The sequence below is a fragment of the Periplaneta americana genome, chromosome 17 (assembly GCF_040183065.1).
Source record: "Periplaneta americana isolate PAMFEO1 chromosome 17, P.americana_PAMFEO1_priV1, whole genome shotgun sequence".
Classification (NCBI taxonomy): domain Eukaryota; kingdom Metazoa; phylum Arthropoda; class Insecta; order Blattodea; family Blattidae; genus Periplaneta; species Periplaneta americana.
In genome coordinates this window covers 134,931,565-135,075,743 of record NC_091133.1, presented here as the reverse complement: position 1 = coordinate 135,075,743, position 144,179 = coordinate 134,931,565, and positions in this window count along the sequence as shown.

Here is a 144,179-nt window from a genome sequence, read left to right as displayed (position 1 = left end):
CATTCAAAATACTTTATTTAAAAGGGGGGTTATAAGGGGGCCTGAATTAAATAAATCGAAATATCTCGCTTATTATTGATTTTTGTGAAATATGTTACATAACAAAAGTTTCTTTAAAAATGATTTCTGATAAGTTTTACACTTTGAAACATTATGATAGAAATGATATTTAATGAGATAAACGAGTTTTAAAATTAAAATAACTGCCATCTAAGGCGGTGTATTGAAATAAAAAACAAATGACTTCGTCTATAAGGGGCCTTGGACACGACAATCGAAAGCTATGAAACATAGCCTACAGACAATGTTTCTGTGTTTGTATGGTAATATCGGAAGCAAAATTAAACGATTTGTATAATTAATTATTATTTCATCATTGGAAAGTGTAGTTTCTCTGGATGGACATAATGCTATAATGTTATTACAGTAACTTGTGAGTGAATTGAGGACAGGTAAGATTAAAATAGCTTCTTATGCACAGAAAACTTGATAGGTTATTCTGTATATTCATTTCCTGTATTTCTGAAAATAATGTTTATGAACATATTCCTTTTTATCTCAGAGAATTAACGAACAACGAGAGATTTAGTATGCAGTAATGGTACGTTAGCTTAGCAATCCATTATTTTATAATTCAAATTTTAACTAAGCTCAATTGAATCGTGTTAAAATACATATGCAATAAATGCAATGCAAAAAATTGGGTAATGAGCCAAGCAGATTATGTTGCGCTGTTGTAAAAGTTGTTCCTCCTGAGATTCAAGAGCTCCCACAACAGATTAAAAACTTTTCTAATTCGAGTACATCCGTTATCAACACACTTTTTACATAATATAATATAATATAATATAATATAATATAATATAATATAATATAATATAATATAATATAATATAATATAATATAATATAATATAATATAATATAATATAATATAATATAATGTAATAAATATAATATAATCTATATATATAATTTGAACTGGTAATGGAAATTACGGAAAAACGACTGAACTGATTTTAATAAATGGCCCCTCATTTTGAAGCTTGGAACCCAACGTTTTTCGGAAAAGTAGTAGTTTTCAGTGAAATCCAACGTTTTTCGGAAAAGTAGTAGTTTTCAGTGAAATGTCAATTTTCCTACATAATTTTCCTATTTTCCAAAGTCCATCTGTTGTCAGTTTTGAGAACTAATTTTATCGAATCACGGCCGACTTGATTGAATTTCAGAACAAAACACACACTACAATAAACAATAGGCTATTACACGAAGGCCATGACCTGCAGGATTGCCGACATATTTAGAGCTCAATTCAATTTGTTATTAAAAACTGATTCTGCAATATATAATAATTTTCTGAGTACAGCTGTGTATTGGATATTCAAATCTACGAAACTTGAGGTGGTTTGATGACATTATTATCATTAGAAATTAAATATTATTATAGTTAATATCATGATGCATCTATTTTTCATTAATTGTACATAATATTGATGCTATATTGATGACATGAAAGTGAAACGTTTTGAGGTTATGTAAGTAAATGTAGAGAATATCTTAATTTAGATCTTCATTTCTATAATTTACTGAGTGGCTGCTATACATAACTACAAAACTTAAGTAAGATAATAATATTGTTATTAAAAATCAAATATTTTTATACTTTTAGCCCAGTGGGGTTGAGTCTTTTTCATATAATTAATGGCGGTGTAGTGTAGATATTGATATGTGTCATTGTCTTCAGTATTGGCTCGACAGAGCGCAAAAATTACAGTTCCTAAGGAAAGATCAAAAAGTATTACTTACTGATAAAAAAAGAAGCCTAGAAAATTTTGTAGTCTCCAGATCATTTCAGCAAGATCTCTTAGTAGGATAAAATGATTTTACGCTCTACATTTCAAGTTCTACATGCAGCAACTATACGAAAATGCTATTGTTCGAAAGCTTAGCAAACCTGACTTTTTTTTAACTTTCGCCTACAATCCACAATGACCTGAAATAGCTACTGCTATCGTCCTGACATTGATACTTGCGTTTTCGCGTTGAAACTAAAAAACTGAAGTTGGATAGGTTCAAGAAAAAGTATTTGGCCTAAAAAATCCATTCAGAGGGAGTATGTTTCATTATTATGGAAGCAAATAACTATCAAAAAGACAAGTATTCTTCATTGAAAATAAATCTGAAAAATGTTTATTTGAACGTTTAACGAACTTAGTTTGCAGCAGCATTTGCTGCACAAGCCACTAGTATAATATAATATAATACAATATAATATAATATAAACATAATAATAAATCTGTAGCCAAAATGTTTCTGTTAATTTTCGCTTTTCCAAAAACAATTGGTAATAACAATTAAGAAACATGTTAAAGGAATTGTCATTGCACCAAATGAGTGTCTCTGGATGAAAATGATCGCGTTTTAATATTTTAAATACAATTTAAATTAAGTAACATATTAAACGATTTATCCTTCTATCAAACACGAATGTTCCCTGGATCAAATGTCTTATTTTAATTATGTAATTACTTTATATTTATTTCTAACGGATGCAGCGGAGCGCACGGGTACGGCTAGTCATTAATAAATAGACAAGAGCTTTCCAGATTCAAATCTTGGTTGAATATATTATATGCCGTTTTTATGTTGTAGTTTTACGGATTTAAAATATATTGCTAAATAGCTATAACAACGGATGACAGAAATCACCTACCAAAATTCACTGATCACTAAAATTCGGATGTTTATAGCAAATTTGGTTGGAAGCACAGCATTGTGCTGACAACACGCCAAAAATTCCCCATCCTGTACAGTTCTAGTAAAATATCGTACGATATTCTGTGCGGCACAAAAAACCAGAACAGATCGGCCAGTTAAAACGTAATCGTATTCCACGACCTTCAAAGTGTCAGGCTAATAAGCTTCCAAATTATTACCTGGAATTAATAGGGATAAAAACAATCTCCCATGGAACTCATGCGTATCTAAAGTTCTTCCGAAATTCAACGGCAAAAAGTGAGAATTATAAAACATTTATCTCAAGACAAATTGTGATGCAGGTCTACATATTCCAGTAGTTTCTTGTTATCCCGCTTTGTGTCGCTTCCGAACTCATTGATAATTCGTCAACAAGTTTTTCGAAGGCAACTGCAATTTGTTGCGCGTAACCAGTTTTTCTTCTCTGAGCAGAATTCTGATCAGCGCGTGTGCAGGTGTGCTGGAGTGTGCGCGACGTACGACCGGCAAAAAAACGGCGGCCTGCCACAAAGGGAGCGCCACAGAGTGCAAGAGTCCGACTACCTACGGAACAAGACACGACAAACGAGACTCAAAATATATTCTATTTTCTTCGTGAACCCATCTTATTACATTCTCAAAACGAATACAATGAGACACTTTGAACTCCTGGAAACTGTCCTAACTGTAACATGTGATGCTAGAATAGGTCATGATGGAAATACGCGGTACCGGTACCCATTACCGAAGTAGTAGTTCCAGCGATCGAACATGGACACTGCGTATCGTGAGAATTCTTGACCCACGGTCATGGCAACGTGGCACAACAAAATAAAATCGTAATTTCCCGTCTTTTAGGGTTTATCGAGGAAATATGAACTACAAGATGGACATTCTGCCCGAAAAATATGGTAACAGAACACACACAACATTATATTTATTTGAAAGAAACTACAACCATTCTGGTTTTATTTCTACTTTATTTAACCATAATGTGTCCAGAATAATACATGTGTTAGTAGTAGAAATGTTTCTTTATTTAAATACAATCATACAGGACCGATTGTATAAACCATTTAATCTTAGATCAGAGGTTAAAATGATCCTCCTTCTAGCTGAACTTGGAATTTTGTGTTGTATAAAGTCTAATCTGAGATTAATTTGTCTTAAACTAAAGTCAACTTTGACTGAAGAAATTTCTCCGATTAAGTTATATGATCCAAGTTCAGTTATTACTTTTCTGTTTAGATATATGTACATATATCTATTTTTTTTTTTCCAATTTCTTGCCTTAATACACAAACATTCTTATATTTTATAAGGCTTCATCGTGTTCAGCAGAACCTATAATTATATTATGTTTATAACAACCATGAATTATTAATGGATATGATAGGTACATTAATTTTCATTGAACTGTATTACTAAACGAAAATTGTCGCTTTATAAAGCTTCATTATGTTTAGCAGTATCAAACACCATAACATAACAATTTGGAGAACGGTCAACCTTCTTCTTATTGTCCGCCATTATTTACAATGCACAAAACAAACCAGTGTCTCCAACAGAGTGCACGGAAAGTCGCCAAAAATAATTGGAAAGTCGCTAGATTTCTCATTATCAACAAGAAAAGATTAAATTTTGTCACTATGGGGTGCTAGAAAGGTCGCTAAATCCCTATTTAAGCCATATAAAAGTTAAAAGAAATTTTCGTTGAAAGAGAGTTAAAGTCGCTCAATTGGCAACACTGAACAAATCTGTACAACATGGTCCGTGCATCACATACTTCACCTGTTTATGCGATGTTGCCAAATCCTTTTCACGTGAACTTAGATTGAATTTGAACCAAGGTAATTTGATCGCAGAAAAGTTTTACACAATAGAAGAAGTGTCTGAACTCGGTTCACTTTCCGATCTTCGATCAAAGTTGATCTTTATTCAGGGAGTTTTATACAATTGGGCCTAAGAAGTACAACAGATTAACTACCTCGGAAACAGATTTTCTCATAATATCGCACTTTCCGTTCGTTTCTATTAATTGGTAAGATAAATACATTTTAATGATATGTGAAGAATTTTTGGTACGATTGCTGTAAGGACCGGAGAAATGCGCTTCAGTACAGTCTTTCTTTAATCAGATTAAACATTGAATATGAAGTATGCTTGGAGTAAACACAAATGTTTATGGCATAGCAAAAGCATCATCAGAACGAAAGAAGTGCTTCTATTCGTGCTGGCATTATTATTGCTTTCTTACTGGTTGTCTTGTTTTCTATGTTAACATATCTAATGTTATGGAGGAGGCTGATAAAGCAACTACAGTTGCTCCTCCCCTTTTCATCAGGTAAATCTGGAGAAAACATACAAAAATTCTATTTTCGCCTTCTCACTCATACACTACTGAATTAATATCGCAAAGAATGATGGGAAATGTCTAAAAATATTCATCCAACACAGGCAGTGTAATACAGTGTTCATTTCACGACATAACAATTCGATAATTTAATGTGTTCTAAAACATAATAATAAAATTTCCATTTTCAATAATATAAAGTTCAAGTAGGATTGAATAAAAAATTTCTGGTCGCTCATTTTTAAGGGCTTAGCAGTTACGAATTCAGAAGTCCCATGTAAACCTCTCGCAGCATATAATTTTACAAGTTCTCTTTTTTATTTTATTGGGTTATTTTACGACGCTGTATCAACATCTAGGTTATTTAGCGTCTGAATGAAATGAAGGTGATAATGCCGATGAAATGAGTCCGGGGTCCAACACCGAAAGTTACCCAGCATTTGCTCGTAGTGGGTTGAGGGAAAACCCCGGAAAAAACCTCAACCAGGTAACTTGCCCTGATCGGGATTCGAACCCGGGCCACTTGGTTTCGCGGCCAGACCCGCTGACCGTTATTCCATAGATGTGGACAGTTCTCTTTCAAGTGTCTGATTTCACAATAACGTTAGCTATTAGACTCGAAAGTAAAATGCGTAGTATTTTATGAAAACCTTTCCTTACGTATATGACATTTTCCGTAAAAGATAAAAAAGGTATATTAGGGATTATTACAGTGTGCGAATAGTTGAACTCTACAATTTACAAATTAAGTACTACCTCGTATGTTTGGGACAACACAAATGAAATACAAGCTCAGTCCTGATAGGAAGAGAGCTTGAACGGAAATTTGAATGCGAATATTATCCCCATCTTGGTGAAGAAACTGGATTGTCGTGGAACTTGTAGAATGTATAATGAGGATACGTGTCGTTACTTTTATCCCATTACCTGTGCTTCTCACAGTTATATGCTAGACAGACACGTGATAAAGTTGGCGTCAGCAGTGTGAAGAGTTCCACAGACGCAACTAAGTAATGAGGAAAGTCAGAATATTGCAACATTTGGATTGGATAAGAATTTAATCCAAAGACAAAATTAAATATAACAGCAAAACCATCGTCATTTATTTGCAATTTGTAATTAATTTATTTGGCTCAAATTTAATGTCAATGCAAACATTTTAGGCATAACATTGCACAAAAATATTTATATTACAGGACACGGAAACATAAATTCATTAAAAACGGATATAACCAACGAAAAATCTCGACACTATTTCTCACTTTTACTTTTTCTTTCCTTTTTTTTTTAATTTTTGTTTGTATTCTTCATTATTATTATTTAGCAATAAAGTACGCCTTTATTCAAGAAACTTTTTTTTATTTTTCCACTCTAAGATATTAATTACCATATAAAGAAACATGAATTATGAATTAATTTTCGCTACACATTGCTTAAAATGTCGAGTGAGTTGAATTACAAAACATATCATTATTTCTGTCATTATTATTCTTAACATTTTCCAATATTTAAGTGAAAAAACTTGCATGTGGCTATAAATAACAGAAAAATTTCAGCAACCAAACTCTGTACAAGTAGAAATGTTTATTCACACACGCCTCTTGTATAGAGAAATGTATTTCCCGAACTGGATATAGCAATTGGAAAAGAACGAGATTTATCCCGATCCAAACAATGAATTTTGAATTCAGAAAGAACTTTGGGTACCATTCAATGTTCTACAAAACGAGGTACAAGAAACTAAAATAAAATTAAAATTTATGTAAAGAAACGAAGAATAATTAAAATGAGTTATTACAAAAACGTTACTTACTTACTTGCCTTTAAGGAACCCGGAGGTCCATTATTGCCCTCACATAAGCCCGCCATTGGTCCCTATCCTGAGCAAGATTAATCCAGTCTCTACCATCACTTTCCACTTCTCTCAAATCTCTTTTAATATTATCCTCCCATCTACGCCTTGGCCTCCCCAAAGGTCTTTTCCCCTCAGATCTTCCAACTAACACTTTTTATGCATTTTTAGATTCGCCCATACGTGCTACATGCCCTGTCCATCTCAAACGTCTGGATTTAATATTCCTCATTATGTTAGGTGAAGAATAGAATGCGTGCAGTTCTGTGTTGTGTAACTTTCTCCATTCTTCTGTAACTTAATCTCTCTTAGCCCCACTATTTTCCTAAGCACCTTATTCTCGAACAGCCTTAACCTCTGTTCCTCTCTCAAATCGAGAGTCCAAGTTTCACAACCATACAGAACAACCGGTTCATTTATTATTATTATTATTATTATTATTATTATTATTATTATTATTATTATTATTATTATTATTATTATTATTACACAAGGTAGTACGTGCGCTAATCTCTTCATTGTAATGATGATGATGGTGATGATGACGATGACGATAAGGCAACAGGAAAAAGCATGTAAGAGTCGTGGCCTATTTCAATTAACATTTTGAAGAAAAGGCAACACGATCGTCAATAAGGGGATTAACATGGTGAGCCGTGTTGCCGGTCATGTCCCTGACAAGTGAGCACCATGTCATGCAGGTGATTAATTAGCTCTGGCGGTCAATTCCAGGATCGAACCGCTGCATTGGCATGTGCCTCTCTTGCACTCAGTACTGTGATTGATGATTCTCTAAAACGCTCCGGAAACTGCGGTTAACATAAAAATTCCGCGTTTTTGTCTCATTTCTGACTCTGACCCCGTAACACACGCTGACCAGAGTACAGCAACGCGTCTGTAGCCAATTAGAGAATATTAAGTTTCGGAGTGAATATTTTTAATAACGGAACACGATCATGGCTTTTAGACGAGATCTCATCTGATAAAAAACAATTTAGAAAATTAAATCTTAGAACAGATACTACACTTTAAATATCTGAGATGTGACGTAACATAGCTCAATGACATAGAGATTACAAACTTCTTCTTCTTCTTCTTCTTCTACTTCTTCTTCTTCTTTCCCTTAGTTTAACCTCTCCCTTTTTAGGTGCATTTACACGACCCACGCCACCCGGGCCTTACAGGGCCGCGACCTGTCGGGAGAGGAATTATTGTAGGGATCACGTACATACTTTTTTGACCACACAAGGACATGGAGGGCCTCCCCGGATGAGGGATCAGCTCTATGCCAGGGCCACCTGCGATACAACACAAACATTTAAGACATTACACAGCATTCACTCACACATATGAAAGGATTAAGGGAAGGATCGCCGTCCATGGCCGGACTTTCAAAAGGTACAATCCTGGCATTTGCCTGGAAATAACTGAAAAACCTCAGTTAGGATTGCCGGCCACTGGGATCAAACCCCGGACCTCCCGAATGCGAGGCCAGCCCTCTACTACTCTACAAACAAAATTCATAAATTTTAAGCTATATGTGGCACTACAAACAGGACCTTGCATAAGAAAACTCGGTTCTGAAAGACAATAATAATTGTATCTTATATTATAGTGGTGATTTTTATTAGGCATTGGAATATATTATAAATGTATGACAGTTAAAATTTTTTCTTGAATAAATAGTGGTCGATAGTGAGAGTCTGTTAAAATGCGTATAGTTTTTTTTTTTTTGTAGTATGAGAATCTTGGATATGCTACTGCTATTTATCCAAATATAAATATTATACGATAACATAATTGAAAAAGGCGCAATAAGAACTTATGAGATATAATTTTGGTATTAAGGTTTTAAATGTCTTAATAAATAAATTACTCTTGACAGCCTAATACTTAACAAATTAATATGTTCATCCCATGCTAGTTTAGAATCCAATATAAGTCCTAACAATTTCACCTGCAACAATTTCGACGTTCGATGTATTTTTCAATGAAATATTATATTTTGAGCTTTATTTAAATTTAGACTGAAACTATTCACCCGAACTAATTTACTGCAGTATTATAATTGAATATCACAATTATGAAAAATGTAGCACATACAATTAAGTGGAATTCTCGAGTTATTTATAGACTAGCTTCAGCGGCGCATTAAATTAATATAATTATGAATTTTATCAAAGTTAGATCATTATGTCGCTGAGAAGCTACTCACTCAACTTTTCTCAGGGCGGCTATAGGAGCAAAGTTCTAAGATTTTTAAAGCTTCGAGTTGAGATATGCTTCTTTCACATTTAAATGAAAGTAATGCGATTTCTAAATTAACAAGGAATTCTTTCAATGCAATCTCATCTATGTTTCAGGCCAAAAACTTTTCAAACGCACCTGGTACGTATCACAATCGGTTTGTAGAAGCTTTCAGAGCGACCTGTAAAACAAAAGCTTGGAACAACTTCTAGAATATCTACACACCAAGTCTACTTTGATGCTCTTATTCCCCCTAGAAGAGGCTAAGAGGCAAAAATTTAGAAATTAATTATTGCTTTGACAGGTTTAATCCGATTGCTTTATTTTGCGTACTCTATTTCTACTTTGTGTGATGTTATTTACATAACAGAACATTTTCCAGTACTATTTATTTTTCCGCATGTTCCAAGACAACTTACTACTGAAAGTCAACATATAATGTAAAATGTCATCTTTCGAACTACATGAAGATACAATTAATAAACATTCAGTTGAATTATTCTGTTGTCGATATACAGCTGTTACATAAATACGAGGCGAATCCAGAAAGTAAGTTTCCCTATTTTTTTTTAAAGAACACACACTTTCAGGAATGTTTCAGCTATTTTTCAACATAGCCACCGTCAGAATTGAGACACTTGTATCGTAGGATCAACTTTTGTATCCCTCTGTCGTAGAAATCTGCCGCCTGTGAATGGAACCAGCGTGTGACAGACATTTCCAGCTCTTCGTCGTTGCCAAAACGCTCACCGGAGGACAGGAATTTCTTGAGGTGCAAGAAAACGTGAAAATCGCTGGGAGCAAGATCAGGACTGTAGGGTGGTTGATCAAACAACTCCCAGCCAAATTCCGTCAAAACAGCTGCTATGCGCCGAGCCGTATGTGGACGAGCATTGTCATGGAGGAGCACAACACCTGCAGTAAGCATTCCACGCCTCTTGTTTTGAATGGCATGTCGCAATTTTCGCAGTGTTTCACAGTAACGGTCAGTGTTCACTGTTTCACCTCTTGGAAGGAAGTCAATGAGCAGAATGCCCTTCCTGTCCCAGAACACCGTGCCGACAGCGTCTGTTTGAATTTCGTCCTGATCGGAGATCCACTATGCCGCCAATGCATTGACTGCTGCTTGGTTTCCGGGGTGAAGTGCGAAATCCAAGTCTCATCGCCCGTGACGAGCCTGTCGAGGAACTCGTCGCCGTCATCGTGATACCGTTGCAGAAATGTCAGTGCTGCTCTTAAACGTTGCATTTTGTGTTCGGGTGTCAGGTTTTTCGGCACCCACCTGACACACACTTTTTTTAACAGCAGGTGCTTAGTGACAATCTCATGCAACAAGGATCGCGATATCTGCGGAAAATGGCTGCTCAGCTCCGTAATCGTGAAGCGACGGTTCTCCATGATGCACTGCCGCACCAGCTCAACACGATCATCATTGATGAGGGACGGTCGCCCACTGCGCTCTTCATCATGGACACTTTGACGACCTTCGGAAAACTGCCTACACCAGCGACGCACCATCTGCTTACTCATGATGTTCGGCCCATAGACCTGACAGAGCTGCCGATGGATTTCAATTGGCGCAATACTTTGTGCATTAAAGAACTTTATCACCGACCGAACCTCGCAGGCGGCGGGAGAAGGAATAAGAGCTTCCATTTCGGACCATTGCTGCCACGCTACTGGCACCAGGAGGGACCTGTCCGGCTGGCATATGATTGATACGTCATAGATCTGTTACGCATGCGCAATTGACACGGCTAATTACGTTTACTTTCAAGGGGAAAAAATCGAGAACCTTACTTTCCGGATGCGCCTCGTATGTTATCGAAAAGAATCATTGGTACGAATTGAACGCAAAAGTGGTCAGATTAATTATATTGTAAGAAATATTTATTAAATTTAATTTATATTTTTCGACATAAAACAATTAATATTCTTCGAAAAAAATTCTAGTTTTCGAATAAAATATTTGTGAAAAGAAAACAAGTACAGTAGAACCTCTATTATCCGTCGTAATGAAGGGGTTGAGCTGAGCGGTTAATCGAAAAATCGGATGATCCGTACTATAAAAGATTGTTGTAAATTTAGTGAATAACGCTTATACTTCAGTCATTTTCTCTATGATCTCGTATTGAACACGCTAGTTTATGGATCACGAGTTCGCTGATTTAGGTCTGTTATTAACAACGGTTTTATTTTTTACGGGAAAGGAAATTCCTTGTAATGGCTGTCTGTGGAAAGATAGGAGTAGTGCTAGGTCTCGTGTTGAGATTTACATACTTTCTACATTTTATCTTTGATTTCTATTAAATTGAACACGGTTGTGACTCCAATCTCATGTTCTGAGATGAGCCACAGTTTATCTTCCACAAACCACTCAGTTATTTGCACTTTTTTATACTTAGCAAGACAGAAAAAAAGAAAGAGTGAAGAAAGCTGAATTTGCAGTGAAAGAACTGCCCTTCGGTAGAACACTCTGAATGATTTCCTTTGATAGCCGTGGAAGACATCTATATATATATATATATATATATATATATATATATATATATATATATATATATATATATATATATATATATAATTTGAACTGGTAATGGAAATTACGGGAAAACGGCTGAACGGATTTTGATAACTGGCCCCTCATTTTGAAGCTTGGAACCCAAAGTTTTTCGGAAAAGTAGTAGTTTTCAGTGAAATGCCAATTTTCCTACATAATTTTCCTATTTTCCAAAATCCATCTGTCGTCAGTTTTGAGAATTAGCTAATAGCATTCACGGCCGACTTGATATTCCTTCGCTTTTTTGTAAAGGAGGAGCGAAGCGAGCATCAAGTCGGCCGTGTTGCATTTCAGAATAAAACAAAACACACACTACAGTAAACAATATTACACGAAGGCCATGATCTGCAAGAATGCTCACATATTTAGAGCTCAAACTAAATTGGTTATTAAAAACTTAACTTACTAAAAATAATTTACAGGTTCGATTCTGTGGTGTGTAATTTTCTGGGTACAGCTGTGTATTGGATATTAAAAACTACAAAACTTGAGTGGTTTGATGACATTATTACCATTAGAAATGAAATATTATTGTAGTTAATGCCATGATGTGACTATTTTTCATTAATTATACATATTGATGATATAAAAGTGAAACATTTTGTGGTTATATAAGTAAACGTAGAGAATAACTTAAATTAGATTTTGATTTCTATATTTTACTAAGTGGCGGCTATATAGTATTCATAGTATATGTTACTGAAAGCTATAAAACTTACGTAAGATAATATTATTAAAAATCAAATATTTTTATAATTATTAATCAAGAGAGGTTGGGTCTTTTTCATATATTTAATGGCGGTGTGGTGTAGATATTTATATGCGTTATTCTCTTCAGTATTGGCTCGAGAGAGAGTATCTTTCATTGTTATGGAAGCAAATAACTTTCCGAATGTCTGATATTCTTCATTGAAAATAAACCTGAAAAATGTTTATTTGAATATCTAATGAACTTAGTTTGCAGCATTTGCTGCACAAGCCACTAGTTTTATAGAACTCTACCAGTTAACCATAATGTGTAAGGCTAAGGTCTTGTAGTAACTCTCTCTAGAAAAGAAAACGCGCTAATATAATATATACGTATTTCATATATTTCTGTAGCAAAAAAAAAAAAGCGAGAAAAAAAAAGTCGGATAATCCGCCAATCGGTTAACAGGATGACGGATGATGGGGGTTCTACTGTATACCAATAAGATCTGGAAAACTGGTCGGTAGAAATTTTACAACAGAATATTTAATTTCTTTCAAAGCTGTGATTGCCAGCATCCAAAGTGTAGTCTTCGGCCTCACCCACTGCTTCTTACACAATGACTGCTAATGGGCGCACACGTGAGGAATATCTATTATTACTCATCCATGAGAAGACGATGAAGTGCAATAGCTTCGGACTTCTTTCTGTAAAGGTCAAGATTGATGGGTTATGGAGATAAAAGTGGAGTTACGGCAGGGAAAATTCATATGATGAAAGAGTAATGGAACGGAGAAAAACTCTCTCCGGCGCCGGGATTTGAACCGGGTTTTCAGCTCTACGTGCTGATGCTTTATCCACTAAGCCACATCGGATACCCACCCCGGCGTCGGACAGAATCGTCTCAGATTAAGTTCCCACTCTTGGATTCCCTCTAGTGGCCGCCCTCTGCACTACGTCATAGATGTCTATGAACGTAGGACTGAAGTCCACACATGTGCTGAGGTGCACTCGTTATGAGTGACTAGTTGGCCGGGATCCGACGGAATATGCGCCGTCTTAAATCACGAAGTGATTTACGCATATCATATATATTATTTTAATGTACCGAAGTACATATGATATTTCCATGCAGATATTCTGCGTCATCGTATGATGAAAGAGTAATGGAACGGAGAAAAATTCTCTCCGGCGCCGGGATTTGAACCCGGGTTTTCAGCTCTACGTATTGATGCTTTATCCACTAAGCCACACCGGATACCCACCCCGGCATCGGACAGAATCGTCTCAGATTAAGTTCCAACTCTTAGGTTCCCTCCAGTGGCCGCCCTCTGCACTACGTCATAGATGTCTATGAACGTAGGACTGAAGTCCACACATGTTCTCCGTTCCATTACTCTTTCATCGTATGATGACGCAGAATATCTGCATGGAAATATCATATGTGCTTCGGTACATTAAAATAATATATAGGGAAAATTCGCTCAAATATCTTCTTTTTTCCACTACAGATTCGCCTGCATTTGAACCTAGATCCTCCGGCTAACGGTATGCCTATTAATAAAGCACAAAGCTCAAAAAACAAAGGCGGTTCATAAACTGTGTCCAATTTGACTGAAAGTTGGAGCCTGTGAATCGATACAGAGTAATGAATTGAGAAATGCGGAATTGAATTGGACGCGTGCGCTGCTCCGTATCCTACACGGCTCCAATTTAAAACTAATTACAACTCAACAGTAGAATGTGTACATTGACCATGACTGATTCAGTAACATTGTTTTCCCTTTAGCAGTTCACTCCGACTAAACAAATCTAACAAGGAATGCCTGCATTTGCCCTCTATGGCGTATGAGAGCACTCTGATTATTTGAAACGTGAAAACTTTCGCAACAATGCCATCGTGTAAAACGTTTTCGGCATTGAATGACTTAAAAACAAGCATTTTATTAATTAACAGGTTGTAGCGAAATTCTGTAGAGTTATCAACATTGGTTATGTCTCGGTATCAACTGCATAGTTATTTAGCGTCGATGAAATTCTTCAGCAAAATGAGTCCGATGATTCGACGTAAACGACATTTCATACAAGTTGAGAGGATGCGAAGGCATTTCTTTCCCCTTCTACTCGCCCTGAGTCCGTCAGTGACAGACCGGTAGCTGTTACCTCTTATACCTGCACCCCCCAAGCTGTACACACAAGAAAATAAAATATTAAATAAAGTACATAAGTGGATATAAAATACAGTGACACAGATGTTTGACAATTACATGTTTCAGTATATTTTAGTGTCGTTTTTATTTTAGTAGTTATTTTACGACGCTTTATCAACATCTTAGGTTATTTTGCGTCTGAATGAGATGAAGGTGATAATGCCGGTGAAATGAGTCCGCGGTCCAACACCGAAAGTTACCCAGCATTTGCTCATATTGGGTTGAGGGAAAACCCCGGAAAAAACCTCAACCAGGTTACTTGCCCCGACCGGGAATCGAACCCGGGCCACCTGGTTTCGCGGCTAGACGCGCTAACCGTTACTCTACAGGTGTGGACCTTTAGTGTCGTTCTTACAATATTTTCGACTGATAATTAATTAAATTAAGGGATGTTAGTTTGTATTATGAAGTCAGGGGGGAGCGACACAGTGCAGATTGTCCCGTTGTATATGCTTAGAGTAGCAACTAGCGGTGAAGAAAACATTTATCTTCTGCTCTCAATAGCTTTTTAATGTGCCAGTTGATATGAACAACAATAAAATGAAATACAAACGCTTAATATAGATTTTCGAAATATAGATTACCCGTAAACATTTTCAATAATAAGCATTTTCACTATGTTCAAAGTCAATTAGTCGAACGTTAGTAAGATAGACAGTAGCATCTCCCCCTTCACGGATGGTAAAGAGTGTGAGTAGAGGGGAAGGCCAATCAACCAAACTGAAATGGGGATTAGAAGTACAGGTTATCAGCGTAAATGGGATTCGAACCCGAGCGTAACATCACACCATGTTTTCCGCTCGCTAATATGATTTATCCATGACAAATCACCGACTCTTTGTAAAGGAATGTTCACCGACATCGTGATAATATTTTTCCTGGACAATGGATAGGTAGTGGTGGGCCTTTTATGTGGCCTCCTAGTTCACCGGACCTCAGTCTTTTAGAATTCTTCTTGTGAGGACATTTGATGTTTTTAAATTACGGCACAAGAGTTGATTTACAAACTTTGCAACAGCGTATTTTTTACCATGTGCAACCATTCGCCGAACGTCTGATATGTTGGTTCCTGCCCAGACTTGTATTCAGGTGGAAGGATCGCGTTTCGAATATCTACTCTGAGAGATTCTACATGAGGGACGGCTGTAGCTCTGAAATATTTCGGTAACTGAAATTTTCTCATATTTTATGGGAAATATAAATTAATACTTCAAAATTTTATAAAGCTTTCCTGAATATGTTCACACATTTTTTACACGAACCTTTTAAAAATATACCGGGTGTCTCCAAAGTGCTCCAACAAACTTTCGAAGGTGGTTCTACAAATAAAATGAATGAAAAATTTCTTCACACACATGTATCCAGTAATAGTATTTCATGCCTTCAACCACGTTCGGCATCGGTTAATGATTGTTTCTCATTCTGCAATTTGGTTAGCGATTGTACGCCGCAATGATACTTCTCACAGATCTTCAGAAATGTTCTTTCACTTAATTGTGATGTAGGTTGCCGTTATATTGTTTGCATACATCTGAAGTCTGATCAGTGTAATATGTAACTAATCAGAGATGTATGGAACGGAGGAGAAAGGAACTGGTCGCTCTAACCTATTATCTTCTGGCTTAGTTGCCTCACGAGTGATGCCTTATTGATGTCACTTATGAGGTTCAAATCTGTCTTCGGACAGTTGACTAAACTACTTCCGTTGTATCTACCTAGTTAACTTGATGTTTTCTGTCACAAACAAGTATATTCAATACTATTTATGTTTCTTATGTTACATGCTATGAACTCTGCCACTTTTACTGCACACAACTTACAAAAGAGTTCCAATGTCCTGAATGGGAAACATATTTTGTCCACATTGGCCAACATATTTTCTTAGAGTTTTTTTTTTATTAATTTTGGTGGCGGCATTCTTAATATACTCGTATATACAGTATATTAGGTTCGTTCCAACAAGCGGTTCATGGATCAGTTCATGTACGGTTCCTGTACCATCTTATGCGCATGCGCTAGTTGAGCATCTGCTATGGGATTCAAACTGGACTGGACGCTGTTGGAACGCTTTGGCGGATCGTTATGTACTAAATCCAGAGATGCTATAACTGTTTGATCATCTTTGCTCGGGATGCTTATTATTATCGTTTCGCAGCTAATTCTAATTGCAGAAAATAGAATTTCGATCATTTTCTATTAAAAGATGACAAAAACTATGGAAGGCAAGAATTCTGCTAATTCAATGTCGTGTACTGGGGGACTCTCATCTAAAAATAGTTCTTTTTTTATTAATGTATGTACGTTATTTATTATACTTTTAATCAAAGCTGCATGTTGAAATTGTAATTAACTATTTCAATACCCAAATAATTTCCATTCCCTTTCTTTTTGGCGAAAATTTAAATTAAATCTCTAGTTTTATTATTCGTCTGCACTGTCACTTTTCATCTTAACCTCACTGATGTGAACAGTCGACCATGTCTTTCTTCAGTATCCAGGAGACGTTGGTGAGCTTATGCGCATGCGCGTCTCGCGTACTCTTCCGTACATGCTTCAATCCGCGGACTACTTCTGACCTTTCCGAACCCGTGTCAAAAACTTGTTGGAACGCCCGACTGCAGTACATGTTTCCGGTTCAGGACTGGTTCGGATTGTGTTGGAACGCTTTTTCTGTACTGCGCATGCTCACGATGGTTACGGACGGTTCCTGACTGTTGTTGGAACGAATCTATTCTGTTATGTTGCTTTTGACTGATCTGTATTACTCTGTACTCTGGCATTTCTGTGGCCTGCTGAGTGACGCGTTCGCAGGTACTCTGCTTGTAGATATTAGCTATAGTACATCGCAAGACTAATATTATAATAACAATAACAACGACAACGACAATAACAATAATAATAGCAATAACAACGACAAAAACAATAACAATAATAATGATAATAATGACAATAATAATAACAATAACAATGCTTTATTAGGAATCAATGTTATACATATATCCAGTTCTTGTAGATATAGCCTAATATTTGCACTTCCCATGAAACCTGGACCCGTCGGATGTATAGCTAGTTCCCAAGCCCAGCAAAGGGGAATAGTAATGCATAGCTCGCATTCTATGAATGTGTTAAAGAACCGGCATTTAAAATATTAAAGGAAGATTTACTGAAATGTTCGTTGTGTGTGGTGCTTGAAGGTTAACTTAAGACAACACAATGGCGAGATTTACATATCCGAATCCGCTGTGTATATTTGGTTTAATTTATTTCTACTAACGTTCTACTTCAAATCCTTCTGAATATTTTATCAAGAAATGCGGGATCGATAAATTACTCAGTCAGTAATCAGTCGCCTGAATGCGTCTAGAATTGTGAGATGATTTCTATTCTCAAAATGTAGACAAAAATATGTTTACTGTGAAGTCTGTCCTATTCACAGCGTAGACATGTCTTGTGATATCACCGTCTTTAACAAGCACTGGACCATATTAAAACGTTGACGTCATCTTTATAGCATCCGAATTTCTTTTCGCCTGGCATGAAGTTTAGAAAGTTGCGCGGTACAGGTGTCCTTTCATCTGGCATTCGAACCACTTTTCCATGTATCGATAATTGTGTATTTAGGCAAAATACTCTGGAGTGTGTTTTGTTTTCTCATTTGGGAGGCGATCGAATCCTGTTATTCCCAAGATAAACCTTAGAAATAACATTTCAGAAGTTTTTCCTTCCCAGTCAACGTTCAGTTCTCGTACCAATGACAATATTGTCATTGGTTTGCAGGATTTATTGTGATATTTGTTTACTTTTTGAGTTTTTTATTTGTATCCCCGATTTTATTATTAATTTCTGTTTCAGAAACAAGTGAAAAAAAGACACCCCGAAAAATTCAAACTTGTTACTTGTTCCATTGCCTCGTTTTACACAAAGCGTCACTCTCGCTGTTATTTTGTGAAACTCTAATCACAGTATTTACTCTATTACTGACTCATAGAAAGTTTTTGGCCATTACTTTCAGAGTTTAAGATAACCACCTAGTCAACTAAAGACGGTCGGAGCGTGGTGCAGGCCACAACACCTCATTCTAGTGCCGAGGTCAAAAAAGCATGGGGCTCTACCTCCATGCCCTACTAAGTGCCTTCATGGCATGTGAAGGGGCTACCTTTACCTTTTACCTTCACCTGGCCATATCTGCGAACGTTAAAGTTATGCAAATTGTCTGAATATAAAATTTCTGCTATAGGCCTATTTAGCCCGTCTTGTCATCGTCAGTACATAAATTAGAGAGAAAAAATTGGTGTCTTGGCGAACTGTCAGGTTGATTGTGATTGTGGAGCGCTTGTTTTCCTCCGTATTCAGGCTGATTCTAGTTCCGTTGTATACAGGTGAAACCGTAAGTAATGTAATTAATTTCAGGGGGTTATTCCTTGAGATACTTCAAACATAAGAGTTTAATACAATGTTACTCGTTTTTACCTTCTTTTTCGAGAAAAATATTATTCCTAGGGTATTTTGAGAAAAAAATTAATTAATTTCCAATATGCTCAGTTCAGTTTAAGAGAGCAGTGTATTACGATGAAAAATGATTGACATGATTTTAGTTTTGTCTTTTAAATGTGCAGAAATTTGATCCGAACAAATGTAACTTTTCGTTCTGCAATGAAATTTTAAAACTTGATGCTATCTGACAACCCTGTAAAGGTTATTGCCTACTGGAGAGATGCAGCTCGCATAATGCGAGAGATGGGTGAGACAACGAGGAATGTAAACATAACACACACAATTGCTTTTAAGGAAAATTTGATTTCTTATATATAAGTTGAGCGGTTACTACTTTATAAATCAAAGTGGGAGGGAACTATTTCGAATTATATATATTATTTTATTTTATTTTATATATATTATTTTAATGTACCGAAGTGCATATGATATTTCCATGCAGATATTCTGCGTCATCATATGATGAAAGAGTAATGGAACGGAGAAAAATTCTCTCCGGCGCCGGGATTTGAATCCGGGTTTTCAGCTCTACGTGCTGATGCTTTATCCATTAAGCCACACCGGATACCCACCCCGGCGTCGGACAGAATCGTCTCAGTTTAAGTTCCAACTCTTGAATTTCCCTCTAGTGGCCGCCCTCTGCACTACGTCATAGATGTCTATGAACGTAGGACTGAAGTCCACACATGTGCTGAGGTGCACTCGTGATGAGTGACTAGTTGGCCGGGATCTGACGGAACAAGCGCCGTCTTAAATCACGATGATTTACGCTTATCATATATATATATATATATATATATATATATATATATATATATATATATGTGTGTGTGTGTGTGTGTGTGTATATATATATTATTTTAATGTACCGAAGTACATATGATATTTCCATGCAGATATTCTGCGTCATCATACGATGAAAGAGTAATGGAACGGCGCCGGGATTTGAACTCGGGTTTTCAGCTCTACGTGCTGATGCTTTATCCACTAAGCCATACCGGATACCCACCCCGGCGTCGGACACAATCGTTTCAGTTTTCTCCGTTCCATTACTCTTTCATCGTATTTCTAATTAGCTGAAGAAAATGCTTCTAGATTGATAAACGGAGATTTTTTAATATTAATTAGATTTCTATAACATAAAATAAGCTTTTCTTATTGTCTGTGTTTACTGAATGTTTAATTAAAATTAAGTCGAAGAGTTTAAAGATAACATTTTTAATTTAGTTCGTTTAATGTAAAATAAGAATATCGAATTTTTCTTTTTTCTTTTGGACTTACAAATGCTTTAAAATGTTGTTTCTATAACGTGATATACACATCATTACTGTTTACGTTCTCTAGACTTACTTACTTACTTACTTACTTACCTACTTACTTACTTACTTACTGGCTTTTAAGGAACCCGGAGGTTCATTGCCGCCCTCACATAAGCCCGTCATTGGCCCCTATCCTGAGCAAGATTAATCCAGTCTCTATCATCATATCTCACCTCCCTCAAATCCATTTTAATATTATCTTCCCATCTACGTCTCGGCCTCCCTAAAGGTCTTTTTCCCTCCGGTCTCCCAACTAACACTCTATATGCATTTCTGGATTCGCCCATGCGTCCTACATGCCCTGCCCATCTCAAACGTCTGGATTTAATGTTCCTAATTATGTCAGGTGAAGAATACAATGCTTGCAGTTCTGTGCTGTGTAACTTTCTCCATTGTACTGTAACTTCATCCCTCTTAGCCCCAAATATTATCCTAAGCACCTTATTCTCAAACACCCTTAATCTATGTTCCTCTCTCAAAGTGAGAGTCCAAGTTTCACAACCATAAAGAACAACCGGTAATATAACTGTTTTATAAATTCTAACTTTCAGATTTTTGACAGCAGACTGGATGATAAAAGTTTCTCAACCGAATAATAACAGGCATTTCCCATATTTATTCTGTGTTTAATTTCTTCCCCAGTATCATTTATATTTGTTACTGTTGCTCCCAGATATTTGAATTTCTCCACTTCTTCACAAGATAAATTTCCAATTTTTATATTTCCATTTCGTACAATATTCTCGTCACGAGACATAATCATATACTTTGTCTTTTCGGGATTTACTTCCAAACCTATCGTTTTACTTGCTTCAAGTAAAACGAAATGGAAGAGTATAAATATGTCTCAATCTTTTAAATTCAGTTTGAAATAAACGTATGTTATTGTCTTTGTTCTATGAACATTTAATTAAATTATGTTGTAGAGTTTATTTTAAATTTTCCAAGATTTTATTTAACGTGAAATGAGCAGTGTTCATTCTCCGCTCTCTGAAACAGATTAAACACAAATTAAACGGTATATCCTTAGTATTGTGACAGCGACGTGAGAATCGAACTCACGACCAGCGTCCCGCATGAAAGCAGATCGCACAGGCTCCACGGAACATTGAGTGACGTCGCGCGGTGGAGAGAAGAGAGAGGGTGTATTACGTCACGCGACGAGTTTGCGCGCGCATCTGGTGCTGGTAGAGAGGAGAGGGCCCTGGATTTCTCTGGAATGCCATCTCTAGAGACGGGTCGAACTTTCGAGGCTACGTCGCTGTAGTTATAAATTACGGTCGCGAAGGAACGACAGCAGTTTCAGTTTCAGTTTCAGAGTTTTCAGTTATTCAGTCAGTGAGTAAGCCAGAGCAAGCAAGCCAGCCGGAGTTCGACTCGAGTGTGCGTCCGCATCTGCGTCAGCATCCGAAGGCCTGAGTTCGAGTGCAGTGGACCGCAGTTGGAGGGACCTGAGTTCGAGTGCAGTGGCCGCAGTTGGAGGGACCCGAGTTCGAGTACAGTGAACTGTCTCTGGAGGTCTGTGGTTCGAGATACTGTAAACTCGAGTGACTGAGATAGAAGAACTGTGAACTGAGAACTGGTAGTTCTGATTTGTAAATAGTACTGTGTAAATATTAGTTAAGATTAACAGTTCATTGTTGTGCGTAATAGTCCAAGTAAATTGTCATTGTCGTCGGTGGAGTGCTATAACGAATACTGTGTTGAGTGAAGATCCAATTGTTGACGAGAGCGTTTAAGGCGAATTGTAGAAAGGAATTATTGTTGTGGCGAATAAATTACATTGTTGTTACTAATAAAATTTACAGTATATTTTCTTAGAGTTTAAAAACAATGTACATGGCAATGACCTTCAACTTCCCTGTTCATAACAAGCCAGGTGACGGGGTTGTTCAAACAATACAGCCTTATGTGCACACCCTGCTGATTACACAGCGTTGCACGATCTCGTAATTAATGTATTTTGAAATCCACATTTTTCTGGAAAACTATTCAAAATACAGCAAAATGTATTAGACTTCTTTGTTACTCTTTACTAAAAGAATCATCCACCAGAATTAATGACATCACTTACGGTTCATTTTGTAGGCTATATTCTTTATTATCATTACTAAGTGTTTAGGAATTTCTCTTGTATGTAAAATTCTCTAGAGCAGTTCCGTAGTCCAGATAGAAAACCTTCACATTGTTATGAATAGATTATGAACTTCCCTACTACACTCTTTCAATTTCTTTATATTATTTATATTATTGTCCCGCGCCGTGGCGTCGTGGTCTAAGGCATCCCGCCTAGCACTCGCGTTACGGAATGCGCGCTAGTTCGAGTCCTCATGAGGGAAGAAATTTTCTCATGAAATTTCGGCCTGTGTATGGGATCGGTGCTCACCCAGCATCGTGATGCACTTGGGGAGCTACGATAGGTAGCGAAATCCGGTTGCGAATACCAGCTATAACGGCTGGGGGGATACCTCCATTCTGGTTGGATGATCGTCTACCTCTGCTTCGGCATGTGGGCGTGAGATCAGCAGCCGGCTGGTCGGTCTAGGCCCTTCAAGGGCTGTAGCGTCACGGATTATTATTATTATCATTATTATTATTATTATTATTATTATTATTATTATTATTATTATCATCATTAAGTTATTATTATTATTATTGTTATTATTATTATTATTATTATTATTATTATTATTATTATTATTATTATTATTATTATTATTATTTATAGTATGAATACTTAAACGCTGCAAGATGCCATCTCTGATGTTTACGATGTTATTTTCTCTGTGTTTTTTAATTTCTTTCACATAATTTTTGCGTACCTGTCATCAATTCAGCGAATGCACAGTGAACCTTCAGGCTGCGTTGTGTTCTGAACAGGGAGCAAAAATTATTTAATTAAGAACGAATCTCATTATTATATGCAAATGGACATAAAAACTAATGCGACATTTGGTTGTATGTTTTTCAAAACATTTCATCAACAAGCGTCATGACTGAGTCCATATTCAGTAGAAGCTGACATCATAGCACTCCAACTATCATTCGTTTCTCAGAAATCGAGAAAAAATTTCAGATTTATATTTTGCTGAACGCTCCTCAGGGCTGTATTTAGTAATTTTTAATCCATCATCATCATCATCATCATCATCATCATCATCATCATCACCAGAAACAGCAGCAGCACCAATGCCAGCAGCACCCATAATGGTACAGTTAATGTTTTTTATCGTGAAATCTGTTCCATTTTCTTAGTAAATATTAAATAACAAGATACAACTTTAATTAAAACTTCTCGTCTTGTAGTAGCAATTTTCAAAGTGTTATATTTAAAATTAATGAGAACCTTACCTGTGTTTAATTTTCCCGTCCTTTAATTTAAGATGCTCCATGTTAATATTATTATTATTATTATTATTATTATTATTATTATTATTATTATTATTATTATTATTTTATTAATTGTATATATTATTAATTGTGTTTATTATTGACATTATTCAGTGTAATTAGTTACAATTGCCACGGGTATTTACCCATTTGCAGTGTGACTGAATACATAGGCCTACATTTTTTTTTTTTGGATACCCCAAGCCCTTTGAAATCATTCTTCTTCTACTGTGCCTAATGATCAACAAATTAGTGATGCGTGATGGATGGCAGAACTGCACGCATTTTATTCTTCATCTGACATAATTAGAAATATTAAATCCAGACGTTTGAGATGGGCAGGGCATATAGCACGTATGGGCGAATCCAGATATGCATATAGAGTGTTAGTTGAGAGGCCGGAAGGAAAAACACCTTTGGTGAGGCCGAGACGTAGATAGGAGGATAATATTAAAATTGATTTCAGGGAGGTGGGATATGATGATAGAGATTGGATTAATCTTGCACAGATAGGGACCGATGGCGGGCTTATGTGAGGGCGGCAATGAACCTCCGGGTTCCCTAAAAGCCATTTGTAAGCAAGTTGTAACCATGGTCACTAATTAAAGGAACGTCAGATTACTTATTAAGGGTTGCATGTTACAGAGTTTTCTTATTCTCTGTAGTGAACTGCAGTCGTTCATCATCATCATCATCATCATCATCCTTCACGAATTAGGCCTCTGTAGACCTGTTTCGGCCCCATCTAGCAGTCTTCTAAAAGGTCTTCCTGGTCGACGATGTCCTCTAGGTTTATACTGCATCATAATTTTTGGGATTCTTGAATTTTCCATTCTTCTTACATGATCTAGCCAATTGAATTTGTATCTGCTGATTTTTTCTTCTACTGACTCTACTTCTAATTGTTCTAAAATTTCTTCATTCCTTTTTCGGTCTAAAAGAGTATATCCTGCTGTCCTCCTCAAAAATTTCATTTCCGTTGCTTTGATTCTGTTCACGTCTTTTTTCTTTAATGACCAAATCTCGCTTCCGTATAAAAGGGTGGGTAATGCTAGTGTATTATATATTTTTATTCTTGTAGATTTTTGTACTAATCTAGCTTTTAATGCATTGTTTATTATTCCTAGAATTTGTGTAAATTTGGTAATTTTCTTGTTCACATCTTTTTCATTTTGATAAGATATTTCACAATCCAGATAATTGAAATTTTGCACTTGTTCGAGGCATTGGTTATTGTGTATTATCTTACTTCTGACTGGGTCTTGTCCTAAAAATGCCATTACTTTTGATTTTTGTGCTGAAATTTCCATCCCAAAATCTTTTAATATTTTATTTAATGTATACAATCCTCTTTGTAAATTATCCTCTGAATTGGAAATTATGACTTGATCATCGGCATAGAGTAAGGTATTTAATGTTAGAGCACTGGTTATTTTGCAGTCGCTCATAAAAACCAAAAAATGGAGATTCCAGATCTGAAAGATTTCAATGTTAATCTCCAAGGAAAACGGGACTTCATTGTAAAATTAATTTGAGGAAATTCACAGAAAAATTAAGATTTTCGTAACACCAAATTTCAATGAAACATTATAGCACTTTCCACAACTGAAATCGTTTTGAAGTAGGATCAAGTTGCGACAAATAGAAAGAAAGGTGTTACAGGATTTCATAATATAGGCCTATCTGTAGACCTGATATTAATGGATAAACAATGGAACTCCTCAACGATCCATTTAGTTTCCAATCCTCAGAAGTTTCTTATTCTTTTCAATTATAATTGATAAATTTTCACAAATATGCGTCACTTTGAGCTGCTGGAAATGTAGGATTATAAATTAAGCCTCTTTGTCTATCAGGAATATCCTAATTTGTTAAGTTCGCCTATCATTTAACAGCTTTGATCGAATCAACAAGCATTTGTGAACAGCGACTAACGATTATAAAGCTGTTTCACTTTCCAATATCAGTAAAAAACCTTACTTTGCTAAAGTATTGCAATATTCCTTTTTTGCCTTTAGAGTTATATTATCCCTTTCTGAACCACGTGCTTAAGATAAATGTTGTTTGATAGGGGTATCAAAGCAAATTCCTAGAACAGTCAAGCTTTTCTTGTGTTTATCATGTTTAAAAATTTATTTCACAATTTATTCTTTTTAGAAAGTATTACATAATAAATACGCGGTATCATTTGCTACTATATTTCTTAACTATGATGAAATTTGCGTCACAACTCTGAAAACAAAGCTCGCTTCCATCACAGTCGCAAGTTTGCATTTGTCCATAGCCAGGTCCTCTGCTGCGGCTGAGTATCAAACCTCCAGCCTGTCACGCAGGCGGTCCAGGATCGAGTCATAGTGAGGCCTGGGATTTTAATTGAAAATCCTTAGTGATATTTGTGGCGGACAAGGTCACAATCGGGATGTAATGTCGCAGACATCTGTATCATTCCGTCAACATCTCTCCATTCCATAGCATTCCCCGAACTCCGGCTGGTGACGCACGCAGGGGGCTGGCCTAGGGACGAGTGGGGTTGCCTGCTTGAAACCTGGATACGTAACGAAACTTTGTGAAGTCAGCTGGTTTAGGTTGGGAATACGACTAACGTGTGGGTAACGCTTTAGATCTTGAAAGTTCGTAGTGTTCCTCTCCAGAAATTCCATTCCATTTCCCTAATCAGCAACAAGAGCCTGAAGCACGACTAGATATAATGATTGCCGACTAAAACGGAGACAAGAAATAACAAGGAGAAGAAGAAGACAAAGAGAAAAACAAAAAAAAAACTCTTATGTATACAATTCTAACTGTATCAAGTCCTTTCACAATCTCGTTACTTTAGTTGAAATACACTTTAACCTTTGTAGCTATGAATACGAATCTCCAATCTTACGTAAGCTGTGAAATTGCCCTTCTAGTTAAAATTAAACACAAAACAGTTTATACTGTAACAACAAGATTCTGGAAAATGGGTTCAAACCGCGGCCAGTCACTCGGCTTTTCACATTATTGTAATTTTCCATCACCAATTTATCAATGCCCGTCGAAAGTTCCCGACACTAAAATATTGTGACAGCGACGTGAGATTCGAACTCACTACCAGCGTCCCGCAAGAGAGCAGATCGCGCGGGCTCCACGAAGCACTGATGGACGGCGCGCGGCGGAGAGAAGAGAGGGGAAAGGGCCTACGCGCGAGGGGAGGCTGCGCGCGCAGCTGCTACTTACGGAGTGAAGGGGGAACGGACCTTCCCGACTCTTCCAGAAGCCCGTCGAAGTGGAAAAATCGCGAATTCGAAGTTTCTCGGTTACGTTGCTGTGGTTATAAATTACGGACGCGAAGGAGTGTGTGTGTCATTCATGATTAGTTCAGTCAGTAAGCCAGTGAACAGAGCAAGCCAGTCTTGTGTACCGGAGTTCGACTCGAGTGTGCGTCCGCAACTGTGTCAGCATCCGAAGGCCTGAGTTCGAGTGCAGTGGACCGCAGTTGGAGGGACCTGAGTTCGAGTGCAGTGGACCGCAGTTGGAGGGACCTGAGTTCGAGTACAGTGGACTCTCTCTGAAGATCTGTGGTTCGAGATACTGTGAACTCGAGTGACTGAGCTAGAAGAACTGTGAACTGAGAACTGACAGTTCTGATTTGTAAATAGTGCTTTGTAAATATTAGTTAAGATTAACAGTTCATTGTTGTTCGTAATAGTCCAAGTAAATTGTCATTGCCGTCAGTGGAGTGCTATACCGAATACTGTGTTGAGTGAAAATCCTATTGTTGACGAGAGCGTTTAAGGTGAATTGTAGAAAGGAATTATTGTTGGAAGAATAAAAATCCTATTGTTGAGTTGAAATAAATTTACAATATCTATCGGTATAAGCAGAAGTCATTTCGTATAATCCTTTGAATGTTGTAAGCATTTAAGTGAGAAATGCAATTTTCTTCATCCTGTGCGGTTCCTTTAGAGGCCTCCACCTAAGGCGGAAATTCCAAACCATAAAATGAACGTCTTATGATGACTATAGCTGCCTTCCCGACGTTGTTCTTTACACACGCTACAGGCTCGAGCTTTGTCCGTTTCCATACCATACATATATAAACAAGACAATAATTTATGTAATTTTTCGTAAGGTAAAACCCTTCCCATGTCGCAAAGGTCTGTTCAGAGTGTATAGCTCTGTTTTACGTCCAAGTTTAATCCTAATAGTTTGCTTTATGAAAATGACTGAAAATACGCCTATGAACAAAGATAAACTAATGACACTTATACATTGCGAGAGGAAAAGTTTGTTATTGTATGATAAATGAGAGAACCAAAACTGTTAATAACTAATTGATGAACTAGTGGACTTACTCTTGTTAAATATGAAATATTTGTCAGGCTTACAGCTGTTTCAGTGCTTCACGCACCATCATCAGAGCCTACTAGATCGCGGCGTCATCTCGGACTTCTCTGCCTGTTAGGAGGGTGTGTTTTATTGTTGGAAGGTGTTGAAGTGTGGAGTCGAATAGTGTGTGTGTACTGAAATTGATCTGTGTGTTGAGGATTTGATCGGGGTGTGTTTTAGTGTGTCTGTATATTTCGTATTGTTCTAGTGTGTTGAGTTTTTGGTTCTTGGGTTGTGTGTGTAGGATTTCCATGTCCGTATTTATGTTATTGTATGTATGGTTAGTATTGGTTATGTGATCGGCGTATGTAGATGTATTGTATCCTCTGGTTATAGCTTTAATGTGTTCTTTGTAGCGTGTTTGGAATGATCTGCCTGTCTGTCCTATGTAGAAATTGTCGCAACTATTACATTTGAGTTTGTATACACCTGTGTGGTCGTATTTATTTGTTTGTGTTTTTTGTGTGTTGAGATGTCTTTGTAGTGTGTTTTCTGTTCTGTATGTTATGTTGTATTTCCGTTTTCTGAATGAAGATGCGATCTGATGAGTGCTTTTGTTTTCATATGTTAGTGTGATGTATTTCTTGTGTTCTTGTGTTTGTGTTGTGTTTTCTGTATTTTTGTGTTTGTTAAGTTTTTGTTTTGTCTTCCTTATGAGATTGTCTATTATATTTGGATTGTATCCGTTTTCTTGTGCTATGTATTTGATTGTGTTCACTTCTTCATTGTAGTGTTGTTGGTTCATGGGTATGTTCAGTAATCTGTGTACCATTGTCCTGAATGCAGCGTGTTTGTGTTGTATGGGGTGGTTAGATGTGTTGTATATGTGTGTGGTGGTGGTGGTTGGTTTTCTGTATATTTTGAAGGTGTGTTTGTTGTCGATTTTTGTTATGTTGATGTCTAGGAAATTTATGGAATTGTTGTTTTCAAGTTCTAGTATGTATTGAAGTTTTGGGTGTAATTTGTTTATGTATTGGTGTAGTTTGTGTATTTGTCTTTTGTTTCCTTTGTATAGTATGAGTATATCGTCTACATATCTGTGCCAGTATATTATGTTGTCTGCATACTTGTTGTGTTCATTGTTGAGTATGTATGTTTGTTCTATGTTGTGTAAAATATCTCTGCTAGTATGCTGGATATGGGTGATCCCATTGGCAATCCTTCTGTTTGGGTGTAGTATTTTTTGTTGTTGTGTGTGAAATAGTTTTGCTTTGTTATGATGTCTGTGATTTCGATGATTTCTTCGATGTATTCTTGTGGTGTGTTGTTATCTGTGAGCATTTGTTTTAGTATCTGTAATGTGTCTTGTATTGGTATACTAGTGTATAAGTTGGTGATATTGAATGATGCTAGTGTTGCACTGTGTGGTATGTGTTGTTGTTTTGTTTTGTTGACGAGGTCTATAGTGTTCTTTATTGTTGTCTGTTCTCTGAATTTTATGTTGTTTCTGATGATTTTGTTCATGTGTGTGGCTAGTGTGTGTGCTGGTGCCCGTCTGTAGTTGATTAGGGTTAATAACTGTTTGGTTAACATGGATGTAGAAGAGAGAGTACAGTAGATGATAAAGAAACTACGACGGCCAATATTATAAGAATGGGAAACTAAAAGAAAATAAAAAGGACAGAATATGAAGTTAAAACTTCACAGAGGCATCGGAAAACAATATCTTCAATTCAAAATAGAAGAGGTTTCGTTCTTTACGGTTTTGTGGCTGGATAAGTAAATATCCGAGTTCATGAAAGAAAAGACGATGTTGGCAGGCTTTTCTTCAATATTTAGTTTTTCTTGTCATAATTGCACTATTTTCCGTTATTAGTCGCTCCCATCACGGTTCACAGGAGTGGAGAACTACTTCAACGCACAACTGTAACTTCCCCACACAGACTTTTCATGACAAGCAGCATGATTACAAGAAGTGAACAGTGGCGTAGCGTCAATGTAAGCTAAAAAGCTCAGCTTTCCCAGTTAATAATAATTTCATGATAAACCTGCAGTTTAAGGACAAAATTATTTATTAATTTTAATAGAATTCATATTTACGCGTTAAATATTGTGATGCGGCAGCTCAGGATGATTTATGATGCAGCAGTAAACAAGAAGCCTGCACACACCAGCTTCCAAGCAGACTGGTTTCTTACACTCATTCTTCTGTGCAACCCACCCCGCAGTTTTTCCATCCCTTTCTAACTAAACTACCCTAGTCGCAAGGCTCGCAAGAAGCTAGCTTTGACATTGAAAATAAGTAGTTTCCGAGTTATCCCTTTTCGTCAGTTGTGTTCAGTTGATGTGTTAGTGTGCATTGTGGCTGATATAATAAATAATGAATGAAATAACAGTTCCTGACACTAATTTACTTGAATTTTTTAGGACAATTCTATTATCAAGACTGACTTACTAACAAAAGTGTGATCTAAAAAACAAATGACCGACTCCCTTGCTGTCAATGAAGAACACACTCAAAATACAGACGCATACTTACGTAATGATACTAATACTGTATCTATTGACCGTTAATATTGTGATTTATCTAAGTATGACAGGGAGTGAGCGAATGGTGTACGTATACGTGTCTATTTGTTAGAGATATGTGTAAACCATGAAATCATAATTTACTATGTACTATTTGAGGTCGTGCATTATTGGTGTTACGAGGTTCCAACCAATCTTTGACTGCTGACTTGACATTGACTACTATTTATTTTAAGGGTATATGTACGTGAACGACCACAAATATTATCAGAAAATGCAAGCTCTAAATTTCTAAAATTTTATAAGAAAATGAACTCACAATTGGACAAAAATTACAAGGTACTATAACAAGATTTATCAGAACTTAAATATCTGATAAAAATATAAAACAGGTTACTAATAATATTTTTCAAACCAGTTTGATCAAAGTATGAAAAAAAAAAATCTGCAGTTACATCACTCGGTAACCATAACATTGTTATGGTCTATCTGACATCTTTGATATTTTTCCTGCATCTAATAAACACTTATTTCTGAAAAGTAGACTACTCTCATACATGTAGAGTTGTTTATTTTAATGCAATTAATTTTTTATTTGTCCTAAATAAAATATATTAAAATTTACATAATGTTTTGTGACCTAATTTTTCTTTTTTCAAAGAAATGGGCATTATTGTACTCTACCTTTTGCATGAATGCATGTTAAATAAGAGTACAAAATTTCAGAATTCTATCTCTAATGGTTGTGGAGTTATGAAATAATATGTGTAAAATGTTCAAATTTTGGAAAATTTCATTTAAAGAAAAAAGTGAATTTTAATAGTACATTATGCAACGAGCCTTTAATGAAGGTAATTAAGAAGTGAGTATGGATATTTATGAAACGAACGCAAGCGAGTTTCATAATTTTCATACGAGCTTCTTAATTACCATTATAGGCGAGTTTCATACGACTTTTTATGCTCAACCATATTTCTAACTTGATATTATTAATTTTATTGTATCTGACCTGGAGCAATGTCCCGCATGTTGTGAGATGTGCGCAGACGCGAAAGTATTGATTTTTTCCGAGGAACAGATGTCCACATTGACCTTGCTAGGCCATAAGAACCTACAGAGATAACATTGAAATTAAATTAGACATTGAAAAACGAGATGACAAATTGAATTTATTTGAATATTATTTACAATTAACGCTAATTATTATAGTAACAGAACATAACCTTCTGTGACAGTATTGGATTTCCAGCGTCCGTGACTTTTCGCTAATTCTATTTCGATTGCATATCCGAGAATAATCGATACTTGCGGTTTTATAACGGTAGAAAGCTGACCTGTCATTGGCTGAACAGTTGTAACCTGAGTCGTCATTGGCTGAAAGACCTGACCTTTAATGAGTAGGTGTACTTTAATGACATGCATTAAAGGTCTGCTACCAGTTGTATAATTACTACATTTCGGCATGGTCGAGCATAAAAAATATTATTAGTAACCTTTTTTATACTTTTATCAGATATTTAAGTTCTAATAAGTCTTGTTGTGGCACCCTGTAATTTTTGTCCAATTTGTGAGCTCATTTCCTTATAAAAGTTTAGAAATTTAGAGCCTGCATTTTCTGATAATATGTGTGGTCGTTCACGTACATATACCCTTAAGACTATATTTTTGTAATACGTTTTCTCATATTGCATGAAAGACAATTTGAATTAGCTTCCCCTGCTCAAAATTTCATGCTACGCCACTGGCAGTGAATCAGTCTTACATCGAATAACCCTAGAACTGTTCGTCTTCATTTCGTTGTCGTAATTTCATTAATTTTATGTTTCTAGTATTTTCTCGATATTGCAGAATTTATGCTCCCTTATTTGAGCACGCAACATTTAAACTACTCAGTTAATGAGCAGTTAATGGGATGTGGGGCGAACTAAATGATAATGATAATGATAACACATCTCAATGTGAGACTGGAGATAGGAGTACTCGCTCGCTAGCTTCCTATCCGTGCAGCAGAGTTTCTGCAAGATCAAGAGGGAGAAACTTAAATCTGTGTAAAAGCTGCATTTGTAACATTTTAAACAGTCCTGGAGAACTACAGTACCTGCAGGTCTGCGAACGTGTTCCTCGTCTTGTTTACAACTTGTGCTCGTATATAATCCACACCGTGGCCCTTTAAACCAGACTCCGCCACATCTAGCGGTGCGTATATTCGTTCCTTATTTAACGTATACATTTCTGCTGCTTCTTTTATTTTACGGTCACGAATAACACCGGTTGCACCGTCTCTGAGTTGATTGGGCAGTTTCTTTCTTTCTTCCTTCCTTCCTTCTGAGTTGGTGTAACAGTTCTGACTGCCGGCGCGGAGTCTCGAAAGCTTCCGCTTTTATAATGTACTTTATTTAATGTCAACATATTCTGATTAACGCTGTTCGTCATCGTACTTTGTAATAGAATTCGCCTATTCTAAGCATGTCATTTCTTAATCGTTAAACAAGTAAGAGAGAGACAGAGACTTCAAGAAAAATAAATCGTCCGGCCTTATTATTTAGGTTGACCACGAGGATCCGGAAATTAATAGCAAATATCATGAATTAAAGATGAATATTGTTGTAAACTTAAATTGTAATAATTAAGCACTGTTAATATCAATTATTACTTTTTAACTTCGCTCTAGAATATGCCATTAGGAAAGTTCAGGATAACACAGAGGGTTTGGAATTGAACGGGTTACATCAGCTGCTTGTCTATGCGGATGACGTGAATATGTTAGGAGAAAATCCACAAACGATTAGGGAAAACGCGGGAATTCTACTTGAAGCAAGTAAAGAGATAGGGTTGGAAGTAAATTCCGAAAAGACTAAGTATATGATTATGTCCCATGACCAGAATATTGTACGAAATGGAACTATAAAAGTTGGAGATTTATCCTTCGAAGAGGTGGAAAAATTCAAATATCTTGGAGCAACAGTAACAAATATAAATGACACTCGGGAGGAAATTAAACGCAGAATAAATATGGGAAATGCTTGTTATTATTCGGTTGAGAAGCTTTTGTCATCTAGTCTGCTGTCTAAAAATCTGAAAGTTAGAATTATTTACAAAACAGTTATATTACCGGTTGCTCTGTATGGTTGTGAAACTTGGACTCTCACTTTGAGAGAGGAACAGAGATTGAGGGTTTTTGAGAATAAGGTTCTTAGGAAAATATTTGGGGCTAAGAGAGATGAAGTTACAGGAGAATGGAGAAAGTTACACAACGCAGAGCTGCACGCATTGCATCCTTCACCTGACATAATTAGGAACTTTAAATCCAGACGTTTCAGATGGGCAGGGCATGTATCACGTATGGGCGAATCCAGAAATCCATATAGAGTGTTAGTTGGAAGGCCAGAGGGGAAAAGACCTTTGGGGAAGCCGAGACGTAGATGGGAAGATAATATTAAAATGTATTTAATGGAGGTGGAATATGATGGTTGAGACTGGATTAATCTTGCTCAGGATAGGGACCAATGGCGGGCTTATGTGAGGGCGTCAATGAACCACCGGGTTCCTTAAAAGCCAGTAAGTAAGTAAGTAAGTAAGTAAGTAAGTAAGTAAGTAAGTAAGTAAGTAAGTAAGTAAGTAAGTAAGTAAGTAACATCAATTACAAAATAAAAACTAAAAGATATTCTTAAAATTAAATTTATAAATAAAAGATTTTAGTTAAAAATTAGCACATGGTATATCCTTAATTTTAAGACCTTCTTATTGGTATAAATGAAATTGTATTCTCTGAATATATATATATATATATACAGTATATATATACTGTATATAAATTATAGACATCAGCTCAAAGAATTTGAGTTACCACAAGGGTCCTGAATACAATAAATATGTGCAGTATAATGTGATGTGATTCATGAAGGAAAAAAAGAAAGTTAATTGTTGAAGGCAAATATAAGTGGATTAATTGAAATAGAGATGATGATGTAATATTTGAAGATAATCCTTGACAATACATTATGCAACGACCCTATAATGAAGGTAATTAAGAAGTGAGTATGGATATTTATGAAACGAGCGCAAGCGAGTTTCATAATTTTCATACGAGCTTCTTAATTACCATTATAGGCGAGTTTCATACGACTTTTTATGCTCAACCATATTTCTAACTTGATATTATTAATTTTATTGTATCTGACCTGGAGCAATGTCCCGTATGTTGTGAGATGTGCGCAGACGCGAAAGTATTAATTTTTTTCCGAGGAACAGATGTCCACTTTGACCTTGCTAGGCCATAAGAACCTACAGAGATAACATTAAAATTAAATTAGACATTGAAAAACGAGATGACAAATTGAATTTATTTGAATATTATTTACAATTAACGCTAATTATTATTGTAACAGAACATAACCTTCTGCGACAGTATTGGATTTCCAGCCTCTGTGACTTTTCGCTAATTCTCTTTCGATTGCATATCCGAGAATAATCGATACTTGCGGTTTTATAACGGTAGAAAGCTGACCTGTCATTGGCTGAACAGTTGTAACCTGAGTCGTCATTGGCTGAAAGACCTGACCTTTAATGAGTGGGTGTACTTTAATGACATGCATTAAAGGTCTGCTACCAGTTGTATAATTACTACATTTCGGCATGTTCGAGCATAAAATATTTATAAGAATAGACACTAAGTGACATAATCAAACTTTAAAAGGTGATGATTTTTTTAACTCTGTCTCACACTCGTATTTCTGAAAGCGCGACGGACTGCCATGAAAACAACTAACGCAATGATGTATTTATTTGTTTTATTATTTTTCTGCCGCTGAAGATTGCCTTTTAGACAAGAATACAAAAAGTATGTGTATATATATATATATATATATATATATATATATATATATATATATAAAGAAAATAATAAAGAAAACAATAACATAATGATAACTGAGAACAATTATGGTAAAAGAGAAAAACTGAAAAAATAATGAAGTAAATATTCAGGCACAGGCATTACTCTGATGCTCTTGAACAGTATCTATATTCCATAAAAACTGATTCTCAAGATATGAATTGAACCCTTTAGGGCAAGAAGGGCCACTTCTTTGCAGAGCCGTTTATCGATTGAAAATCATGTACAACATTTTAAAAACTACTTTGTAATAATGCCACATCATTAATGGCGGATATGTATTCGAGGCAATTCTTATTAAATATTCTATTTTGTTTATAAAGATCTTTTTGCCACAGTCGAGCTCATGAGGTTGCTGAGCATTGACTTCGAATCTCAGTGGCGTCGGATCGATCATGAAGGCCAGGTTTTTATTCCTATCAACAGTAATGATGTCAAGTTCCTAATACTTTTGTTAAAATTTATACTTTCCTACAAATTTATTTTCTGCTATTCTAGTAAACTTACAACATAAATTAAAATGTTGTCCTATCTTATACTATGCTTCATCAAATTTCAATATTAACGGCACTGCCCAGTTCAAACATACAAATCCATCAACTGCCATTATACAGGGACATCATTTTATTTTTACTTCAATTTTTATTGTACCTGAGTTTTTGAATGTTCTTCACTCTCATCCCTTCTACTAATGAAGCTCAACCGTCCTCCACACAGATCCAAGACCGCATATACAGTCATAGTAGCCTTACGGTCATAGTAAACAGTACGTTCCAAAAATATGTTCGCGTTTTCTAGTGACGAAAGAGCTTTCAATAATGCATCATTTTCCATTTGCCTACGTCGCATCCCGGTTTTCCCACCTGCTTCTATTCGCCTCTCTTTAAATATTAGCGGCTGGGCTGTCTTAGCTCTTTTCTAACAACATTAATTTCTGTTGAGAATTAGACGTCTACGTAATATTATACCCATACAATTGTTTAAAATAACTTAAATAAAAGGGCCTCGTTAAGTAATTAACTGTCACGTGATTTCCTCCCTTTATACGACGCTGCGACGTAACCACTTGGACGGACAGTAGATAGCATGTCTGAGTAATTTTATCTTTTCGGATCGGGCAGAAGTGAAGATTGAATTTACAGTACGTAAGGTCTCTTTTATGGAGTAAGTACAGAATTATTTCAACATGAGTTACTGATACGAAGTACGAACCTGGTGATTGGAATTAAGTGCAATAGTCTATAGTGCGATAATATGCACATTAGAACTGAAGCCTGTATCGAAATGAACGGCCACCATTTTCAAAAATGTGTTTAAATATTAATATTATGATTATTTTTCAATTTAACTTCATTCTCTATATTGCACGCTAATGTGCTGTAGACAGTATAATATACACTGCATAATGAATACGTCCGCATGGAAAGCTCAGTTCGTGAGTAAAAACACTCATTATTAATACTGTACTCTATTTTGATTAAACAAAAACATAATGAAAATTATCAAATTCAAAATCGCGATATTTTCTAGTTTACGTAAATGGATGGACTACTTTTCTTCCCTCCTTTACCTAGTAAAGTGATTTGTTTGTATATTACGCCAGTATCATCGAACTCCAGTCGTGGAAGGGGGTAGCAAACGGTGTTTCCGGTTCTTAATCGTTGATCCAAAGATATAGCCAGATTAATATTAGAAATGTTAGTAATAATAAAATGATGTCCCTGTACAAGGAGAGCACTCAATTGAGTGACTTGGTGGCCGGGATTCCACAGTAATAGGCCTATGCACTGTTGGGTGAAGAATCTACGTAAAGTTAAATTTTTTAGTCCTACAGAATATATCTCTTATGGTAACAATTGTTATTATTGTTGTATAGTGGAAGTTGACTTAATATAGCCTATGTCAACATATACAGTATGTCGAACTTGGAGTCAGGCCACAAAGGGAAAAACACTAGAGGGGAGGGATTCGATCCAGTGCTGTGGATTGAACTTCGGCGTAGCTCAGTATTAAAGTGCTTGGTACGAAGAATCAAGGATCCGGGTTCGATCCCCGACGCCGGAGCGAGTTTTTCTCCTCTAATAACAATCGTTACAAGTTCTGGTAAGGTAATAGTATGTAAACAGATGAATAGCGGCATAGCAGTAGAATAGTGCTTACGAACTGCACTACACGTGGTGCGACGTCAGTCCTTCACAATACGCCCCAGAGGCGAGCGCACCTCAACCCATGATCGTAGTCTTCAAGCAGCAGGGCAGTTGCCGGGACATAACGACGGGGCAGGTCATCAATGAAGGATTTCAAAGTTAATAAAGTATCGCAACTCGAAGATAAGCGATTAACTTTCTTTTCGTTTCGACGAGCACCTTCATAAATAAAGCAATATTTTATCGCCTTCAAATCCACAATATGCAAAGTAACTTTTAAAAAGTGAAATCCAATTATTTCGAAACGGTGAGCTCAGACCTTCCTTATAGGAATTATCTTGTGCGAACAGCAACTTTATAGCGGAAGAATGACAAAGTTTTTCACCTTCAGCTTCGTGGAAAACGCACACATCCCAATAACTGCACGTGAAGAAAAAGTTGGAGCGTTTATTTAATTGACTAAGTTATATGATGTTGCTTGTCAAACAAACGGTAAGAAGGAATCAATACTCGAGCTAAAGAAGGAAATGGAATGCCAGAAAGTTCTACAAAATGTATATATAGACAGGAGGGAGCGAAGTAGAGGAAAAAATAATTCCTGGAAGATGTTTATAGTTGAGTCCAAGTGAGTGGAGATACTCCCCGTCAGTGTATGTATACAATGCGGAGAAGACTTAAGCCAGAGAGTTGGGGAGGGCCTCTGTTTGGTGTTGTATATTTTTCTTACGTCTGTCTGTACGGTGCAATTCCAGACTAGATGTCGGCTGACGTATCAACTGCACACCGCCCCGGCGGCAACCAAAGCGACTGAGTGTCTTGCGGGTTGTGAGGAAAGGTTGACCGAAATCCTTCGGAGGATTCACAAGGAGTGGGCTGCCAAATCGCACTTACGTCAGCTCTCTCTTGAACTATAAATAATAGCAGTAAGCGCCACAGCCGAGTGCTAATGTAATTTGTATGACACGCCCCATATAGCCACATCCCACATGAGGACGCCGAATTTTCGTACAAAATTGTCCCAACCGCCTGGAACCGCCATTCCTTCATTCATTCATTCGTTCGTTCGTTCGTTCGTTCGTTCGTTCGTTCATTCAAGTAAGACAAATTTATTATAAGTTATTGTATTAATAAAATTCATACATAAAAATCGAAATATTTTGAATTCTATTTTCATAGTTAGGATACAAAAGGTATGAATTCTTTAAGATTGTTGGAACCAAAATGCAACACTGTTACAGTATTTAATCATAGTAGTAATTTAGGCCCATTATAAAACAGTTATATTACCGGTTGTTCTGTATGGTTGTGAAACTTGGACTCTTACTCTGAGAGAGGAACATAGGTTAAGGGTGTTTGAGAATAAGGTGCTTAGGAAAATATTTGGGGCTAAGCGGGATGAAGTTACAGGAGAATGGAGAAAGTTACACAACACAGAACTGCACGCATTGTATTCTTCACCTGACATAATTAGGAACATTAAATCCAGACGTTTGAGATGGGCAGGGCAAGTAGCACGTATGGGCGAATCCAGAAATACATATAGAGTGTTAGTTGGGAGACCGGAGGGAAAAAGACCTTTAGGGAGGCCGAGACGTAGATGGGAGGATAATATTAAAATGGATTTGAGGGAGGTGGGGTATGATGATAGAGACTGGATTAATCTTGCACAGGATAGGGACCGTTGGCGGGCTTATGTGAGGGCGGCAATGAACCTTCGGGTTCCTTAAAAGCCAGTAAGTAAGTAAGTAATTTAGGCCCAAGAATATATAACAAATTTATATTTAAATATCTTAATCTTGTCAATTCTAATAGTTATAGTATTAAATTTAAAAAGTTATGTATGGATTTTATAAAAATTGAAAAATTGTAAATTTAAATTTATATACTATAATTGCATGGTAGACATAAGACAAATTGTATTGTATAATAATTAATTTCAATTCAGGAATTCGCCCCTGAGCACGAGTTCTACTCTTTCAGGGACGAGCTATAGTTTTTCTGTATATATTATATTTTATGTTACAATTATTAGCAAAATAATAAATAAATAAATAAATAAATAAATAAATAAATAAATAAATTCATTCAGGTATTGCATTAAGTATCGTCAGAAGCAACAAATCATGAACCTACAATCATTAGAGCTTGAGAGTGTTTTAATTTTTGTTAATAACTTTTATCTCCTTAAAATGATTTATTAATGAAGTAATAATACATCCACTTAGAATAATTAAAATACATAGGCTATATTAACAACTACTCTTTCAGAGGTAGCCTATGTATTTTGAGTTTAAAATATGATAGTTACAATAGTAAGTGTGTAGGCCTACTTATTTGCTCTTCTATTTTCTAAATAATTGTAATTCATTTTATTCTTGCATTTGTTTACATGTCAGATTTCATCTATGCACTACGCTTATTTCCTTTGTTGTTATCGGTGTCCACTAGTTGATTTATATATTAGTTATGAAGATAAATGTACCAAAGTGTTCGATTTATTATAGGCCTATTCCAAGCTAACACTTTTTTATTAGGAAAATCAAATTACCTTCAATTGTTACTTCCTTTGTGTCGTCAGAAACTGTCATCAGAGTTCTTGTATGATGAAGTGCGCCTGGTGTTCTGTCGAGGCTGCAAAGCAATAGGAGCAATCGCTTGAAAATCGGATATTTGGTCGGATGTTCAACCTCGCCGGTTGTTCTCCGACCGGTCGAATATACACCGGTTCTAAGCGCAGGTCTCTAGTAGGAATCCGACTTCGGCTGATTATCTAATGGGGCAATTTCCAAGGTTTACTCTGTGAAACGAATGTCTGGCAACCCTTTGGCGTGTCCTTGGATTTATATCTTTAATTATCATAAAGTTTATCGACGCTAAATAAAAATGGAGTTGACACAGCTTCATTAAATATGACAGACTGTAAAAAAAATATCTCAATATTGTATTAGCATTAAAAATGGCATTTTTTGTGAGTTAACCAGAGGTATGAATAATTCATTCATGTAGAAAAATACTTATAATTGATGGAAATAAAGCTGCTCTGTCGATGAGTGATGTGATCGCATCTAGAAGGTGAATTCCTTTGAGTTCTGCTGTCGCTAAGCAAAAGTAGTAATCTTCTTTTTTAAACAAAATTGCTTTATTTTTTATAGATATATCGCTTAAACTAAGTGCGAACAAAATCCATCTAATAGAATAAAAGACTACGCAAGACTACATCACATTTCATTACTCCTCAGACATGCACGGTTGCTAGGCACCGCTATCCGCATTTGATATGATAATAACAGCAGCAAAATATTGACGCGAATTCCATACTTAAAACATTATAATGTGGAACACGGTGTAATCCGCTACCCAATGCAACGCATACAATGTGAATTATGTAACACGATACACCAATTGTAATTAATGTGCGATTTCGTGGAAATTTCATACATATCTGAATGCAATCGACCTGGCTATGCTATAAACATTACATTTCAAATTAGTGCTGACAATGGCAATATTCATTAAAAATGATAGAAAGAGCATCGCTGACCTCTTCAAGCCATGAAGATGAGTGTTACGTATTTAATTTGAATAACAGTATGCAAATGCTCGATTACTTATACAACATCCTACCTGAATACAAATCATAGTCCTAGGTTCGAATGCGCATGAAACGTGTCCGTCGTCAAGCTGTTGGCATGTGCTGAGACATGCCGACCTCAATCTCGTGGAGGCCTACCATGTGCTTGGCAATTATGAAGTCTATAAAGAAACTCGCAACTCCTCAGGGTGTGAAGTCCTGTGAGGTGCTGTTGGTGACACTGGAAATTGTAGTTATGATGAGGATAGTAGTTTTGTGGGTGGTGGCAGTTGCAGTGCAAACCGGAGCTCATAAATAAAATTAAAATATTCATATTTTAACCGAAAATTCTCCAAGGTATTTGAAATAATTTTCATTTTTTAAACTTTACTATTGATTTACGGCAAATAGATGCAACTGATTTAGAATCTTTATATATATAGATTTTTAATAAATAAATACTAGGTTAATAAGTTCATTATAATTAACTGTAAATACATTTTTTTCCACCAGAAGGTAGGTTTTTTTTAGTAGGTTATTTACGACACTTTATCAACAGCTCAGGTTATTTAGCGTCTGAATGAAATGAAGGTAATAGTGTCAGTGAAATGAGTCCGGGGTCCAGCACCGAAAGTTACCCAGCATTTGCTCATATTGGGTTGAGGGAAAACTCCGGAAAAACCTCAACCAGGTAACTTGCCCCAACCGGGAATCGAAACCGGTTCACCTGGTTTCGCGGGCAGACGCGCTAGCCGTCCAGCAGAAGGTTTTGACATGAAAATATAACTGATTAAAACAAAAATTATGGTATTTCAAGACAGGTTACCAATCGGAAGTAAAATCTGCATTAACAATACCATAATTGAGCCTGTCAATTTATTCAAATATTTTGGCTAAACAATATCTATAGGCAATCTACAAAAGAAAAACATGTCACTGAAGATGTCAAAATTTATTAATATGCTTAGTGTAATAAATCGAATATCAAACCATTACAACTTTAACGACATACCAGACTTAAAATCTACAAACTTTTAGCTTATGCAGTCTTATTTAATGGTAGTAATGCGTGAACATTTAGAAAAAAAAAAGTTGTGTTATTTCTTTCCATAGATTTCAAATTTTTACTCAAATTTCCGTGATATAGGCCTAACTACCAAATTATAAATTGTTCTTTTTTAACTTTGTTACTTAATGACGCTGTATCAACTACTCAATGGGATTTGTGATAGCGAGATGATATTTAACGAGATGAGGCCAAGGATTCGCCATAGATTATGAAATGCCTTACAGTTGGGGAAAACCTCGGAAAAACCCAACCAGATAACCAGCTCAAGGGGACTCGAACCCGTGCTCAAGTGCAACCTCCGATCAACAGACATGCGCCTTAGCCGACTAGCTATGCCGGTGACCAATTTTTACTTTATGAATAAGTATACAGTTTTGTAAATAAATAAATGAATAAAAATTCAATTTTGTGGACATCTGCCAAAGAAAAACTTAACTGTATGTATGTAAGTATGTATGTATGTATGTATGTATGTATGTATGTATGTATGTATGTATGTATGTATGTATGTATGTATGTATGTATGTATGTATGTATGTATGTATGTATGTACGTATGTATGTATGTATGTATGTGAGTATATACAGGGTGTTTCCGGGCTGGTGTTACAAACTTTCAGGGATGATGGGGAAGGGCATATGTATCAATTTGAGATAAGGAACCATCGTCCGGAAACGACTGAGTCGAAAGTTATTTAAGCAAAAATATTTGTGTGGAACGTGCCCTCCTTCCCTTAACCTTTTGAACAATCGTGGAAAGATGGTATGGGCCGCATGTCTCCTACGTGGGTACTTGCCCCGATACAATCTGTGAGCTTGTCTACTGTTCCCATTGGCTCATCCGTATTCGAAAATCAGGTCTGCAATTCTGCTCTCATGTACTCTTCCGTTTCACTAGGACTCATCGACTGGACACTGCAACTTGTACACATACACTACTGTCTACAGACGTGCATATCAGGACCGATCATGTCCGTTACACAGTACGCTATCTGCATTGCTTTAGTGTAGTTTCCTGTCCCCACCCCTCAGACAGCGCACTGAATGGAATACTGTAAGTAGACAACGTAAACAACGTCAGATGAATACAGTATGTACAGATAAATACACATAAATAAGGTGTACAGAGGAATAAAATTATTTAATTTCCACACAACTATTTTTGCTTGTAACTTTCGACTCTGTCATTTCCGGACCAGGGTTCCTTACCTCAAATTGATACATGTGCCCTTCCCCATCATCCCTGAAAGTTTGTAACACCACCTCGGAAACAGCCTGTATACATACATCGAATATTTATACAGTATATTGGTTCGTGAAAGTTAAAAGAGTATTATACTATTCATCTTATAGGTTTATTCTTCAGTTGTCTCTTAAATTTCCGTGCAAAGGGCGCACAACGGTCCAAATTAACAAATACAATAGCTTCGGTCCATTTTAGAGGAGAGAGGCTATTTAGAGGTTGTGGGATATGATAATGATGTTGATGTTAGTGATGTTGATAATCATAATGATGATGATAAGGAAGTCACAGTGAAATCAGGATGGTAAGGAAAACCGAGGCAGTCCCTTCCTGTACAAAACTCACAGAATCGTCCGGAATCGTTACCAGTTTCCTTTGGTGGAAGCCGCTGCAGCGGTTGGGCGCTCCTATTTAGTAAACATAAAACAGAGTTTACGGCCTGATTTCTTAGCAACGGGCAAAGTGAACATAAAAGGGACTTTTTGGGGGGAGGGGAAACAAGGAAAGCAAAAAGTATTTAATTTAAAGAAAGGAAAACATATTTGATGAAGGAGTAGATGCAATAATGAAAAGCAAACTGATTGAGGTAACCAATGAAGGGAAGAAAAACAGGATTGGAAAGGCAATAAAAACAAACCTTTGTGAATTTGTGACGTAGAAGCGCAGTCCTATCCAGCCTAAGAAGAAAAACCTCTCGTATAAAGAATCTTAATAAATTGGATGAAATGACGAATATTAAAAGATTCTAGAATATGAGAACACAAACTGCAGCTCGTCTGAGAACAGAATGCTGTTCATTTCACTTCACAGTACACCGCCTATTGAGTTGCAAGTTTCAGAATCCTTTTTGTACTCTTGAACACAATATATATTATAATATTTTATTTTGAAACTTTAAAAATAGCTTGAACTGTATAAAGGAGTTAATATTATACGAACCATAGTCATTTAACATTACTGAAAACAAGATATAGAACAATGGCTTTTGAGTCAAAGCACCAGAACGTAAATTTACTATAAATAATTTACGCAAAGAAAAATTATTTCCTCTAAGTACATAGTACACTGGAACTTGGTAAAACAGGCACTATTTGGGATTAATTATCATCAGCCGATAGGTAATACTTAGTAAGCATTTTGTAAACATTATTGTTATTAGTGAATATTAAGTTTTAAGTTGTTATTTATTGTAATAAATTTATATATGTAATTTCATTATGTATTGAATCCTCCCCTGAGCACGAGATAACTTATATATTTTCTTATATATTTCTCTAGCAATAATAAAACATTTTCAGAGATATAAAAAAAAAACGAAATCCGTCCAGTGAATCGCTACACACAACAGCCGGCTGCCTAAAATCAATTTTTCGCTATATGGAATTCGTAAAAGTATAAAAATCGATGTCTTGTAACAACGCATTCATTTCACACGTTGTGTAATGAGAAATAAAAAGAAAATAATAAGAACTTACAATCCTCAAAAACAAGGCACATATACTGGGTGTGAACGATATAAACTGACAGAAAATACTGGTGGTAAAGCATAAATAAGTGAAAAAAATTCAAATGCTGTTTTTTGTAACTCTCATGGTCTTTTTTTTTTCTAAAAAAAGTGTTTTATGAGTCTAACATTTTTGGAAAAGAGAATAGATAGTCATTATTTAGGCTACTTTGTCCGGTATGTACGCTGAAGCAGTCGTTTGTTTCTTTGTCGTGCATTGGTATGTGTTGGTTATAAAATCATTGGCAATAACATTTACTTACTTACTTACTTACTTACTTAGTTACTTACTTACTTCCTGGCTTTTAAGGAACCCGGAGGTTCATTGCCGCCCTCACATAAACCCGCCATTGGTTCCTATCCTGTGCAAGATTAATCCAGTCTCTACCATCATATCCCACCTCCCTCAAGTCCATTTTAATATTATCTTCCCACCTACGTCTCGGTCTCCCCAAAGGTCTTTTTCCCTCCGGCCTCCCAACTAACACTCTATATGCATTTCTGGAATCTACGTGCTACATGTCCTGCCCATCTCAAACGTCTGGATTTAATGTTCCTAATTATGTCAGGTGAAGAATACAATGCTTGCAATTCTGCGTTGTGTAACTTTCTCCATTCTCCTGTAACTTCATCCCTCTTAGCCCCAAATATTTTCCTAAGAACCTTATTCTCAAAGACCTTAATCTCTGTTCCTCTCTCAAAGTGAGAGTCCAAGTTTCACAACCAATAACATTTACATACAGTCGAAATTTAAACAAATTATTACTATCATTATTAAAAACATGGTATTTTACAAATTAAAAATGAAATTATAATAAATAAATAAATTCCACTATATATTTTGTTTAGTAGACTGATATGTGCACTCTATATAATTTTGGCAGTTCATATTGTTTACACCCTGTATATTGCATTAGCTACTAGTTTGTTGCGATCATTGTCTTGCATGTATGAGCCACGAATGTTATCATAAGTAGTAACACGAATTAGCTTCAGTTTGTAGATTTCAGGGAAGCACGAGGAAAATTATCCGAAAACATGAATCAACGAGTGATATTTAGTTACTTTACAACCAAAACACACTGTTGTTGTTGTTGATGATGTTGTTTAGTTGGTTTGAACCCCAGAAGTGACACCAATAAGGCATCACTCACAAAACACATTAAGTAAAAATATTACTTCTGAGAAAAAAGCGAATATAATGCAAGTAATGCATGTGTATGAAGTTCGAAATTAGAAATTGAAATACACATAAAGAGAAACTACTTATTAAAAAGAACATTTTCAGAATTCGGTTTCATTTGTAACTCTAACGACCTTTTCTCAGAAGTAATATTTTTCACTTAATGTGTTTTGCTTGTAAACCGACGATTCGCTGAGACTATTTCCTGAATAAAATATTCAATAAACAGCACTAATAAAATAAAAAAATGACATTTTTATCATATTTAATTTACTTCCATATCGAACTTCGTACGTTGGAGCGGCCTTCTATTTCCTTTGGTACTACTAGCCATCTACTGTTAAGAATCTCAACTACAGGTGAATAAATGAACAGCGGAATGATGTGAAATATTGAATAACATTTTATTGAATCGAATGTTACCTAAAAACTATTAAAGTTGTCATTTAATCTATGTTAATTCTAAATAAAAGTTTGAAACTTTATACAGGCTGTTTCCGAGGTGGTGTTACAAACTTTCAGGGATGATGACGAAAGGCACATGTATCAATTTGAGATAAGGAACCCTAGTCCGGAAATGACCGAGTCGAAAGTTACAAGCAAAAATAGTTGTGTGGGAATTAAATAATTTTATTCCTCTGTACACCTTATTTGTGTGTATTTATCTGTACATCTTACACATACTGTATTCATCTGACGTTGTTTACGTTGTCTACTTACAGTATTCCATTCAGTGCGCTGTCTGAGACATGGGGACAGGAAACTACACTAAAGCAATGCAGATAGCGTAATGTGTAACGGACATGGTTGGTCCTGATATGCACGTCTGTAGACAGCAGTGTATGTGTACAAGTTGCAGTGTCCAGTCGATCAGTCCTAGTGAAATGGAGGAGTACACGAGAGCGGAATAAGCAGACCTGATTTTCGAATACGGATGAGCCAATGGAAAGAGTAGACAAGCTAACAGAATATATCGTACAAGTACCCATGTAGGAGACATCCGGCCCATATCATTTTTCCACGACTGTTCCAAAGGCTAAGGGAAGAAGGGCACGTGGTGCCAAATTACAATTCCATTTCCACACAACTATTTTTGCTTATAACTTTCGACTCGGTCATTTCCGGACCAGGGTTCCTTATCTCAAATTGATACATGTGCCCTTCGCCGTCATCCCTGAAAGTTTGTAACACCACCTCGGAAACACTCTGTATAATACACACTTATGTCTTCTAATTGAAAGTAAAATTATGGAATTGGCATCCTTTAAAGTAAAAATATTTGATCATGAGGATGATGATTGGTTGTTTCGTAGTTTGTTTATATTGAGGTTATGTTGTTTAAAGTTAATAAATTGTATAATCGCCAAATTTCGATCTACTACTTATTTGCGTCAAAGCTTAAGTATTGCTATTCAACGCGGAAATGCAATGAGCGTTTTAGGTACTCCTCCCGAATCCAACCCTTTGGACGAACACTTTCTCCTGTAAAATTTATTATTCTGTGTGTAAATATTTGTTTAGTTTTATATTAGGGGAGAGTCGGGTAGTATCGGACAGTGCGTTTCTTTCATCTACCACCATATGGTAGTACCTGAATGACATGGTTACGTTTCTCTATGCGACATCACAGAAACGTAACCATGTCAATCAGGTACTATCATCGTGTGGTAGATGAAAGAAACTCACTGTCCGATATTACCCGATGTCCGATACTACCCGACTCTCCCCTATATGTAATACAATGTATATTAGTTTATATAACTCCATCATATATATATATGTATATATATATATATATATATATATATATATATATAATTTGAACTGGTGATAGAAATTACGGGAAAACGACTGAACGGATTTACATAAATGACCCGTCATTTTGAAGTTTGGAACCCAAAGTTATCAGAAAAATAGTAGTTTCCAGTGAAATGTCAATTTTCCTATATCATATTCCTATTTTCCAAAATCCATCTGTCGTCAGTTTTGAGAACTAATGGCTTTTGAGAATAAAACAAAACACACACTACAGTAAACAATATTACACGAAGGCCATGATCTGCAGGATTACTGACATATTAATTAGAGCTCAAATTCAATTGGTTATTAAAAACTTAAAGACTTACTAAAAATAATTTACAGGTCTGATTCTGTGGTGTGTAATTTTCTGGGTACAGCTGTGTATTGGATTTAAAAACTACAAAACTTGAGGTGGTTTGATGACATTATTACCATTAGAAATGAAATATTATTATAGTTAATGCCATGATGAGACTATTTTTAATTAATTGTACATATTAATGCTATATTGATGATATGAAAGTGAAACGTTTTGGGGTTATATAAGTAGATATAGAAAATATATCAAATTAGAGCTTCATGTCTATAATTTACTGAATGGTGGCTATATAATATATATGTTACTGAAAACCACAAAACTTTTGTTATTAAAATTCAAATATTTTTATAGTTATTAATCAAGTGGGTTTGGATTTTTCATATATTTAATGGCTGTGTGGTGTAGATATTTATATGCTTGATTCTCTTCAGTACTGGCTGGAAAGAGCGCAAAAATTACAGACCTAAGGAAAGACCAAACGGTAGTACTAACTGATAAAATAAGAGGCCTACAAGATTTTATAGTCTCCAATCATTTCAGCAAGATCTCTTATTCACGAAACATGCAGCAGCTATACCAAAATGCTATGTCTATTGTTCGAAAGCATAGCAAACCTGATAATTTCTTATATTTCTCCTACAATCCACAATGACCTGAAATAGCTACTGCTCTGCTTCCATATGAAAAACCCACTGATCGTCCTTTGTTACTTGCGTTTTCGCGTTGAAACTCAAAAACTGAAGATGGATAGGTTCAAGAAAAAGTATTTGAAAAAAACATTCGGAGGGAGTAGGGGACAGTCGGGTAGTATCGGACATCGGGTAGTATCGGACATCGGGTAGTATCGGACAGTGCGTTTCTTTCATCTACCACCATATGGTAGTACCTGAATGACATGGTTACGTTTCTCTATGCGACATCACAGAAACGTAACCATGTCAATAAGGTACTATCATCGTGTGGTACATGAAAGAAACTCACTGTCCAATATTACCCGATGTCCGATACTACCCGACTCTCCCCTATATTTCATTATGGAAGCAAATAACTTCCAAAATTTCTGATATTCTTCATTGAAAATAAATCTGAAAAATTTTTATTTGAACGTCTAATGAACTTAGTTTGCAGCATATGCTGCACAAGCCACTATTATACTTATAATTGTACATTAGGGTTTCAGTGAGGATGAGATGTCACTGCCTTCTAAATATTTCCCGTAGTGACCAGAAACAATTGCGAATCAAGGTCGACAATATGCAGATAATTGCGAATCAGATTATTTAGACAATATTACAGTGGTGGATTGCGTGAATGGTCGAAGCTGGACGAATTCTTATGCAGAGACTGGTCACTTATAGCATAAGCGTAACACATCAATAAACCTAAGAAACCTGAAACGGATTTACGTAAATAAGGGCAACAATAAAAAAAAGAAATTTTATTGGAAATAGTTTGACTGTAAATTCTACAAATGAAATAGGACGAATACAGAAAAACTGCAAAGATCACGTGCAAAGATTACAAGAGACAAAAACTTGTAACTTGATGCTTCAGTATAAAGGAAGACAGATATAGTACAAACCCTAGTAATGCCGCACTTCGATTATTGTGACGTTTTGTTAAGTGACCTAAGGTCGGAACTGTCAGTCAAGTTACAGCGAGTTCAGAATATGTGCGTCAGATACGTGTGCAACATCCGACGATATGATCACATATCACCGTCCTTCGCAAGTCCTTCGTGGCTCCGACTTAAAGAACGTAGAACTTTACACTCTTTGTCTTTACTCTTTCGAATTCTGCACACGTCAACACCAAATTACCTTTCATCTCGTTTCTTTTATCTATACTCTAACCACGACGTAAATACCAGATCACTTATCTGTGGCGCGTTAAGTATACCTCTTCATAGAACATCTCGTTATTCATCAACTTTTACAGTATCCACCTCGCAACAATGGAATTCCCTGTCACAAAGTATTAGGGGCTGCAAGACAATAAACACTTTTAAAAACAGCTTAAAAGATAACCTTCTTAACATTTCACACCAATCATACTGACTTAAACTATCGCTGTCTACATTGTTACTCCTTCCTTTAGACATGCATCCTGATAGTGCTGTATTTTCAAAATTGTCTCATAATAATCTCTTTCTATTATCTAACATTATTTGAAATATATTAACATTCTATGTATTTTAGCTTAATTCTGCTACATAGTTCATAGTATTTCAGTGTTTAATTAATAGTTCATAGTATTTTGTCGTTTAATTCGTAAATAACTCTTGTATACATGTAACTCTCATCTAAATCAAATTGTTGAATTCTTTGTAAGTTCATACATTTGTATGTATACTTTTTGCTGGTTGAGTGGAAGAGAAGGCCTTACGGCCTTAACTCTGCCAGCTAAAATAAATTATTATTATTATTATTATTATTATTATTATTATTATTATTATTATTATTATTATTATTATTATTATTATTATTATTATTATTCTGGTTGGCAAGTTGGTATAGCGCTGGCCTTCTATGCCCAAGGTTGTGGGTTCGATCCCGGGCCAGGTCGATGGCATTTAAGTGTGCTTAAATGCGACAGGCTCATGTCAGTAGATTTACTGGCATGTAAAAGAACTCCTGCGGGACAAAATTCCGGCACATCCGGCGACGCTGATATAACCTCTGCAGTTGCGAGCGTCGTTAAATGAAACATAACATTTTATTATTATTATTATTATTATTATTATTATTATTATTATTATTATTATTATTATTATTATTATCATTCCATAGAAGGAGCCGAAACAAGAGAGAGACTCCAGTGAAGAAAGAGAGATGGAAGAAGAGCTCTTGAAGCGAGAGAATATTAAATGATCTGTAATCATGATCATTATTTGATTTCTAACATATCGAATGTGTAGTGATGCGTTTTTGTGAACTGTAGTAATACAACTCATTCGTTCATTTCATACAGTTACAAGAAGTAACAATAATATATTGGAAAGCATTAAAGTTTGTAACATATTGTGACAGCGACGTGAGATTCGAACTCACGACCAGCGTCCCGCAAGAGAGAAGATCGCGCGGAGCACTTTGTGATGGCGCGCGGCTGAGAGGGGAAAGGGCCAACGTAGCGAGAGAGTGGAGATAGTTTGCGCGCGCATCTTCTGCTTGCCTAGAGAGGCCGAGAAATCTGTCGAAATGGAAGACTCGCGAATTCGAACTTTCGAGGCTACGTCGCTGTAGTTATAAATTACGGTCGCGAAGGAACGACAGCAGTTTCAGAGTTTTCAGTTGATTAGTCAGCCAGTCAGTGAGTAAGCCAGAGCAAGGAAGCCAGTCTTGTGTACCGGAGTTCGACTCGAGTGTGCGTCCGCAACTGCGTCAGCAGCCGAAGGCCTGAGTTCGAGTGCAGTGGACCGCAGTTGGAGGGACCTGAGTTCGAGTGCAGTGGACCGCAGTTGGAGGGACCCGAGTTCGAGTACAGTGAACTGTCTCTGAAGGTCTGTGGTTCGAGATACTGTGAACTCGAGTGACTGAGATAGAAGAACTGTGAACTGAGAACTGGTAGTTCTGATTTGTAAATAGTACTTTGTAAATATTAGTTAAGATTAACAGTTCATTGTTGTGCGTAATAGTCCAAGTAAATTGTCATTGTCGTCGGTGGAGTGCTATAACGAATACTGTGTTGAGTGAAGATCCAATTGTTGACGAGAGCGTTTAAGGTGAATTGTAGAAAGGAATTATTGTTGTGACGAATAAATTACATTGTTGTAACTAATAAAATTCACAATATTTTAATTACCGTAAAACTAATTACAAACCTTCAATTTATGTTTTTTCAAAGCATTAAAAACATTGATGCAGAGCCAACGGAAATATTCAGATTATGATTTATTTCCCATCCATAAAATTTAATTAGATGATTAGTGAAAAGAAAGCGTGCAAAAGTATTAATCTATGTTTATTAAAAATGAACACTGCGCAGCAACTTGTGATGGAGCCCCCGGCACGCCACTCCGCATCCTCCGCGGGTCGTAACGAGGGACACGACCACGTCGTTAGCAAGCCGCTGCCTCGCGGGCTTCAAGCAGACTCTTCTGCTGCACCCGAAGCCAACTTTTATTTTATACATTATTGCAAGCAAAAGAAACAAGCGAAAAACAAAACTTGGAAGACGGAAAAGAAAAGGTGGCCTCCAAGAAGTAGGCATATATTATCATTCTGGGGGAAATTACTTCAAATATGCGAAACTAACACTAATTCAAATCTATACCGAATGCGCTTAGCAGAGAAGATGGCTTCTGTTTATGCAACTTAATACAAGTTACTGACGATTTCAAAATAAGAAGAGCAAAACAGAGCAGATGAGAAGACAGGAAGAAGAAGAAAGAATTTTACCCGTAGAAATGCAATTTCAATAAACTAATGTTAGATGAGTTTGCACGAGACGGTGGAGAGGCAAGATGAGTTTGGACTACAGGAGAGAAAAAACTAGAGTGCAAACCTGACTACACTACATACTTACTTACTTACTTACTGGCTTTTAAGGAACCCGGAGGTTCATTGCCGCCCTCACATAAGCCCACCATTGGTCCCTATCCTGAGCAAGATTAATCCATACTCTATCATCATATCCCACCTCCCTCAAATCCAATTCAATATTATCTTCGCATCTACGTCTCGGCCTCCCTAAAGGTCTTTTTCCCTCCGGTCTCCCAACTAACACTCTATATGCATTTCTGGATTCGTCCATACGTACTACATATCCTGCCCATCTCAAACGTCTGGATTTAATGTTCCTAATTATGTCAGGTGAAGAATAGAATGCGTGCAGTTCTGTGTTGTGTAACTTTCTCCATTCTCCTGTAACTTCATCCCTCTTAGCCCCAAATATTTTCCTAAGAACCTTATTCTCAAACACCCTTAACCTATGTTCCTCTCTCAAAGTGAGAGTCCAAGTTTCACAACCATAAAGAACAACCGGTAATATAACTGTTTTATAAATTCTGACTTTCATATTTTTCGACAGCAGACTGGATGATAAGAGCTTCTCAACCGAATAATAACAGGCATTTCCCATATTTATTCTGCGTTTAATTTCCTTTGGAGTGCCATTTCTATTGATTACTGTTGCACCAAGATACTTTATAAGTATGAAAATGATGTAGAAACACTAGCGTACTTCATACTACTAGGTGAAATATGTTATCTCTTTTTCTTGCGACGCGAACTGAGGAAGGGGTAATAGTATTCACCCAACTGTATACTTTTATATCTTTTAGGTTAGGATATATTATATAATGTGTTTTATTGTGTCAGTTACATTTTTAATATGTGTGTTCTTTTAGAGAGTGGTCGGATGTAATTATAGGTGGGGGAAGGACCTACAAAAGAGGACTTGTTTCGGGTACAAAGCACGAACGTTCAGAAGACCCGTGCATTGGATTAGACAAAACTATGATAATATAAAATTTGTATGTATAATATTAGTCAATAAATCCATCTATCTATCTACTTACACCAAAATACAATTCAAAATATTAGAGAATTGAGTATTCTTATTATGATCCAAAATTTTATAGTAATTATTTTATTTGAAAAAATCTAAAATTAATTAACATTAATCATATTACCGGTAAGGGAATTAAATATTATATTCCTTTAAATTGAAATTGTCCGTTATTTCACTTTTTCGTAGTTGTTTTTTAATTATGTTTTGTTTAATTTTCACTCAAAATTTTAATTGCATTACTTATCGTCTAGTATTTATTTATGTAAATGGAAGTGCCTTAAACACAAGCATTTGCTCTTTTCTGTGCAAATTGTGTATTTTAAATATGTGTATGTAATTTATAACTTCAACCAAATCAAATTAAAATTTAAAATAAAATCACTGAATTCCGTTCGAAACACAATTATCAAGACTTTGATCTTCCTGTCCCGAGTTCGAACCAATTTTATATCAACACTTATTCTGATTCTTTGGTCATCCAGAAGTTTATATCTTAATTCTTCCTCTATCATTATTATCAGGAATCTAAAGGACCGTAACAATTGCATGTAGCGCACATTTCTAAAAGGTCAGCCCAAATCGGAGCGGAATCTCCATCCGGCCAGACACGATAGCATTCAGCTGTAGCAGCGACTGTCAAGTAATTAGGACTATAGAATTCTGCCCGCCAGTAAAATATTATGTTATCCATTTTTCTGGTGTGCACAGACCTATAAAACTAAAGCTTGCATGTTAATTTTTTAAGCATGCAACAGTTTTTCAATCATAAAATTTGAATCATATTCATGGAACAAAAACGGACGTTGTTTCTATAATGTATTATTTATGAAAGAGTTCCGACATAATTTAGCTTCGGGGTAAACAGAACTTGGCTGGCCTCTGTACAATGACGCGCAGAGATCGATAATTGAAGTACATTATTCTGTTTGAGGCGGACATCAGAGAGCAGGAGCTGTGCTGCAGGTATTCTATGTTATTACATTTAACGTAGACGAATCCACACAGTACCGCCCGTCATTATCGACAAAGGCTTTCCAAGTGGCTTAACTCCCAGCTCTATGATTTAAAATATTAGTTTTTGTACCACACTTCCTCTATGACTGTTTTCATATGGAAAGCTCGCAGTACCAATCTAACTAGACTACCAACTTCCCTCCAGTTACTTTCATGGGTGCGTCTGAAGGAACGAAGAACAATACATTCACTGTCTCTTCTGTTTAGAATCATACACACTTCTACTCCGAATTATCTGTTACCGCGCTTTCAATTTCTTACAACTCTTCGAAACCGACATCAAGCAATTCTTTCTATCCCTCATCATAGAACGTCTTTATACTCATCTTCCTATACTGTAGAAATACCTCGCCTCTGGAATTCGTTACCTAATGACGTCAGAGACTGCCGGACTTTATCACAATTCAAAATTAAATTGGAAAATTTTGTCTTAGATAATGTTTTTAGGTATTGCTAGAAGTATTGATGTCTTTTTTTTTCTTCTTTTTTAATCTAGATTAAAATTCCAAGTTTCTTGTTTATGTTAGTTAATTAGTTAGGATACAATTAATTATGATACTTAATCACTCATTTAAAGTTTGTGTGACTGCAACCTGTGTATATTTTTGTGTGACTTTACTTTGTTTATAGTGTTTTTTCTCTCTCTCTCTCTCTCTTTATTTCTTGTGTAGCTTTATTTTGTATATAGTGTATTTTTTCTGTTTATTTCTATTATTGTATTTGTATTCCTGGTGTTGTGGAAGAAAAGGCCTGATGGCCTTAACTACACCAGAATAAATAAATAAATAAATAAATAAATAAATAAATAAATAAATAAATAAATAAATTAACTTACAGTCCGCAAGGAAATCTATGTCATATTGGTTTCCAATTTATTGAATACTGTTGCAACTAAGAGGTAGGTCATTGCCAACGAGAAATTAGAATCCAATGATTAATGACAACCTTACGTTATTAATAGTTATCATATTGTGTGAACAATATTTTATTTGGAACATGTCACCTGAAACTTCTCCAAGTTGCACTACAATGAAATGCAGTTCGAGTGTGATTAGCTTCATGATAATGATCGCTGCCATACGCTGAGTCCTCTTCGGAAGACGTCGGTTGGTTCCGTGAGAGCTGAGGTTCACACGTGAACGAATTTCTTATGCATGACTCCGCTCTGTTTTTTATTTGTTGTGTTTGTTTGTTGTTGTTTTTTCTGTCTATTTATAGATCAAGTGTTATAACCAGAGTGCTGCATTGGAGTTAAATCGTTCGCTTGATCTCGGTCGAGTGTCGCACCCTCGAGTGAGATGTGATCGGTCGTGATACGCTCGTAATAAATAGAAGCACAGTACAAGGCCATCTCACCGACATGTCTTATCTTGTATGGAAGACGACAGATAAGATACACATAGGCTATGTTTTGCTCACACGGTAAAAATAAGGCTTTATTTTCTGCGTCTATGACAAACGTCTAATGGAACGTACCAAAACAGGAACATGAAGTTATAAATGAAATAGTATGAAAAACTTCGATATACAGTTATTATTGCTAATTAATAATTATTCAATATTTGATTTACTACATATATAATATGATAGGTCCATACATAGGATTCCGCCTATATACTGCGACAATGTAGAAACGTTTTACATAATATTATTGATATAGCAGTAGATTAATAGCAATATTAGTACAGAGATAACGTCACAGAAAATATAATAAAACAAATAATCATGCTGCACAACTGTTACAGACGCAAAGATTGATACACTAATTATGAGAGATTATTATTATTATTATTATTATTATTATCATTATTATTATTATTATTATTATTATTATTATTATTATTATTATTACTAGAAAACTTGATACAGTTCTTGCATTATCGTGATTGTGTTCTCCATTTATAATAATTACATTTACATCCAATAACATCTACCAGATGTGGCAAAAACAAAATCTCTCCTGTGTGGAAAAAAAAAATATCTGCAACATTTATATTACATTTTAAAGCAAGTTTTTTAGTTGTACTATGGAGAGGTTAGTTAAACACTGCAAAGTTTTGAAATGATAAACATCTATGATGTTACCACACAGTTCATCACTGTAACAAGAACGAATGTCTAACGCTCGGCTTATACCGTTCGAGGATTTATCGCTCGTGACAATTTTACCCATCATGCATGTGCGCTACCTATCGGATTATGCTATGAACTAATTGGTGCTCGAGCGAAAACGTCCGATGCAAACCTCTGGTTATAACTAATTCATTACGAAGACACATTTAAGGACTAAATTAGATACAAAATAGAAATTCTATCTCTAGTCGTGTGAATCAGGAAGTGGACAGACGAATTCACGCTACATGAGAGCGGTCAACTTTTGTGTCTGAAATTATAGATATAAAACTAGTGCAATGTCATTTCAAACATTTGGTTATCCGTCATTTCTTCTGCACATAATCAGAGAAACAATATACTGTATTTAAAAAAATTACAAAGTCCGACACAATAATCTGGGCCAGGGATGGGCACTCGTATTGTAAACAGAGCAGTTAGTATGTACAACAGCAACTGTAGCGGGAGAAGCTAAGCTCTCTGAGAAAGGAAGTTCCACATCCTGATCTCAGTCACGAAACGATAGTGAATTGCTGATTTTTAGTTCCACCTAACAAACTAATGACTGTGATTAACCACACGATATGAAATTCCAGTCTTTTATAGTCATAGAAATAGGGATGTATCCAGTGGCGGCCGGTGATCATGTTGCAGCGTTGCACAACGACCAAGTTTTTCCCGCACATTAAAGTTTTGTTTATATTAAATAACTAAACAGATTTTAAGTTTCCTTCTCGTCGAATTGAAATATATACTTTTTTTATTTATATATCATTCAAGAATTCGAGTATAAAATAATCAGCGTTTATAAAATTCATCAAATTGTGAATACTTCAGAAGTGGTCGTTGCGCGGCTCCAGCAGCAGCCAGGTTCGTGTAGCGGCTGGTATTGAAGGTAGGCTCGGTCCAGAGTTCCCTATCCCAGCAGTTAACACAGCTGGTCGCGGCAAAGCTCTTGCAACGACGGGAAGCAAATAGTTCTTGTATTTGCCCGTAGATTGCAGAAGTGACCATTCCGAATGGACACATTCGCTGGATGAATAGTGACTTGAGACGAAATTTTCAGATTTTTTTTTTTTCGAGTCTTCGTTTGTCACGTGGTTTCTCACTTATTGACTTCCTGTCTCCTGACCAACGTGTAGCCAGGTGAGCACGTGGTCCAGTCGTTTTATAATCGTGTGAAATCCATTTAATCCTGTCTTAAATATTTAGTTTTTGTTGGAATTTAAGTAGTTTTATGTGAATTGTGCTGCATAATACTTCCTTCTTACTTACAAATGGTTCTTAAGGAACCCGAAGGTTCATTGCCTCCCTCACATAAGCCCGCCATCGGTCCCTATCCTGTGCAAGATTAATCCAATCTCTATCATCATATCCCACCTCCCTCAAATCCATTTTAATATTATCCTCCCATCTACGTCTCGGCCTCCCTAAAGGTCTTTTTCCCTCCGGTCTCCCAACTAACACTCTATATGCATTTCTGGATTCGCCCATACGTGCTACATGCCCTGCCCATCTCAAACGTCTGGATTTAATGTTCCTAATTATGTCAGGTGAAGAATACAATGCGTGCAGTTCTGCGTTGTGTAACTTTCTCCATTCTCCTGTAACTTCATCCCGCTTAGCCCCAAATATTTTCCTAAGCACCTTATTCTCAAACACCCTTAACCTATGTTCCTCTCTCAGAGTGAGAGTCTAAGTTTCACAACCATACAGAAGAACCGGTAATATAACTGTTTTATAAATTCTAACTTTCAGATTTTTGGACAGCAGACTGGATGATAAGAGCTTCTCAACCGAATAATAACACGCATTTCCCATATTTATTCTGCGTTGAATTTCTTCCCGAGTGTCATATTTGTTACTGTTGCTCCAAGATATTTGAATTTTTCCACCTCTTCGAAGGATAAATCTCCAATTTTTATATTTCCATTTCGTACAATATTCTGGTCACGAGACATAATCATATACTTTGTCTTTTCGGGATTTACATCCAAACCGATCGCTTTACTTCCTTCAAGTAAAGTTTCCGTGTTTTCCCTAATCGTTTGTGGATTTTCTCCTAACATATTCACGTCATCCGCATAGACAAGAAGCTGATGTAACCCGTTCAATTCCAAACCCTGCCTGTTATTCCGAACTTTCCTAATGGCATATTCTAAAGCGAAGTTAAAAAGTAAAGGTGATAGTGCATCTCCCAGCTTTAGACCGCAGTGAATTGGAAAAGCATCAGATAGAAACTGACCTATACGGACTCTGCTGTATGTTTCACTGAGACACATTTTAATTAATCGAACTAGTTTCTTGGGAATACCAAATTCACTAAGAATATCATATAATACTTCCCTCTTAACCGAGTCATATGCCTTTTTGAAATCTATGAATAACTGATGTACTGTACCCTTATACTCCCATTTTTTCTCCATTATCTGTCGAATACAAAAAATCTGATCAATAGTCGATCAATTACGCCGAAAACCGCACTGATGATCCCCGATAATTTCATCTACGTACGGAGTTAATCTTCTCAAAAGAATTTTGGACAAAATTTTGTACGACGTCAACAGAAGTGCTGCATAATACAATTTTTTTTATTGCATGTGATATTTTCGTCAAGTTTGTGACATAGGTACGTAGGCATATGACGTTATGAATTTTGTAAGTTGTTTAAAAAACAGGAACTTTTCTGGAGTTTAATGAGTTTTATGTGAAATGTGGTAGTTATCACAATTTTTATAGTGCATTGTGAAGTGATGTTTTCTTCAAGTTTGTAATATACATGCGTTTACCATTACGAATTCTGTAAATAGTTTACAAAACAAGAACGTCTCTGTACTTTCTGACGAAGAAAAATTAAAAATTAAAGAACTTGGTAGACCATTGCCTGATCTAAATATTGTCCACACAGTTACTACGGGGAAAAGACAGTTCGAGGGAATTTTTGGAAATGAAATTTACAATAATCATGACTGGCTTTGTGGTTGTGAAGTGAAAAACGCACTGTTTTGTTTTCCGTGTATTTTGTTAGATAGGGAACAGTCGTGGACAAGAACGGGCATTACTGATATTAATCATTTAAGTACCAGCATTGGATTAAAATGTTCATGACCATGTATTGATAAAGGTAACTAATTCTACCCCACTCATCACAGAAAGTCCAACACCTAGACCCAAACTTCACTGGCCGCCACTGGATATAGGCTATCTGTGTCACTTATCTGGCTGCATGTTACAAAGCATAATACGCTATTTGTCATGAATTTTATATTTTTAAATTATAAACTTCCTATTAGGCCTACATGACGGAAAGAAGAAGAAATATTGCAACATTATGTGCATTATTCCATTGACTCGCAATGCTAAATACAGAGACATCATTTTATTTTTACTTCAATTTTTATTTTACCTGAGTTTTTGAATATACTTCACTTCCACCCCTTCTACTAATGAAGTTCAACCGTCTTCCACACAGATCCAACTCATAGTAGCCTTACCGTCACAGTACGTTCCAAAAATATGTTCGCGTTTTCCAATGACGAAAGAGCTTTCAATATTGCATAATTTTCGCAAAGGTACTGTCGTCCATTTGCCTACGTCACATTCCGGTTTCCCCCACCAGCTTCTAGTCGGCTCTCGGTAAAGGCTAGTGGCTGGGCTGTCTTAGTTCTTTTCTGAGAACATTAATTTCTGTTAGGAATTGGACATATACGTAATATTATACCCATACAACTGCTTAAAATAACTTAAATAAAAGGGCCTCGTTAAGTAATTAACTGTCACGTGATTTCCCTCCTTTCTACCATCCTGCAACATAATCACTTGGACGGACAGTAGATAGAATGTCTGAGTAATTTTATTTTTTCGGATCGAGCAGAATTGAAGATTGAATTTACAGTACGTAAGGTACTCTTTTACAGAGTAGGTACAGAATTATTTCAACATGAGTTAGGCCTACTAGTACGAAGGACGAAACTGGTAATTGGAATTACATACATTAATGGAAATGAACCGCCACCATTTTGAAAAATGTGTTTAAATATCCATATTATGATTATTTTTCAATTTAACTTCAATCTCTATATTGTACGCTAATGTGCTGTACACAGTATAATATACACTGCATAATGAATACGTCCACATGGACAGCTCAGTTCGTGAGTAAAAACACTCATTGTTAATACTGTACTGTATTCTGATTAAACAAAAACCTAATGAAAATTATCAAACTCAAAAGCGTGATATTTCCTAGTTTACGTAAATGGATGAATTACTTTTCTTCCCTCCTATACCTAGTAAAGTGATTTGTTTGTATATTACGCCATCGAACTCCAGTCATGGAAGGGGTTAGCAACCGTTGATTCAAAGGTATAGGCAGATTAATATCAGAAATGTTAGTAAAAATAAAATGATGTCCCTGTATAAATAAAATTTCCAATACTATCGGAAAATCGCTGTACACGGAAGGGCAAACAGAAAGACAGTATGCCCAGATATATTTCTACGGCATCAGAGATGCTGAACAAGTCAATTCATATGAGAGAGGGAGAGACAGAGTTCTCTAGTCCTCTGCCAGTAACTGAACAAAAGTCCGCCAGATTTCCAGCCGAAAACATCAACGCAAGAAGGAGCATAATAGATACAAAGAAACTGCTGCGTACACCAGAGTTCTTGCAGGTAGGCCTATATACAAGGCGTACAGGACGAGTTGTCTTTGGTACGAGAAAACAATAGGAGTGCCGCAAGTGGAAAACATTGCGGAGCATGCATATTCGAGTTTGGGATTGTGTCTATTTAGACATCAGAATGCAGATTTTGCAACAGTGTAGCTATTAACAAAATTAAACTGATTTCAATTCCATTGAGTGAATGTTTTGACGAACAGAGGAGCAATTCCGTGAAAGGCTGCACGCGCCGATTTCATTTCCATTCCAGTTCACGTAGAGTCGAATGCAGTGAATGCAAACAGATACATTCCGACGACCTTGTGCCAAACCACATCAAACGGGTGCTATGTTTTTATAAAGTACTGTACAGTGATCTTTGTTCCTGCTTTTACAAAAAAAACCTGCAATTTCTTTAGTACAGTTAGTACAGTATAAATCATTTATCCTTAAAATTATCATATAGGCTATATTTCATCTTTATTGCTCAATATTCACTCTTATTTTATGATCTTAACAAAACTTGTACGTACTTAGAAAAAAAATCATTTTATGAAAACATGTTAAATATTAAAATAATAATAATAATAATAATAATAATAATAATAATAATAATAATAATAATAATAATAATAATAATAATAATAATAATAATAATTTTCTATAAATGCACGTTACGAGAGAAATTTTAAGAGTTTTGCAATTGTTTTCCAATTGTTCTTGTACAGGGACATCGTTTTATTTTTACTTCAATTTTTATTGTACCTGAGATTTTGAATGTACTTCACACCCCACCCCTTCTACTAATGAAGTTCAACCGTCCTCCACACAGATCCAAGACCGCATACACAGTATAGTAGCCTTACGGTCATAGTAAACAGTACGTTCCAAAAATATGTTCGCATTTTCGAGTGACGAAAGAGCTTTCAATATTGCATCATTTTCCATTTGCCTACGTCGCATCCCGGTTTCCCCCACTTGCTTCTATTCGCCTCTCTGTAAATTCTAGTGGCTCGGCTGTCTTAGCTCTTTTCTGGGAACATTAATTTCTGTTAGGAATTGGACGTCTACGTAATATTACACTCATACAATTGTTTAAAATAACTTAAATGAAAGGGCCTCGTTAAGTAATTAACTGTTACGTGATTTCCTTCCTTTCTACGACGCTGCGACGTAACCACTTGGACGGACAGTAGATAGCATGTCTGAGTAATTTTATCTTTTCGGATCGGGCAGAAGTGAAGATTGAATTTACAGTACGTAAGGTCCCTTTTATACAGTAGGTAAAGAATTATTTCAACATGTGTTACTGATATGAAGTACGAACCTGGTAATTCTAATTACGTACAATATGCACATTAGAACTGAAGCCTGTATCGAAATGAACGGCCACCATTTTCAAAAATGTGTTTAAATATCCATATTATGATTATTTTTCAATTTAAGTTCATTCTCTATATCGTACGCTAATGTGCTGTAGACAGTATAATATATACTGCATAATGAATACGTCCACATGGACAGCTCAGTTCGTGAGTAAAAACACTCATTGTTAATACTGTACTGTATTTTGATTAAAAAAAAACCTAATGAAAATTATCAAATTCAAAATCGCGATATTTCCTAGTTTACGTAAATGGATGAACTACTTTTCTTCCCTCCTATACCTAGTAAAGTGATTTGTTTGTATATTACGCCAGTATCATCGAACTTCAGTCGTGGAAGGGGGTAGCAAACGGTGTTTCCGGTTCTTAATCGTTGACCCAAAGGTATAGCCAGGTTAATATTATAAATGTTAGTAAAGATAAAATGATGTCCCTGTACAATGTAACAAGCATCAAACGGCTGATCAGAGGGCATATTGATCGTGTCCACATATACATCCAAATGACTTCTCGAATGAGAAACATATTAATGTAAGATTACGTTATGGACCTGAATTCGAAACTCATTGAATATGGGGAGTGTATTTTTATTATTTGTCTGCATTTTACTACAAAACTGTAGCTTGCCATCGTACCATCGAACACAGCTCTGTTGATTGCGCTACTTCGTCGAACTGGTGGCAGGCCTGCCGCAGAGAGATCATAGGATGGTAGATGACAAGTGATGACGAATGGATAATGAGGATTGAGAAGGAGTCGGACCGTAGGTCTTCAAATAGGTTTTATCTCAGCATTCTTGAGGAAGAACTTAGTAATAATAAATAATAAATGAGACTTGTAAATATCTAGTAAAATAAAAATTTAATCTTTGAAAGTAATAGCAAATGTATTTGTTCATAGACTCGAAGATTTGTAATTCCAAATGTTTTGTTGGTTTTTCAGTAGTGAAGTAAAATAACTAACAATAATTATATATTTCATTAATAATACTATTGTGCAAAAATCTGAAAGTTAGAATTTATAAAACAGTTATATTACCGGTTGTTCTGTATGGTTGTGAAACTTGGACTCTCACTTTGAGAGAGGAACAGAGATTAAGGTTCTTAGCAAATATTTGGGGCTAAGAGGGATGAAGTTACAGGAGAATGGAGAAAGTTACACAACGCAGAGCTGCACGCATTGTATACTTCTCCTGACATAATTAGGAACATAAAATCCAGACGTTTGAGATGGGTAGGGCATGTAACACGTATGGGCGAATCCAGAAATGCATATAGAGTGTTAGTTGGGAGGCCGGAGGGAAAAAGACCTTTGGAGAGGCCGAGACGTAGAATGGAAGATAATATTAAAAAGGGTTTGAGAGGTGGAATATGATGGTAGAGACTGGATTAATCTTGCTCAGGATAGGGACCAATAGCGGGCTTATGTGAGGACGGCAATGAACCTCCGGATTCCTTAAAAGCCAGTAAGTAAGTAAGTAATTAATACTAATGCGCTCACAAACAGCGATTCCCCAATAATAATAATCACGAAAAACATAACTCAGGATAGCAGATGCCTGTAATCGAACCCGGGATCTTCCAAATGGAAGGTGAAAATGTTAACCATACAATACTGTGCTCGGTAGTGTTTGATTAATCATTTGAAGTATAACTGCTCGGTAATGTTTGATTAAAGACACCGGCGTGGCTCAGTCGGTTAAGGCGCTTGCCTGCCGGTCTGAAGTTGCGATTCGTGCACGGGTTCAACCCCTGGTTGGGCTGATTACCCGGTTGAGTTTTTTCCGAGGTTTTCCCAACCGTAATGTGAATGCAATCTATGGCGAATCCTCGGCCTCATCTCGCCAAATATCATCTCGCTATTACCAATCTCATCGACACTAAATAACCTAGTAGTTGATTTTTTATTTATTTTATTGGGTTATTTTACGACGCTGTATCAACATCTAGGTTATTTAGCGTCTGAATGGAATGAAGGTGATAATGCCGGTGACATGAGTCCGGGTGCCAGCACCGAAAGTTACCCAGCATTTGCTCGTACTGGGTTGAGGGAAAACCCTGGAAAAAAAACCTCAACCATGTAACTTGCCCCGACCGGGATTCGAACCCGGACCACCTGGTTTCGCAGCCAGACGCGCTGATCGTTACTCCACAGGTTTGGACCCTAGTAGTTGAGCCAGCGTCGTTAAATAACCAACTAAAATAAAAAAAATTGTTTGATTGATTAACCATTTGAAGTATAACTGATAAAATATGATTAATTCACAATTTCTTTAAGCTGGCGCCTAAAATAATTTATCAAGACCAAAAAAAAAGCGATTTTCAAATTGTACTACTTAAATGAATGTCCTAGGAATTTTCACTAATAAAACAAAAAGAAAGAAAATTTAGTATCGGAACAGCAATAATATTATAAATGAAGAAAATGTAGCAAGTTTCGTATTTAATTGTCTGGCGGTGCTTTACGCTATCGAATTATTGTAATTATGATGAACAAAATTACCGGGACCGGGCTTCAAACAACTTACGATAACGTAATTAAAACAATAAAGGGAAAAAGCAAAAATATATCGGTAAAGCCTAATTGGAATGTAAACGCTCTCACACGGCTTAGTCTGTCCACGTTAAAGAAGCATGGCTGTCTGCACGCAAACCCGGATGAAATTAACTTTAAGCGTCAGTCGGGTGCAGATTAACAGATTTTTAAAAGAAAAACAATTAGACAGGGATTAAGAAACTTCAATTCAGTGGAAAAATAAAAGAATGGGGATAAAATGTACAAAGCGTTTAAACTGAAGCTAACACAGCGGAACAAATGTTAAATTAGAAACCACAAGAAAACGCAACCTAGGGAGGAACAGGTAAAGACGGGCGGAACAAAACTTGTGGTTATGGTACAGGCAGTAAAGCACAACTTTACTGATAATTATTATACTTACTTACTTACTGGCTTTTAAGGAACCCGGAGGTTCATTGCCGCCCTCACATAAGCCCGCCATTGGTTCCTATCCTGAGCAAGATTAATCCATTCTCTATCATCATACCCCACCTCCCTCAAATCCATTTTAATATTATCTTCCCACCTACGTCTCGGCCTCCCCAAAGGTCTTTTTCCCTCCGGTCTCCCGACTAACACTCTATATGCATTTCTGAATTCGCCCATACGTCCTACATGCCCTGCCCATCTCAAACGTCTGGATTTAATGTTCCTAATTATATCAGGTGAAGAATACAATGCGTGCAGTTCTGTGTTGTGTAACTTTCTCCATTCTCCTGTAACTTCATCCCTCTTAGCCCCAAATATTTTCCTAAACACCTTATTCTCAAACACCCTTAATCTCTGTTCCTCTCTCAAAGTGAGAGTGGAAGTTTCACAACCATAAAGAACAACCGGTAATATAACTGTTTTATAAATTCGAACTTTCAGATTTTTCGACAGTAGACTGGATGATGAAAGCTTCTGAACCGAATAATAACAGGCATTTCCCATATTTATTCTGTGTTTAAATATTATTATTATTATTATTATTATTATTATTATTATTATTATTATTATTATTATTATCATCATCATCATCATCATAGTCATCATCGGTTTAATGCATGTACTAAAGCAAAGGATGTCAACACTTGTCTGCATATTAGAATCCTGCTCTGTATGAACGAACATTTCATAATTTTGGCCAGTAGACTGGATCACATAAGATCAGACATTCTCAGCTTCTAACTAGAAATAGAGCGATGGGTGTTTATGGTGTTTAAGAAGGACATCATCATCAGCCTGGTTTCCGTCAGAAGGACAGCAAAACGGAGAATTCTGTTAAGGGGAGAGGACGGTACTTTTTTTAACTTTTTTCCTATTTAGTGTAAATTATTAATTTTTTGTATGTAGACGCTCATTGCTGTCGCAACTCAACCAAATAAAAATATTTTGAAAAAAAAAAAACTATTTGGGGGCCCAAATTTGAGAAAAATGTACCCAATGCAGGATTCTACTAAAAGCGATATATCTAAACCGTTTTTAAAGATAGATTCAAACAGTTTTTTGCAATATATTTGCAAAAGTATGTTCTACAAACTGTCTGTAACAGAATTGTGGTATTAGTCCCTACATTTGTAAAATAAACAATTAAAATTTAATAACAATTTTCTGATTTCCTTTCTTGCAAACTAACGGACGTATTTTCTAAATGAAATCAATTAAAAAAAAGAATGTGTGTTCTAAATTTTTCTAAATGAAATCAATTAAAAAAAAGAATGTGTGTTCTAAATTTCATGCATGTATCTTTAATAGTTCAGAAATTATATTCATTTTTGTCTGGCAATGTAGCAAAAAAAATGAAGTTACTGGAAACCAATAAAAGCGGGCGTGTGATTTAAAAATCCATAGCGCAAGAAGTTTAAAAATGACGTCTCAACATCCGATAAGGGCACAAATACTCACAAAATGTTATGCAATGCATTCCACACATGTCAAAGGGTATTTTAAAGAAAAAAATTGTTTTGAAAATTTAATTTACCGGAAACAACAATAAAAGTGGGAGAGTGATTTAAAAATCCATAACGCAGGAAGTTTAAAAATAGCGACTCAACATCCGATAAGGGCACAAATACTCACAAAATGTTATGCAATGCATTCCATACATATCAAAGAGTATTTTAAAGAAAAAAATTTGTTTGAAAATTTAATTTACCGGAAACAACAATTAAAGTGGGCGAGTGATTTAAAAATCCATAACGCAGGAAGTTTAAAAATAGCGACTCAACATCCGATAAGGGCACAAATACTCACAAAATGTTATGCAATGCATTCCACACATATCAAAGGGTATTTTAAAGAAAAAAACATTTTTGAAAATTTAATTTACCGGAAACAACAATAAAAGTGGGCGAGTGATTTAAAAATCCATAACGCAGGAAGTTTAAAAATGGCGATTCAACATCAGATAAGGGCACAAATACCCACAAAATGTTATGCTATGCATTCCACACATATCACAGGGTATTTTAAAGATTTTTGTTTTGAAAATTTACTCATTTTTCACCAAAAAATACCATCCTCTCCCCTTAATGCAAAGGATGTCAACACTTGTCTGCGTATTAGAATCCTGCCCTGTATGAACGAACATTTCATAATGTTGGCCAGTAGATTGGATCACATAAGATCAGATATTCTCAGCTTCTAATTAGAAACAGAGCGGTGAGTGTTTATGGTGTTTAAAAAGGACACCATCGTCAGCCTGGTTTAGTCAGAAGAACAGTAGAACGGAGAGTTCTGTTCACTTGAAAGCATCCTATTCCTGAGACGAAAGTGTTTATCAGTACATGAATTAATCCAGTTCCTAAGTGGAGAGAGTTTTTTAACTGGTTGGGTTTTTACCGAGGTTTTCCCCAACCATAAGGCAAATGCCGGGTAATCTTTTGGTGAATCCTCGGACCTCACATCATCTCATTACATCTCGCCAAAATATTGTAAAAAAATTGTAGAAATTGTAGAAAATTACAAAATTGTAAAACTGTAAAAATTGTAAAATATTATAAAAATTGTAAAAATTTGTAAAAATTGTAGTTGTAATATCGTAAAATTTTGACTTGTTCCACATCTTAAAGCTTCATTGCTCATGTAAGATCTATGGAATATAATAAATGAAATGAAATGAAAATATCGTCAGCCATTTCTCACTCAGATTTCCTGCTGACTTGTAGGCTATCGCGATTTCCGAAGAGTATTGTAAGTTTCCCTAATTCAAAAGGGCTTAAAATTCCGTCAATATGAATTCCCTAAAGACTGAGCAGATGAAATGTTAGCCATATGTAAATTCCCCTATATCCAGAAGCATTTACATATCCTTACCGAGAGGAGACATTGCGTATATTATTTCTCTTTAGGTATTTCAGGTCTATAACTACGGTACCATTTTAGAAGTCGACTCACCTTGAAGGCTTTCGCGTAGAATCGTGGTTGGCTACTCTTGAGGATTGTCATTTAATTAACTTACTTGTTTTTTATTATACATATAGCTCAACTTATGAATGATCGTTTGCGTTTGTGAATTTAATAATCTGATTGGCTATGTATTGTATATTTTTAGTAGAGCCATCGATGTAGCTCAGTCGGCAGACTCGCTGGGCTGCTGATCCGGAGCTGCGTTCGGGCTTGGGTTGGATCCCCCTTTGGTCTTTGGTTTCTTCCGAGGTTTTCCACAGCCGTGGGACTGAAGCCGGATGGTCTATGGCGAGTCCTTGGCATCAACTCCTTTGATTTGATTACCACCCCTTTGATTTGATTACCTGGTTGGGTTTTTCCGAGGTTATCCCCAACTAAAAGGCAAATGCCGGGTAATATTTTGGCGAATCCTCGGACCTCACCTCATCTCACTACATCTCGCCAAAATATTGTAAAAAATTGCACAAAATTGTAAAAATTGTAGAAAATTATTAAATTGTGAAATTATACAAATTTGTAAAAATTGTAATTGTAATATTGTAAAATATTTGACTTGTTCCACATCTTAAAGCTTCATTGCTCATGTAAGATCTATGGAATAAAATGAATGAATGAGTGAGTGAGTGAGTGAGTGAGTGAGTGAGTGAGTGAGTGAGTGAGTGAGTGAGTGAGTGAGTGAGTGAGTGAGTGAGTGAGTGAGTGAGTGAGTGAGTGAGTGAGTGAATGTATGAATGTTTTTCATTTTCCCTCTCCTGTTATTCATTGATGCTGCGAGACTCCATCACTGTATCGTTTATGATTATGATCCTCATACATGGAATCAAATTATTTCCATGACCTAAAACTTTAAAAAGTGCAAAACCTTTTTTCTCGGTGCATCGCCAATTTTCTTCACCACTCATCAGAGACCGTTCGAAGTAAAACTTGGAATTTCAGAAAAATGTTCTCTTCTTAGCATTTCATTTCTTTCTCAGTATCGAGGCATCTGAATCGATTAGTGGCGTTCCTAACATTATTACAGTCTTTTTTACCGTTTCACTTTTTATGTAGAAATATTCCCGGTGCTGTTATCGCTGTTGAGCAAAAGATCCTGACATGTTGCTGCTGTTGAACTGTATGTCTTCGATAAACTTCATGTGATGCCCTTACTCCTATCAGGGGAGCGCTTGAAATAATTATAGGGAAATTTATTTCTTTTTATGACTATTTCGTTTATATGACGTCATTCCATTTTCGACCAATGAAATGTAATGAAATGTTGAATTCCAACCAATCACAGTCACACTTTGCGATAATTTTTGCAGCTAGATTTATCCATATCAATTTATCGCATTGTCGTTCTTTTGTTTAGTCGTTGTCGCCAACTATTTTCCCGTAAATTGATGATCATGAATACTGTGACAGCTGCAACGAGGTTCGAACACGCGTCCGACGAAACGCTGGTACGGTGAGCATCTGCTTGCTGAAGGGCAGAGGGGGTGTATTACGTCAACACGGCGAGGGGAGATTGCGCGCGCATCTGCCTCCTGGGGCATGGCTACGCGCGGTAAAGGAGGGGAACAGCAGCGTGCGAGATGATTCGAGAATGGAGACACGCGTCGAAATATCGCGAACTATCCAGAACTCGTACATTCTCGCAACGATAATTTAGCTATGAAAGAAGACACGCGAGCGAACTTGAGCAGTTCCAGTTTATTCAGCCATTCAGTGAGTAAGCCAGTGAACAGAGCAAGCAAGCCAGTCTTGTGTACCGGAGTTCGACTCGAGTGTGCGTCCGCAACTGTGTCAGCATCCGAAGGCCTGAGTTCGAGTGCAGTGGACCGCAGTTGGAGGGACCTGATTTTGAGTGCAGTGGACCGCAGTTGGAGCCGGCCCGGATGGCTCAAGCGGTAGGGGCACGGCATGTCCCTATCGCTTGGTCCGAAGGGTTGTGGGTTCGAGTCCCGCCTCGGGCATGGGTGTTGTGATTGTAGTAGTATAAGTAAAACAAAGGAAACAAAAACAAAGGTAAACAAATAGAAAACAAGAATAGATAACTTTAAAAAAAAGTTGGAGGGACCTGAGTTCGAGTACAGTGGACTGTCTCTGAAGGTCTGTGGTTCGAGATACTGTGAACTCGAGTGACTGAGCTAGAAGAACTGTGAACTGAGAACTAACAGTTCTGATTTGTAAATAGTGCTTTGTAAATATTAGTTAAGATTAACAGTTCATTGTTGTTCGTATTAGTCCAAGTAAATTGTCATTGTCGTTGTGGAGTGCAATAACGAACGCTGTGTTGCTGTGCGGAGAGCAAATCCCATTGTTGACGGGAGTGAAGTTAAATTGTAGAGAGTGAATAGTTATTGTTATGACAATAAATTACATTGTTGTATGTATGTATGTATGTATGTATGTATGTATGTATGTATGTATTTACACTGCAAGTGGGCAAGCACCCGGTGGCAGTGGTATATACAATATTAACAATACACAGTTAAAATGATAAGCAATACACAATAAAATTTACAATACATAATAAAATTTACAACACATATACAATTTTATACACAATACAATAAGAATACACAATACAATTTAACACAATAATAATAAAACATAAAATAAAACACCTAATTTTACAACACAACCTACATGATTATGTATAGGTCCTACATAATTTTCAATAGTCTTTCACTTTACTCTCATCTCATTCCCTGTAGTGGCACTATGACGCATTTCACTGACACTTTAGCACACATTTCACTGACACTCTGTAACACATTTCACTGACACTATAGAACACATTTCATTGACGCTATAAATTATCACTGATCGGAACTGTTCACTGCACTGTAAAACCATAACTTCACTGACTCACCTCGCTTCACTGATACAACAGTTCAAATAAGTCAAATAATTGCATTCTTATGCATACTGTACTTATAAACAGAACTACATTTAAACTAAACATTTCTAGTCTAAGGCCCTCTTACACGCTATTTTTAAATAATTTACAATTCAAACCAAGGAAGTAAACTCGTCAGGCTAGATAAATACATGCCACCTTAAAAAAATTAAATGTTGAATGTCACCTTAATTTTAATTTTCACTTTATACACAACTCTTTAAATTATTCTTGAATCTCCTTAAGGAAGGACAGCCCTCAAAGACCGCTGCAGGTAGGTCATTCCAATCATTTATAGTTCTATTTAAAAATGAGAATTTACCTACATCCGTTTTCTGTTTCCTACATTTGATTTTAAAATCATGATCGTTCCTACCATAGTACGTTGGCTTTTCTAACCGAGCCGTTATGTCTACCCATGCTTTCTGACCTAGATGTGCTCTATACAATGATGTTATTCTAGTTTTCCTACGTCTGTTTTCCAAAGTTTCCCATTTAAGTTCTTTTATCGTATCGTTCCCATCTTCTCTTTTACCTTTAACAAATTTAGCTGCCCTATACTGGATTCTTTCTAAGGAATTTATCTGATATATTCTATAGGGATCCCAACATGTAGTTCCGTATTCCATTAACGGTCGCACTAATGTTAGATATGCTATTTCCCTCGATTTGGGGCTAGCCTTTCTCAAGATTCTCATAATAAAGTGAAGTGCCCTCCATGCTTTGCCTGTAACATTATCAACATGCTCTCCCCAAGAAAGTTTGGAGTTTAAATACACTCCTAGGTATTTACAACATTGTTCTTGCGGAATTACAACACCACTGAATTCGTAATTAAGAGTAGTTTCCTCTCGGGTTTTACAAAATGTTATAGATTTACTTTTAGAACCATTTATTTTCATCCTATGCTTTAACGCCCAGTTGTAAATTTTATTCAAGTCTGTTTGAATAGCATCTACATCTGAATTATTTCTAATCTTTCTATAGATAATGCAGTCGTCTGCAAATAGCCTCACATTTGATGTAATATCCTGGCATAGGTCATTTACGTATATTATAAAGAGTAATGGACCCAGAACGCTGCCCTGTGGCACCCCTGAACTTATATTTCCAATTTCCGATATTTCATGACCTACTCTAACTCTCTGGGTTCTACCTTTTAAGAATTCTTGGATCCATAGCACCACTCTTTTATCTATTCCTAGCCTACTTAACTTATCTATTAATATGTCATGTGGCACCAAATCAAATGCTTTCGAAAAGTCAATCACAACTGCATCGATTCTTCCGCCTCTATCTACCTCTTCAGCTAGATCCTGAACCAGCGACGTAATTTGACTATCACATGAGAAGCCTTCCCTAAAACCATGCTGGCGGTTGTAAAACCAGTCTTTCGCATTTAGAACATGACGAATATAATCCGATATCAAATGCTCCATGACTTTACATACGACAGATGTAAGGCTAATCGGTCTGTAGTTTCCGACATCTAATTTATTTCCACCTTTATGTATGGGTACCACTATAGCTGATTTCCAGTCACATGGAATAGCTGCATTGTTTATGGAAACATGAAATATACGCATTAAGTATGGAATTATGGCCTCGGAACCTAATTTAAGAATCTCTGTAGCAATACTATCTGGTCCTCGAGACTTCCGATTTTTTAATTTCGTTATTCTCTCTCTAACCCCTTTGGAAGTTATTTTGAAAGTCGAATTTGGTTCACATTCACGGTCTGTGACACAACCACTCCTATCAGCGGGATTATTATTATTATTATTATTATTATTATTATTATTATTATTATTATTATTATTATTATTATTATTATTATTGAAAACCGAAATGAAATAGGAATTTAATAAGTCGGCCTTTTCTTTGTCATCAGTTATACTTTCTCCGTTCTGATTTCGTAAAAGCACTACTCCTTCATTTTTCCCTTTTCTCCTGCGTACATAATTATAAAACTGTCTCCAATTGTTACTTTCATCTTCTTTTAAAATAGTTTTTAGAAAATTTTCCTGAGCTAACCTTTTTTCACACTCGAGTTTCTTAATTAATTCAACATATTTTTCCCAATGCTCATGGCTCCGTTTACGTTTGCTAAATGCGCGCCTTGTCTTTTTCTTTAAGTAGCGAATATAATTAGTGTAATATTCTGGGTCCGGATTTTTCTTAATTATTTTAGAAGGTACACATTTTACTAATGCCTCGAAAATTATACACTTAAATTTATGCCATACATTTTCCATATTTCCTTCAGTCCTTAGAAAGTCATCATGCTTTTGTCGTAGAAACGTTTGTAATTCATGGACATCGGTTTTGTTAAAATTCCAGACAGACACTGGACTTGACCTCGGATTTACTGTGTTTTCCCATAAGATTTCTAATAAGACGCTATTGTGATCACTTATTTTATGAAGACTTTCAGAGTTGACAAAGAGAGAGACAGGTCTTAGTAGGTAAACATCTAAGAGGGCATTGTCACGCGTCGGACCATTTACTACCTGCGTGTTGTTTAGTTTAAAAACGTTACAATATATTAAGATGCAACTACAGGTTAAACTTTTCTTTCAACTTTAAAGCAATGAATGCAAGATTGATATTTAATATTAATTAATATATTTACGCAGTGAAGACGACGTTCAAAACGGCGCAATCTTCATGCATCTTAATTGAACGTACCTTTTAAACTTGATTCTTTCAATATTCTTCCCAGATTGCACGCATACGCGATTGGAATATTGAATTGTGTAGATCACTGCCTGCGGTGTAGATGCAGCTTTAGTTCCATTACACACTACAGCGAGAATGCGTTTGTCGAGCTATAAAAAATGCTTTCGTGTAGCACTGATTGTAACGGTCGAAACAAGGCACAGCTGACATTGGTCCTGCTGCCACAGGTAACATAACCTATATGTAGCCTATAAAATTGTATCTTGTGAATGAAATGAAACATTTAATAGAAAGTCAGATGTTCAAATTTATGTAACATCATCGCATATCAAACCCAAAGACCTTGCATAGTAATAATAAGGCCTTTTCATCAAACTGCCTTCCGTATGGCGTAATAAAATTCGTGTTTTAATTAGGCCTATCTATACAGAGATGGCTTCACTGTGTAGCAACATGTCTCGCTGTGAATACATAAGCATTGGTATATAGCTGTCCCCACTGTTACTGTTAAATTAAATTATGATTTCAGCAGATAATGAAAATGTATTTATGTTATAATAATAAGAGAAAAGTGCAGTACATGTAATTAACATTGTTAAACCTGTATTTCGCTTTTCGCAATTGGCATTACTGAATAATAACGTCGAATTTCTTTATTGCAGTAATCGATATTCATCTACGAGTATTTCAACTTCACAATGTCTGAATAGGTTAAGCATTCGTTAATATACAATTATTAACATTTTGTGATCGAATTTTAGGGATATATTATTTACATTTTTATTTTATTCACGAAATAGTCCCAATAAATGACACTCGAGGTCTAAGATTTCCCAGACTATTACACTCTTACTACGTCATACTACTTTTGACCAATAAAACGGTACGAAAGGACGTATTTCAACCAATCATGGCTGCTTATCGCACAATTTTATCGCGTCCCTAGCATTTGTTTAATTTTATCGCGTCCCTAGCATTTGTTTAATTTTATCGCGTCCCTAGCATTTGTTTCTTTGTTTGCCAACATTTGAAACTGCGCTGGTCTGGACGTCAAAAATATATATAAAATTACAAACCACTCTAGTGGATGCACAGCAGTTTCAAATATGACTCTTATTGGCATTCAAGAACAAGAATTAATAAAAATCACTGATCATACCTATGCATCTTCTGAAATCCGATTTACAAATAAATGAAGGACACCATTCGGAAATCCTGAATAAGTTGAATACACCATGTAGGCCTAAATCAACGAGTTCCACTTCTATTATGCACACGTCCAATATAACATCAATTGAACCACCAACCACTTTCAAATTTGAAAATTGTACATTCAATAATTATTCCTTTAAAAATTATTCATTCGGAAATTCGGAATAAGTTGAATACACCATGTAGGCCTAAATCAACGAGTTCCACTTGTATTACGCACACGTCCAATTTAACATCAACTGAACCACCAACCACATTCAAATTTGAAAATTGTACATTCAATAATTATTCCTTTTAAAATTATTCATGTTTATTTTTTATGTCATCGTCGTTAATTAAAACTTTTCTAACACTTGTGTATATTAGTTAGGTTATGTTATAGCTTCTGCTCTGAGAGGATAAAAAGAACTTCTGCTATATGATATTATGGATAGTCACGTATCAGAGATTGTTTAATATTAAGATTTATTGAATAGTAATCATTACAGTGTCTGTATAAAGACACTACTGCCATCTAGCATGCATCTAGCGTAATATTTGTAATGTTGAGATGGTACAATAATACATTTGAAGACAGTTGTACTTTCGTAAGTCAATTAATATTTTATTGTATTGGAGTACTTCGTTACTTCTAATCTTTATATAATTTCTTCTAATCGTGTAATAATCAATTAAATCCCACTCGAGTTTTGATTTTCTCTAGGTAAATCTGCTCGTGTTCCACTCGCAGATTTATCGATAAAATCAAAACGTCTAGTGAGATTACTGTTGATAAATCCACTCGCTTCGCTCGTGGATTTATCGGCAGATCTCAGACCTCTCGTGACATTACTACAGACAATTTAGGAGAATTCACGCTTATCCATTTCTGGTACTAGAATCAGGATCCTAAAATTGTTGCGAAAGTTCTGAAGAAACTCACAAATTTTCGGAAGGTGCAGAACCGGTTTGACAGTGTTAAGCACTTAGCATACATGTCGCCCTATGGTTGTACAAGCAAAATTCTAGAGAACACGGCTGGCCTTGTGCTACACCAATCACCGCTATGAGCACTCCGGGCCGCAATTGTGGTGAGCGAATTGTGTCCCGCGCGGAGTATCCTGCCAACCGCTTGCAATAATTAGCTAATGAGTTAATTAAATACATATCAATAAATTCGGATAAAGAGATTATTACATGCGAAATCGGAGACAGTAAACAATGCTACAGGAAATGTAGGCCAAGGTGATATTGTAAATTTTATCGACTGAACAATGGCTCTCGAAACTCGAAGTATTGCAACACTGGAAGGGAGACTTTTGTGTACCGTATTTTAAGGTTCACATTCATAATCTTATTAGGGTATGAATAATTATTCTTAAACCAAAGGTCCCGGGTTCGATACCCGGCTCCGGAACAATTTTTCCCTCGAAATTATTCAAATCAACTTTACAGGGAGTTATACCTGAAATCTTGATTTGCATAATACACGTCACTGTTCGTTAACAGAAAGCCACAATTTAAGTCACACGGAGTTAGTATGCACTCGAAGTTGGTTGCTTAACGGTTGTCAGCCCACTTTGAGGTCTGTGGATATAGAGGGAAAAATTGGATCGATGTCGGTTAGAGTTCCCGAGTAGCTCAGTGGTAGAGCGTTGGTACGTTAAACCAAAGGTCCCGGGTTCGATACCCGGCTCCGGAACAATTTTTCCCTCGAAATTATTCAAATCAACTTTACAGGGAGTTATAACTGAAATCTTGATTTGCTTATTAGGGTATGTTCATAATACTAAAAATCATCGTATGCGAAAAAAAAAATTGCATACAACATTGAGTTTTGCTTTACGAAAGTGATAATGTCGCGTATTTACATATTTTCCCTCTCTAAGTAATGATAGTGTTCCTAGGAGGAAGGTTTTTTTTTTTTTTTTTTTTTTTTTTTTTTTTTTTTTTTTTTTTTTTTGTCAAATTCTTAGCACCACTATTTATAAATGATGTCTACGGCCCTGTGGTCTGAGTTTCCGAGTTTCATGTTAGTGCTTTAATGAAAATGTTATTTTTGTAAAGCCGAAAGTGTATTTGTGATAGTTGCTTTAAAATATGAGGTGCCTAGAAGCAAAGTCAGCAATCTCCACTTTTTTTAGAAACTTATATTATGGCAGCATTGGATTCTCCTTGGTGTTTTCTAGCAATCTCCAGAGGTTATGTGAAGCAAAAGCAGCTGTAAATGGTTTAATTTTTATGTTGAAAACCGGGGTTAGAAGCTAAGGCAGCAATCTCCATGCTCAAATTTGACAATTTGAGAAGCAAAGCCAGCAATATCCACATTGGCCAATCAGAGAATCCCTTTTGGCCATGTGACCGTCAGCTGTCTTCTTTCCTTTTTCTCAATGTTATTATGGTTATTACAGTGTAAGTTCTATTTATCTGAGGTAAAAGTAAACTAAATTACTTTGTCTTAATGAAGACAGCTATCATAAAATTTCCAGTAAAATGAATAGTATAGAGAAACATTCTCAAGAGACCAACCAACAATTACCGCAATATCCTGGTGAGAGGTGAAAACTTTTACATGCATGACACAGGCTGCTTTAAATACATAACAAAAAAAGAAACTCATGTCACTCAAATGGTTCCAAAACGCACTCCACCTCTACAACCAAATCTTGTGCATCGTAAGAAAATTTCTGATGTCAAACGACTGCTTCAAATCCACTCCAGTGAGAACTGGCGTCGGGACGCAAAATTGAACTTTTACAAGCCACTAATTGACAATGTTGATGCATTGGACTTATCTAATGAGGTAGACACTAATGACTGTGCGTGAACTCATGGAAGAATCTCCAGGATTGCGTGTGTAGGAAGATGAACAGTAAGACTTTTCAAATGTTGAATATTGTGAAAAAAAAATTGTATGCTTTGTTATCCCTGAAATAATGTTTATAATTCAGAATTAAATTTGATAATTACACATGACTTCTGAAATCTGCAATAAAACCTGGTAATCTTCCTCATCTTACATGCAAACACTGTAATATCCACATCTGGGAAGCAAAAACAGCAATCTCCATATGAAAAGCTTTAATATATTGTTCCACAGTTACTTTGAAGTAAAGATACTATGTAAAATTGCTTTTCCGATGTCTACCAACATATGAAAATAGTTTTTGATGGAATTGTCGTTCAGTGAACACCTCAAAACGTTTTTTGCTTCTACTGTAAAATTTTCCAAAGTGGAGATTGCTGACTTTGCTTCTAGGCACCTCATATGTAGGTGGCATTAATAATAATAATAATAATAATAATAATAATAATAATAATAATAATAATAATAATAATAATAATAATAATAATAAAATTTATGCATCGATACTAAAATCTCGTTTTAATGTAATAAAGGAAAATATTATCCTAGAACCCCAAAATGGATTTAGGAAAGGCAGATCCTGTTCTGATTGTATTTTTACTATTAACCAGATATTTGAGAAACATAGAGAACATAATATACCAACTTTTATACTGTTTGTAGACTTTGAAAAGGCCTTTGATAAAGTTAATGGAAATAAATTATGGAATATCATGAAACAGAAAGGAGTACCTCAACAGTCAATAACTGTAATAAAAAGTTTGTATGTAGAAAACAAGATATTGGTTGAAACTGGAACGAGACATAAAAATGATATAACGGCAACCATAAATAGAGGTGTAAGACAGGGATGTCCACTTTCGCCTTCTCTCTTTAATGTTTATATTGACGATGCCATATTCCATTGGCAGACAAATTTAGATTCACATTTTAAAATACAAGAACAAATATTAGATACGCTACTTTTTCTGACGACCAGGTTCTCATTTCTAGCTCAGAAAATGATTTACAGAATGCCACATTTCAACTAAGTAATATTCTTAAAAATTATAATCTTAATATATCAACAAAGAAAACTAAAGTTTTAGCTTTTAAAGGGCCAGATACCTTACGAGCAAAAATTATTTTGGATGGGAAACCTATTGAGCAAGTAAATAATTTTAACTATCTAGGCTGTAATAGCTCCTATTTTAAGAAGGAAGATCTTTTTAATAAACTTAGCAAATTTAATTTTATATATGGCACAATAAAGAGATCCCTGAAATACACTAGAAGAGAAACCAAACTAAAATTCTATAAGGTTATGGCTGTGCGTATATTGCTGTATGGTAGTGAATTTTGGACTTTAACCAAGAAAGAAGAAAAAACTATAGAAGCAGCTGAAATGAGATTTCTACGTAGTATAGCCGGTTGCACACTTTTGGATGAAAAACAAAGTGAAGATATCAGGAATGAATTAAATATTTTTAAACTGATGGGTAAAATAGAGCAATATAGGAACAATTGGAAGGAGCATGTTCAGAGTATGAAACCAGGCCGAATACCAAAAATTATTTTAGATTATAATCCAGAGGGTAGAAGAAGTGTTGGTAGGCCAAAGAAGAGATGGATACAACTTTTTAATTGAAATCTATGAGACCGGAACGAGCCTAAATGGCTTAAGCAGTGAAATGTTGATGATGATGATGATGATGATGATGATGATGATGATGATGATGATGATGATGATGATGATAATTGAGATTTAAAAGAGTAAAGGAAATTAAAATTAACAACAGCATTTATAAATGATAAATTTATTTTTAATTAGTTTAACAGCTACTCCTCCCTTCTCTCTCTCAAAATACCTCGACAAGTGCTAGCGGCTGCGCAATGCTTGCCAGTTGCTCGATGATTCATCTGTTCTGAAATCCACAAAATTTAGACTCCATTTCAATTTGTTTTGAAATCAGGAACATGAAAACAGGCTTCTCTCATAACGTTTCTTGCAATACGTTTAACACGGCCAGAATTTGATGAAATATCTTTATATTGAACTAAACCCAATAATGCTGTCGAAGAGGAAAAAGCAGTATTGGCTGCTTCAAAACAATTATTGTTACTGAAGCGTAATATCCAAATTTCGAACTACCTTCTTCTATATGTGAGAACAGAAAGGTTTGTTACTTATAATCAATAGTCATTATAAATCGCTGCTCAATTAACTGTTATTAAAATTATTTTAGCCATGCGTAGGTTACCGTTTGATTCTCATCCTTTTGCCTGAAGAAGTAGATTAATTTTATAAACTCGCCAGCAATAGAAAAAGTCCAGTCTAAACTTCTCTTGAATTTGATTTGTTTATGAGATTCTGAATTACTGCACGATCCTCAAACGGTTTTAGTTACTAGGTTCACAAATATCGTGGCACACTAACACGCAGTTATGGGAACTCGGATGGGTAACGCGTGATTAAGGGGGTGGGCACAGCTTAACATCTTGTAAAGAAGTTAAAAAATATGGACTGCTATTGAAGTTTATTTTAGTGAAACAACTATTCAAATATCTGTATTAGTTTTAAAGTTAGGCTTCTGAACTTCAATGGAAGACGCTACCACATTACATCTTTTACGCTCTTTTCCCAATAACTATATTCTGGAAAGCCACACCAATAATGACTCTGAGATTAGCTACTTAACAGAAATTCATTACAATTTTGTGCATGTTTATATACTACTGTGTGACACAAGTCATTTGACAAATGGGAAACATTGCTAATTGTAAAACTGAAATAATTATTGTACAAAGTAACTTAATGACCTGTTTCCTCCAAGGTGTCCGTAATCTCAGTGACCTTTTTATTTATGGCGTTATGTTGGCAGTACATATTCCCCTTTTGTACCGTTAGAATTCTGCACCTTCGTCCAAAATCTGCTACTGACAGACAGCATTCAATAGACGTGGTTGCGAAGATGACAGCCAGCTCTAAAAGGTCAGTGCGCTATGTGGCTCAGGAAGTGTAGGCCTATCAGTAGAGAACCTGTTCGCAGAATATTGAAATCTAAACGTTTTCATCCCTACAATTACAGCATTTTCACACAATGCAAGAAGAGGATCCATTCAAGAGGCGAACATATTGCAACTGGATCACACAGCGTTTGTATACTGATCGACCCTTCCTTCAGCATTTCTGTTCAGTAACGAATGCTTATTCTTTCTGGATGGGCACGCTCACATACAAAATGCACGATACTGGTCCAAAGAAAAGATGGATGCGTGAAGATAACAATCCTGGTGCTCCAAAAGTTATGGTGTGGTGTGGAATACTAGGTGATATGGTTCTGGGACTATATTTTTTTATGGAAATATAAATCAACACACATATGGGGAATTGCTGGAGAGCGCTGTAATGGAGTTCCTGTATGATTTTACACTGAACAAACGGATAAGTCAGCGCTTCTGGCCGCGAAACCAGGTAACCCGGGTTCGATTCCCGGTCGGGGCAAGTTACCTGGTTGAGGTTTTTTTCCGGGGTTTTCCCTTATCCCAATACGAGCAAATGCTGGGTTACTTTCTGTGCTGGACCCCGGACTCATTTCACCGGCATTATCACCTTCATTTCATTCAGAAGCTAAATAACCTAGATGTTGATACAACGTCGTAAAATAACCCAATAGAAAGGATAAGAATGTGATTTTAACAAGATGGTGATACGACACATTATGCTCTAACAGTTGGCCAGAAATTAAATGAGATGTTCGCTGACCACTGGATTGGACGAAGTGTACCTCAGCCATGGCCTTCACGGTCACCAGATCTAACATTCTTTGATTTCTTTCTATAGAAATTTGTGAAACAGCACTTTTTCAGACAAAGCCTATGACTTGAAAATCACCCATGTTATCCAGCACATTCCACCTGCAACACTTTTAAGCGTGACAGAAGAATGTCAGGATCGAGTGAGGCACTGTCTTCAGGTAAATTGAGCCCATTTTGAACATTTGTAGTAGTGAACATACTGTATACAATTGAATTTCCAATAAGAGTAATGTTTCGCATTTTTCAACCCAATTCCGTGTCACATGGTATATCTACAACAATTATGAGAGTCAAGATCTTCTGTTAAACATTTTGCCTACCATAAAAATAAATTTTAACTAAAATACCTTGCAAATTTGATAGGTAAATAAACTTGAGCACACATTTAAAATATTACTTATACCTATTTATCTAAAACTCTGATTCGGATTGGTCTTGTAGAGGTATATCTTATCTTTAAAATAAAAGTAACACAACATGGAAGTGTTGAAAATTGGTTAACAACAAAAATCTTGATTCTGAAATCGTGCTGACCACACAATAACTTCCTACTGGTTGAATGACCATTTACCTCTGCTGACACATGAGCTGTCCCGCAACCGGGAGTCTTGGAGTAGTGTCTTTGAACTAATTTCACAATTAGTATGAAGTCAAAATTATATCTGATCTTTAAGGAGTAGATACAGCTTTGCTTCTGATGATATGAAGTTGTTAGCAGAAGAGGAGATGATAATAAGGGATATGCTACTGCAGCTAAATGACAGCTGTAAGCAGTATGGAATGAAGATAAATAACGCAAACAAGACAAAGACAGGCGGACAGGGTGTACTGTAAGCACTGAAAAAAGAACTAAGGAAGAGATTAGTGAAGTGCTTTGTGTGGAGCGTGGCATTGTATGGAGCAGAAACATAGACATTACGACGAAGTGGAGAGAAGAGACTAAAAGCATTCGAAACGTGGATATGGAGAAGAATGGACAGACAGAATAAGAAATGAAACTGAGTTGGAAAGAGTGGGTGAAGAAAGAATGATGCTGAAACTGATCAGGAAGAGGAAAAGAAATTAGCTGAGAAGAAACTGCCTACTGACGGCTGCACTGGAAGGAATGGTGAACGGGAGGAAAGTTCGGGGCAGAAGAAGATATCAGCTGATAGACGATATTGATCACGTGCGGAGATTAAGAGGGAGGCAGATAAAAGGAAAGACTGGATTTGCAGTGAAGGGCCTGTTCTTGGGCAACAAACTACGAATGAATACAGCTTTGAACACTGAAAAATTGAACAAATGAAATCAATTTTTTCTCAGTGTCTGTAGCTGATACATCGTTACAGATTAAGGCACTGAAAACCATACATTTCTCAGTATATTAATATTTTCAAATCTTCTAACGATTTTAAATACATATTTTAATTATTCAAAATGGCAGCTACTCGCATGGAGTAGGGTGCACTAAGGGCCAGTTGAAAGAGGAGCAAGTAACGCATTGTACATATATTCACACACAGCCTTCTGAATTGTGAAAATTATGATCTGGGTAAGAGCATGTAATCAAATTCGTAACCCCGTAGCGTATAATGCAATCTTCCCAAATAAAAGCTACGCATTCAATTCATTGAATATTTACACAGTGTAATCGATGGATTTCTGGTGATTACACCAGTTGTCCAATTAAACGTTTCGACTCGGTGATCATTCGTACTAACTAGTCAATTTTGTACAGTTCTCTTAATAAAATTATCTGATTGGTAAATAAGCACATTACGAAAGAATGTTCCTTTAATATTATAATTCATTTAATTATTTTATCATATCGAAATGGAATGCACGTCAAAGATAAGAAGCGATGTCACAAAATTTCTATATCGATGTACTTATTTATTTATTTATTTAATAATCTATTTATTTATTTACCTATTTATTTATTTATTTATTTAATAATCTATTTATTTATTTACCTATTTATTTATTTATTTATTTATTTACTGCACTTACTATATATTTATTTACTTATGTATTTATTGATTTACTTATTACGTAATTAATTATTTATTTATCCACTTATATATTTGGTATCACTTGTGAGGTTCAGAGCTGTCTTAAGACAGTTGAACAACGTATTTATTTACTCATTCATTTCTTCATTCATTCATTCATTCATTCATTCAAATCGTTTGTTTGTTTATTTATTTATTTATTTGTTTGTTTATTTTTAGTTCATTTATTTGGTTGCAGTGCTTTTTAACGCTGAATGACGGCAGTGACCTCAGGTCATTTAGCTGTCATTCACTTACCAACATACAATTTTGTACATACAGGATGTTTACCGAAAATTTCAAATAGAAATTAGTCACTTTTTAGTTACCATAATTTAATAATTACTTATTAGCACGATGAAAAACTCTAATCACATTTCAGTCATTTACGATCTGTCATCAGACTTCTTTCGTAAGTTCTCTGATCTTCATGTCAATGGACTTCAACTCCTCAGCTTTTTCTTGCAACAAAATTGTTTTTGCAACTGCAGTTGTTTCAGCTTCACCTTACCCAACATCAAATAAGTGGAGCAGAACAACATGCGTGATTTCGTTACCCACGATCATTCGAGTCTCTTAAATTCGTTACTTTCGTTATCAATTGCTTAAATTAGTAAATTTTTAGTTTCTTTCGTTACCGGTAGACACCTTTACTCGTATCTTCCAAAAAAATACTATTCCTAAGAATTGTATTGTCTGCTGATTTGTAATTCTTGATATTTTGGCTAATACATTTTCATTATCGACTTGTTGCTGAGTAACTATAATGGGTTAGAGCCTTCCGAGATTATCAAAGTCTCGAGGTTTATATGGGTCTCGTACTATTCTACAGCCACATAATTCTCACCGTTGCGTCCTCTATTTCCCAGACAATAACAAATCCCGAACTAAAAGCTTCCTGATGTAGTTGTCTGCTATCCGGAACGATTTATTCAACAGACCAAATACACATCGCAGGGCCTAGGCGCCCGCCGTATGTGAACTTTTAAAAACAATCAATGTACAGTTTCAGAATTTCTATATGAATTCTTCCCATGATAACTTGAAAGAACCTGAGAGCAGACGTACCACGTTTCTGCATAACGATTAAAATTAATTTTTATTGGACTCTTAACGCCCCCGCGTTTTTCTTTGCTAGTACTATTTGAGACGTACAAGAAACTAGCGCACAGGAAGTTCTGGTGATTTTGCAGGTAACAATCGTGAAATTTGTAAGGAAATTTTTTGTGGAGATGGAGTTGAATATTTAAAGATTTTCATAGCTATATTTTTTAAAAACAGAATTTTCAGAAAATTTAATAAAACACGTTTTCAATGAGAGGTACGTCACAGTGGACTTGAATAGGAACGTAGGGATATAAAACACACGAGAACATGAAATATGGAATTATAATGATGCAGGAAGGAAAAACAAGGGCGCAGTTCTCACAATGTGACTGCTTGTATTAATCGCCATTACTCTTGCTTCTCACAGAGCGGTACTGACAAATTCACGCACAAAAAATTACGTCTTAGTCCAGTGCTTAGTGTGTTCCATTGTAGCGTAGAACCAGAGTGAAAATCGTCGATTTTTTTCCTTTAAATTAGGTCGGTTTATTTAACAACGGTCCTAATTGCAGAGTTATATCAGCTTCGCCGGTGTGCCGGAATTTTGTCCCGCAGGAGTTCTTTTTCATGTCAGTAAACCTACTGACATGAACCTATCGCATCGACCTGGGCCGGGATCGAACCCGCAGCCTCGAGCACAGAAGGCCGGCGCTATACAGACTACGCTACCCAGGCCGACTCGTCGATTTTATAAGCGATTGTTTAATGGATATTCGTTTTAAGAAATCCGTTTGTATCTTATTTAATTTTCCCCCATTTTCCCAACCCCAAATTTCCGCCCCATACAACAAATATGATCTTACTAGAGCTACGTATACTAGTTCCAGTGTTGCTACAGGAATATCTGGCACATTTGTGATCAATTTCAATACTTCCACGCTCTTTACCCCGCACTTGCGTTTCGTTATGTCAATATGCTAATTTCATCTCCCATTTATTGATAAAGTAACCCCTAAATATATGAAATGTTTCACATTTTCCAATATGTGCCCATCGTAAGTCCATGCCTCGTCCCTACTATATACAGATCCGTTCTTAAAAGTAATTGTCTTGGTCTTGTCTGTGTTAACAGTCATGCCCCATTGACTACAATAATTCTCCAAGCAGTGAAGTTCCTGTTGCAGTCCATTTATTGATCGAGATATCAAAATCAGATTTTCTGCATATAAGAGTGCAGGTATGGAGATCCCGTCTAAATTTGGAGCTTCAGATTCGACCATCTCTGGTATGTTATCTACAAATATATTAAAAAGAAGGGGTGAGAGTATGCACCCTTGTCTAACCCCTGTTAGTATGACTGAGGAAAGAGCTGGAAAACAGTTTAAGATGTATAAGCGGAATACGAAGGGAACTTCCTATGTCCCCGGTTAGCCGAGACGTATTTCTGTGCGTAGTATTCTTCTGATTGGGGAGACATAAATTCTCATCATCTCATTTTTTAGTAATGAAGAAGAAAATCGTTTGAAAATCATTTTAAAAAGTCATTGTTTGATGTTATTTTATTAAATAGTTCACTTCTTCATTCCTGATCTCCCAATGGAGCTAGGGCCACCGTCTTCTGTTTCGAGCTATTTGCCTATTTCGTTCCATGATGTTCGTCCGCTGCCTTTCACCCGTTTCCATTTATTATTCCTCCAACACTCTCCATCTCCCCCTCATTTCATCTGTTACCTACAATAGTAAAAATAGGCTGGGGTAGTACGGCCTTTCGATGCTGATATAGGCAGAGCTTGGGGCTCCGTGCTCTGAGTTCGGAATTTTGGGTTTAAGCCTCATTGCCCAATTTTGACTTGCACCGCTTCTGTTCCGAACGGCTCATATGCATTATCAATTTCTGTATATCACAACTGATTGAATTGTTTATGCCTTAAATTTAATTAATTTGTTTTTTATTATACATATAGCTCAATTGATGAATGATCGTTTGCGTTTGTAAATTTAATAATCTGATTGGCTATGTATTGTATACTTTTAGTAGAGCCATCGATGTAGCTCAGTCGGCAGACTCGCTGGGCTGCTGATCCGGAGCTATGTTCGGGCTTGGGTTTGATCCCCCTTTGGTCTCAATGAAAGGTTACTTCTGAGGTTTTCCCCAGCCGTGGGACTGAAGCCGGATGGTCTATGGCGAGTCCTCGGCATCAACCCCTTTGATTTGATTACCTGGTTGGGTTTTTCCGAGCTTTTCCCCAACCAAAAGGCAAATGCCGGGTAATCTTTTGGCGAATCCTCGGACCTCACCTCATCTCATCATTGTAGAAAATTACTAAATTGTAAAAATTGTAAAATATTGTAAAAATTTGTAAAAATTGTAATTGTAATATTGTAAAATGTTGACTTGTTCCACATCTTAAAGCTTCATTGCTCATGTAAGATCTATGGAAGATAATAAATGAATAAATGAATGAATGAATGAATGAATAAATGAATGAATGAATGAATGAATGGATGGATGAATGAATGAATGAATCAGTACTCGATGGGACCTTATATTGAGGGCTCTATGAAGGATGGTCCGCCTGTCAGCGTCGGATTCACGAGTGCCGCGCCATTCGTCGTACTTAAGACAATGATCATATATAGGGCGTACAATGAGTCTAAACAGCCTAACTGCAAGGTTCCATTCCGGATGCAGCCTTCGTGAAATCAATCAATCATCCTTGGCGTTCCTACCCTCCTTGTTTCGTCCTCCACGCTTCTTCTCCAGGTGGTTTTTGGTCTTGCTCTCCTCCTGTTACCTTGGGAGTTCCATTTTAGAGCTTCTTTCTCAGTAGAGTTTTCCCTGTAAAGAGTGTGACCATTTTTCATCCAATTTGCATTTCTATTTGTTCTCCTTTTGCTCTTTCTCACAGCTCTCTATTTTTAATAGGGACGGCACGTTTGTAAACGGTCAACTGATCCTGCTGATTAAGTCGTAGTACGTTTGCGAAAGAAGTACAGGACACGTCTGTGAAACTGAAAATTACCTCGAGGATTAATAAACCTTCAAGAGTGTTCAAACATGCAGTCATATTTTCTTGTAAGATAAATTCTACGTTTGGTGAATGTATGCATATGCCTTTAAAAATCCTAGCTACATTCATATGTGGGTGCATGAGTTTCAGTTGTTGTTTTTAATGTTAATTCATATTTTCGCCGAAAGAGGACTGAACCGGTGCACAGTTAACTTGAATTCAAAAACAGTTTAATCGAAAAAACGAATTGTTTGTGTAATTATTGAGAACTACAAAAAATCAGAAAACGCCTAATTTAGAAAACTGTGTCGCACCCGTACATTTTATTGTACCACTAAGTGTTGCCAAACTTTCGGAATTATAAGTTATTCGTGAGTAGAGTGATGCTAAATAACTTAGTAGTTGATATAGGGTCGTTAAATATCAGACTAAAGAATAAATGATTGTGGAAATTGTGTAAGAATGAAGAGCCGATATTCTACATTCCGACCTTTGACTTATAAGAAAGTGACGTAGGAACCATTCCGTGCACACCCCTGAACACTCCATAATTGAGAAATAAAATCCTGTTATGGCGTTCGCAAACGGTTTCACAGAATCAAATGAGTCTTGTATTTTTTCTTACTATGTCTGTAGCACAATTTTGATAGTTGCTTTCAATATGTTAAGGTAAACAATTACATTTTTCAGTATAAATTTTAGAGGTATGTTGTAGAAATATGAAGGAATACTTTTCAAATATAAAAAAAAAATTAAATCCAGAAAAAAGTTTTCTAACGGGCTAAAGAATATGTATACCAAAGTAGTATTAATATAATAGCTCCAAAGATACATAATTTTTTGTAAAGAATAAACCAAGAAAAGTTACGGAAAATTTCAGTCGCAGTTTAATGTCATTTAAAACCCTCTGCACCAGAGCTTTGAAAATGGAGTCATAGCAGTAACAAGGCCATAAATTTGCACTCAATTTTATACTCACATATCAAAGAGTATTTTAGACGGAAACAACTTTTTGAAAAAAATAAATAATAATAAAGTTGCTGGTGCAAACTCCAGTGTCCTTTAAAAACCTTACGCACCAAAGTTTTAACAATGACGTCTTATCATCTAGCAAAGACACAAATATGCATTAAAATTTATCTAATGTATTTTTCACATATCAAAGACTACTTCAAAGGGAAAAAATTAAAGGGAAAAAAGTTACAGGAAATTGCATTCAAAGTCTAGTGTCGTTTACAATCCCTGTACATCTGAGATTTAAAAATGACGTTACAGTAGCCAACAAGGCCATAAATGCGCATTATATGTCGTGTAATGTAGGCCATAGGTCCTATTTTTCGCTCATCAAAAGTATTAATAATTTATTTAATCTGACAGGATTAAGGCCATAAGGCCTTCTCTTCCATCCTACTAGATAGCACATATAAATACAAAAAAGAAATACAAACACTGATGAAAATGATACAAATTAAGTTAAACCCCTATAGAGGGTCAACAGAGTCAAAAGAACGCTATAGACCTCTAATCGAGCTAATACAATAAAAAGAAAGAAAACAGAGATAGCAATGATGTTATTGATAACTGACAATAATAATAATAATAATAATAATAATAATAATAATAATAATAATAATAATAATAATAATAATAATAATAATAATAATAAATATATTACATATTAATTGACAATTTTACAACAGCATAGTTACAATATTTAGGCTACTATATGTCCTGGGTTAAAGTGAAGTTGCGCAACCTGACAGGTGTTCAACAAGCAATTCCACGAACTAGAATGTGATTTTTTAATTTAAATTTGAATTTTGATATTGTCCGACAGTCTCTGACGTGGTCAGGGAGAGAATTCCAGAGGCGTGGAATAGATATGGTGAAAGATGATGAGTAGAAGGATGTTCTGTGCAGAGGAATAGAGAGAAGGTACATGTTCCGGGTTCGAGGCAGTGAAAGGTAAACAAAACGAGATGCTAGGTAAGAGGGTGTGGAGGTGTGGATGATTTTAAATAGTAATAAGAGAGAGTTGAAGAATCTTCTTTCTTTAAGTGGACTCCAAGACAACAATTCTAGTGACGGTGTTACATGATCGAATTTTCTAATGTTACGAACGAAACGAACGCAGATATTGTGAACACGCTGTAGTCTATGGGCAAGATCAGTATTTAGATTCGTGAATAGAGAATCGCAATAATCGAAGTGGGGCATCACTAAAGTTTGGATCAGGTTCTTTTTAAGTATTGTAAATTTTTTTAAGTTACTGATTTTCCACCATCTCCAACCATTCTTTCTCAGTTATACAATTATTATTATTAACAAGTAAAGTGTGAATGCAGTCCGTAGGCCTACTTAGTGTTTGTATAACATGAGCTTTTAAATCAGCTCCTGCAGGTTTCATATGTGCACGCGTGAATTCAATTAAACACTATGAACTCAAATAAGTCATATAAATAATCAAAACAATGAATAATTTGAATAATTTCGAGGGAAAAATTGTTCCGGAGCCGGGTATCGAACCCGGGACCTTTGGTTAAACGTACCAACGCTCTCCCACTGAGCTACCCGGGAACTCTACCCGACACCGATCCAATTTTTCCTTCTATATCCACAGACCTCAAAGTGGGCTGACAACCGTCAAGCAACCAACATTTGAGTGCACACTAACTCTGTGTGACTTTAAATTGTGGTTTTCTGTTACGTACAGTGACGTGTATTATGCAAATTAAGCTTTTAGGAATAACTCCCTGTAAAGTTAATTTGAATAATTTCGAGGGAAAAATTGTTCCGGGGCCGGGTATCGAACCCGGGACCTTTGGTTAAACGTACCAACGCTCTCCCACTGAGCTACCCGGGAACTCTACCCGACACCGATCCAATTTTTCCCTCTATATCCACAGACCTCAAAGTGGGCTGACAACCGTCAACCAACATTTGAGTGCACACTAACTCTGTGTGACTTTAAATCAAAACAATATTCGAATACTAACAACAAAAAGTTGTTACTTTTGTCTATTATTAATTTATTATTGTCAAACAGTAAACTGGACGGAAATGAAATTGATTTGCGAATATGGGTTTTGAAGAAACGCTTCAAGGTTCACAGCAGCTCCACCGCTACTGCCACTGCCTCTCTACTGCCATTAATATTCTTTGGTTCTCGTGATCTTGCAGGACTGCTGACTCACTATTTTGGCAATCTGCAGTGCTCGTGAATGGACTGTATTTGATCCTGATATTAGACGAACGCATAAGAGACGCTAAGACAAGACTACGAAAGTTCGAACTCAAGCACAATAATTTTACATAATGAAGTTCGGTTCACAGCGGCAGGCTGTGCAGTGCAGTACTCTGTTTTATCGATCCCACGCGTTGTAGATCAAACAACGACCGTCAGATGGCAGACGTGATAGAAACAAAGCCATATTGCAAGTGATTTCAGTGAGCGTCACTAGATGGCAGATAGAACAGCAAGTTTCGTGAGATCTATAACGAAGATATTTCGATTTATAGCTACTGTCCGACTGGTTATGTCGCAAGTTCGTGGAAAAGAGGGAAGTTACGTGGCAGTTACTTAACGGGGCCATTTTCTTTAAATTATTTTAAATAGTTCTATAATATTACGTAGAATTCTAATTCCGTACAACAAATATTTTCAGGAAACAACATAACAGTTTAGTCACTAGCCTATACAGAGGGGCCAACAGAAACGAGTGGGGGAAACCTAGATGCGACATAACCACCATGGTAGATGGTAGCTTTTAACAACTTAAAATTACAACTTACTACTATTATTCATGATTAAATTTTCCGATAAGTCAATAACTTCTTATCAGTGACCTGTTCTTGTCTCCGTCAATATGACTTGTCCGATACAACCGTAATATTAATATGAGAACATTTGACATTTACATTACTGTTTTATTAGAACTAGTTTACACATTTTCGCCTTACGGCATCATCATCATAAATTAAAGTTATATGCTAAAATGCTATAAGTTGAAATACACAGGTGTCCAAGTGAACGTTCCACATTAATAAATAAAACTTAAACTAAAAAAAATATAAAATTGTTGTCACACGTTAAAAAGTGTTAAAATTAAAAAAAAAAGTTATATACCTTGGACAGACGGCCCGTTTCGACGTGATGTTACGTCTTCATCAGTGTCTCCTGAACTTACTGATGATCTTGAATTCTGCGATGCGCAGAGTGTCCCCCATAGCATTTATATTAATAAAATAAATGCTGAAAAGATATAAATATATGAATTAAATTCATTTCTTGAAAAACCAGAAACCATTGAAGCCGAATAACATTTCACTACTAAATAACAATTATTAATAATTATAAAACAATAACTAAAATAATTAATTAGATCCTTCAAAATCGGGAAACAAAAAATTTATAACATAATTTAATAAACCCTGATACACAAGGTAGGGGAGACTGTTGTACCTTTAAACACTTTTCAAATTTTATTTTTTTTTTAATTTTGTGAAATGAAATTTTTTAAATGAAAAAATGCTTGAAATAATTATTGAAGATTCCTTTACAACTTCCTGTATGTATTTTCATGTTTTACAGATCTATTAAAGATGGAAAAAATAAAATGATGGGATATGTAATGTGTTCAAAGGTACAACAGGATCATGTACCTTGGAACATACACTCTTGTAAGTTGTAACACATGGAATATAGGAGGGAATAGAGCTGTAAAAACTGACAATCATATTTAAAATGTATTTGCCATCATAAACCAGAGCAGGCTTCTCTGATTGAGATTTTATTTCCTGGAGAAGCAATAACAGCTTCAACAGCTTTCTTCATGGCATCCGGATCAATTGGGGACCTCTTTAATTCCAGACTTACTTCGTGACATGACCTTAAAATGAAATAAAAACAAAAACCGATAGTATCGTGTAATTTGGAACATGGTCCATGGTACAAGATGTTTTGTGTTCAAAGGTACAAGAGGGTGCACGTTTAAACAAATATGGCTCCGAAAACTAGAGAGTCAAATAAATCATGGAAATTAAAATATGTTATTACTCACCAGATGATACGGAACACACCGTACTTGAAAGATAGTAACAAATACAATCTGGTTTTGTGTTAGAAAACATACATCAATGAACGAAATGTTTACTTTTAGTACTAAAAAAACTTCTTTTCCTACGGAACTCACACTTTGCAATAAATCAAACTGGAACTACGACCAGAGCTACTTAGCGGCTTTCTCTACAATCTGCTTCATTTTGAGTCCTCTAGGTAGCAGCAAAAATTAAAAAACAAAACATGTTCAAAGGTACACTATGCTAAAGGTACAACAGTCTCCCCTACAACAAAAATCTACTTTTCTAAATTAATAATACAACCCATACAGTAAAAATAAACTATAATTGAAAAAAATAATGAACAACATATACAAAAACAATCAATTAATTTTAATACAAAAAATAAAAAAATATTGTATATATATAAAAAATAATTTATATGATATCTCAGTTTATACCGAATTGCACGATAAAATTATTCAGTGTAAATGAAATTCTTAACTTAAAGATTTAATCCGTATTAATTAATATCATCCCAGCCACAAATTCCGGTACAACCATTATGTTACGACTTATCTCAATTAATAAATAATGAGAGCGACGGACGATGTGTACATATTTTAGAGCCAAAATCACCATTACAATCTACAAAAAATTGCAATTAAATCCAATTTCATAATAATGCACATCGTAGAATTCAAGATCATCAGTAGTTCAAGAGACACTGATGAAGACGTAACATCACGTCGAAACGGGCCGTCTGTCCAAGGTATATACCTTTTTTTTTAATTTTAACACTTTTTAACGTGTGACTAAACTATTTTATGTTTTTAACAAACAAAGTGCTAACGTGAACTTTAATCAATAAAAAAATATATATCTCAGTTTAATTAAAATATGAAAATATAGGCCTTATCACAAAAAAATGGAAACATTAAAAATGTATTGATATTATGTTACATTACAGTAACGGCATACGTATAATTATTAATTAAAAGGGAAGTTTCGATGGGTACTGTAATCAATATTGAAACTAAGAGTATCGTATCTGTAACTTTTAAACAAAATATTAAAAAAAAAAAAAGTAATGCACATAAACGGTAAGGCCAGACTGTGAGCAGAGTACCACTTTTATTCCTTCAAACACTTATGATTCTTAATTATAGATGACCTTACATGTGTGAGTTAAATGTAAAATTATATTATTAACAATGAATTTTAAAAATAAATATTCCTATTGCTAAGTTAATCTTGGTTGCTTCCCCTGCAACGGACACCACATTACACAATATATAGGCTACTCTAGATTTAATGAAGTCGATTATAATGAACATTCGACTGTAGTGAACTTCAATCGTTGGTCCCGTGGCCAAGTCCAACGACTTTTGCTGCGAACCACTCGTAACTGCCCACGTTATATCAGCTGTGCGTGCGAGAGACGATTTGCAGCATGTTGCATGGCCTTTGTGCCGTTCGTGCGCCGGCATTCGGCCTACATTATGTAAGCGAACGCTCGTATAAAAATTGTAAATTATGTTTCACTTAACGGAATCCTGTTCAATCTCTCTGTAGGAGTGGTTGTGTTGACGTTGGATTGTGTGTTATTCTTCTGATTGTGTCAGTGAAGTGTTTAGAATAGCTTACCGTAAAAATTTATATTAGAGCAGTGACCGGCAAGTTCCGTGCTCTGTGACGTCATACGACGTAGCCGCCTTGCTCTTTGCTCGGCAATCTCTGCATACTGAGCACAGCGTGGAGAGAAGGCTCAACTGAACAGTGGTGGTGCGGGTCTATGCACTGACAGCGCGATCCATTCTTCTGAGATAGTATGGGAACAGCACAATTACAATACATTTGTACAACCGTGATAAATCAATGTAATAAAATATTTTGGTTTGTAATCAAATTTAATGTACTTAAATAATATGAAACTCATAATACAGCCACTTGCAGAAGCGTTTGCATATATAAATGAAATTCCGGAACTGCTATAAACATACAAACATATAAATACTTTAAGCAGTACTGCAACACTTTATCTACTCGGAAACTTGAAAACAGTGTTCTTAACACACATTTTTCTACATAATATACAGATTAAACTATATAGCCCTATCTTGGTGAGTAGTATGCAAAGTATATTTCAATTTTTGAAACACACCATCACTTTGTGTCACTACCGTGCCCAAGCTAAACGCTTTGTCGAGATTTTTTTCCTCTTTTCTCGCGTACTAAGTTTTCAATATTTGGAGTGATAGCCTGGCTAACACACAAGCGAAGAATATGTTTCAAGTTCAGATCAGACAGGTGGTTTCTATGTTGTGGTTTGCAGATCTTCATACAGAAAAGAACTGTTCACATACATACGTAGATCCGAATATGCTCAACATCCTAGCAGCAAATCTATGCAATCGAGGGAATCTTGCCTGGGGAAATCTTCTATAAAATGTATATAGATCATTTTGTTTTCAACAGTCCCGTTCTACTGCCGCACTGACGCCACTGCGCTGGTGTGTGCTAACATTAATACGACTCAACTGCTCGCTCTCCCAAGCTCTTGCGATCTGACTGGCTCTTACATCACAACTGCAGCATCTGCCGGCCACTGTATTAGAGCAAAGAATTTTCATGAACGAGATTTATCTAAAAGAGAGTGACTGCGGAAAAGTAAAAAGACGACTTGCAAAAAATGTTCCACACAGCGAGAGTGGCAAAAGACCACTCCTAAATCTATATAAGATGTTCCAATAAGAACGCCGGAATTAATAGTGTGAGTAAATGCAACAAACCAGATAACACAACAACATGAGAAGAAAAAGTGATGTACAAGAACGGTATAAATACAAGTGAGGAAGAAGTTAGGAGAAAGTTATAAAAAAAATGAACATGAGGAAGAAAGAAGGAAGACTAATTGAGATGGACTGGAAATAATAGAAGAGCTTAGAGGCACACTATTATATTCGCCATGTGTGGAAAATCGACTCTCCGCGCAGTGCGAGTTTGCAAGGTCTTACACACACTTACGTTATAAATGCGGGAATTTAAATCGGAGCATGAATGAAAGAAATTATAAAATAAAATAATATTAAATTACATAAGTTAGGTCAGATACAACAGTGTTCATGAATGAGATAGTTATATACAATAGAAGTAATTTAATACAGTTATATGAACACTTTTTAATGATTGAATAAAATTAATAAAATCGGTTAAAAACCAGACATGTTTCGGAGGTATGCTCCCCCATCTTCAGTAGTAGTACCACGACGCTGGTACAGATGTTCGACCGCCTAACGTAGCTTAAGCTACGTTAAAGCTACGTTACGCTGTACCTCCATCTTCAGTGGTAGTACCACGACACTGGTACAGATGTTCAACCGCCTAACGTAGCTTAAGCTACGTTAAAGCTACGTTACTCTGTACCTCCATCTTCAGTGGTAGTACCACGATACTGGTACAGATGTTCGACCGCCTAACGTAGCTTAAGCTACGTTAAAGCTACGTTACGCTGTACCTCCATCTTCAGTGGTAGTACCACGACACTGGTACAGATGTTCGACCGCCTAACGTAGCTTAAGCTACGTTAAAGCTACGTTACGCTGTACCTCCATCTTCAGTGGTAGTACCACGACACTGGTACAGATGTTCAACCGCCTAACGTAGCTTAAGCTACGTTAAAGCTACGTTACTCTGTACCTCCATCTTCAGTGGTAGTACCACGATACTGGTACAGATGTTCGACCGCCTAACGTAGCTTAAGCTACGTTAAAGCTACGTTACGCTGTACCTCCATCTTCAGTGGTAGTACCACGACACTGGTACAGATGTTCGACCGCCTAACGTAGCTTAAGCTACGTTACGCTGTACCTCCATCTTCAGTGGTAGTACCACGACACTGGTACAGATGTTCGACCGCCTAACGTAGCTTAAGCTACGTTAAAGCTACGTTACGCTGTACCTCCATCTTCAGTGGTAGTACCACGACACTGGTACAGATGTTCGACCGCCTAACGTAGCTTAAGCTACGTTAAAGCTACGTTACGCTGTACCTCCATCTTCAGTGGTAGTACCACGACACTGGTACAGATGTTCGACCGCCTAACGTAGCTTAAGCTACGTTACGCTGTACCTCCATCTTCAGTGGTAGTACCACGACACTGGTACAGATGTTCGACCGCCTAACGTAGCTTAAGCTACGTTAAAGCTACGTTACGCTGTACCTCCATCTTCAGTGGTAGTACCACGACACTGGTACAGATGTTCAACCGCCTAACGTAGCTTAAGCTACGTTAAAGCTACGTTACTCTGTACCTCCATCTTCAGTGGTAGTACCACGACACTGGTACAGATGTTCGACCGCCTAACGTAGCTTAAGCTACGTTAAAGCTACGTTACGCTGTACCTCCATCTTCAGTGGTAGTACCACGACACTGGTACAGATGTTCGACCGCCTAACGTAGCTTAAGCTACGTTACGCTGTACCTCCATCTTCAGTGGTAGTACCACGACACTGGTACAGATGTTCGACCGCCTAACGTAGCTTAAGCTACGTTAAAGCTACGTTACGCTGTACCTCCATCTTCAGTGGTAGTACCACGACACTGGTACAGATGTTCAACCGCCTAACGTAGCTTAAGCTACGTTAAAGCTACGTTACTCTGTACCTCCATCTTCAGTGGTAGTACCACGACACTGGTACAGATGTTCGACCGTCTAACGTAGCTTAAGCTACGTTAAAGCTACGTTACTCTGTACCTCCATCTTCAGTGGTAGTACCACGACACTGGTACAGATGTTCGACCGCCTAACGTAGCTTAAGCTACGTTAAAGCTACGTTACGCGGTTGAACATCTGTACCAGCTTCATGGTACTACCACTGAAAATGGAGGAGCATCCCTCCGAAACATGTCTGGTTTTTAACCGATTTTATTAATTTTATTTAATCATTAAAAAGTGTTCATATAACTGTATTAAATTAGTTCTATTGTATATAACTATAAAATAATATATTTGAATGTACAAATTCAGTAGTAGTCGGCAATAGTTGTTGAAATGATAAGGCATATAATAATTCACCAGCGCTTCGTGTACAATTGAGCCGTTCAGAGCAAAAGTGGTGTAAGTCAAAATTGGGTAATGAGGTTTAAAGTAAACATTCTGTAAAGTACAGCACAAAGTAGCAATTAATATGTCCTTCTTGCTATCCACTGACTACTAATAGTTTAAATAAATTGAATATTAATTGCTACTTTGCGCTGTATTTTACAGAATGTTTACTTTAACCCTCATTGCCCATTTTTGACTTACACAACTTCTGCTCTGAATGGCTCAATTATGTGATTGTATTACGAGGCGCATCCAGAAAATAAGTTTCCCGATTTTTCCCCCTTGAAAGTAAACGTAATTAGCCGTGTCAATTGCGCATGCGTAACAGATCTATGAAGTATCAATCATATGCCAGCCGGACAGGTCCCGCCTGGTGCCAGTAGCGTGGCAGCAGTGGTCCGAAATGGAAGCTCTTATTCCTTCTCCCGCCGCCTGCGAGGTTCGGTCGGTGATAAAGCTCTTTAATGCACAAAGCATTGCGCCAATTGAAATTCATCGGCAGCTCTGGCAGGTCTATGGGCCGAACACACACACACACCCTCTCTCTCTCTCTCTCTCTCTCTCTCTCTCTCCATTCACAGGGGGCAGAGTTCTACGACAGAGGGATACAAAAGTTGATCCCACGATACAAGTGTCTCAATTCTGATGGTGGCTATGTTGAAAAATAGCTGAAACTTTGCTGTACCTGTGGCCAATAAATGTTTTCCTGAAAGTGTGTGTTCTTTTAAAAAAAAATAGGGAAACGTACTTTCTGGATGCGCCTCGTACTTGTCTATGACTTCTTTGAAGATTAAAGTGAGGAAAAACTTGTTTAACTATCTCTGCAAATAAGCTAATATGTTAGGACTTCATGTGAATGAAAACAATAGGTTTTGTACTTTTTAATTCGGTTTTTAAGTTAAATTGTCCACAAATTATTTACGTTTAAATTAATTAAACAAATAAACTATATAGTTTCAGTATATTAAAAACTCAAGTTAAATTATACCGCCAGAAAAATAAAATTAATCACTTTATATAAAATAAAATTATCTTGTGACTACATCTAACCAATTTCAGAGTAGGCCTACTAATTGCAGATTGAAATATTAAGTAAAAGTAAGATAAAGACAATCTCAAATTAAATACTTCGATTAAGTATTTAAAAAAAAACTTCCTAAGAGAGATATATTAGTTTTAAGAATTAATCCATTCTGAAAACCCATTGGAATCACCGTCGGAATCGAACTACTGAAGATTGACGATTGTTATGGGTTGCAAAATGTCATGTTGTGCTACTTCCTTCAAAAAGTCTTCCTGCAATTTCTTGGAGTGCTTAACAATTTCCCATGCAGATTTACTGTCTTCTATTTCTCCGAGCAATTTCTCACCGTCAGATAAGTATCACGGTCGTATTTTAAAATATGTTACCTCTCATCACGTCCTTATGAATATCGTCTAAATCACACACTTGCTTCTTTCAATTTTTTTTTTGTAGGGGACGAAAACTTGACCACGCCACATTGTTGCCCCCTCTCTTGTAATTTGCTGTACAGTATGTCTGCTGATACTGCAGGCATCTGCTGAGATTTGGCAACGTCAATTACCGCAATACGAGGTTGAAATAGTTATGGACGCCTTCTTGCTTGGCTTTTTAGGACTTCTCTCTTTGAATTTCCTTCCGTCATATCTTTAATCTCTACACCATTGCTACAAAACTACACCACTTGAACTCTAATACAGGGACATCATTTTATTTTTACTTCAATTTTTATTGTACCTGAGTTTTTTTAATGTACTTCACTCCCACCCCTTCTACTAATGAAGTTCAACCGTCCTCCACATGGATCCAAGACCGCATATACAGTCATAGTAGCCTTACGGTCATAGTAAACAGTAAGTTCCAAAAATATGTTCGCCTTTTCCAGTGACGAAAGAGCTTCCAATAGTGAATCATTTTCGCACAGATACTGTCGTCCATTTGTCTACGTCGCATCCCGGTTTTCCCCACTAGCTTCTATTCGCCTCTCTGTAAAGGCTAGTGGCTGGGCTGTCTTAGCTCTTTTCTGAGAACATTAATTTCTGTTAGCAATTGGACGTCTACGTAATATTATACAACTGATTAAAATAATTTAAATAAAAGGGCCTCGTTAAGTAATTAACTGTCACGTGATTTCTCCCCTTTCTACGACCCTGCGACATAACAACTTGGACGGAAGTAGATAGCATGTCTGAGTAATTTTATCTTTTCGGATAGGACAGAAGTGAAGATTGAATTTACAGTACGTAAGGTAATCTTTTATAGAGTAGGTACAGAATTATTTCAACATGAGTTACTAGTACGAAGGACGAAACTGGTAATTGGAATTAGGTACAATCGTCTATAGTGCGATAATATGCACATTAGAACTGAAGCCTGTATCGAAATCAATGGCCACCACTTTCAAAAATGTTTTTAAATATCCATATTATGATCATTTTTCAATTTAACTTCATTCTCTACAGTGTACGCTAATGTGTTGTAGACAGTATAATATACACTGCATAATTAATACGTCCGCATGGACAATTCAGTTCGTGAGTAAAAACACTCATTGTTAATACAGTACTGTATTTTGATTAAACAAAAACCTAATGAAAGTTATCAAACTCAAAATCGCGATATTTCCTAGTTTACGTAAATGTATGAACTACTTTTCTTCCCTCCTATACCTAGTAAAGTGATTTGTTTGTATTTTACTCCAGTGTCATCGAACTCCAACGGTTAAGGATCAGGTGAATATTAGAAATGTTAGTAAAAATAAAATGATGTCCCTGTACTACACCTTAGTAGTAAACCTATCATTATAGAAGCAATGAAAAAAATAAACAGCTGCCACGAGAGAAACTTTCCGCTGTAACAGAACAAGTTGGCCTGAATCTTAGAAGAACGTGATAGCGTCAACTACGGCGCACTCATGGCTGCCCGCGCTCCTGCTTGCCGACTAGTACGCCTGTAGCCAAGTAGTTTGTGGGGAACACGGCAAGCTGTGAAGTGTGATCTCGAACACGCGCGCATTCCGTCAGTCACGGCTACAGACTTATTAATTAAGTCTGCTCATAAATAATCACGACTTCCATCTCGCCAGACGCGACGCTCCCCTCTCGCACCTGCTCAGAGCATAATAATTGCTTGCCAGTTCTCCTTAAGCACATTTATCAAATTTTATGGTAAACTGCAAAGCGTCTGTTAAAGAGAACGAGTTGAAGCAATGTGCTTGCGTAAGAGAGTGTCGGGCGCCAAGTCTATTTCGAGTTTCGTCAAAATCTGTATTTTTACACTTGACTTCAACACTACACCTGCGATATATGTATATCCACTCGTTATAAGAATAACAATGTGAGATGATAGTTAATACGTTGTTACTTCCCTTTCATACAAAATACAGTGTAAGCCGTAAGTAATGTCACTAATTTCACGGGGTTATTCTTTGAGATAATTCAGCCAAAGAAGTTTAATACACAATTTTGTTCTTTTTCGCTTCCTTTCCGAGATAAAAATTGTTTCATATTGAACATTTCACAGTCTGTTTTAGAAAAATCATTGATTTAATTCTCAATATCCTCAGTCAATTTTAAAGCGTGGTGTATTGTGATAATAAATGTTTGAAAGAATTCCAGTTTTGTCCTTTAAATATGCAGAAATTTGACCCGAACAAATGTAACATTTTAAAATTTATTTTCAGAACGAAAAGTTACGTTGGTTCGGATGAAAGTTCTGCACATATAAAGGACAAAACTATAACCATTTATTATCACAATACATTTACTTACTTACGGCTTTTAAGGAACCCGGAGGTTCATCGCCGCCCTCACATAAGCCCTCCATTGGTTCTTATCTTGTCCAAGATTAACCCAGTCTCTATCATCATATCCCAAATACCTCAAATCCTTTTTAATATTATCCTCCTATCCACGTCTCGGCATTAAATAATTCCATTCATTGCAGTTTTCGAAATTGCATACAATTTGTAGGGAATAGCGTTTTGCTGCTTTGGGCACCCTGAAACATAACAGTATACTCTGACTCTAATGTCCTCCGTTTTAGAGGAAAACGTCCAATACTCCAGAAGGCAGTCGAAGTCACATCATGTCAACTTGATAACTACCTAAAGAATTGAGTCTTGCCTCCTCTCCAACATTGGTTACTAGGAAAATTGAGAAATTCTCACGCAATATCTACGACGCACGTCAGCCATAAAAGCAGAATTAAGGAAATTGTGCAAACTTAACAAATTCTTTACGATCAGCAGCGAGCGAGCGGAATAGCAATCTGATTGTTAATTCATAATAACTGACTTTGTACGCCGGTGTAAGGTATAAAAGAGTTTATAGCATTTTTCCATCATGTACCAGGTGTTTCACAATCAACTGTTTACACAGCCCTATCACACATGTGCACGACATAAAACGCCCGTTAATTTAACTATGCAAGAGCACGTACTGCTTGGAGAGTTTATACCGCGCAGCCTCCGGGCAACTGAACCCGAGAAGTTAAAAAGGCTTTCCTTCGGTTCCAACCCAAGTCAGGAAAGTGTTAAGGGAACAACGTCCAGTTATTGCAGGTGGTACAACTTTCAGTAATTACAGTTGAAGAGACATTTTCCAACCTTACATAGCCTAATTATAGGTCCGGGGTTCGATCCCAGGTGGTGACAGGATTTTTTCTCGTTGCCAAACTTTCAGAACGGCCCCGAGGTTCACTCAGCCTCCTATAAAATTGAGTACCGGGTCTTTCCCGGGGGTAAAAGGCGGTCAGAGCGTGGTGCCGACCACACCACCTCATTCTAGTGCCGAGGTCATGGAAAGCATGGGGCTCTACCTCCATACCCCCCAAGTGCCTTCATGGCATGTTACGGGGATACCTTTACCTTTACCTTTTACGTAGTCTAATTACGTTCCGTTGACGACGTTCCTTGCTGTCCATTTTTTGAGCTTCGTCTCACCATCTTCAACAGAAAATTTGTTGACGAATCAACACTTCTCAGCTGACACATTCCCTTTCCTTCAATTTTTTCCTGTCATACTTCATAACAACAATAGACACACTGGATATCCGGTTTACGTAACTTACGTCACATAAGGATAAACAGAGGTGAAATTTTGTCATTTTTTGTAAAAAAAAAATTACGATTTTATATTTTTATCATTAAAAAAGTTAAGGTCTAAAACAGCCTTCCACCATTTTCATGCCCATACAGCAATCCAATGAGCTGTTAGAGTTAAGAAAAACTGTAGGCCTATGTGTTCACTTTCATCTTTATAGTTCCAGACAACTCACTTTTCCTCGACTTAAGTTTTTTGTACGTTTTCCTTCACTAAGAATGCTTCTCTTCCTACACGTGTTGCAGTAGTTGCACGATTTCTTGTGGATGTTCTTGAATTTGTGCCATCAAACTTCCTTTAGATCTCACTTATATTTTTTATTTGGTTATTTAACGACGCTTTATAAATTACGAGGCTATTTAGCGTCGATGGGATTGGTGATAGCGAGATGATATTTGGCGAAATGAAGCCGAGGATTCATCATACATTACCTGACATTTTCCTTACGGTTAGGGAAAACGTCGGGAAGAATCTAACCAGGTAATCAACCCAAGCGGGAATCGAACCCGCACTCGAGCACAACTCCGGATCGGCAGGCAAGCGTCTTAGCCGATTGAGCTACGCCAGTGGCTAGAATATTATATCATATTATATTATATTATATTATACTTAATTACTTAATGGCTTTTAAGGAACCCGGAGGTTCATTGCCGCCCTCACATAAGCCCACCATTGGTCCCTATCCTGAGCTAGATTAATCCATTCTCTATCATCATATCCCAACTCCCTCAAATCCATTTTAATATTATCTTCCCATCTACGTCTCGGTCTCCCTAAAGGTCTTTTTCCCTCCGGCCTCCCAACTAACACTCTACATGCATTTCTGGATTCGCCCATACATGCTACATGCCCTGCCCATCTCAAATGTCTGGATTTAATGTTCCTAATTATGTCAGGTGAAGAATACAATGCGTGCAGTTCTGTGTTGTGTAACTTTCTCCATTCTCCTGTAACTTCATCCCTTTCAGCACCAAATATTTTCCCAAGCACCTTATTCTCAAACACCCTTAACCTATGTTTCTCTCTCAAAGTGAGAGTCCAAGTTTCACAACCATAAAGAACAACCGGTAATATAACTGTTTTATAAATTGTAACTTTCAGAGGTTTTGACAGCAGACTGGATGATAAAAGCTTTTCAACCGAATAATAACAGGCATTTCCCATATTTATTCTGTGTTTAATTTCCTCCCGAGTATTATATTGTATTATATTATATTATATTATATTATATTATATTATATTATATTATATTATATTTATATTATATTATACATTAAAATAAATTTAAAAAATACTGTGCATTTTGTAATTACGTGCATGATTAATTGGAAAATTAGACTGAAATTCTGAGTAGTTTTCCAACAGCGATACGTGTTAATGTTATTTAGTTTACAAGAAAACTGTCAATTATACAAAGGTACAAATCATTCTTGATCAGTTTCTCTAATGATAAGAGTGAATATCAGAATCGTACGCGTATCAATCATCCAGTAAAACAGTGTTAACTTTTAGGATATTTTGTGAGAAAAGTATTCATTTATGACTTACACAGTATTATAACTTTATTTTTCTCTTGTACGGAAGAGGGACTCGAAGGCTCACACTACAGCCTGAGGCTTATTGTGCTTACCACTCCTATTCTGTGAATGATTGGGTAGCCGAACTGCCATGCTCTTGTACATGTACAGCACGCCGCACCGTGGAATGGTCCGAGATCCAACGCCGAAACTTACCCAGCAATAGTTATGCTTCAATTGTTTGAGGGAAAATCCGGAAAAAACTGCAACCAGGTAACTTGTCCCAACCAGTATTTGAACCGGGCCCGTTCGTTTCACAGTCAGACGTGCTAACCGTTACTACACAGCGGCGAACATTAGAACTTTTTGTTGTACTATATCCAAGCAATAAGAAGTTAAAATCTGCAGAGTTGTATAATTTTTACACCCTGTATGACAATTCTTCTGAAATGAAGAGCTCACGATTAAGTCATACTGTTGTTTCTGTAATATTATTGTATTGTATTGTAACTTATTGTATTTATTAACATTCCATAGTAGTCATACATTGCTTACAGCTACAATATGGAACAAGTCAAAAAACTTAATACTATTATAAAATCTTAATTTATAGTCACAGTCTAGATGAAATACAGACGAGGTTTACAATATAGTCTACTAGTACAACACAAAGTTTTAGTATCAATTACATGAAGCGTTATTGAATGTCATGAATTCACCTACAGAATAGAAGGCGTGAGAAATTAGGTACTTCTTTAATTTGGCCCTAAATAATTTTATGTTTTGAGTTTCATTTTTTATATCGACAGGTAGGCTATTAAAAATTTTTACTGCCATATAATGCACTCCTTTTTGATAGCACGATAGACTTGCCGATGGAGTATGAAAGTCATTTTTTGACGTACATTTATGCTATGAACTGTTGAATTAGTTACAAAGTTTTCACGATTACATACGAGGAAGATTATTAATGAAAAGATATACTGACAAGCCATGGGCATTATTTGTAGTTTTTTGAAAATAGTCCTACACGATTCCCTAGATTTGGCACCTACTATTATTCTAATTACTCTTTTTTGTAATAGAAGTATATTGTTACTATCAGTGGAATTTCCCCAGAATATTATTCCAAAACTCATTACCGAGTGGAAATATGTAAAGTATATTGTTTTTAAGGTATTGATATTTACTATCTTTTGCATAGATCTAATAGCAAAACAAGCTGAATTTAGTTTGAGGGTAATTTCTTTAATATGATTTCTCCAATTTAACACATTATCGATTTTTAAGCCAAGAAATTTGGTTGTTGTTGTTTCTAATAGGGATCTATTATTAATTATTGCGCTAGAAAATTGTGACGTTGAATTTGGACAGGATTTAAATTGAATTATGTTAGTTTTGTTACAATTTAATACCAATTTATTGACTGAGAACCAGTCACATATTTTGAAGAGAATTTCCTCTGTTGAAGATTTAAACATTTCGTCGGAGTAGCTGAAGGAAAACATGCCAACAAACTAGAAGATCACTGAATTTAAAGAAATTATTGCATCAGACTAGAGATGTGAAATCTACTTCAGGTATATTAGTCGTGCATCAGGCAGATCCCCTTTATAGAAATAACATGTCTGCCGCCAACACATTCCACCTGCGGCTTTCATTAATAACTGAACAGAATATTCGCAGTCATGAATGTCTGAGAGCGAACCCGGGCGAGGAGTTTCGTACGAGAAGCCCTGGAACGGGAATTCCCAGTAGGTGTGAGCAAGCTTGTCGTTGGCAGTGTCCTCGCGTTGGATATTAAACCAAGTAAATCATTGCAGTTCCATAATTTAGCATCCAGGTGAAATTAAACGCTGCAACATTGATGCCTGCCCCGACTGCCAGTTCTTGCTTAATCTTCAAGTGGCGCTAACGGCCGGGGCAGAATTGCTCTTTCTTGCTCACAGAGAGATTAAAGTGCGCATAAAGAATAAATCCACCAAGATTTAAACACTGACTGGAGCGCTCTTCATTAAATAAGGATGAGCGACGAAAGAAGACGATAGCAATAAAAGGAGAGCATATTTGCAATTAAGAACTTAAAGTTTTAAAGAATTGCGACCCGTGAAACAAGCTGAGTGAGAATGAACTCTTAATCAACTTTCCTCCAGAATATTGACCACAACGGTTCTGTACTCTGTCACATAAAAGAACCCGCACGAACTTAAACATTGCTCCCGTTACCATCAAGATACAAATGTTCGCAGAGCGTTACATTCTTGATATTGAAGCGCGCATCTCCATCGCCGCCCCGGTGCAGCTGCCATGAAGTCCGCGGGTTCAGACCAGGCCGAGTGCATAAAACCCTAAACATGGCTTCCTCAGAAAGGAAATTAAAGCTGACAAGCAAACGTTTTAATGGGGGCAGATAAAAAAGTTAAATTTTTTTTCTTCCACCACGTTAATAATGTCAAAAGAAGTGCTTATACAAATTTTGGCCACTGGACCGCAATTACGAGGGCTGTAAAAAATTAAGTTCGCCAGGGGCCGTTAACAGAAAGAAAAGACAATTTCATCGGAAAAATTTATTGGAACAGACACAGCAATTGTTGAGCTATTTTTCAACATGTTTTTCATCGGAATTGAGACATTTCTCATCATGGGATCGACAGAGAGAGGTGCAGACGCAGTCAAACGCTGGTTCCGATCTGAGGTGGCTGACTTCTACGACACAAAAATTGATCCTTTGGTATGACAAATATCTCAGTTCCAGTGGGGGATATGTTGACAAATAGCGCAACAATTGCTGCATCTGTTTCAATAAATATTTCCATGCAATTGTGCTTTTTCCTATACACGACCCCAGGGAAAATCACTTTGTGGACGGCCTCGTAATTGCGGTCGAGTGGCCAAAATTTGTATAAGCACTTCTTTTGACATTATTAACACGATGGAAGAAAAAAGTTTAACTTTTTTATCTACCCCCATCAGAATGTTTGCTTGTGAGAGAATACAATTTACGTCCATGTATTATGTTCACTGATTATGAAAAAGCTTTCGATGGACTGTCAGGAATAAAGCAGTGGAAAATTATGCACAGTAAAGGCTTTTCAGAAGATATGAATACTGTAAAAGTCTATAGCCTACTATAGCAAAAATATAATAATTATTGATAATGGAGGATTTAGTGATAAAACAGAGAATACAAATCAAGGCTCTTTTTAATATTTATATTGGTCATGAAGGAGGAGTGCTCCCTTTTAACGGCACTACCCGAAAGTTCGTAGGTTCGAATCCCGCCTCGGGCAAAGATGGATGTCGCTTGTTAATTTCTCGCCTGTTTATGTCTCAGTGTAACCCCCTACGCTTTGCTGACGGGAGAGGGGAAATCACAGAAGATAAATGACGGAACAGAAGTCATGAAAGAAAAGATATCACGGAAGTGAATAAATTGCGGAAGAAGAGAAATGGCGGAAGAGGAGGACTCACGGAAGAGAAGAAATCACAGAAGAGAAGAAATCACAGAAAAGAAGTCACGGAAGAGAATAAATCACAGAAAAGAAGTCGCGGAAGAGAAGAAGTCACAGAAGAGAAGAAATCACAGAAAAGAAATCACGGAAGAGAAGAAATCACAGAAAAGAAGCCACGGAAGAGAAGTCACAGAAGAGAAGAAATCACAGAAAAGAAGTCACGGAAGAGAAGAAATCACAGATAAGAAGTCACGGAAGAGAGGAAGTCACAGAAGAGAAGAAATCACAGAAAAGAAGTCACGAAAGAGAAGAAATCACAGAAAAGAAGTCACGGAAGAGAAGAAATCACAGAAAAAAAGTCACAGAAGAGAAGAAATCACAGAAAAGAAGTCAAGGAAGAGAAGAAATGACGGAAGAAAAGAAGTGAGGGAAGAAGAGAAATGGCAGAAGAGGAGATCTCACGGTAGGGAAGAAGTTACTGAAGAGAAGAAATCGAGGGAGAGAAGTCAGAAATCACGAAAAAAGAAAAGTCAAGGAAGAGAAGAAATCATTGAAGAAAATAATTCACGGAAAATAAATTACCATGGAAAATAAAGAACTATGGAAACGAAGAACAATGTAAAATAAAGGACTGTGAAAAATAAAGACCCTGGAAAATAAAGATCTATGGAAATGAGAAGATTAAAGAGAACAACTGTTGAGGAATGGAGAGAAATGAGGGAGAAAATAATAAAAAAAATGATAAGTTGAAGAAAGAAGGATCAAGGTAGAAAAGGAATAGAGAAAAAGAAATGGTCGAGCACGTAAGAAGAGCAAGAAAAAGATGGGATGGGAAAATAGAAAAGATCGGAGGAAAGGAATGGTCACCGAGAGGAAAGGATCAAGCATAAGGAAGGATCGGGAGGAGGGAATGATCGCAGCAATTGATAAATAATGGAATCCGGTAAGGAAAGGAAAGGAAAGTATGAAGTGAAAGAAAAGGTGAAATATAAGATAAACACGAGAGAGAAGGTAAGAAACTGGGAAGAGAGGCATTAAGTGATAAAATACAGAAAGCATAACATACGATTTTGGTAATGAAAGACAGAGAACACAAGATGGAATGAGGGAACGCAGGGCAACAGATTTCAATAAACTGTTATGTCTTTTATAGCTGGGAACTCCATGGTGAGCGGTTTCAACTGTGCACTATCCAACTAAGTTTTGCTGTCTCAACAGTTTGGGCTGTGAACTTATCATAGATGAAATGTAAGTATTAAAGTACACATTTACATTAAGTTCGCAGAATAAAATTGTGTGGCGAAACAATATTTTCCGAACAACAAAATATGTAGCATGCAAAACGAGTCGTCAGAGCGATCAGTGCTGCGCTCTGTGGGGGACGCGAGATAATTCCTGAAGAGCACATCACGGGAGCTGAATCGGCAAGAAAACGCCGCTTCCTTGTACGGCAAAACATACACGATGAAGAAATAATGTAACGTGTAACATGCCCGTTGATCTTCACTTTCACGTTGGAAATTAATTCACAGCCTGATATTTGTTACTTCCTTGACAAAAGTAAGCCAGTCTGCTGCTACGAGTAGTTTAAAGACAGTACCGGCTTCAACTTACACTTCAAAAATTTCGATTGTCGTCCACGATTAAAATTTACACACTTTACGATTGAGAAGTGTAATATCATATTTCCATATTCACTCACGTGTCGTGTAATTCCCCTTCGAATATTTCCTCCCTTGCACAAGATTTTTACCACTTTTTTTCAGAATTTTATTTTCCTCTCGTAATTTCTCCCTCTCATATTAAACAAAACTGGACATTTCTATCCCTTTCAAAAGCGTCTTTCCTGAAGATTCCAGGTAATAGAAGCAGCAGCAGTAGTAGTAGTAGGGCCTAGTAGTAGTAGTAAAATAGTAGTAATGCTTGTAGTAGTAGTAAAATAGTATTAAAATAGTAGTAGTAGTAGTAGTAGTAGTAAAATAGTAGTAGTAAAATAGTCAAATAGTAGTAATACTTGTAGTAGTAGTAGTAGTAGTAGTAATAGTAGTAAAATAGTAAAATAGTAGTAGTAGTAAAATAGTAGTAGTAGTAGTAGTAAACTAGTAGTAAAATAGTAGTAAACTAGTAGTAGTAGTAGTAGTAGTAGTAGTAGTAGTAGTAGTAGTAGTAGTAGTAACAATAATCATTTGAAATCCGACATTAATTTAGCCATCTCTCTTATAATGATAAACGCCTATGATTCCTGCGACAACAAGAAAGATGATCTGAATTTGTTGTCTGTTGAAAGGTTTTTTCTTTTCCAATGGCAAGATTTTGGCGTAGTTGCCATTAATCCATACGACCTCTTGCTTCCCAATATCGGTGCCATTCACAGGATGATCTTATAGCCATGCAGAGTGCAAATTAAACAATTAAAAAATAAAAAATCCCCAGAGCTGGTTGGCATTCATTCATAATTTATTAAACATAGGGGACATAATGCAAAAAGGTAATCCTCAATTGGTTCCAAATGATTTAGACAACTGGTAATGTGCTTTCGATATAGAAAAAGGTAATAGTAATACCGGAGTTAAAAAGAGGAAAAAGATTCTAAAAACATTCAAACAAAGGCTATTCTTTATTTGCTGGAAGGCATCTACAATCCAATGCTGCAATTCTTCAGGTTTGGTGATGTCTGTCGTATAAAGTAGGCTTACTGAATAATCTAAAATAAAAAAAAATCCAAAAGATTTAAATCCGGTGAACAAGGTACAGGTCCTCCTCCACCTGTCCACCGTTCACCATAACGTACGTTTAAATATCGTCTCACACTAAGAAGGAAATGGGATGGGGAAAGTGCGGCATACATACGAAGCATGAATGTTGCCTCTTAACCGTACCTAGGCGCTAGGTTCACTGGCGGCCCCAACCAGCAATATCTCGTAAACAGTTCATTTGCAGACCCTTGTTTACTGTTTTTTTTTTCTTATTTTCGTTTTTACTTCTGATTGCTAAATTTTTGACGATCGCTTTTGAGACACACTGTATACGCTTAAACAAAAAATACGAAATTAGAGAATACAAATATGATTGTTATTGATTTATACACATACAACATGGTTACAGGTGTAGTAGTGATGATGATGATGATGATGATGATGGTGGTGGTGGTGGTGTGGTGATGGTGATGATGATGGTGATAATGATGGTGATGATGATGATGGTAGTCATGATGGTGGTCATGATGGTGATGATGATGGTGATGATAATGGTGGTGGTGATGGTGATGATGATGGTGGTAATGATAATGATGGTGATGGTGATGATGATAATGGTGGTGGTGATGGTATTGATGATAGTGGTGATGATGATGATGGTGATGATGGTGGTGATGACGCTGGTGATGATGGTGATGATGATTATGGTGATGATGGTGGTGGTGATGATGGTGGTGATGATGATGATGGTGGTGGTGATGATGATGGTGATGATGATGATGATAGTGATGATGATGGTCGTGGTGGTGATGGTGGTGATGATGATGATGGTGATGATGATGGTGATGATGATGGTGGTGATGATGATGGCGGTGTGGTGATGGTGATGATGGTGGTGATGATGATGGTGGTGATGATGATGATGGTGATGATGATGATGGTGATGATGATAGTGGTGTTGGTGATGGTAATGATGATGGTGATGATAATGGTGACGATAACGATGATGATGGTGGTGGTGGTGATGGTGATGATGATGGTGATGATGGTAGTGATGATGATGGTGGTGGTGGTGGTGATGATGATGGTGATGATGGTAGTGATGATGATGGTGATGATGATGGTGGTGGTGGTGATGATGATGATGGTGATGATGGTAGTGATGATGATGGTGATGATGATGGTGGTGGTGGTGATGATGATGGTAGTGATGATGATGGTGGTGGTGTTGGTGATAATGATGGTGGTGATGATGATGGTGGTGGTGGTGATGATGATGGTGATGGTGATGATGGTAGTGATGATGATGGTGATGATTGATGGTGGTGGTGATGGTGATAATGATGGTGGTGATGATGATGGTGATGTTGATGATGGTGGCGATGATGGTGATGATGATGATGGTGATGGTGGTGGTGATGGTGGTGATGATGGTGATGATGATGGTGGTGGTGGTGGTGATGGTGGTGATGATGGTGGTGGTGATGGTGGTGATGATGATGATGTTGGTGATGATGGTGGTGATGATGATGATGGTGATAATGATGGTGATGATGATGGTGGTGATGATGATGGCGGTGTGGTGATGGTGATGATGGTGGTGATGATGATGGTGGTGATGATGATGATGGTGATGATGGTGATGATAGTGGTGTTGGTGATGGTAATGATGATGGTGATGATGACGATGGTGGTGATGATGATGGTGATGATGGTGGTGATGATGATGGTGATGATGATGGTGATGATAATGGTGACGATAACGATGATGATGGTGGTGGTGGTGATGGTGATGATGATGGTGATGATGGTAGTGATGATGATGGTGGTGGTGGTGATGATGATGGTGATGATGGTAGTGATGATGATGGTGATGATGATGGTGGTGGTGGTGATGATGATGATGGTGATGATGGTAGTGATGATGATGGTGATGATGATGGTGGTGGTGGTGATGATGATGGTAGTGATGATGATGGTGGTGGTGTTGGTGATAATGATGGTGGTGATGATGATGGTGGTGGTGGTGATGATGATGGTGATGGTGATGATGGTAGTGATGATGATGGTGATGATTGATGGTGGTGGTGATGGTGATAATGATGGTGGTGATGATGATGGTGATGTTGATGATGGTGGCGATGATGGTGATGATGATGATGGTGATGGTGGTGGTGATGGTGGTGATGATGGTGATGATGATGGTGGTGGTGGTGGTGGTGATGGTGATGGTGGTGGTGATGGTGGTGATGATGATGATGTTGGTGATGATGGTGGTGATGATGATGATGGTGATAATGATGATGGTGGTGGTGGTGGTTATAGTAATAATATTGATCTGCTTCTGATACTTTTAGGACTGATAGTAGTGTTAGTAGTTTTGCAATACCATTCTAAGTAACACAGTTAGTAACTAGGAGTTGAATATAACTAATAAAATAAGAGAGTATCATTTAAAATATTCCTTTCGCATTAAAATTGCAATGCCTATACCCTATCGTAAATAATGAACAAGTTTCTCGCTTTGACTTAGTCTACTGGTTCGGAGTCAAACACGACTAAATGCGAAACGCTGAACCTCGGTAACTCCAAGCAACTACAGGCCTATGCAACGAGTAGCAGTGATTTGCGTAATTAAAATGAAAAGGAAAAAACTGGAATTAAAAAATATCATGTTGTGCTTATTTTACTCAATTGTAGAATTCTACACCTCTACACCTCAAAGGGCTAAACACACACACATATGCACGCACACCATCCAGATGATGATTTGAATTCGCTGGTAATTAAATATGGAATTCCCTTCTGAGACGTGAATACTCTCCCTACTTCCCCTTCATTTAGTAAAAAGACTTCATTGAATTAAAAGCTAGGCTGTTAGACTTCATGTTAGCTGATTACCTTGCTGTTCATACTTTTAAAAGTTTAACTGCTTTTCTAATTAAGGAGCATCTTTAAGAGAGGGAAATATTCCCGTAATTAATAGAAAACAGAGGGAAAAATTAAAATACGACCTTAGCAATAGACGCAATACAATAAATTAACCTTTTTATATCCAACCAGGGAGTTAAATTGAGTTTTTAAGTTTTAATAATCTGGAAAGTCATTTTTCTCGTCACCCCATTTTGAGCTATCGGATGGAAGCTATTGCCATAATATTACCCGAGAGAACGAAAAGGGGGAAGTAAGAACGAAGGAAAAAATACTAAAAAAAATCCACATAGGTGAAAAATGCAGGACTGGATTCTCTCGCCGTCGAGTCTTCGAATTCATTACACATTTATTTCCAATCCAGATTCTGGCACATTCACTAAATTGGACACGGAATGTATATGAATTTTACATAAACGACTTTAAATTTGTGTGCAGACAAGTAGAAAGATGTTAGAATTTCAGTAGAGTTGTAAAAAAATCCGTGCGTGTAATCAACCTAAGTCATTTCATATTCAGAAATACGAGCCTTGGAACACACACTTACAAAAGCTGCGGATGGAAATATCGTAACAGACTTACAACACGCCATGACGGCTGCTTGTGAAATTCTCTGCCTGATTCAGAGCTTGCGGTAATACACAGGAATCCGTACACTACATGTCCAGGAGAATTTATTTCATTGCAGAGCACCCTTATCTTGATTTCTCTCGAACATACATCATGCAATAGTTTGCTGCACCAATCATAAAAATCGCTGATAGGTCGAAGAGAGGCGGAATATTCGAGAATTTTGAGTTTATGCCATAATAATTCTTTGCAGAATGTTCGATTACAACTCATTATTATTATTATTATTATTATTATTATTATTATTATTATTATTATTATTATTATTATTATTCCATGTATTGTGGGTCCCTATCACCACGGCATGGCGCGTCCTCAGGTTGCGGATAGAGGAGACGGCCTCCAGATATGGAGGGTAGCTGCGAATATATTGAATAAGCAGTCGCGGACAGCCGATATTGGGTGGTCCTCCAGCCTGGGGGTTGAGCGAAGGGCTAACAACCTATCATCGTAAAAAAAACAGCTTGTTACGAATCCATAGAATAAGCCTCGGAATGGAACTGAAAAAGGGTTTTGGGGAGGCCGAGACGTAGTGGGAGGATAATATTAAAATGGATTTGAGGGAGGTGGGATATGATGATAGAGACTGGATTAATCTTGCACAGGATGGGGACCGATGGCGGGCTTAGGCCTATGTGAGGGCGGCAATGAATCTGCGTTTTCCTTAAAAGCCAGTAAGTAAATAAATTTTATTTTTATTATTATTATTATTATTATTATTAATATTATTATTATTATTATTATTATTATTATTATTGTTATTATTCCATGTATTGTGGGTCCCTATCACCACGGCATGGCGCGTCCTCAGGTTGCGGATAGAGGAGACGGCCTCCAGATATGGAGGGTAGCTGTGAATATATTGAATAAGCAGTCGTGGACAGCCGATAAGGGGTGGACCTCCAGCTAGGGGGTTGGGCGAAGGGCTAACAACCCATCACCGTAAAAAACAGCTCGTCACCAATCCATACAATTAGACTCGGAATGAAACTGAAAAAGACCTTTGTGGAGGCCGGCATGTAGATGGGAGGATAATATTAAAATGAATTTGAGGGAGGGAGATATTATGATAGAGACTGGATTAATCTTGCACAGGATTGGGACCGATGGCGGGCTTATGTGAAGGCGGCAATGAATCTGCGGGTTTCTTAAAAGCCAGTTAGTAAGTAAATAAGTATTGTTTGTTATTATTATTATTATTATTATTATTATTATTATTATTATTATTATTGTTTGAGGCTTGAAAGTAATGTAGTTTTCCCTAAGATAGGTTACTAGCCTTATCGTTAGGTAGTCCAGTAGTGGGGCTGCCACTTTTAGCCTCTGGACAGGCTTGTAATGCAGCATTTCCTCTGCATTTGATGAAACAGTTATACCGCTGTGAGAAGAATGGAAAATTCAAGAATCCCAAAAATTATGATGCAATATAAACCTAGAGGACATCGTCGACCAGGAAGACCGTTAAGAAGACTGCTAGATGGGGCCGAAACAGGTCTACAGAGGCCTAATTCGTGAAGGATGATGATGATGATGATGATTATTATTATTATTATTACTAAGGAACAGCATGAAGAGGGACATGAAAGAGATAGAGATTTTCTGGACCTAGTTAAATGAACAAAAAAAAAAGACTGTTTTGTTTCACAGATTTCTGTATCACAGAAATATTTCACAGATATTATTATTATTATTAATATTATTATTAATATTATTAATAATAATAATAATATTATTATTATTATTATTATTATTATTATTATTATTATTATTATTATACCTTTGTGTTTGCATCACGAGGACGCTTAAACACATGACAGTACGTTAAGGCTCATTCACAATGAAAATTAAACATAACGTAAACATTAACATAAGCACATAAACATATGCCACAAACTTAAGTAGCCAAGGCCCATTCACAATGAAAATTAAACATAACGTAAACATAACTCGTGTGTGGAAACAAATATACCGAATCAACAAAACTACAGAATCTATTACATAAAAATGGAGAATTGCACAATGACTGACGATGTAGGTATTCAATTTATGTTTCTAATAACTACAATGGCATCAGTATATGGCTTTCAATATTTGAAATCAAAGAAACGGAGATGTAAAATAATTAACTTTTCGTCATATGATTCCATGTTGCGCGCCTAGCTATCATCACGGCCAATAGATCAAAATATTGCCTGTAGGCAAAGCCCATGAGATGTTAAACAAAAAGTGAAAACACGCTTTCCGCTTGTGTACTGTTTTCAAATCACATAAACATAAGCATGAAAGTTTGGAGTTTGCAAACTTCTTATGATTAAGATTAAGTTTATGCTTATGTAATTCATTGTGAATGCTTTCATTAAATATCATGGACACAAGGTTTTATGCTTACGTTATGTTTATGTTTAATTTTCATTGTGAATGGGCCTTTAGAGTTCGTAATCGCATTATTGAACGTAAACTGATTGTACACTGCAGTGCTAGTCGGGTAAGTTAGTTTCATATCTGTTGGATCGGACCATGCTTTGTTGTAACAGTAACACGGGTCCTGAAATTAGTATCTTCTGAGAAATGAGCAAATATTTACCATCACTGTGAGAGCAGCATATCTTCCACTGTGAGCTCTTGGGTAAGAAATAGAACATGTTCCTATTCAACAGATACGAAACCCACAGCACGTAGTGATAAACGGTTACATTCTGTTTCCTCATTTATTTCTTGCCAAAGAGCTCACAGTAGAAGATATGCTGCTCTTACACTGATGGTAAACATTTGCTCATTTCTCAGAAGATATTAATTTTAGGACCCATGTTTATAAAACTTTTTTTTCTTGTTTTGATGCATACTACCACTTCTGTAAATATTGGAACCTTTCCTCAGAACAACCTGTATATTGTTGCAATTACGTAAGGCAGTCATGTCAATTGATGCCCATAGAAGCCAGCGCGCGCTTTAGAGCTCATGAGAGCCTGGGCGCTTTACAGAGGAAAGGAAAGATACAGACGAAAGAGTTAGTATACCGCTTGGTCGAGCTATATACAGGGATGGCCAGCACTGATTCAATGGATAAAGGGAAGAGAACTTATTAAAACTGTATCTATGTTAATTTTTAGATTTGTCTGAGAAGTATAAGTGCTTTATAAGGATGTAAGTTTTAATTTTAATGCTCATTTTTCACAAGTTTGATTTTTTTATTCAAAAGAAATATTTTCTCAACTTTCTTTTATATAAAAGTGAAATTTCAGATATAGACCTATTTATTTAGTAACCTTACAGAATGTTTTCGTAAATCTAATATACCGTATATACCTACGTATTACTGAAGATAGTGTATTGAAAATTTTGAAAATATTCGCATGGAAATTGTTTGTAAGGAAATGAATTAACAAAGCAACTACTGTTACATCATAAGCAAAAGATACGTGCCCACGTGTAGTAAAAATGTCAGCTCTATAGATTCAACAGATTTCGAGAAAATAATTTAATATTCTTATGATAGAAAGTTGCTCACCAATATCACCTTAAAAGCATAATGCGATAAGAGTTTTGTTATGGAATATTAATTACACAGCACTTAGGTAACTTTGGTTTGTACTGTAATATTGTTTTGATTAATTTTTTGGTTACTTTTATACGGCTAAAGTTACCATCAATATAAATTCCAACTTATCAAGTCATACCCAGTCTCTTTTTTTGGGATATCACTTTCTTTATGAATGATGTGTTTCATCCATTTAATACAGTATAGTTGTACTACTATGGAATTTATGTGAATATTCCTTCTTAACTCTCTATTATGTTATTAAGATTTAAAACACAAGTGCAATATTAAGAAATTGGTATTAGTACTTTTGTTTTACAGACAATATAGATAATATCAAACAGAAAGGAGCCATATAAAAATGACATAAAATTTCACGTTCCGTTTGAAGTTTGTGCACCACTGTTTTTTTAATCCAACAGGCTGCTTATTCCTCTTTCCATACTTAGCGCTTGATGCTCGCGCACGACGTCAAGGTCAGAAAAATGCGCTTGCTTTGACATCACTGACGTAAGGTAACAGACTGGCGAAGTTGAAACTGTGTGAAGATAAACTGTGGGTAAATTTTGACTGGCGATGTAGGTTCAATATTACGTGTCGCTGAACTCCTGATAACGGAGTAATAGTAGGGAAGAATAAGAAAATAAGCTCCACGATGTGTTTAACATAAATCACTTATCGGTAATCCAGAGACAGGAAATCTGACGCGACGTCGTTCTATGACCACGAAATGAACGTGTTGAGTTAGAGTTGGAATTCTGAGGCTAAGGATGCTTGCTGCACGATATTGGGCAAGTGAAGGTGGGAAGTGGGTCAGGTGGAACTGTCCGGGCCAGATGGCGAGTGGCTAAGGTAGGCTCAGCAAGGAATCGATAGCTACTGCGAGCTCTCACATTTTGCGGTCGCATGAGGATTGCTGAAGTAAAATTAGATTCTGATAAATAAGACAATTTTTATTAACAAATAAAGCGAAGAAAATGAATCTTAAAAATATCGGCATATTTATAGAAATAAGTGTTTTTGGTGGGAAAACTACACGAAAATGAGAACAACTCACCTATCTTGGCAAGATGGAACGAATATAGGCTACCTTCAATAAAAAATATATACATCTTGATTACACAACTTTTAACACTGTATCACTTCGGAATATGTATGGTAAGACTTTCCTGTGTTAAATTTCAACGTACCTTGTTAACATGTTTCGACTTATTTATGGGTCATCTTCAGAACTGGTCGTTGTTGGTCTTGGCGCCACTTGTTCTGTTTCCTGTGAGGGTGTGTTCCTGTGGTATAGTGTACAGTCAAAGAGTGTGTGTGTTTTGAAGTTGAGTTGTGTGTTGAGAATTTCGTTGGGGTGTGTTTTTGTGTGTCTGTATATTTCATATTGTTCTAGTGTGTTTAGTTTCTGGCTTTTTGGTTGCATGTGTAGTATTTCCATGTCTGTGTTGATGTCTCTGTGGGTGTGGTTAGCATGTGTGATGTGTCCTGCATATCTGGAGGTTTTTTGTAATTTTGTTATGGCGCCAAGACCAACAACGACCAGTTCTGAAGATGACCCATAAATATGTCGAAACATGTAAACGAGGTACGTTGAAATTTAACACAGGAAAGTCTTACCATACATATTCCGAAAAAATATATGCATGCAATTATTGTACTGCACCTGACCCGTAACTAAAGCACAAAAAGGTGAAATCCTTAATTGCTATGACAGTACTCACATCCTTCTAAGCCCCTAAATTTTGTAATCTGATTAATGAATAAGAAGAACAAAATTGAAGAAAATAGCGAGAAAAGTTCCAGAAACATTTTTGGATAGGTAAACATCTGTTTATAACAACAGAATGGAGTTACTGACGAATGTCTATAAGGAAGAGAATAACAGAATTCAGAAATAAAAACAAAAAATTATTAACATTCATAATCAATTAAAGACCTGTCGGACAAGGAAGCGACTGAAATATACATGCTTTCAGAAATATCTGCAGAAATTAGAAGCAGGAGATGAGCTTGGATTAGGTAGGTTTGTAGCTGAACTTCCTCTCTCTCTCTTCCTAACAGTTGTCGCTGGCTGTAATGATGTTTCAATGTTCTGTGTGGGCCACATGTATTATGGTGGATATATCTGCATGCAGTCACTGTGTGAAAACTCTCTTAGGGTTTCGATAGGCTATGGTTGTAATGCAGTTACTCAAAACGATAGTCTTTTTTTAATTAAATTTAAATAAGCAATTATTTCTCGTGGCAACGTATACCCAGCCCTCCACAGTTCACGGACACATATGCACACCTGCTGCTTAGACAGCTCTATATTCTAGTAAAATAAATGATCACCTCTTGACCTTATTCGGAACAAGGAATCGGGCTAACAGTGCCCATACAGTTACAAGGACTGAATCTCTCTAAGCAAAGGTGAGACTAGCTTTTGTATAAAACATATTTTCTTTAAATAAACTAATATATAAGGTACATTATAAATGAAACTGGTTTCTTACAAGAGAAAATAAGCAATTATCTTTACTACATTGACAATTTACAAAGATGAACTAAAAACACTGATACTGTCTTTAAAGATATGAATATTCCATAATGTAATATAAAACTTTCCCATAAATCATTTAGTGAAAATAAAATACGCAACGTGTTATGAATTACGAGACCAACTTTCCAAAATTGTTCGTTCGCTCGTTCATCGCTCGTTCGTTCGTTGGTTCATTCATTCATTCATTCATTCATTCATTCATTCATTCATTCATTCATTTATTTATTTATTCAGTCACAACGTAATCTACATTTTGTTCATATGCATAAACGATAACTACTGAAGTAAACAGTTGCAATGGGTCAGGAAGTGGTGCGGAGTATTTAAAGAAGTGCAATATTCCATATGCATCTTTATTACTTAGCTAGGGAAATCACCCGAGGGAACATTGTGGACACGTAGTAGGTAGGACTTCCTGTCCACGTCATATAAGGTTAAAAACGAGTCAGAAAGTGCATCAAGGTTTAAAAAAGGCGTTCTTTTTTTTCAAGTTTATTTTAGCATATTTTGCTTACATAGTGTTGGAAACACTGACTATTATCTGCAGCCATCTATTCTTATAAGTTGTAAAAATTGAAGTCGCACTTAGGCCTAAACGAACGAATTATCAATCACTATCGATTAATAGAGGTCAGTATACATACTCCACCAGGCAGGTTAATTCTTCCAGAACAGATTTTGTAATGTACTAGAAATATTTAATTTATATTTTTGAAAGTCATGCGCTAATTAAAAACATGGACGATGGAAATTTTTGTGGATAGATTTGAAATCAGCATGACTATGAAAATAAACCACAAACACTGCTTATATTTTAACAGACAAATAGTTTAATCACAATGTAAATGCTCTAAACATGGGATATTTAAAATCCACAGTTAATATTTCAATACTCCACGATAGAAAAAAATGTTGCAAACAGATTTGGAATTAGAAAAGAAATATCTATAAAAAATGTCTTTATTCTCTTTTAACAGACGGAAGGTTTAATTTTGTTTAATTTTCACTCTTTGCACTGTTTTATTAAATTTCAGAAGAGCGACAATTATGTTCTTCTATAATCTATAGAATGTAATGTTTGTTGTGTACACATGATTTGAAAATCAAATGATGTCCAATGACCAATGACAAATGAAGAAGAAAAGTAAGAAAATATATGGAAAGAAACAAAAAGGTGGAGGAGGATGGACGAAAAATAAAAAATAAATAAATACAATGAAGGAGGAGCAGTGAAAAGACAAAAGAAATTAAGAGAGGAAATAGACTGAATAACAGGAGCGGATGTCTTGTCTAGCACGTAGTTGGGAACGCTGTGGAATAGGACTTAGTATATGATTTCCAAGTTCCTCTCACGGGTAGACGAACGAATGAAGTTGCTCATTGAATTTCTGAACAGTTCTATGACGATCGCCCACGAGAGGCATGAATAATAACAATACTGCTTGTTATTTCTCAAGGAGAGACATCCTGCTTATTCGAGAAATGGATAGCAAAGTGGTCAGCGGGTGTCCGTGCAATAGAGGGCGTCAAGTGGTCCGATGCAGAAGTGGAAGGCCCACTTCCTCTCAAGAGTCTGCGAAATTATTCGACGCAAGTGACTGGCTCTCAACAAGTTCGTCCAGACAGGCAATTTTCAAACCTCAAGCTGTGAAGTAATTGTGTAATGACGGCCTTTTCACTGTCAAGGGCTGATTTAATAAAGCTGTACATTTTACGTCTGTCAGTTCCAATTTATAATTATTAAGCATAAGTTACTTCCCACGGGCCCACCTCTTTCGATGGAAAATACGTCTAGTAGAAGAACCATTTGGAGCTTATGGTCAACCAAACAAGAACATTGTAATTGATTAATTGAGATAAAATAAATAATATAAACATTAAAAACTAAAATTCATCCATGATTATTATACAATGAGTGCACTCATTAGCACAAGGCATCCAGCTGCTGAAGCCGCTAACTCCGTGTACTAGCAGTTTATTTATTTTCCATGTTAACATAAATTGCATTTCTTTATTCACATAATACTAATATCTGGGTTTTTAATAGAAAACCCCATTCCTGAGTAATAATACAATATAACATAATTTTTTGTATAAAATATTATCTAGTTATGAAACAATTAATTACTTCTAAATATATCTATCTATACTAAATACATTTTACAAGATAAAGAGTTCATCCAAAGGGTTGGACTCGGGAAGGGTACCCAAAACGCTCATTGCATTTCCGCGTTGAACTGCAATATTTAAACGTTGACGCAAATAAGTAGTGCAACGGCGATCACCAGTAATGGAGATCAAAATTTGGCCGATTTGAGATACCAAAACTTTAGCGTTATGACTCCAAGGACCGAAGGTCTCCACAGCAAAGGGGACAAAGATATAATTGTCTAAAAGATGAACATATTTATTGACTTTATTTTTCACGGCTAATTCAGCAGCAGATGCTGCGCGTCTGGAGGTATTCGGCAAGTGAGATGGAGCTAGAGTGTCAACGCAAATTAAAGATTTTCCTCTAGACCATGGAATTAAGGTGAGACCATCGGGTCGTTTACCATCCGCGCGACTAATACCTGGTGGTTCCAAAAGAGACGGGATGCCACAAGAAGTCAGAGATCTTTTAATGATATCATTGAGTGATGTATGTCTGGGAATGCGACCCTTGCTCCTCGCACAGCTGAGTGCATGATGGCCGTAAATATCAGCATTTCCTCCGCAAATACGTTGGTGTGGCTGGCAGAGTTTACACCCAAGGCGTAAAGCCATTGCGATTTTAAGGGGAGAGGATGGTATTTTTTGGTGAAAAATGAGTAAATTTTCAAAAAAAAAAAATTAAATACTCTGTGATATGTATGGAATGCATAGCATAACATTTTGTGGGTATTTGTGCCTTTATCGGATGTTGAGTCGCCATTTTTAAACTTCCTGCGTTATGGATTTTTAAATCACTCGCCCACTTTTATTGTTGTTTCCGGTAAATTAAATTGTCAAAAAAAAATTTGTCTAAAATACTCTTTGATATATGTGGAATGCATTGCATAGGCCTAAAATTTTGTGGGTATTTGTGCCCTTATCGGATGTTGAGACGTCATTTTTGAACTTCCTGCACTATGAATTTTCAAATCACACGCCCGCTTTTATCGGTTTCCAGTAACTTAATTTTTTTTTTGCTACATTGCTAGACAAAAATGGATATAATTTCTGAACTATTAAAGATACATGCATGAAATTTAGAACACACATTCTTTAGACTATTAGGAAACTTTTCTCTGTAGGCCTACCAGAGTTTTGTTAATTGATTTCATTTTAAAAATACGTCCGTTTGTTTGCAAGGAAGGAAATCAGAAAATTGTTATTAAATTTTAATTGTTTATTTTACAAACGTAGGGATTAATATCAAAATTCTGTTACAGACAGTTTGTAGAACATGCTTTTGCAAATACATTTCAGAAAACTGTTTGAATCTATCTTTAAAAACGGTTTAAATATATCGGTTTTAGTACAATCCTGCATTGGGTATATTTTTTTCAAATTTGGGCCCCCAAATATTTTTTTTTCAAAATATTTTTATTTGGTTGAGTTGCCACAGCTATGAGCTCTCTACATACAAAAAATTAATATTTTATACAAAAAAGGAAAAATGTTTTAAAAAATACCATCCTCTCCCCTTAAGATCTATGGCGCTAGTTAAACCAATTTCCAATATATTTTATACACAGCGGAATTTTAAAATTTTAGAATAAACTAAGAACATCGAAGAAAAATAAATGTAGTATGCTATGTGAGAAGTTCATTTTTTAGGATTACGGCACATTTCTTAAAAAATCACGCCAAATAGGGTGTTGGAGACAATGTTGACAATACAACATTTCTAATCAAAATTAAAAGTATATATAAAAAACAAGACAACAATGATGGCAGTGTTTTAATTCCGTGATCTTAATTAAAACATTCTAACGTTCATTACATCATTTGTAATTCGAGCAAGTTACCAGAAGGAGAGAATTCCTACGTATCCTAGAATTGACTGTCCACACCTGTGGAGTAACGGTTAGCGCGTCTGGCCGCTAAACCAGGTGGCCCGGGTTTGATTCCCGGTCGGGGCAAGTTGCCTGTTCGAGGTTTTTTCCGTGGTTTTCCCTCAACTCAATATGAGCAAATGCTGGGTAACTTTCGGTACTGGACCTGCACTCATTTCACAGGCATTATTACCTTCATCTCATTCAGACGCTAAATAACTTAAGATGTTGATAAAGCGTCGTAAAATAACCAACTAAAATAAAAAAAAATAGAATTGACTCTTCGCTCTTTCACTGAATTTCAGGTAACTTATATCTAAAGCACTTCAATTGTAAGCTATTTATAATAAGTTTAACTTAAAAAATAGTTTAAATTCAGTACGTATGTATTCAGTCATATATTGCATTAGGTTGAACAACAATCTATGTGTATTAACCTGTGATTCTGACCGGGGAGATCCGCAGAGCAGTTACTGGGAGGCCTCAACAAATTATTATTATTATTATTATTATTATTATTATTATTAATAATAATAATAATAATACTAATAATAATAATAATAATAATAATAATAATAATAATAAGCGCTGTATGAATAATAAAACATTATATGTATATTATGCACTAAATAAAATAATTAAATGGTTTTCTCTAAATTGATAACCAGGTGTCACGTTACGAGGCGCATCCAGAAAGTAAGTTTCCCTATTTTTTAAAAACAAAGAACACACACTTTCAAGAAAACATTTATTGGCAACACGTACAGAACTGTTTCAGCTATTTTTCAACATAGCCACTATCAGAATTGAGACACTTGTCGTATCGTGGGATCAACTTTTGTATCCCTCTGTCGTAGAACTCTGCCGCCTGTGAATGGAACCAGCGTGTGACAGATGTCTTCAGCTCTTCGTCGTTGCCAAAACGCTCACCGGAGGACAGGAATTTCTTGAGGTGCAAGAAAACGTGAAAAGATCAGGACTGTAGGGTGGATGATCAAACAACTCCCAGCCAAATTCCGTCAAAACAGCTGCTGTGCGCCGAGCCGTATGTGGACGAGCATTGTCATGGAGGAGCACAACACCTGCAGTAAGCATTCCACGCCTCTTGTTTTGAATGGCACGTCGCAATTTTCGCAGTGTTTCACAGTAACGGTCAGCGTTCACTGTTTCACCTCTTGGAAGGAAGTCAATGAGCAGAATGCCCTTCCTGTCCCAGAACACCGTGCACATCACTTTCCGTACCGACAGCGTCTGTCTCCTGACCGGAGATCCACTATGCCGCCAATGCATTGACTGCTGCTTGGTTTCCGGGGTGAAGTGCGAAATCCAAGTCTCATCGCCCGTGACGATCCTGTCGAGGAACTCGTCGCCGTCATCGTGATACCGTTGCAGAAATGTCAGTGCTGCTCCCAAACGTTGCATTTTGTGTTCGGGTGTCAGGTTTTTCGGCACCCACCTGGCACACACTTTTTTGAACAGCAGGTGCTTAGTGACAATCTCATGCAACAAGGATCGCGATATCTGCGTAAAATGGCTGCTCAGCTCCGTAATCGTGAAGCGACGGTTCTCCATGATGCAGTGCCGCACCAGCTCAACACGATCATCATTGATGAGGGACGGTGCCCACTGCGCTCTTCATCATGGACACTTTGACGACCTTGGAAAACTGCCTACACCAGCGCCATACCATCTGCTTACTCATGATGTTCGGCCCATAGACCTGACAGAGCTGCCGATGAATTTCAATTGGCGCAATGCTTTGTGCATTAAAGAACTTTATCACCGACCGAACCTCGCAGGCGGCGGGACAAGGAATAAGAGCCTCCATTTCGGACCACTCCTGCCACGCTACTGGCACCAGGCGGGACCTGTCCGGCTGGCATATGATTGATACGTCATAGATCTGTTACGCATGCGCAATTGACACGGCTAATTACGTTTACTTTCAAGGGGAAAAAATCGGGAAACTTACTTTCTGGATGCGCCTCGTATGTTGCATATCTACACTACACTCCACTCCACTCCATAGGCCAGGGGTTTATACTAAAATGATGTGAGGAGAAGAGAGCCTCATCATCAAAAAGTTTTATAAACTCTGTATTAAACTATAGAATGATATTTTGTTATTTACTTTAATATGATAATAGTAATAATTACTACTAAATTGAAATGTAAAGTATATAACTATTGGTGAACTATACTGAGGCATATTAATTCCATCCGTTATGTTCTCCGCGGAAAAAAATGATCTCATTTTTTCAACCGATTGTACAGTACGTATGAATAAAAATGGAATTAGCTACTTAAATTAGAATAGAAAATAAATTGAATGCACTTTTTAGTAACTAAATTACATATAAGTTTGAATAATTTATATTAATTTAAAAATATTTCAAATATTTTCAGAGATTAACTGAGCCGCATTATTTCGCACAGCAGTATTGTTACACTGAATCAATTAATTTTAAACGACCGCGGGGGCAGGACTCGCCGGTCTTTTGGAAACTGGAATAATTTAAAAGCGAAAAATAAAACCATGCACACGCATGCTTTGTGAGAGCACACGCTGCTCCTGTTACACTGTATTAGGCCTATGGATCCATTGATCTATTCATCCGTCTAAAGTTACGCAGAAATCTGACTCCGCCGCTCACTGTGTCACAGTTGTTACGTCACGCGCGCCTCTCTGGACAAACAGTTTTTTGGCTAAAGTTGACAGTAATCCCCACAATTGGCAGATACAAACTAGACTAGGTGATCAAAAACACTCGAATGCCCTCATCTGTAATTTCAGGTCAGAGTATCCAGTTCGTATTGAGAATGCCGTACAAGTTCTCTGTTTGATATTCATCAGCAGAGCGAAACATCTCCAGTATTGGACTGCTCTACAGCTGCATTCCGCGTAACTAGCAAGCAAAGCGTTTGCGATGATTGTACTTTCTTCTTTCGTTGTTAAATAAAATACTGGGTGTTCATTTCAAAGTGTCATGACGTCACTGTTGTTGGGTCACCGATTTGAAGCGAGTTTCAGTTTGTAATGTCAGAGAAATTGCCTATTATTTAAGGCGTTCTTCAATCTGAACTTGAGAACGTGTACGGTATAACTTGAACGTCGTAGCAACAGATGGCGGTCTGTACGGTCTGTGTGCTACCATAACCTCTTTCGAACTGTGTTTTGCGCCGGCAAGTCGTACGCAGGGTATTTGTTATCATCGGTTACGTACGGTAACATTCCACAACACAAATCAAATGCTCCATGCCCATGTTGACCGTCGAAGTTAATGTCAACAAATACGTAAGCAATCGTCTTAACCCTCTCCCCATATCACGACAGTACGTATTTCCAAACAGTTCACATTCCTGCCACTACCAGCGTTACCGTACGTACTCTTCAGAATGAACGCCGTACTTGCTAGGCAACTTCTCTGCCTCATAGGTTATACACCTCTGCGGAAGTGTAGGAAGATTGAATTCTCTAGGCTCATCGACTAGCCACATGATGGCATACAGCGAGCCATGACACACTTTGAACTGGACACCCAGTAGAATATAGGTAGTTGTATTACTATATAACGGGCCTGCACAAGGTTTGCGCTCTTCGAGCCGGCTCACAGCTCATGAGCGGAATGCAGATATTAGCTGCGCTCTGTCTGTATAAGGGTGGACTGGAAGAAGGGGTGATCTCGTACAAAATATACACAAAAGGAAGTACTATTACGAGTGTTCATGAAATGAATTCCCGTTCAGTGTTTGCAGAACTATCTTGGACTATTATTAATTAATAAAGAAATATTTATTTTACACAAGTGATAGAAATTCTATAGCTACTTAAATGTACAATATCATTTTGTTACATTTTTATTTATCAGTACATCAAAACGAGATTTTATGCTGTTGGCAGCTGAAAGGAACAGTAGCCTACTGATCGTAATGAAACATCAGTTACAGATGTTCCATATCTGCCTTTATTAAAGTTGATTATAGAAAACAGTTGCTCACAAATATAAATGTTGAGCCAAACATAGCAATCATTTTCACAGCCAGCCTGTGTAGTCGTGGATATTATTGCTAATGTTTAGTCTTGTAAAACTCAACCAGGCTAGTAGTATTATTCAAACGATCTTTAGCTCTTAGGTTACATTGAAGATCAATAAGTTCGAGCTGTAAATCGTTAAATGTTAAATGTTATGTTCCGTCTTTTAGATTCCTCCATACTGTACTGTAGCAGTAGGTAAGCAACGTGAAACAGTTACTGAGAATAGGCCTACACACTGCACTCCACTAGATAGCTGAGTGGTCGTTTCCCTCTCCTCTACCTATAGCAAGTCTATGTCATTCTGACGTATCTTCCTCTCCGTTTCGGCGAGCGGTAAATATGACTCTCCAGCTCCGAAGGAGCGCGCGCGCTCGTTGAGCGCTGTTTGTGCAGGTATGCTTTAGTTTTAAGTTTCTTGGACAACTGTCACCGTGGTGGCAATACAGACTAAGACGAGTGCTATGGTTTGAAGATTGCACCACGGCCACTATAGTATATTAATCGAGGAAGTTGAAACATCATTATAATAGAGGTTGGCTATTTTGACTACCTGGTAATGTTCTGCAAGAAAACTAGTACGTACTACAGAATAACACACTAAATTCAATCAGTAGTATCTAGTTAATTATCTGATATTGATTTTGTCTGATAATCAGATTGCAACTGGCGCTTGCATTTTATGTTTAACAAGGTCTGCACGCACCTATGCGTGTGTATCTACACACATGCAACATTTACTGAAGCGTAAATCGCACGCAGCGGGGAGATAGGAAGGGGGAGTATAGAGATGGGTTAGAAAGAGAGAGGTTCATTTTGTAATGTTTCGAATTTCATTCCGTCAAATTGTTGCCGGTAATTATGTTAATTCGACAAAGGCCTTTTATCACACAGAGTCAAGGTAGCACAAGTCTGGAATCTCTTAATTAGACAAGAGGGTGCCCCATCGCATCACGCAAAACAGGCATATGCGGCAATGCCCGGCTTTTGTTTTGCTTATGTCAGTTTGATTTACATGTTCACATGTTCATTGACGCTCCCTGATATGTACTTTTAGCTACGGCATTTTTTAATTTTTAATTGGTTTATTTTACGACGCTTTATCAAGTGTTATGAAATTCCAACATCTGAGTGAAATGAAGGCGACAATTCCAGCGGCGAAATGAGTCCGGGGTCCAGAGCCGAAAGTTACCCAGCATTTGTTCTTAAGGGGAGACTGTACGTTCTATACAAGGAATGTTAAATCACTATATTTTAGGAACAATTTTCTCAGAAACTATTAGTGATGTGTTAACCAAATTTTATCCATTATATTTTACAACTTTCTGTATATACTGTCTTTTTTTACTCCTTTAAACATGAAGTGTATTTTTTATGATTTTTTTAAAGACAAATATTTTCAACATTTTTATCTGAAATCAAAATTGAATTATGACTATTATATGCTCAAGAGCTTCCAAAAAATGACCAAACATTGTCAGATGATACGCAAACATGCTGTAAAAATTTCATGGCTCTATAGCTTATAGCTCCTGAGTAAATTGTTCCTTAATGTCACAAAAATAACTTCGCGGAAAAACGAGATTCAATTTTCAACATGTTTATATTTATATTTAAACCTTGAGGGGGACGAATCCCAGAAAAGTATATTTCATATGCTAGGAAGATGAGCTGACAATTAGGTGGAAGTTTTCTTGGAAAACCGTAAAACTTAATAAGGGTTTCGCATTACGTTTCAACTTTCAATAGGGGTAGACTAGGTCACTGTCCTCATATCTCCATCTCTTTCTGAAGTGTTTGTGTAAAGATTTTCCCTACTCTACCTGGTTTACAGTTAGAAAATAACAATACTATTGTGCTTTTAAGTAAGCAATTTCCGAGAGAGAAATCTTGTCGGAATTTTTAGTATGAGTTTGTATTAACAAAATAATAATTAATATCAACTACAGCCGATTAATTTTAATCGACTCGATTATTCGATGAAATATTTTTGATCGATCAATCTTACAACAGAAATTGATCGATTAATAAATCCCACAACTCTAATTTTAGGGGCTTGAGGTAATTTGTCCCAACTTGGATTTGAACCGGGTCCGATCGTTTCAACGTCAGACTTGCTAACCGTTTCTCTACAACGGTGACTAGCTATATATAGCCCATATATTTTATTTCACACGTTCACCTCTTGTTATTTAAATCAGCTGCTAGTTATTTAATTAATGTATTTGTTTGTTTATAATTTTTATTCGTGTATTATTCACCGCATTGTATTGCAAAGCTAATTGTACGCTTATGTTCATTATTTGTGAATAGAGGAATAACAACAATATTGTTTGTATGCATCTGAAGTCTGATAGTGTAATAGGCTATGTTACTATTACCGTGCATTTCAAACTGGCGGATCAAAGTCACGTACAAACATACAAAAGCACAAACCACGCACGAGTCACTGAACTGAAAACTGTAAACTGAAGCACTGGTAATTCCGGCTGTCCCAGCTGACTTTAGTTGAGGAGAATGGTCCAGGGCACGTGGAAAATGCAGTTCAATACTTGACCTTGAGCCTCCAGTTAGAAATGCACAGATAGGTATTTATCTGATGCATGTAACCTATAAGATAAAACATTGTAATAAATATAAATAGATCATTTTCTTAATTAATAACAGCGTATATCGCCAATAAATGATTTCTTAGCATCGCCACAGATACACTTGATTGTACTTGTCACTATCTCTGTCACTAGAGAGTTCTTGAAATTTATATTTTCCCCGCCATTCATAAAATATTTTGATATGATACCTCTTGCACAAAAGGGGAGATCTAAACTGAAATTTGATTAATATATTTCAGTATTATTTGTATTTATCCTGGTAATAATGAACAGTTTGACTCGTAGACATTTTGTTTTTCAGCATTAACTTCCCAAGATTATATGAGAAGATTCGAACAGAACGGCAGTTACGTAGACTTTCGCCTCCCCCCTACTACCATTAATGCACAACACAATGTCAATACGGCGGTTGCTGTCGTCTGCGATACAACGAACTTTTCTGTTGATTTTCGAGTTCATTTTTTTCCTGGTTATTATATGAGTAGCTTAATATCAAAGGCGGACATCTGACCACAGATCGAAATTTAGATAATGTGGATTTTTATACATTTGTTCATGCTCTTTTCAGTTATGGTGAACTATATGCAAACTCTAACACTACATCTATAAAAATAAATTGTGTTAAAATATTACAAAGAACTCTGTGAAACAAAAAGTGCCTCTAGATCAAAACTATGGAGACAACAGATGTCCTGCTTTGATATTAAACTACTCATATGCTTATTTAAGTTGTGTTAACTCTCGCTAAGTGGTTTTATATTTTGTTCCATCCGTCTTAGTATTTATTTTATTATTGTAAATATTTTTGTTTTATTATTATTATTATTATTATTATTATTATTATTATTATTAATTTATATTACTATCTAAGTATCATCTTCGTCACGGTTATTCTATTATTATTATTATTATTATTATTATTATTATTATTATTATTATTGTTACTATTATTTCTATCATCAACATAATTATTGATCTCTGTAAAATTTATGTAGACTACTGGACTGTACCCGAGCTCGAGCATATGCTCATTTCGGGTATGTATTCATTTCAAATGCAAATTGTGAATAAATTTGAATTTGAATTTGAAAAAAAAACAGTCAGTGATATATGTATTGGAGGCGGAAAGGAACTGGCAACCTTACCTCATTATCTCCTGGCTTAGTTGCCTCATGAGTGATGCCTTTTTGGTGTCATGAGGTTCAAACCTGTCTTCGGACAGTTGATAAACAGAGAAATAACCTGGCCTATTCCAACATACAGCTTGCTTTTCAACACTTAGGATACATCTCCGTAACTTCAGGCGACAGTAAAGGTGATATTACATTGTCATTTTCTTTCAACAATAAAGCTCCCTTTGTACCATCAAATTTTCGTCACATTTGACGCTTCGCAAAACTTCTCAAGACTTTCCAATATTTTACATCATTTTTATTATCTTAGAATGCATGATGAAATGTTCAGATAGTCAATATAATATGATATAATATAATATAATATTGTTTTATTAATTCAGTCCAATTGACATATCACAAATATAAAAAGTCAATGACACTTACCGATGTTTGCTTAATTTTTATAATTTGTATAATACACAATTATCACTTACATGGGTAAGTGTCATTGACTTTTTATATTTGTGATATGTAAATTAGACTGAATTAATAAAACAATATTATATTATATCATATCATTTTTATTGTCATATCACTTAAATACTTGAGCAATGGGATTCGAAAATATTATAGCGCCACGAAAGAAAACATGAAGTCTTGGCCGAAAAAAGTTCTTTGTGAGTTACTTGAATTAAACCCATGCCTGTACGCATTGGGTTCTGTGCAATGCCGCAACAAAATGAAGAAAAATAATGCGTATGACTAAATTACAGGGCAGATATCTCAACTTATGAACCATTATTATGCATTTTAAATCAAGAAGATTCTAACCTATAACCTAGGCCAATAATAATCGTAAATATTTTATATATTATTATAATGTACCGAAGTACATATGATATTTCCATGCAGATTTTCTACGTCATCATACGATGAAAGAGTAATGGAACAGAGAAAAATTCTCTCCGGCGTCGGATCCCGGCCAACTAGTCACTCAGCACATGTGTGGACTTCGGTCCTAGGTTCATAGATATCTGTGACGTAGTGCAGAGGGCGGCCACTAGAGGGAACCCAAGAGTTGGAACTTAAAACTGAGACGATTCTTCCGACGCCGGGGTGGAATCCGGTGTGGCTTAGTGGATAAAGCGTCAGCACGTAAAGCTGAAAACCCGGGTTCAAATCCCGGCGCCGGAGAGAATTTTTCTCCGTTCCATTACTCTTTCAGCGTAAATGTTTTGTTTTAAAACAAATACAATCATAATATTCTTCGTTTTCGGGTAGTCTACCGTACATTTAAGTGTTGCAAATATTGTTTTGTATAACCTATTTCTTTTCCAAAGAACCTACATATTTGTACTGTAATATTTGTAGGTTAACCTACATAAGTTACAATGAACTTGAAGCATATATTTTAAAATCGTATCAAATCTTTAACAATAGGAAACAATCTTTGAGATATTTTTTTCAGTATCGATCAGTTCATGAAAATCTTTGACAAGTTTTCTTGTAAAGTGTTGAATTGGAGGAAATGTTTCATCTTACTCAGACCTAGAAACAAAATTTGGGCAACTGAGCATGCGCGGTTTGTTATAACTGAAAGTTGGAAAATTCAGGTGGCCCAAATTCTGTTTCTAGATCTGTACAAGCAGCTTAAATAACGAAGTTGCTGTTTTAAAATTTACGACACACAACCCTGTAGGTATCAATTGCTTTAGCGTCTGTGAAATTTTATTGATGACAGCAAGATGGTGTTTTGGCGGGATGAGGCCGATAATTCGACATGGAATTACCTGACAATAGTATTACACTCGGAGAAACCTTGGGGGAAATCAGGACCGGGGATTTTAACCCACGCATACGACGCCTGTTGACGAAGTTACTGTGACTATTACACTTTTACTACGTCACACTACTTTTGACCAATAAAACGGTACGAAAGGATGTATTTCAACCAATCATAGCTGCTTATCGCACAATCTTATCGCGTCCCTAGTATTTGTTTAATTTTATCGCGTCCCTAGCATTTGTTTAATTTTATCACTACCCTAGCATTTATTTCTTTGTTTGCCAACATTTCAAACTGCACTGGTCTGGACGTCAAAAAACAGAAAATTACAAACCACTCCAGTCGATGCACAGCACTTTCAAATATGACTCGCATTGGCATTCAAGAACAAGAATTAATAGAGATCACTGGTCATATATGAAGAGCACCATTCGGAAATCCTGAATAAGTTGAGGGATACACCATGTACATCAACGAGTTCACTTCTTTTATGCACACGTCCAATATAACATCAACTGAACCACCAACCACTAAAACATTCAAATTTGAAAATTGTACTTTCAATAATTGTTTCTTTTAAAATTATTCATGTTTACTTTTTATGTCATCATCGTTAATTAAAACTTTTCTTGTTTATTTCATCATCCCCAAATAAAACTTTTGTAACACTTGTTTATATTATTTAGGTTATATTTGTTATAGCTTCTGCTATATGATATTATGGATAATCACGTATCAGAGATTGTTTAATACTAAGATTTATTGAAAATCATCTGTAAAGTGACGTTGATTACTGGGATCCGGATAATTGAAGTGGAATGCAACTGTTTTAATAAAAATGAAATTGAATCAACAAAGCCTTCTTGACTAGTAACCGTCTACAGAGTTCAATGAAGATTCCATAGTTGGGACACCTGACATCATCACATAATTATTACAGTGACTGTAATAATCATAACACTCCACTGCCATCTAGCGTAATATTTGTAATGTTGAGATGGTACAATAATACATTAATTGAAGACAGTTATATTTTCGTAAGTCAATTAATATTTTATTGTATTGGAGTACTTCGTTCCTTATAATGTATGTATGTATGTATGTATGTATGTATGTATGTATGTATGTATGTATGTATGTATGTATGTATGTATGTATGTATGTATGTATGTATGTATGTATGTATGTATGTATGTATTTATTTACACTGCAAGTGGGCAAGCACCCGGTGGCAGTGGTATATACAATATTAACAATACACAATAAAATTTACAATACACAATACAATTTTACAACACATATACAATTTTACACACAATACAATAATAATACATAATACAATTTAACACAATAATAATAAAACATAAAATAAAATTCCTCATTTTACAATACAACCTACATAATTATCTATAGGTTCTACATAAGTTTCAATAGTCTTTCACTTTACTCTCATCTCATTCCCTGTAGTGGCACTATGACGCATTTCACTGACACTTTAGCACACATTTCACTGACACTCTGTAACACATTTCACTGACACTATAGAACACATTTCATTGACGCTATAAATTATCACTGATCGGAACTGTTCACTGCACTGTAAAACCATAACTTCACTGACTCACCTCGCTTCACTGATACAACAGTTCAAATAAGTCAAATAATTACACCCTTATGCATACTGTACTTATAAACAGAACTACATTTAAACTAAACATTTCTAGTCTAAGGCCCTCTTACACGCTAGTTTTAAATAATTTACAATTCAGACCAAGGAAGTAAACTCGTCAGCCTAGATAAATATATGTCACCTTAAAAAAATTAAATGTTGAATGTCACCTTAATTTTAATTTTCACTTTATATACAACATTTTAAATTATTCTTGAATCTCCTTAAGGAAGGACAGCCCTCAAAGACCGCTGCAGGTAGGTCATTCCAATCATTTATAGTTCTATTTAAAAATGAGAATTTACCTACATCCGTTTTCTGTTTCCTACATTTGATTTTAAAATCATGATCGTTCCTACCATAGTACGTTGGCTTTTCTAACCGAGCCGTTATGTCTACCCATGCTTTCTGACCTAGATGTGCTCTATACAATGTTGTTATTCTAGTTTTCCTACGTCTGTTTTCCAAAGTTTCCCATTTAAGTTCTTTTATCGTATCGTTTCCATCTTCTCTTTTACCTTTAACAAATTTAGCTGCCCTATACTGGATTCTTTCTAAGGAATTTATCTGGTATATTCTATAGGGATCCCAACATGTAGTTCCGTATTCCATTAACGGTCGCACTAACGTTAGATATGCTATTTCCCTCGATTTGGGGCTAGCCTTTCTCAAGATTCTCATAATAAAGTGAAGTGCCCTCCATGCTTTACCCGTAACATTATCAACATGCTCTCCCCAAGAAAGTTTGGAGTTTAAATACACTCCTAGGTATTTGCAACATTGTTCTTGCGGAATTACAACACCACTGAATTCGTAATTAAGACTAGTTTCCTCTCGGGTTTTACAAAATGTTATAGATTTACTTTTAGAACCATTTATTTTCATCCTATGCTTTAACGCCCAGTTATAAATTTTATTCAAGTCTGTTTGAATAGCATCTACATCTGAATTATTTCTAATCTTTCTATAGATAATGCAGTCGTCTGCAAATAGCCTCATATTTGATGTAATATTCTGGCATAGGTCATTTACGTATATTTTAAAGAGTAATGGACCCAGAACGCTGCCCTGTGGCACCCCTGAACTTATATTTCCAATTTCCGATATTTCATGGCCTACTCTAACTCTCTGGGTTCTACCGTTTAAGAATTCTTGGATCCATAGCACCACTCTTTTATCTATTCCTAGCCTACTTAACTTATCTATTAATATGTCATGTGGCACCAAATCAAATGCTTTCGAAAAATCAATCACAACTGCATCAATTCTTCCGCCTCTATCTACCTCTTCAGCTAGATCCTGAACCAGCGACGTAATTTGACTACCACATGAGAAGCCTCCCCTAAAACCATGCTGGCGGTTGTAAAACCAGTCTTTCGCATTTAGAACATGACGAATATAATCCGATATCAAATGCTCCATGACTTTACATACGACAGATGTAAGGCTAATCGGTCTGTAGTTTCCGACATCTAATTTATTTCCACCTTTATGTATGGGTACCACTATAGCTGATTTCCAGTCACATGGAATAGCTGCATTGTTTATGGAAACATGAAATATACGCATTAAGTATGGAATTATGGCCTCGGAACCTAATTTAAGAATCTCTGTAGCAATACTATCTGGTCCTCGAGACTTCCGATTTTTTAATTTCGTTATTCTCTCTCTAACCCCTTTGGAAGTTATTTTGAAAGTCGAATTTGGTTCACATTCATGGTCTGTGACACAACCACTCCTATCAGCGGGATTATTATTAATCTTTATATGCTTTCTTCTAATCGTGTAATAGTCAATTAAATCCTACTCGAGTTTTGATTTTCTCTAGATAAATCAAAACCTCTAGTGAGATTACTGTTGATAATTTACATATTTCGTAATATGGAGGAGGCAGAAATGAAATGTGAGTTTCCGACTACCACCTCGTTTAATTTCCTTTGTATAACGGAAGAGAAAAGTGAGGAAGAGAAAACGTAACAACGCAGAGTGACTGAAGAAGAGAAAGTTGTAAACAATGAGAATCAATATCTGTTGAGGAATAGTTTCTTTCTAATGTCATTAATATGAGCAGGCCTACATTTCAAATATGAATTGCTAAATCTTTCTGTAATTTTACAACATCAAGGAATAAGGAAGGACAAACTGGAAATGAGGATAAATAGAGACAAAAATAGAGGAAGAAGAATGATAATGTTTGTAGACAGAAAGAAGAAACTGAAGAATCTAACGACAGAAAAAACCTTTATTTGATTATGCCTATTTAGAAACACGATATTCATCCGCTGCATATTTCAGCTACAAGATTTCATTCGGTTCTAAAAATTGTCAATTTAAAAAATATGATAATTGTTTATTTTGAATTATAAGTAGGGAAAGAATATAGAAATTAATATCCCCCCAATTAAAACAATATTTACCCTTTCAAGAGTCGCTGAGAAAGGCAACTTCGCTGTCAAAAACAACAGTTAATTTTGATTCTACAGATAATTCGCTTGATATGGTAGATATATCCTTTCTGCACAGAAGCATAAGCGGTATTCGTATTGCTTTAGCAGAACAGAAATCACACAACCAAAAATATCATGGCTCTGCTGGGGGGGGGGGGGGAAGGGTGTGGCAGAGCAGAGGTTATATGACTTCACACAACCAATAAAATTCAGAAGTGAGTTGTTCGTCTGTTGTCAGAGTGACACAGTAGCGCCGCTAGTGGCCTCTGTGATTACCAGTCTTCTCTTAATTAAATTCAATTAGCTTTTAAACAGCTGGGGTGGCTATGGGCGCCCGCTTTGGTTGAGTTGAGTGAACCGGCGGGTTTGAAGGGCGGACGGCGCATTATGAGGTTATTGCGACGTAATGGGATAATGCGCCCCGACCGAAGAGGATGAGTTAAATGCATCATTTCGTAATCAATAGCGTTAGCTGAACCAATCATCATCACCACCACCTCCTCGAAAATATTTGAAAGATGGAACACATTATTTAATATTATTGTACCCGTGTCTCAAGTACTGTACACGGCAGCAACGCTGCATAAACCTCAGTACGAATTCCTTTCAGAGAAAGGCTGTGAAGGTAATGTATTGTATTGTATTGTATTTATTAACATTCCATGGTATTCATACATTGCTTCACAGCTAGAATATGGAACAAGTCAAAAAACTTAATCTATAGCTACTAATAATAAATCTGTAGCCGAAATTTTTCTGGTAATTTTCAATTTTCCAAAAATAATTGGTCCTAACATATATAATTAACCACCCTGACACCGAAAATCGCTTTTTTTTAATTTTTGTTTGTCTGTCTGTCTGTATGTTTGTTACCTTTTCACGCGATAATGACCGAACGGATTTCGATGAAAATTGGAATATAAATTAAGTTCGTTGTAACTTAGATTTTAGGCTATATGGCATTCAAAATACATTATTTAAAAGGGGGGTTATAAGTGGGCCTGAATTAAATAAATCGAAATATCTCGCTTATTATTGATTTTTGTGAAATATGTTACATAACAAAAGTTTCTTTAAAAATAATTTGCGATAAGGTTTATTCTTTGAAACATTTTGATAGGACTCATATTTAATGAGATAAATAAGTTTTAAAATTAAAATAACTGCCATCTAAGGCGGTGTATTGAAATAAAAAACAAATGACTTCGTCTATAAGGGGCCTTGGACACAACAATCGAAAGCTATGAAACATAGCCCACAGACAATGTTTCTGTGAAGTAATATCGGAAGATAAATTAACCGATTTGTATAATTATTTATTATTTCATCATTGGAAAGTGTAGTTTCTCTAGATGGACATAATGCTATAATGTTATTACAGTAACTTGTGAGTGAATTGAGGACAGATAAAATTAAAATAGCTTCTTATGCACAGAAAACTTGATAGGTTATTCTGTATATTCATTTCCTGTATTTCTTAAAATAATGTTTATGAACATATTCATTTTTATCTCAGAGAATTAACGAACAACGAGAGTGTATTGATTTAGTATGCAGTAATAGTACGTTAGCTTAGCAATCCATTATTTTATAATCTAAATTTTAACTATGCTCAATTGAATCGTGTTAAAATACATAAAATATATATGCAATAAATGCAATGCAAAAAAATTGGGTAATGAGCCAAGCAGATTATGTTGCGCTGTTGTAAAAGTTGTTCCTCCTGAGATTCAAGAGCTCCCATAACAAATTAAAAACTTTCTAATTCCAGTACATCCGTTATCAACACACTTTTTACATAATATAATATAATATAATATAATATAATATAATATAATATAATATAATATAATATAATATAATATAATATAATATAATATAACATAATATAATATAATATAATATAATATAATATAATATAATATAATATAATATAAACATAATAATAAATCTGTAGCCAAAATTTGTCTGTTAATTTTCGCTTTTCCAAAAATAATTGGTAATAACAATTAAGAAACATGTTAAAGGAATTGTCATTGCACCAAATGAGTGGTCTCTGGATCAAAATGATCGCATTTTAATATTTTAAATACAATTTAAATTAAGTAACATATTAAACGATTTATCCTTCTATCAAACACGAATGTTCCCCGGATCAAATGTCCTATTTTAATTATGTAATTACTTTATATTTATTTCTAACAGGTGCAGCGGGGCGCAGGGGTACGGCTAGTATTATTATAAAGTCTTAATTTATAGTTATAGTCTAGATGAAATATATACAGACGAGAATTACAATATAGTCTATTAGTACAACACAAAGTTTTATGAAGTGTTCTTGAATGTCATGAATTCACCTACAGAATAGAAGGCGTGGAAAATTAGGCACTTCTTTAATTTGGACCTAAATAAGGTAATGTACTTGTTGCTTATGTCAAGGGCGGGACGGTAAGTTGAGCAAAAATATATCTCGGTTCGACTTGAGGTAAAGTTAAGCAAAAACAATTACATATATGTATAATCCTGATAGGTAAATTGGTGAGTTGAACAAAATATTAAATAAGTAAACTGAGTAAAAACTAAAATAAAATAACACAAATTTTCTTTCCAATTTTAGAGACTTAAGGCTCATAATATGCGTAATGTATTATTTTATTTAGCCTATAGGAATTATTGAAATTGAAATTACAAATTACATAAGCTTATCCATGGCCTAGATCTTGAATTGAATTGAATTTAATGGGCGGACACTATGACCCAGGACTGCGACCTTGTTTTTTTTAGTAGGTTATTTTACGACACTGTATCAACATCTAGGTTATTTAGCGTCTGAATGACATAAAGGTGATAATGCCGGTGAAATGAGTCCGGGGTCTAGCACCGAAAGTTACCCAGCATTTGCTCTATTGGGTTGAGGGAGAACCCCGGAAAAACCTCAACCAGGTAACTTGCCCCGACCGGGAATCGAACCCGGGCCACCTGGTTTCGCGGCCAGACACGCTAGCCGTTACTCCACAGGTGTGGACTCGCGACATTGTTCAGATCTATTGCGCTAGCCCTCTGGTGACGCATTCCCACACTCACACCAGCCTACGACAGTAAGGTTCTCTGGTCCGGGTTTCGAGCAGGCAACCCCACTCGTCCCAGGCCAACCCCCTCCATGCGTCGCCGCCCGGCGTTCGGGGAACGCTACGGAATGATGACGAAATGGAGGAATGGTGACAGAATAATGTAAATGCCTAATTTGGGGGAAAAATGGGAGAACCCCGGGAAAAACCCCCAACTGCGACCTTGTTCGCCACAAGTATCACTATTTTTTTTAATTAAAAAGTCCTACACCGGACCGGAAATCGAACCCGGGCGGCCTGCGTGGCAGTATGAAGGTCTGACCATTCAGCCACCGCAGAGGTTGACCTAGATCTAATACTACGTATGTGATTTTTTTCCAAAATTTTCAGGAGAGACATAAAACTGTATATTATTATTTATATATTCTACCTATTTGACGCACTAAAAAGCACAATAAACAGTAAGAAAATTAGTGGCAACTTTGCTAGTATTCAGCTTCCCTAGCAGTGACTAACATGAGCTGGAGTGGTCCCTGATATGCGTCATCTGTAACTTACAAGGTAATAATCTCATTGTTTTATATTGTGATAATGAGACTGTTATCTGTAACGTCCTGATGCCAAAAAAGGTAGAGAAGAATAGCACTCGCTCAAAGTTATGTTTATTATTTTTCATGAATATGAAGGCGTATCAATCACTCATTCTTTTCCAATTGGAATGTTCGTGGATGCTGCATATTACAGTCACTTTCCAGAACAACATTTACGACCAGCAATGTGCCGGAAGCGCCGAAATCTCTTGAATACCATCCCCAGGCTTCGAGACTTCGGACCCAATAGAGCAGTACAGTGGGAAATCCGCATAACGGCGTACTGAGTATAGTGGTAAAGCGTACAGTGGGTGGGGGTACTGTAGAATGAATGCCAACAAATACACAAAGGAAAATGCTCTGGATTTGGAGGTTCTGACGAATAATTTGGTTTTCATACAAACTGTGTCTGAAACTATTACACGGTTAGAAAAGTCAGAGCAAGAAATGCCGGAAGCCCTCAAATTAATTTAGAAAATGATGCAGAGAATTAATGAGACATCAAGTACACCGGTTACTGAATGTGTAAAACAGAAGTGGAAATCAATTTTATGTAAAAATAACGGATATGGAACATTGTGTAACATAATCGGCAAATTAGTGGACATAGACTCATCCGAGAATAAAGGACTGTCTCTTAGAGACTGCAATGATGTTAGGTTTTTTCGTTTTGCTCCTATCACGTCATGCGACGTAGAGCGCAGCTTTCTACAGTACAAACTTTGGCAGATAACCGAAAAATATTTACTTTTGAGACACTGAGAATGTATCTTGTAGTAGGTACATTGCAATTCGGTACTGTAACTGCACTTCCTAAAGACGACCAATAGGATAAATGAAAAAATTTAAATTGCTACATTCTTATTTTCACCATTAACACTGTGTATAATTAAACACAAATGCTTATAAAAGACAGGAGAATAAATGCTTTTCACATTCTTTTGACATTATCATTGTGTAATGTATATTTACTTTCAGAATGTACATATGTGTCTGTTTCCCCATACTACTGTACTCTACTCTAAATAGCAACGTTGTTACCTCAACACATCTCTATCTACCTGCAGCGAGTCAACAGCCTATAGTGCATGCATAGTAAACTTATTGTATCGGGTCCAAAGTCTCGAAGCTTGATCATCACATTGTGCTTCATAATGGTGCTCGTTGTCACGTGGCTGCCAAGTAGTTAATTTAATTAACAGGTGGAACTGGGAAATTCTAGAGCATCCTCCGTATTCTCGGAATAAGAGTTCATGCAACTACCACATTTACCTAAGACGAAAGAACCACTGAGAGGGTAGCTTAGGAAAGGCAGACCATTATAAGAGTTCAAAGCAGTCAATTAGAAACTTAGAGGAAAGTTCTGCTGTGGATGGCATCCGTTGCCTTCCAGAGGTGTGGCGACGGGTACAAATACTGGAGGAGGTTACTCTTAAGAACTAATGAATTAGGTGAATTAATAAGTTTTGTCTTACTTAAAGTACTGTCATTATTTTTCTAATGCCCATGTATACTTGCATTTCCAGAATCGTTTTTGAACGGAATTAAATTTTAACTTAAAATGGGTTACTTCGATATTTGAGTGATGCTACACGTAATTGTAGAATTTTGTTGTGATTTAGTTGGTAAATGAATGCCACTTTCGAAGACAAATTACTATTCACTTATGGGGAAAATCGGTAGTC